This window comes from Telopea speciosissima, chromosome 6 (genome assembly GCF_018873765.1).
Source record: "Telopea speciosissima isolate NSW1024214 ecotype Mountain lineage chromosome 6, Tspe_v1, whole genome shotgun sequence".
Classification (NCBI taxonomy): domain Eukaryota; kingdom Viridiplantae; phylum Streptophyta; class Magnoliopsida; order Proteales; family Proteaceae; genus Telopea; species Telopea speciosissima.
Genome location: NC_057921.1, coordinates 42,310,035 through 42,431,482, shown reverse-complemented (window position 1 = coordinate 42,431,482; position 121,448 = coordinate 42,310,035). Strand labels below are relative to the sequence as shown.

Here is a 121,448-nt window from a genome sequence, read left to right as displayed (position 1 = left end):
CCTTTCACCCTTCTAATCCTCTAACCACACACTTCTCAAAAATTTGTCCGTCTGATTGTCACTGAGTAGGTGACAATCTGTTGTAACTTAAATTATAACACCCATGGTTTTTTTCAATTGCAAGTGATTTTAGTGTGCGTCTTCTCCATAGTCATCGGAGAATTGAATGCATTTCATAGGAGAAGAAACTGCTTCAGGAGGCCATGAGGTAGTCGAGCTGGACCAACACCACAGCTCAAACAAGAAGTTGTTGGATATGTATGTCCATCAACCCAGTTCGTATCGGTTCACCCTGGTTTATTTTGTATTAAACATTTTGTACATTTTGGTTTAATATTATCACATGCAAAATAAATTTTTTCAGTAATGTATGTCTGTAGGTTTATACTTAAAATGGTAGTCACGACTAGAGTTTGGGCTGGACACTGTTATCATATGATCATCGCATTGGGTATGCCTAGACATGGTGATGTCAGGGTACAAATGCAAGTACATGTACTAGTGTGTATTGGCGAAGAATCTACTTGTGTCGAATCCCTCTTGTATCACTGTCAGATGTAGGTATGGGATAGACATGTGTCGTCGAAACCCAGTACCTGAGAGGGTCTTGTCACTGCAAAATGTGAACACATTCTTTGGTTCATCAATGACTAAAGTTCAAGAGAAACCGAAGTCATCGTTCTGGAAATGTGGGAACATTTTTGAGTGAAAAAATTACTCAACATAGTCTCCACTATTCGATTGGGGAACATTAAGGATAGTTTGTCTGTGGATGGTCAGATGAGAATCAGGATCCTGTACTGTTTTAGAAATGGTTTGTAAAATTTATTTTCACATAAAATATTTGATTAAAATTTTTAATCGTGTTTTGCGGATTCTGATCACATACACAGGCATACTAATATGGATATGTACTATGGAATGGGATTTGACAGTTTTGAGATACATACCTTAGATTTCATAATAATGATATTGTTTGGTGGAGGGTTGGAGTGTAATAAGTTGTTATCGTGCGGAGTATTTCTGAGATTTGCTAATTAATAATTGATATATTTAATTTTAAATGGGTCTGATGCAATTAATTAAAAGCCCATTAAAAATTAAATCCATTAATTATTTTATTTTCCATTTAGATTATGTTTTTTTACCAATTAGAAGCTCATCAAGAAAGCCCATTAGTTTCAAGTCAAATTTAGAGGAGAGAGTGCCAAACTCTCATTGGGAATTAGCATGGGGCTCCCCAACTATATAAACACATGGAAGGGGGAATGACTACCATGCTTGGCCGAAATTTCCAGCCTCCCCCCTTCACACGGATTTTCTCTCTCCTCTTCTCTCTTGTGCTCTTGTCCTCTTTGAGTGGAGAGCTAGTTAGGGTTTTGGAAAACCCTAGGTTTTTGCGAAAGATTGGATCTTTTGTTCTTGCATAAGCTAGTTGTTTGACTTGGGAATCATTGGTTGCATTAATTTTTGAAGTTCTTCTTGGAAGAAGAACCATTATCTGGAGGAGGAGCAACACTTGAGGCTCTCCAGGTTAGCGAATCTTGATGTTTTTAATTATGCATCGAGTTTCTTTTATTTGATATACATGGGATGTGAAGGAACACCCGAATCGATCTCTTTCCGTTACGCATTCGGGTATGAGATGGTTCCCTTTTTCCATGGGATAGATAAGGGATGATCTTTTCTTTTAATGTGAAACCAATCTTTTCTTTTCTCTTCTTGTGAAACCCTCTTTTCATGGGTTTGATAAATTTTTTATACCAAACCCTAAATTCCTTTTGATTGGGTTTCCATGGGCAACCATGGAAATGATCCCATTATTACCTAACAGAAGCTTTATCGGTCCATGGCCATCATCTCCACTGCAGTGTACTCCGCCAATGATATGAGGTTTGCCCCCACAATCCCTTCCACTTGCTCCCTTGTTTTCCCCTTCTTTCCGCACCCAGCACCTGAATGGGAAATGAAGGAGGTTTAAATTTTAAATGATTTTAAAATAGATGGTTCAAAATATTGATTTTCTTTTATGAAGGTTTGATACAGGGATATGTCTATTTCATATAGGCACCTAGATGACCATTAGGTTTGACTGTTGGAAGATATGTTTGAATGGTCAATAGACATTTCTTGTGGGAAAGTCATGGTGTTTGGGCATGTCTTTTGGAGACGACCCACGGTGATGTCTCCTCATCTCCTATATATAAAGAAAGGAGCTTAACCCATTTCTCTAACAATTTTGTTTTCTCTTGATTTTGTTTATAAATTATTTTTTTAATGTCCAATTCAACACAACTCTAAAGTATCCCGATGTGGCCTAGTAAGTGAATGCAACAACAGAAAGGGCCTGTGGGACTGTTTTATCTTGGAGTTTGATTTGCAAGAACCCGAGTTGCACCATTAGGTGTGTCTGCATTCTTAATGAAAGTGACCGGAGGCACGACTCAGCCCCACCAATTCCTTAAAATTCTCCATGTATTTACATATTCATGACATTGTATTTCTGTATATAGTGTTTAAGTTTGTTGTCATCAACCTCGATTTGTCTATGGTTCAGATACATATTTTATTCCCCTCGTTACATGTATTAAAATTTATGTTCTAGATAAATAATTATAGCAACTCTTAAAATTGTAGAATTGCATAAATAATTTCTATTATGATTGCCAACTTGACAAACCGTTAAAGGTCAGTCGGCATTGAAAGAGTTCTTTTACTATGGCTCTGTTTGGGTGCAAGGGGAATTAAAGGGAAGGGAAGTGAAATTTTCATACTTAAAAAAGAAATTTTTGTAATCATTACCCAGGCAGGAGTGGCGTCGGAGGGTTGCGCCGGCGACGGAGGTTCAGGTGTAGGGACACAACGAGGGAGGGGATAGAAACGTACCCAGGTCGGATACGTTGCAGCACGTGGAACCTATTTTGGTTCCATCTTTTTCGGCTCACAACCAGGGATCACTTGGCGTTTTGAATCAGGGAGACGAATACTCTTTGCACTCAATCTCTAGAGTAAGTGATTCGTTGGCCCATCGCACTTTGGAACTGCCAAGTGGCAACACCAGTGTGGAACAGGTTGAATTGCATGGGAATGGGGAGGCACCGTTTCCTTCTGCAGGAATGGGAGAGAAAGCACGAGAATCATCCTCGGGCCATGTTTCGATGCAAGGGGAACAAAATCAGCCTATTGATGAAGATGGAGCTTCTTCCCCGGTTTCGGTGACGTGCTATGATAATGGCGGGACGGCTGTGGTGCATCATGAAGGTTCAACACTGGGAAGGGAGAATGAATATTGCAAGGAGACCCCTTTCATCAAGGTAGTAAGGTGGAGGCAAAATTGTGAGAAGCATATTCTGAAGTCTAATATTCTCTCCGCTTCAAGGCGACGATGTCAAGGAGTGATTGAACTAAGCCGGGTGGACCATAATCTGCAAGGTGCACATAGAGGGGACGCAGCAAATGAGCGTCACCACGACTCTCTACCCAGTTTGCAATGAATTCCCTCTTCTGGAATGTCAGGGGGTGGGGAATTAGCGTTCGTGGGCACACCTGCGCTGTATAGTGAAGGAGAATTCGCTTGATTTGCTATGTTTAGTTGAGCCAAAAGTGGGAGTAGTGAAGTGCCCATTAAGCTATGTTACAGCCATTGGCATGACTACAGATATTATTGCCAATAACCGTATAGATGATACGCCAAACATTTGGTTTCTCTGGAGGCTAGGGCTACCGCGCCCCCAAGTAATCATGGATTCTGATCAACACCTCACTCTTCAGGTAGAGGTACAAGGAATTAGAAGCTTTATCATGGTGGTCCATGCAAGTTGCTTCAGAGCAATTAGACAAAATCTGTGGTGTGATTTGGTTTCTCTGGCCGGTACAGCGTGCCCATGGTTAGTGATAGGAGATTTCAACTCCTATCTGTTTGCATCAGACAAGAGAGGTCTAGGGAGGTTCAACATGGGCTCCGCAGAAGAGTTCGCAACAATGATTGACTCAGCATCCCTATCTCTGATCCCTTCTACAGGTAGCAGGTTTACTTGGTCCAACAATCGTCGTGTGGGGAATGTGCGGGCAGTATTGGATCGTAGTATGTGCAATGATGCTTGGTGGCAATGCTATCCTAACAGTGCCCAGAGAGTTCTGGTTAGGGGGACTTCTGATCACTCCCCAATTCTGGTTACCTGTGATATGGTGTAACATCTTCTAATATTCTGTTCCGGCTCCAACGCTTCTGGACTGAGCATGAGGAGTTTAAAATTTTTGTTAAAGCATCATGGGCTGAACCGGTGCGGGGTACACCTCTATTTGTGGTGGCGCATAAGCTGAAACGGCTAAAGGGCCCTTTAAAGGAGTAGGCTAGAGGGGTTTTTCCCCATATGGATCAGGAAATCACTCGTACTAAAACGGACCTAGAATCTGTGTTGGCTGCAATAGAGGAGGAAGGATTCACAGAGAATCTTTTTGACAGGGAGTCACAAGCACGTCTGGAATATGATAATGCATGATAATGCAGTGATGCTGCAGGAACAGCTATGGAAGGAAAAATCAAGAGATAAATAGATAAAATTTGGCGACAGATGCACCAAGTTTTTCCATCTTTCTACCAAGATCAGACGTGTGCGGAACACCATTCGCGAACTCAAAATGGAAGATGGCACGGTCCTATCAGAAGGAAAGGAGATTGGTGATTGTATGGTTACTCACTTCGAAAAAAATTTCAAGAAGGGGAATTCGACAAAAAAGGCTGGTTTGCTAGATGTCATTCCCTCCTTAGTGTTGGCTGAAGATAATGAAATGCTAGTAAAAATTCCTTCCCATGAGGAGATCAGAGCTGCAGTTTTTGATCTTGATCCCAACAGTGCACCAAGGCCGAACAGGTACCCAGGGGCTTTTTTCAGAGTGTGCTGGCATGAAATTAGCAATGACGTTTATAAGGGGATTCAAAATTTCTTTAGGGAAGGGGTGGTTACGAAAGGACTTAACAGTAATTTCTTATGTCTTGTCCCTAAGGTGGAGAACGCAAATAAGGTAGGCCAATTCGGACCGATCTGTATGGGGAATTTCTTCTTCAAGCTGATTCCAAAGTTATTGGCAACTCGTCTCTCAGCCATACTTCATAAATTTATTTCACAAGAGCAGGGTGCTTTCCAACACGGCAAGGTTATTTTCAAGAATATTGGTGTAGCCTCAGAATTAACAAATTTAATGAATGTTAAATGCAGGGGAGGTGGTTTAGCTATGAAGCTGGACATTCAAAAGGCCTTCGACACCTTAGAATGGGATTTTTTATTTGATGTCCTCCACAAGTTTGGTTTCTCAGCCCTGTGGATCTAATGGATACATCAGATTATGCTCTCGACAAGAATCTCTATATTGATAAATGGGGGTCCAATGGGGTTCTTTGGAATGGAAAGAGGACTAAAGCAAGGAGATCCACTCTCCTCTTTATTATTTATTTTAGCAGAGGAAGTTTTGTGTCATGGCCTCACTGCCCTTCGCAATATGGGAGGGATGAAAGCTCTTCCAGGTCCCCCGACAGGTTACTACACCCACTCACCTTCTTTATGCTGATGATCTCTTCATATTTATGAAAGCAGAAATGCGAGCGGTGAAGAGGGTGATGCATTTCCTAAAGGAGTATGGCGAATATTCAGGGCAAAATCTTAACTTGGCTAAGAGCAAGGCCTTTCTGGGAAGGATCTCTGAGACATGCAAACTGCGCCTGAAATCCGAGTTAGGAATCCCAATCTGTCAATTCCCCGCAAGATACTTGGGAATTGGACTGAGAAGAGGGCGTGTTACAAAAGATTTTTTCCTACCTTTGATCGACCACTTCAAGAAAAGGCTCTCGGCTTGGAAGGGACGACTGCTCTCTATGGTAGGGCGGGTAGAGTTGGTTCGATCTGTCATGTGCAGCATCCCAATTCACAACTTCTCAATCTACCTATGGCCAACTACAACGACTGAGATCTTGGAGAGATGGGTTCGCAATTTCATTTGGTCAGGAGAATCAGAGAAGGCAAAGGCCATCACAGTCCATTGGGATAGCCTATGCAAGCCAAAGCGAGAAGGAGGACTTGGTATTCGGTGTATGCGTGATGTAAATTTGGCCTTGATTGCAAAGCTTGCGTGGAATATCAAGACGGTGAAGTCAGAGCTTGCTGATTTTTTAAGAGGACGGCTGGTGAACATAGATGGTTCTCTTAAAAAGCATGTGGGATCTTCATCGATCATGCCAGGTCTGTGGAAAGTGTGGAGCTTTATTAATAATGCTAAGAGGTGGGTGGTAGGAGATGGCACGAAAATACGGTTCTGGTATGACTGCTGGGCTGGGGACCAAAGCATTGAGACACTCCTGCAACCAGAACAAATTCCAACAAATTTAACAGCTATGGTGTCAGATTTCTTAGAAGGAAACAATTGGACTTTTCCACAAGTGGAGCATCCAACCCTTAAAAGTATATTAGTAGGTATTCAAGACCTGGGAATTACAAGCTCCAACAGTGAGGATGCTAGGTTGTGGATGCACTAAAAAAATGGCATGTTCACGGTGAAGTTAGCCTGGGAAGCATTGAGATTAAAGGCTGCTCCACCACAATGGGTTTGGGCAGTATGGCAGCGACAACTGCACCCTCGCACTTCTCTCTTTGGATGGTGGTTGGTGCATAAGGCGTTACCAATGGATGACAAAGTTTGTCGTCGTGTGGTTGCCTTAACATCCAAGTGCGAGCTAAGTCAATTGGATTTTGAATCAGGTCAGCACATTTTTTTAGAATGTTATTTTACATGTCAAGTGTGGGCAGAGATCCTATCCTTCTTTACGGAAAGTTGGAGTGGTTTCTCAGAGTTGGAACTGTTCTTCTCTTGGTGCCGAAGGAAAGCTAAAGTGGTTTCAATACCTGAAGTTTGGAAGGCCTTAATTATTATAACGTGCCAACAAGTTTGGATGGAGAGATAAGAGAAGGTTTGAGAACACTACCAGCTCACCACGGCAGGTTGTGTTGAGGTGTATAAAGGGGGTTGCGGACTGTACTCGATTCAATGGGGTACAAATCAGATTAGTCCAAGATCTGATTCTGGCAAGGACTTTTCGTGCCACAATTGCAAAGCCTATAACCAAGAGAATCATAGAAGTGAAATGGAGGGCGCCACCACCGGGCTGGTTCAAACTGAATGTCGATGGAGCCTCATTGGGGAACCCAGGGTCCTCTGGGGCAGGTGGAATATTCAGAAATAACCATGGTACAGTGATAAGTTGCTTTGCTACATATCAAGGAGTTGAAACAAACTACAACGCAGAGATGCCAGCTTTCTTTATTGGCATCAAAGAAGCGCAAAGATTAAAAATTGAAAAGCTATGGGTGGAATGTGACTCCGCTTCTGTAGTCACTGCAATTCTCAAGTCTAAGGTTCCATGGATGTTTCTTCAAGCATGGTGGTCTGCAACAAGCTTTATTCAAGCCATCCAATGGCGAATCACTCACTGCTTCAGAGAAGGGAACACGCCAATTGATGCCTTAGCAAAAAGGGTTGTTGTTTCAAAATTATCATGGAATTGGAGCTCTACACCAGGTTTCATTTCGCAATCAGTCACATGGGAAGCAATGGGACGGACTTTTTATAGATTTGAGTGATGCTTTTGAGTGGTAGCCTCTGGCTACCCTTCTATGTAATGCAACTCTCTTTATTAATTTTCATATATCAATACATTGCTGACCTTTAGCAAAAAAAATTGTAATCATTACCCCATGTGACAATATCACCAACTCCAAATTATTCCATATTTAGTTATTAAATTCAACTTTACTTTGCATCCAATTCCCTTTGGTTTAAAATGTAAAATAAATATTACATGTAAAATGTATCACTACTAAATATGGTAAGAAATTTAACTTGTTTACACAATCACATGGGTGAATGATTATAAAAGTTTCTTTTTTAGGTTTGAGAATTTTCCCTTCCCTTCCATTTGATTCCCCTTGCAACCAAACGGAGCCTATGTATCTCTTGAAAGGAAGAGAAAAGGCGTCAATGTTTCAAATCCTACATAATTCAACGGTTTGAGTTGTATATAAAATTAAGAATAAGCTTGGTGATGAACTTTATTTCTGTTTGGGCCTAATGGATGGCATCGGCCTGTCCGTGAGATAAGTGAAATTATCCATTTTTAGATTCCCCCCCCCTAATTTTGGATTATGTTTATGACAACTTTTGAACTAGTTTCTGTTCATGACATATTAGTGATGATTATGTTGAATATTTCATGCTAATCATGATTTTAGTTTTGTCTAAGTTTACATACTTGGGATCGTGCATGTACAAAGAATATATTAATCTCACTTAGGATTACCCTAGTTAGAAGCTCATACATGTACAAATCTCTCCCAATACATCACAAGTAATGACTTAGGAAATTTCCCAAACTCCTAACCTACATTCAAATAGAGTATAATAAGGATTTGTTAAACATGTTACTTATGCCGTTGGGTAAACTTTAGAGATGCTGTAAATTGGATGTTTTCAATCATTGATGCACTCCTCTGTCACCTTCCTCCTCTTTACCCTCTTTCATTTCCTTCTCACAAGCCCTAGTTCATTTTCTTCTCTTCTCAATCTCTTTTCATTCTCTTCAAACCCTTTTGATTTTTTCTTGGATGCTTTCACCAAACATTCGTGAGAAATCTTCAATGCATTAATGGAGCCTTGCAGGTTGGGCTCTATCCTTTTCCTTTCTTAAGAGAGGTATTTTAAACTTAGAAATTTCAATGGCCAAGTGGGGGTATTTATAACCAAAGTAACTTATTCCACTTTAATTAGGTCACGTGTTAGTGTTTTTCACCATTTAATTGACCCGATTCGACATTAAAAGAGTGTTGTTCGGCATTGCCTAAATGTCTAACATATCCTTCTCAATGTCTACACTCTTAGACATTTTCGTCATTTAAATTGGTTTGTTCGACATTGAAATAGTGTCACTTGCTATTGGAACTATTTTTATTTTTTTTTTATAAAAAGAAGAATTAACATTGAAATTAGAACATAACAGGTACATTAGTATCCATACATTTATAATTAATTTTGTTGATTCTAGCGTACTTTGCCAAATTGTCAACCGGTTGGATGTGGTGTTTCGTTTGCTTAATAATACTTATAGATTTAAATAAATTAAAAAAAAGATCTGATGTTAAAAAGAAAGCTAAAAAGTTCCCAAGACCACATAAAGTCTTCCGAAGCTATCAATCGATTCCTGAGTTTCTGTGAGTCTAAACAATCAGGTTCCTACATTCCAATGAAAGTGCCTTTTCGAGTCCTTCTTTGAGTCATTCGAATTATGTTTCTTGTGTTGAATCTACAGATCCACAATTCATAGAAGAAGCATATAAATCATGTTTGTGGATAATCAGGTATCCCCACCCATCTTGATTTGAAGTTGAAGTTTTGTTATAGCTTCCATCAGAGATAATGATGCAGGTCTCCGAGGTGTCTAAGGCAAGGTAAAAATCCAAGGCAGTGAACTGTTGTTGTGCATTGAGGGAGAGAACATCTGTGAGAGTTAAGAATCATTTGCTGTGTTCGATAGCAGATGTGTTTCTCCTAACCATTTATTAATAAAATCCAGAATGATAGAAGGGATCCATAATGTTCGGTAGTATTGGAACTAGTTAGTTATACATCAAAACTGGGTAGATGCACATTTCTACCAAAACGGCCTTAACTCTTGCATTTAAACTTTGATTACCTTGATTCTATAGCCAAATGAAAGCTAACTCAAAGGATAGAACTTTCATGTTTACATCTTGATACGCAGCCTATGCGCGACACTTTGGCCAACAATGTGGCAACAGGTTCCACAAATGCATTCCCAGTGATTATGCCCACGCGTCGTTCTACTAGAAGAACCCAACGACCTGCTGCTCTGCATGACTATGTGTAACAAACAATACTCAGTTGGTTGTGACATGCTCTGGGGATGGGGGCCACATACAGTTAGAGATATTAGTATTACAATACTTTTTCTATGGGGTATATAAGTGTAATGATGACCTATGAATGGATATAGAAGAATTATCTCCAATCTTTCTCTTCTTCGTCACCTTCTCTCTTTCTTCTTCTTCTTCGTCTTCATCTCTTCTTCTCTCTCTCTGCTCAACCTCTTCTCCCAACGAAACCCTATCATTGGTCCGACTTGTTCTTGGATCTTCTAGCATGGCGGAGGGTACTCGTTTGCACCAGCTTGATGAATCTGTCAAGGCCCTTCAGGAGCGCTCCGTCGCTCAGGGTGATGTCCTGCAAGATCTACGGACGACGGTTCTTGGTCAGCAGGCTTCCATCGTCGATATCTCCGTCCAACTCGTCGCTATCATAGGCCAGTTAGATCAGGCTCTCCGTCTTCCCCCATCTTCCCCAGATGTTCGTGCCGGCATCCTTCCCATTCCAAGAACTACTACCCCCCAGATCTTCCACCTGTCCCTCCCATTAAGGCCCACACTGTTCGTCTCGAATTTCCTCGCTTCTCCAGCAAGGATCCAGTTGACTGGATATTCAAGGCTGAACGGTTCTTTGATTACCATCGTACTCCTGATGATCAGCGCTTACTCATCTCTTCCTTCCATATGGACGATGACGCGCTGCAATGGTACTAGTGGATGTATCGATCGGCGCAATTCATACATGGGCGACATTGTCCAGAGCACTTGAAGTTCGTTTCGGTTCGACGGAGTTTGATGATCCTCAGGCCTCCCTGGCGAAGCTTACCCAACTCACCATTGTTGCGGATTACCAATCCCGCTTTGAGGCGCTAGCTAATCGCACGACGGCGATCTCTCCGTCATTTTTGGTAAGCTGTTTCATCTCTGGTTTACGTTCTGACATTCATAATGAAGTTATGGCGTTCCGTCCTACCACCATGTCCCACAAGGTTAGCTTGGCTCGCTTGCAAGAGGCTAAGCTTCTGGATTACCGCCGTTCTTCATTTCATTCACTGGACAGCAAGTTCTAGTCTACACGAGCCGTAGCTACCACCCCTACCATTCCTCTGTCCACGACCTCCCCTACCACCCTGGACCTTCCGGCACCTCCAGTTTGGCTTCCCATTAAGCGTCTCTCTCCGGCTGAGATGCAACAGCGCCGTGAGAAGGAGCTCTGTTACAACTGTGATGAACGTTTTACGGCTAGTCATCGCTACAAACAGCGTATGCTCTACCTTATGGAACCCGACGATGGCCCTTCTTCCACGGACACTCTCGATGACTTCGTGACGACGGAGATCTCTAGTGTAGACAACCTGGACGTGATTCCTCTTCCTGAATTATCCTACAACTCCCTTATTGGTGGATCTGCGCCTTCTACCCTCTGTTTCACGGGCTATATCGGGGGATCTCTAGTTCAAATTCTGGTGGATGGCGGCAACACGCACAATTTTGTGCAAAGCCGCGTGGCCTGTCATCTTGGGTTAGCAATTGAGGCAGCTCCTCGTGTCAACGTCATGGTGGGTAATGGCACACGTCTCCAGTGCGAAGGTATGATCAAACAGCTCCAGGTATCGGTTCCCCCCCACTCTTTTGTTCTTGATGCCTATATCCTTCCCTTGTTTGGCACAGATCTCATACTTGGGGTTCAGTGGTTAGCTACTTTGGGTCCTGTGGTATTTGACTATAGCAAGCCTTTCCTCGAATTTTGCAATAGGTCAGACTGCGTTCGTTTAACTGGCGATTCCACATTAATGCCATCACCTCTGTAGTACAACAATATGCAACGCCTATTGGATACAAATTCCTTAGCAGCCCTATTTTGCTTGGAGGTTCAACCATTATCACTTCCTCCATCTATTTGTGAAAATGCTGACCTCGCTTCTCTGTTACAGCTCCATAACTTTGTGTTCTGCAGTCCCCACTCCCTTCCACCTCCCAGACCGCAAGACCATGCTATTCATCTTCTTCCTGCTGCACAGCTAGTGAACGTTCGCCCCTATAGATATCCTCACTTCCAGAAGACCGAAATTGAAAAATTAGTTGTTGAGATGCTTGATGATGGGCTGATACGACCAAGCACTAGCCCCTTTTCATCCCCGGGGCTTCTGGTCAAGAAAAAAGATGGAACCTGGCGTTTTTATTTAGATTACAGGGCATTGAACGCAGTGACGATACGAGGCAGGTTTCCCATACCCATCGTCGATGCGTTGTTAGACGAACTTCATGGCGCAGAGTATTTTCTCCAAGCTGGATTTGCGCTCCGGCTATCATCAGATTCTTATACGCGCTGGCAACGAACACAAAACCGCATTTTGAACACATGATGGACACTTTGAATTTCTTGTAATGCCATTTGGCCTCCATGTTTCAGGCCACCATGAACAGCATATTCAAACCGTTCCTGCGTCGATTTGTTTTGATCTTCTTCGATGATTTGTTGATTTATAGTCCTTCGTGGGATACCCATTTACAACATCTGCATATGGTTTTGGAGGCACTAACTACCCATCAGCTGTATGCCAAGCACTCTAAGTGCATTTTTGGACAGCGCCAAATCGAGTATCTGGGCCATATAGCTTCTGCCCAAGGGGTGCAAATGGATCCGTCCAAGATTACTGCTGTGTTGGACTGGCCTCAGCCTAGCTCTCTCAAAGGGCTCCGTGGGTTATTTTGATTAACAGGGTACTACCGGTGTTTCGTTCGCAGCTACGCCCAGATTGCTGCTCCGATGACTGATCTGCTAAAGCGTGATGCCTTCGTCTGGAGTGACAAAGCACAGTAAGCCTTCGAGGCATTGCGCCTCCCCATGACCACCACATCGGTATTACGCCTCCCTGATTTCAGCCTTCCTTTCACCGTCGAAACCGATGCCTCCGGTGTTGGTTTTTTGGAGGTTCTCACCCAAAAATCCCATCCGATGGCCTTTTTCAGTAAGAAATTATCCCCTCAAATGCAATCCGCATCAACATATGCCAGGGAGATGTACGCCATCACCCAGGTGGTGATGAAATGGCGTCAATATCTGTTGGGCAGGCGTTTCACCATTCAAACGGATCACAAGAGCCTTAAGGAGCTCTCTAATTAGGTAATCCAAACTCCAGAACAGCAGCATTGGCTCTCAAAGCTTTTGGGTTTTGCATTTGATATTGTGTATCGCTCGGGTAGGGACAACACTATGGCTGATGCCCTCTCTCGAGTTCCAATAGCACCTGAGGCTCTGCTAACTTTTACTACTGCAACTTTAGATTTTGTTGAGCAGCTGAGAGGAGAGGTTACGACACATTCTGAGTTACAGGGAATCATCGAGACTTTGGCCAGTGATCCTACGGCCCACCCCCACTACTCTTACCGCGATGGTTTGTTATACTATAAACATCATCTCGTTATTCCTTCGGATTCAACCCTTTGTGGGATGTTTCTCCGCGAGTTTCACTCGTCACCTATTGGAGGACACGCAGGGTTCCATCGCACTTATAGCAGAATTGCAAGTAGTCTCTACTGGAAAGGGATGCGTGCCCATATCAAGCAGTTTATCGCTTCCTGTGCCGTTTGCCAACACATGAAAGTGCTCACCACATCCCCTGCAGGGCTCCTTCAGCCACTGCCGATGCCGGACCAGATATGGGAGGATTTGTCCATGGATTTTATTACGGTATTACCATCATCAAGTGGCAAAACTGGGATTTTGGTTGTCGTGGATCGCCTCTCCAAATACGCACATTTTTGTGCTCTTTCTCCTAATTTTACCAGTACTAAGGTTGCAGAACTCTTCACCATTCATATTACCAAGCTTCACGGCATTCCTCGATCCATTGTAAGTGATCGTGATCCCCTGTTTCTCAGTAATTTTTGGAAGGAATTATTCCCTCTCCAAGGCACTACTTTGGCCATGAGTACGGCCTATCATCCCCAATCGGATGGTCAGACGGAGGTGGTGAATAGATGCCTGGAACTGTATCTGCGATGCTTTGTTTCAGACGCTCCCAAGCTATGGGTGAAATTTCTCCACAGGGCTGAATTCTGGTATAACACGGCGTTTCATTCGGCAACGGGAATAATGCCTTTTCAGGCCGTTTATGGCCGTGCCCCGCCAACGCTGCTCCGCTATATTTCCGATGGCTCCCCTAACGAGGCTGTCGACCATGAGTTACGCTCTCGGGATGAGATACTTTGCCTCCTCAAGACCAATCTGGGTCGCGCCCAAGCGCGCATGAAGGCACAAGCTGATAAGGGACGCAGGGATAGGTAATTCGCAGTGGATGACTGGGTCCTGGTTAAACTGAAGCCCTATCGACAACAATCATTGGCGCACAGAGCTCATCATAAGTTAGGGTGTCGGTACTTTGGTCCTTTCCAGGTTCTGGCTCGAGTTGGCAAGGTGGCTTATAAGCTTGGTTTACCCCCTATGGCTCACCTTCACCCTGTCTTCCATGTCTCCCTTCTCAAGGAATTCAGAGGTGCCCAACCTTCCCAACTGCTGCCACTCCCAGATGTATTCGTCCAGCCTGATATTAACCCCACTCCTCAGGCCATTATGTGTTTTCGCACCTTGTTGCGTTGCGGACAATCGGTTCCCCAGGTGCTTGTTCAATGGGAAGGGCTACCCCTAGAAGACACGTCATGGGAGGACATCTCCTTGCTTCGCCGTTTGTTTCCCCAACTGAACCTTGAGGACAAGGTTCGTGTTGGAGAGGATAGCAATGATACGCAGCCTATGCGTGACACTTTGGCCAACAACGTGGCAACAGGTTCCACAAATGCACTCCCAATGATTATGCCCACGCATCGTTCTACTAGAAGAACCCAACGACCTGCTGCTCTACGTGACTATGTGTAACAAACACAACTCAGTTGGTTGTGACATGCTCTGGGGATGGGGGCCACATATAGTTAGAGATATTAGTATTACAATACTTTTTCTATGGGGTATATAAGTGTAATGATGACCTATGAATGGATATAGAAGAATTATCTCCAATCTTTCTCTTCTTCGTCACCTTCTCTCTTTCTTCTTCTTCTTTGTCTTCTTCTCTCTCTCTGCTCAACCTCTTCTCCCAACGAAACCCTATCACATCTTCAATTCAAAATTCAATGCACGAGTTCCAAAACTGAGCTTCAATCCAGTTGATGTGTAGGCATAGTTTTTATTTTCAATCTCAATCACATAGAAGATCAGAGAAAGGAAGAAGATAAGAGAAGAAAAGGAGATAGAGAACACAAGGAAATAACGTGGTTCACTCGTAGACTACATCTAGGATGCTAATCTCCATTCAACTTATTTTTAGGGGAAGGATTTATTCTCCTAACATAGGGTAAATATAGATTGATTACAACTCTTTATTTGGTAATCACTATCACAATATAATTCTCCACGATCTCCTACTAACTTGGGATTAGAGTGATTTGGCGTCCTTCTCTTGCTAACACTCCCGCTCACCTTTGTCTCGCCAACAGTTTTCTTAAAACACACAAACCATGTCGGGTGTGAGCAAGAGATAAATGGGTAGAGAGGAGTTTAGAATGTAGAATAAATAGACATGGAGAGATGAGATTTTCTTGAATTTACTATAAAAAAAAAAGGGAAAAAGTTCTCTGTCCGGGAGTGTGGCCTATGCCAGCACTTCCATGAGTCTATCTCTCTCCTCCCCATGTGAAAAGACACCTCTGCCCACTTGTTTTAATGAGGAGAGAGATAGACACATGGGAGTGTTGGCGTAGGCCACACTCCCGTACAGAAAACTGCTTCCCAAAAAAAAATATATGCAAGGGGGGACTATTAAGGAAAACAACAGTGTGGATTCTTAATACAAAGCATGATTAAATTAGGAAGAAAGGGATTTTACAAAAAAGACCATAGTGCTGACATGGGAGCAACACTGCCATAATTTTGTAAAGTATAGGACTGACACATTTGATTCAAGTTAGAAAAAAAGGGACAGAGAAGGCCACCTAGTCATGCTAGACACACCGCCATTGTGCCCTGACATAGAAGTGCGCAAAACGACCGTCACGCTCCTGATCATTTTCGGGGTTTCAAGGGGTGTGGCAATCATTTTGCATGCTCATGTAAGGCGCAGGGGTGGCGTGCATTGCACGACCAGCTGGCGTTCTCTTTCCCAAAGAATATATAATAATAATAATAAAAAAACCTAGGCAGGTAAGTGGCTAACTGGGTTCGGGTTAAGGTCCCAGAATCCATGTAGTTTTCGCGCTAAAGAAATATCCTTGGACCTTCAATCTGTATATTCTTATCTTCTTCGGTTCTCGAGTTCTTCCTTCTTTACTGTACTCCCCATCACTGCGTGTACGAATTGAGAAACCTTCAGCCATGAGAAGAGGAGGAGGAGGAAGAGGAAGAGGAGGAGGAGATATTAGATAACGAGGGTTCAATTATTCACTTATGTAGGAAACAATTATTATGGCTTTCTCAACGGCTAAATTATCTGAACTTCCACTCTACAGTTCAGTTCAATTACGCTCTCACTCTTCTCTCAAGCTATTGTTTTCTTCTCCAAAGCCCTCATTTTTCGTATTGAGGACCTTTTCCTCCTCTGCTTCTTCTTCTCTGCGTACTGCTGAACGAAGGGGCTACTCAGACGATGGGAGAAACCCTAAGAACAGAAGGTACCCATGGGACGACGAAACCCATCGAAGAAATACGACCATTTCTCGGAAACCTCGGGTTCCTTCCTCTCCTTGGCTCAAAAAATGGCCCCCTGCAACCTCTCCAGCCAAAGCAGATACCAAAACAGACGGGGAAAGGAGAATTGCCAATTCTGAGAGGCGGCCTCAAGAGGGTGGAGATGGGGCGGAGAGTCAGTATTTTGATGGAGACCGTGGGAGAAATGCAATTGCAAGGATCGTTCATCGGTTGCGGAATTTAGGATTGGGGTCTGATGATGATTACGAGGAGGATTTTGTCGAGGGAGATGATGCGGTGCCGCTTACTGGGGAAGAGAAATTGGGTGACTTGTTGAAGCGGACTTGGAGTCGGCCCGATTCAGTGGTTTCTGATGATATGAAGAATGGAGGAATGGTTTTACCATGGGAGAGGGATGATGAAGAGAGTGGGGATGAAGAGGGGATGGAATTGAAAAAAAAAAGGAAAGTGAAGGCTCCGACGTTGGCAGAGTTGACCATTGAGGACGCAGAGCTGAGGAGATTGAGAACGATTGGAATGACGCTTAGGGACAGGATTAATATACCCAAAGCAGGTGTTACTCAGGTCATTCTTGAAAAGATTCATGAGCAATGGAGGAAGTCCGAGCTGGTGAGGCTCAAGTTCCATGAGACGCTTGCTCATGATATGAAGACTGCTCATGAAATTGTCGAGGTTTGTGGACTCTCTGACTACCCACATGAGCATCAAATGATATGAATATGCAGTTAATGTAGAATTTGCTCTTTTGTACTAGTAGTATTAGCATTGTCATTTTAGCTTTGGGGGAGGACTATTCATTATTTCTGGGTACAGGCCAAGTTTGGCAGCATATCCGTGCTGCTACCACCTACCCTTAATTTACAATGGGAAATATGAGTAGAAATAATGTGGACTTTGACAATATAGTGGACCGGGTTCTGTTTGTACTATGTTTTATATTTCATTGTTAATTGATATCTTATGATAAACTGCATTTGTTTGGATAAAAATAATGGATTGGGATTAAAGTATTGTTAACACATGTAACAATCTTAAAAAATGGAGTATTGGCTGTCAGTACGCTGCTTGTGGTTCTCCTGGTATTTTATGGCATTATGCATTAACATCATGCCATATTACCATGGGTTATAAGACATAATTTTACAGAGTCTGTTGCTACAACTACAGTTGGACTCCTGCCCTGGGAGATTTAGGGAGAAAAGAAAGAAAAAGGAGGGGGGAGGGATTAACCCTACTTAGCTTTATCCAAATAAAAGGAAATGAAGGGAACAGAACAAAAAAAGAGAGGAATCCTTATGGAAGAGTTTATTTCATCTTATGGTGTCCTTTGAACACATCAAACAATGATCTTTACCTTCTTGTGAGAGTTGAAAATGTGACGGGAATCCAAAAGGAGTGAACCCTTGCTGATTTTCAGCTATTTTAAGGAGTTTCTTTTTTTGTAGGGGTCCATAAGATTAGGTTAGGTTGTTGGTTAGGATCAAAGTGCTTGATAAGTAGTGGCTGGCAATTTGAGTAGACTGGTCGTTAGTTTTTTTTTTAATGAATTCTATATTTTATTTCTCTTGGCTCCTGTGCTTCTAGGGACATATTTGCAATTAAATAGGAAGGGGTTACCTTGGGAATTATTTTCAGCTTTGGGGCGTTGATTAGGATTTTTAACGAGCCTTGTAGTTTGATGAGAAGAATGGTTTACTTTGGTAATTTGATTTATTAGTTTGTCATATAATGAGTTATTGAGTCTAGGTCTACTCACGAGGCTAGAGAATTTGGTTATGGTTGCAACCTGCCTCATGCCAAACAGGGTAGTGCCATGTGATGGAGATCTGCACCCATCTAAGTGGTCAATTTGAGCCCCATCTGTATCTACCAAGTGGTAGGTCATGAACATTACAAAATCACTAGCTTTATGAACTTCAAGCTGACAAGGAATATTGATTTCATCTAAATTTCTCTTTGCAGCATGGATTCATAACGCTTAAGGTGGATTCCTAGTTTCTTCTTCTGTTTTCTGTTTATTTGTATTTCAATGGTATACCAATGGCATCCTTATAACTAGCCATTACCATTCTTTTCCGGCTTCCTAATTACAATCTGTTGCTTCATAACCTTGAATCATGTCAAGCATCACTAAATCCATTTGCAGTTTGCTCGTCATCCTGACAAGTGATGCAGATAATCACATAACTGATCTTATTTTTTTAGAAATAAGCTTTGGGTTGGGTTATATATGTGTTGGGTCTTTGGTCCAATGGGTTTTCATCATATTAGGCCACTTTAATGGGCCTAATTATGGGTAGGGGAGGTAGGAATACTGGATTTAGTTTATTAGTCTAGTTTGAGTATTTATATCATTAAGTAATTGTTATTTGCTTGTTTTTTAAGGATAGGATAGAGTATTGTATGAATAATATCTCTATACCTACATTGGATAGAGTTTTAATCATATGGGACCAAGGTTCTAAAACTTGGGTTTCGATCAGGTTTCGACTGGCCAGAAACCGAGATATGGTTGAAACTGGTTAAAACCTGTGATTTTTTCCCAGCCAACTCGAGTTGGTGGTTTCGAGGCCCGGAAATGCTTTTTTTGATCTGATTTTTTGTATACAGCCTATGTTTGACATTCTAAACACAATACATGAACTATTTTCACACAAAAAACATTCAAAATGGTGCTTGTGGTTTTTGACTCAAGTTTGATAGTGTATATTGTTGTTGGACATTGGCTGGAAACTAGGACAGACACTTATTTACGCCAAATATCATTTAAGTAAATGGTTTTATATTTGGTATTTCATTTACTTAAGATATTTTTATCCATAAATAACCAAATACCCCCTATTTGAAATCCAATAAAAATAGTTAATAAATCAAAGTCCAAAAGAATAAAAAGTCAACCAAGAAAGCTATCTTGGATTTGTTGGAAAGTTGGTATATGAGTTATATGAAAAGTTCTTCTCATTTAAGCAAAATGCCAAATCTGTTGGTAACTACTATTGCTCCTTAAATCTGATTTATATTAAAGGAGTTATGTTCCAGTCAAACTTAATTTGGTGTGCATGGATGCTGTTTAAAATCACTCTAAATGGAAATATTTTTTTAGACATCAAAATAAATGAATATTTTACTGCTCTTTTGGTTTTTAGCAATGTTTTATCATATTAAGATTTATGAAAATTTTTAGATTTGAGAAAACCCCCGGCATTTAAAAGTTGAAAATTGCATCTACCATCGAAAATCCAGTTTTTGTTCCTGAACTGGGGGGGGGGGGGTTGACTTTTTATCTTTTTAGAATTTGATTTTTTAAACTATTTTTATTGGATTCAAATCATAGTTCGAAACTCGTCTCGACCAGGTCGAAACGACCGAGATCCGCTGAGATCCTGACGAGTTTCTGTATTTTTGTGTGTGTTTCGATATGATGTTTCGGTGGGCAAATGGCCACTGTTGGTTCCGAAACTTTAAGGGAAGCTTGTTTTAGACTTATTAAACATATTTAAATCTTCAAATTGTAAAGAAAAGCACCCAATGTAGTGTTTTGGATTTGCATCCTTGGTTGGCAGTAAACGTCAAACCTTAATGTAAAGTTGCCTATTCTACACAATACACATTGTTTGAGTTCTAAGAAACATAATTGGTAGGTAAAACTTGAAATTATGTAATAATGGATGAAGACACATAATATTGAATAATTATTTAAGAAATAGTTAAAGACTTAAAGTTTTTACTACAAACTACAAAGTACAGTGAAGTGTAAATAATGCATATTATATAGACACCCAATGATGCAGAATTATCACCAAACTGGGCTTCTTTTATTAGGAATAAGTCTAGGGTTGGGATATATATATGTTGGGCCTTTGATCCCAAGGGTTTTCTATATAATTGGCCATTTTAATGAGCCTAAACTAGGGGTATATAGGTTGCATACGAGATTAGCCCAATACTTAGTTTATTTTTATGTTTTTTAATTGAACCGGTTCAAATTGGTTGCAACCAATTGGTTCAATTTAAGTGATCATGTGACTTGGTTAAGTGGCCATGTGATGTAAGTTGGGCTGGATTAGGACTCTATAAGTCCAGCCTTGTTTTGAGTCTATTTCCTTTAGTATTATAGTTTCCTAGTTAGTTTAAGTTACTTAATAGGTTAGGGATAGGGTTAGGCCTTTCTTTTTTAGTGTCTAAGTCTATTTTTGAGTCTTCTATATAAGTTTGTAAAGGAGGCCATCATTGGATACGAATTTTGATTAATAAAAACTCAGCTTTATGCTTGCTGCCTTTGTTGCTGCTGTTGCTCCTTGTGAATGTGCATCCTTGTGGATTTCAAGGTGGAACGGGATCGGTGGACTCCAATTGACTCCTTACGCCGTGACGGCTGGGAGGATCTATCACTGAAGGTGGTTCCATCCTTCTTTGTTCAAGTTGCTGCCGGTGGATTCCTGCTGTAAGTTTGAATTTTTAAATTCTGTTTTCATTCCTTTTCCTTCCCCCTAATTGATCCCACTTTATTTTTATTTGATTTTCCCCATAAACCCTAATCTGACATTGTCTTTGTGAAACCCTAAAACCTGTCCAACCTTCATCCTACATCTGTTTTTCACCAAAATCAGATCACAGCCTCCCCATACCAGTCCCTCCACTCGACCAGACCTGCAGCCCATTCTGATCAGTCCAAACCCTAGTTTTCAGCCTAGATTCTAAACCCAAACCCTAACCCTAAAAATTCTGGAAATTGAATTTTGTTTCAAAACTTGTTAAAATCTGTTTTAATAGCTTCCCCTAAGCCTGCCTATTAAAATCAGATATACATTACCCCATTCCCGCATACCTAACCCTAGAATTTAACCTAAAAACCCTAATTCTGCCCAATCAAACCAGCAGCCTTTTTTTAGATCCTATTGCTTGGCTCCTAGTAGGTCTCCTACCTATCTAGGACTACATTACCCAACCCAAGTACGTGAACAATACATAAGTCCTAGACACCCTACAACCCTAGTCTTTCACGTCCCAACTACCATGTCCCAACAATACAATACTATGAGTATGTGACTGCTTACTGTTATGAACTATGATGTGCCTTCCATAGTAAGCAGCAATCGATCTCTTTGTAGTGATGTGTCAATCCCCAGTAGTGTATCTCAGTAGTATTCAATGATGATGTGGCAAAAAATCAAGAACCAAGGTTTTCTCCCTTATCTAGCCAAAAACCCCTTCTTTGTTGAGTTTACTTCGAAATTTTGAAGTCTGGTCGAGTTTGTGTCTTTTTATAAGGCACTTTGTACCATTTCGGCAAGACAGTACAAAAGTACCAAAATCTCACCGAAATTTCAGTTGAGATTTTCGAGTTGATGCATGTAATGTAGTTCTAGATTGATAGGAGACCAACTAGAAGACATGCTTGATATTTCGGACTATATTTCGTCTCGACAAGCTCGAGTTTCTCGAGTTTTTCGAGATCTAGAACTATGATTCAAATAAGGGGTATTTGCTTATTTATGAATAATATCTTCAGTAAAACATTACTTTGATGATATAGGATAGACACTTATTTATGCCAAATATCTTCAGTAAGACATTACTTTGATGATATTTAGCATAAATAAGTGTCTATCCTGGTTTGGAGGTAGTTTTCCTCCAGTTTCGATGGGGATAAGTGAATTTATATAGTTGTTATGGGAAACTCGAAACTTGCGAAATAACCAAAATATGGCCGAAAAAGGGTCAGAACCCAGTGAAACCGATCGAAACCTGGTCGAATATAAACGAATATAAATTCGACCTTTATCTTGTCTTGGTAGGCTGCGAAACCGAGACAACTCGGTCGAAACCTGCAGTTCCGACCGAGTTCTTCTTCCATGCATATGATGCATCATCCTCTAGGGCGATCTTTATATTTCAATCTCCATTGGGACATCAATTCTGTTGAATATTGCATTGATACCTAATATGCCATCATGATTAATGTCCTGGACCATCTGTGTTCTTGGGTTCCTTTCAACTAGTAGAATATTCTATGTTCAAGGGAATAATCTCCATTGGGATCTATATTCTCTTCTATTTACTCTATTGTGGTTGTGATACTACCCTAGCAGTTCCACTTACTGGTTTAATCATCTGATGCTCCAAAATCTAGCATCTTTGCTTGCTTTCTGTTGTCTTTATTGCCTGGTTTTAATGGTTATCATTGTCCTCTATGTTAGTTTGAAGTAGTTCTTGTGGGAATGATTCAAATCCTTTTTCTAACTGCTGCTTGTTCTGGTCAGCATCGAACTGGAGGATTAGTTATATGGAGATCAGGAAGTGTTATGGTCGTGCATCGGGGAAGTAACTACGAAGGGCCGGCTTCAAGACTTAAATCTACTGACAAAGAAGGCGATGCTCTTTTTGTCCCAGATGTTTTACCTAATAACAATTCAATTTTGAAAAATGAGGACAATGCTGCTTCAACTGCAGAAGTTAGCAGTCTGGCAGTGATGAGTCCTGGCCATAATGAGAGCATGACTGAAGAGGAGACAGAATACAACAGGCTCCTAGATGGTTTAGGTCCTCGCTTTGTTGATTGGTGGAGTACTGGTGTGTTACCTGTAGATGCTGACTTGCTTCCTCAAAGTATTCCGGGCTATAGAACACCTTTCAGACTTCTTCCAACGGGAATGCGGTCACGACTGACAAATGCAGAGATGACCAATTTGCGGAAACTTGCCAAGTCACTTCCTTGTCATTTTGCAATGGGTATTTTTAGTTTTTTATATGGTTGAAAATTTAGTGCCCTTTTTTTTTGGTTACTTATCTATTCTGAAATAATACTGAAACTATCTTCCTGAACTTTCTCTTGATAAAGGGAGAAATAGAAATCACCAGGGGTTGGCTGCTGCCATTGTGAAGCTTTGGGAGAAAAGCCTTATTGTTAAAATTGCTGTCAAGCGGGGAATTCAAAATACAAACAACAAACTAATGGCTGAGGAGTTGAAGGTGTGTCAATTTTCCTATTAAAGGGTCTTTCAGATGATGTTTAACTTGATTACATGATTTACGAAGTTATATTCTTGTTTATTTATATTTCTTTATCAAATTTATTTATTGAAATGAAAATTTCCCTTTTTTCTGTCTTACATAGTTATATTTTATCTTCATTATTGGCAATACTCATTGTTCTTTTCTAGAAGGAAATTCTGAATGTTGCTGTAGAGTGGAGCTTTTACTTGAGGCAAAGTTCTGTCTTTTCTGCTGCAGTGAGATACTGAGAATGCTTGAACAAAGCAGTTGGAAGATAAAAAAGCATTGACCGCCATAATTACTCATAATATACTTTAATAATAAACACTTTTTTGTGTGTCGGTTTGATAATTTTCTGATGGACTACCTACTTAAATATTTTTGAAAGGGCCCAACTGTCAGATCAGGGGAAATAAAAGAGATACAAACACTTAAGAAGATCTTTCAACTGTAAAAAAGATACTGAATGAGCTTGTGATGCAACCTTCCAACCCAATCAACAAACTGATTGGTTGCAATACAGTCCCAGGTCTAGGCTATTTTCTTGACAAACGAGGGGTTGAGAAACTTGCTGGTTTGTATGTTCTAACAGCCTGTGATGGAGAAAAGAAGGGGCTGCTGCCTAGGGAAGAAAGCAGATTGCTAGCAGAGAGAACTGAGGGTGCAATCTGTAGTGAAGAGGGAGAGTGAACAGTAAATAAGAAATAGAAAGAGAGAAAAGAGGAAATCTTCTCAGCTACACAGTTCAAATCTAATTCTATATTCCATTCATACATAAGGGAGGGGTGATTACATCATTACATGTATTTAAAGATTCAAAAATAATAAAAAATAGCATCCTTCTATTATCTAGTTTTCTGAAATAAGTAAACTAACTTAGAAAATACTAGGACTTTTAACTTGCTAAACTATTAAACCCCCCAAAACATAAACTAAATTTAATAGGACTCTTCTAGACTTATGTATGACAGCTATGGAATGACCCAGCAAAGATCCCTATTTGCTGATTTGAAGTTATTCTAGTTTCTCTTACTTACTAATTTTAGGCCTGATTTGGTATGATTTCTATTTCAATTTCAGGGGGTGATTTCTATTTCTGAAATTGTTTGGTTTGATTTTTGCACCTTATTTCAGTGAAATAGAAATCAAGTGGAATAGAAATTCTGAAATAGCTGAGGAGCTGTTTCAGAATTTCTATTTCATTTGATTTAGCACTCTTGCTCTTGAATGAGCACATGGTTAATTTCATGGGCAAAGTAGTAATTTCATGTTAAAAATAAAACACCACCCTTCATTACTCACATCTAATCGTTGGTCATTGACATAGTTGTCACGGCGTCTAGGCAACCCAAGGTGTTGGAGATGGTTCAAAATCAAGGCAACGCCAGCTAGACGACCATGGCGTCTCCTAGGCGACGCCTTGACAATTATGGTCGTTGATGATATTTTTTAGCCCTAAGTTCAGCAGATTTAGGCCAGCCTTCAACCTGATTTTTAGCCTCATCGGTTGGCTGGTTTGTAAAGTATTACATCTTCTATTTTCTGCCCTATTGTTACCTAAGGTAGGTAACACTGCGGTTCTGTCCTGTGGTGTTTTCAGTTCATTAAATCTTACTTTGATTTATTAGAACTCATCAGGAAGGTAACCGAACAGTAGAATTCTAGAATCAGGGAATTGGAAAAAAAAAAAAAAAAAAAAAAAAACCTAATTATAAACTCAGTTTATTTTCAAATCTGGAACTTACTGTTGTAGCAGAGATTACCAATCAGTGGAGTTTGACTTCTTGGTTCTACAGGTCGGCACATGAGTAGTCAACTAGTCACAAGGTTCGAAATTCACTGAAATATTTTGGTTTTGACAGAACCTGAAGGGAAATGCAGGTCAAATTGAAGGGAATATGTTGATGCATACATTTACGCTACCCTTCCCTAACTGTTTGAGCTTTTAGGCGAACAGAATACAATATTTCGTTGAAAGGTTTCACCAAAAACTTTCTACCGTTTAGGCCAATTTGGTGGAATGGTACATTGCCTTTATATAAAAAGTATCATTTCGATTGAATTTGACAAATTTCGTCGAAGTTTCTCCCCTTTCGCCTTGTTTCAACTGGAAGCACCAGAATCACTTGGAAATTCGGTTTTTTGGCCAAAATCCTTCGATTTGCTGCTGAATCAATGTACGCTGCCCTTCCCTAACAATTCGAGCTTTTAGGTGAAACGGTAGCGAACAGAATACAATATTTCGTTGAAAGGTTTCGCCAAAAACTTCCTACCGTTTAGGCCATTTTGGTGGAATGGTACATTGCCTTTATATAAAAAGTATCATTTCGATTGATTTTGACAAATTTCGTAGAAATTTCTCCTCTTTCGCCTTGTTTCGACTGGCATGGTATAAAATCTCGCGAATTATCGGCGATATATCGCCATATTTCGTGAATCTCGACATGTCCGAGATACGAAACACTTCCGAAACATAAAAATACAATATCTCGTCGATATATCGTGGAGCTCACGATATATCGCGAGATATTGTAAAAGTGACAAATAGTGTCACACTAAGGGCCTTATAATTCCATATTTCGCAGCTCTTGGTCGATATTTCGACCGAGAGTTGCTGAAAATCAAATTTTCTCTCTTCTTCCTCATTTTTTGCTTTTCTTCCTCCCTTCCAAGCCTCATCCAAGCATTGTTGAAGCTCCTTGTCGCCGGGAAGACGTCGGAGGGTCATCTAAGCTCATCATCCAAGCCTATTTTCATTATTTAAGGTAAATTATATTTCTCTAAAACTATTTAAAAAAAAAAAAACTTTGTACAAATGTTGTTGGATGTTGATGATATTAATATATGTTAGACACCGGAGGCCGATCTATAGCCTCACGGTGTCGAAATTTTTTTCCCATATGTATTTTTTTTATTTTTTTTCTGGTTTTAAAAATTCATTTTCCTACAACTAAAATAGGAAATAATTAGGGGTAATATGACTTAGATGGTAATGAATTAAATATATGTTAGACACCAATGGCCGATCTACGGCTTCACAGTGTCGAATTTATTTTTCTGCTCTTAAATAATTCTTTTAATTTTTGAAAATTAAGAAAAATATATAAAAAATTAAAAAAACAGAAATAAATAAGGAAAAATATGAGTTTTAAGTTTAAAAAATAATGAAAAAATATGAAAGTTATTTCTATATGTTTTGAGATGCATTACATGTATATTATGTTTACTAATTTTTGGTTTTGTTGTGTTAGGTCAATACTTATATTAACATTATATATAAAAAATTGGTTTTAATTATGTGAAAAATATAAGGGTTAGGGAAAAAATATTAAATAACTATACAAGTGTATTAGTAATCTAAAAGTGTCAATTGAAGTGCATCTATATTAAGTTTTTTAATTATTTGTGTTACTTACATTGCAGTAAACAAGTATCATTATGGCGGATCGTGATAGACAACGTGCGAAGGGCAAGCAAAAGGTGGGGGAAAGTAGTCAACAAAGGGGGCGGAGGGAACAAAGAGAACAGAGGGAACAAGAGAGACCGACCAGCCAGCCAGCATAGGGGTGACATTGCATGGTTACATGGTACTCCCATTGATGGGGATAAGAGAAAATCTATATGTAACTATTGTCACATGCAATTTATGGGAGGTGGGTCCAGAGACTTAAACAACATCCGATTGGAGGATCTAAAGATGTTGTAGGTTGTCATATGGTCCCTATTGAAGTAGCCAGGAGATTGGTGATAGTTTGAGGGGAAGAAAGAAGAGGAAGGCTGACAAGCAAAGGATAAGAGAACAACTTGAGGATACAGTGAGGAGTTCGATGGGAGGAGGAAGACGATACAATGATGATGATGATGACTCCTCCTCCTCCTCCTCTGATGATGACATTGCAGTACCTGATGACATACAAACAGCAGAGGAGGCTAGGGATTTTAGGCGGACTGTTTCAAGGAGTAGAGGAAGTTTTCAAGATGATCAGCAGAGACAAAGAGTAGGGGGTAGTGGAGGAGCTGGCAGTTCTGGAGGTCCTAGAACTTTGAATCATTTTAAAAGATCACAAAGTGTGAGGGCAACCCCAACACCTCTACCAGTACCAGTACCACCATCAACATTTGATCCTAAATTGCATAAGAAGAAAGGAAGCAGTCAACCCAGAATCAAAGGAGCATGGAAGGGGATGAAGGGATTGGTTAAAGAATCAATAGCTAAGTGGATGCTGTACCATACCATCCCAAGAACACCGCACAAGGCCCCCATTATGATACCATGATAGATACCATTGCAGAGGCTGGCCCAGGATTTAAGGGCCCCACCCCATATGAGGTAATGAATGTTTATCTACCTCAACAAAAGAGTGAGATTGATGAGTACATTAGTGAGATGAGGAATATGTGGGAGACATATGGGGTGACTATAATGGCAGATGGATGGACTGGGCCTCCAAGAAAGTCCATCATCAATTTCATGGTTTAATGTGATGGAAGGACAGTGTTCCTCAAATCTGTGGATGCATCCAAAGAGATAAAGGATGCAAAATAGTGGAAAAAGATGTGGGTATTGAGAATGTTGTCCAGATTGTAATGGACAATGGAAGTAACTTCAAGCTGGCCGGTGAGAAGATGATGAACAATAGTAAGTACCGGCTCTTCTGGACTCCTTGTGCAGCCCATTGCATTGACTTAATGCTAAAAGATATGGGAAAGTTAAAGTTGGTGAAGACTGTGGTTGAAAGTGCAAGACAAGTTACCAACTTTGTATACAACCACTCCTATGCACTCAATCTATTGAGGGAAAAATGTGGGGGTGACTTGGTTAGGCCTGGCATCACAAGATTTGCCACCAACTACATTGCTCTCAAAAGCATTGAGACAAAGAAGGCCGGGCTGAGAAGCATGTTTGCTTCTGAGGAGTGGTTTGAATGGAAGGGTTCCAAGACTGCAAATGGGAGGGAAGCACAAACAACGATGTCATCTGAGGACTTCTGGACCAAACTAAGCAAAGTGGTGAAAGTTTTAGAACCAGTAGTTAAAGTTCTACATGTTGCTGACTCCGCTCTGAAGGGCCCAATCATGCCAGTCCTATATGCTGCAATAGACTTGATGAAAGATAGTGTCTATAGTGTGGCTCCTCGCAGTAGCAAACACTTCTTAGATATCATAAATGCTCGCTGGGAGAATCAACTTATGCATCCACTGCGTAAGGCTGGTGAGTAAATTTGTTTTATGTTTACTAATTCATAGTATTATTATTTACTAATTACCTATGCATTTGACAATACCTCTATTTTATATGTCATATTTCAGCATACTACTGGAACCCTAAGTATCAATATAACAATAGGCTTGGGTTGGAAACTCAACTTATTGATGTTGTGAAACAAGTAGTGAAGAAGTTGGAGCCGGATGGTGCGCTCTAAAGCAATTTGCAACAATGAAGTGAGTTCATTTGGAAACTCAACTTATTGATGCTTTCAAATAAGTAGTGAAGAAGTACTTACTAATTTTCCACAGGGTGTAGATCAAGGTATTTAGGGATGCATTGGGAAGTTTTGGAACCGAGGTCGCGATACAAGGAGCACGTGGTGATGTTGGTAATTCTTTTAAGTTTTAAATTACATATGTATTGAAATTTGAAAGTTGAAAGTTGAAACAACATTTGACACGTCTTTTTTGTTGTAAACTTGTAATGCAGCTGAATGGTGGGTGTTGTATGGGGAATCGGCTGAAAACTTAAGAAGAATAGCAATTAAAGTCCTTGCCCAAACATGTTCTGCATCTGGTTGTGAGAGGAACTGGAGTACCTTTGCACTCATCCACTCCAAGAGGCGCAACAGATTGGGGTCTCAACGTTTATCTGACATGGTGTATGTGCACTACAACTTGAGGCTGAAACTGCAACACATACGCATGGGACATGAGGGACAGAGGGGCACCATTGATCTAGTTGACATCTTTCAAGTTGACTCAGACGATGAGGACCCTATTGTGGATTGGGTGAGGGATAGAGGTGAGCCAGTGTTGGATGAGGAGGGAGGTAGGCCCGACCCCATGATAGCTTCCGAGATTGGTGCTGATGTGGGCGAGTATATGGTGACGAGGGTCGGATACATGCAAGGGAAGCCTCACCCATACCATTCCAGCCCACTGGTGGCAATGTTGCTGATGATGAAGACTGGTCTAAGTCCTCAAAGGATGATGATGGTGATGATGGTGATGCTGGTGGTGGTGATGGTGATGCTGGTGGTGATGTTGGTGGTGGTGATGCTGGTGAAGAATATGACGGCATGCGAGAGTGTTATGTGGTAGGCCAGGAGGCCCAGGATACGGCACCTGTAGAGCCACTCCGATTCACTGGAGAGACAGTTTGATCATGCCACACAAGATATGGACCACGGAGCACGTGCCCCCGTACCCCCACCCTCGAGAGGCCCCCTACATACATACAACAGGAAGCGTAGGGGTCAACAAACACAGTTGCAACCTGATCACATGGACATTGATAACCTATCTAGCTCTGTTGGTGGTTTGAGTATGGGTGATAGGGAGGGAGGACCGACTGGACATTGGCGTGCCCCATCTTTTGACGCACATGCCACTCCATTGGCATCGGATTATGGTGCATCACAACCTTACGGTGTATATGGATATGGATCATCATCATATGGGCAGCTTAGTGGGGTAGGGGACTATGACTACCAGTCCCAGTCCCAGTCCCAGGGACATACTGGATCATCTTTTGTAGATAACTTCTTTGCATACCCTAGCGGACCTAGCTACCAACCTCACCAGCCATACATGCAGCCAATGCCATCGCCTCTTGCGCCGGCGCCAACATCATATCACAGTGGATCATCTTCTTCACGGACTGGATCGATTGGTAACCCTAGTTTATATCCTAGGATAGGTTACCTACAGTATGTTGATGATTCCGTTTACGTGACACTTGTGGATGACTACACTCGTTTCTTCTTCGATTCTATACCGTGGTCCACATATGTCCTTCAAACAGAGAGCAATGGACGTCGACTCCAGCGAGGCACAACAACTACTATTAGCAGTTTAGCACTTGTAATTTGTAACTTAAGTTGTGATTTCATTAATCTATGTGTATTTAACTATTTATACATTAGGGTCGGCGACCGTATGTCAATCAAGGGTGCAAGCCCAAAACACAAATTTGAATTCACATTTTTACAATTTTATGGTTTAAATGTGTTTATTAAGCTTAAATAAGGCTGTCCATGAAGTTTCAGGCCTAGATATGGCCAAATACCCCCCCGAGGTGGACCCCCGAAATATTTCAGAAAAAATGCAATATTTCGGGCATATTTCGCGATATCTCGGATATTTCGGATATCTCGGTAGGCCCGAGATACCGATATATCGCGAGATATAGTACTATGTTGACTGGAAGCACCAGAATCACTTGGAAATCCGGATTGTTGGCCAAAATCCTTCGATTTGCTGCTGAACCAAGGTTTGGTGATCGTTTGTGGAGCATTTACTTCAACCTTCTGGTGAAAATTTTGAAATTATTTATTTTATGTTTTCAACTGAATATGATTATTAATGTGTTGTTTTATATTTAACTTTTGTTCATTAGGTAATTATTATTTAATATATATAAAAAATGCCATGACTTAGGGGAAAATTAAGAAATGAATATCTTGTTGTTTTTAGAATTGATGCATGATTGCAAGTTTGTCTAAGAAGCTTGTGTTTACACCCTAAAATTACCAATTAATCAGTAATGGTAGACCGATGTAACTGGAGCAACAAACAAGATCGGTCAGGAGGCTGGATCCTCTATGAAAGGGAAAGGTTAGTGGGGTTAGGACAGTTACAACCGCAAGGTGCCCAATAACTAACACCACTATGGGTAGTGATTATCAAAAGACACGTGGAGCTAAGAAGTTCCTGTAACTCCCAAAGAAGGGCGGTTGAATAAGTTCCACAGAGACATTCACCTTTGCAAGTATAAATATCAGAATTCAAGGAGCGAAGGGGATCTCTTGATCAGTCAAACAACCAGTTATTTATTTATCTTTATTTCTCTTAGTGTAATCTTTTATTTTCCCCTAGTGTAACTCTTTCTTTGACCACTTCGGTCATCCTATCTATCAAGTTTTTTTGATTTCCCCTTAATGGTATGTTCTTTGGATGTACTAGTATAGAAATCAATAGAATTCTTGATTTCTCTTTCAATCCATTACTTGATTTTGTGATTATTCTTTTCTTCAAGCATTGCAATTTGGTCTTTATCTTTTAAAGTCCTTGGAGCAATCGAGGCAAGAGGAGGATCCACATTTCCTGGTTAGAAGTCAGTGATACAATTTCTCTTAATTTTGAGTCTTGGAGACTTTGGCATGCCTGTGTTCTTCATCACACATCACCCATTACAGTTGGCCGATCAGACGGTAGATCGATTGGTTGAGCGACCGGAAAAGGAGCCAAATATTTTTTGGCACGCCCGGTGGGACTCCAAAAAGCAAAATCGTGATGGTTCGAGGAAGAAGAAATGCCGATGAGGGGAATCCAATCCCGAATCAGGCACTGAAAGGTGCTCAACCAGGGGCAAATCCCATTGTAAATGAGCACCGAGAAGTCGTAACCCATCGGCATGGGGCACGATTTACTTACCAGCCTTGTTGCTGGTATTTTGGAGGGCCGGTAGTCTATGTTCCAGCCAGTAATCAGGCCTCTGTTGGTCGCCATCAAGCAAGGGGCAAGCTTTGTTCCATGAACAGAGAAGCCAAATGCCGCAGACAGCAGTTCCATGAAAAACTGCTTTAGTAACTGTTTCTTTTAACGCATTCGCGGTTCGTCCACATATGGATTTTGATGTTTTCTGTTTGTGTTTTTTGCTTGTGATCCTAGTTTCGTTCAGTTAAGAGCAAAGGTAAATGGAGGGATTTAAGGAGATAGTGCGTGACAAGTGCCGTACGATTGGATTTGTTTTCGACGACGAAACATGGATCCATTGTGTCTGCGGCTATAGTGGCAGTAGCCTCGGAGCTGTGCAAGGTCCCTTATCTCCATTTTTAGTGCCGTAATGGCTCAATATTCAGTTTTCCATTGGCTGGGCAATTTAAGTGGGAAAGTGGTTATTTCGACATCCAATACATGAAATGTGTGCTTGCACGTCTCAAATGTATGATATAAACCACCATAACTTACTACTGTACCACTTTCCTATCCATTTACTCGCTTTTTTTTTTCTTTTCCCCCCCTCTTCATATCAGTCATACCAGAAAAGACGGAAATTAGCGTTGGAAGAAAGAAAAGCAGAAAAAATCCAAGTAGCTAATTGGATAAAACCAATGATGAGAAAACTTGGCAAGGAAAGTGAAGCAAGCAGAGGAAACAATAGAAGCAACGGCCAGGCAACTTCAACAGGGGCAACCGCTCTCAGACTCTTTCTCTTCTAAAGTCTATAGTTTCTGTGATTTTTCTTGTCTTCGCAGCTTCTTCTTTTTGATCTCCATGACTAGTCATTGTGATGGTCGGCGATCGGAGTGCCCGTGGTGATGGCAGAAGGTCCTCAACTAATCCACTTTCTTTGTTGTTATGGTCCTTCGCATATGGTTTATGAAGTTGGTTCGACATCATCTTGGGCTACCGCTCTTAGCTGGAAAAATGCCAAGAAAACTTAGAAAAAAAAGACCCAGAGTAGAGAAAAGAGATCCAGAGATCGCCACAGCGAAGAGAACTGGCACGTGGATCTGCTCAAGGTCGAAACCACCATCCAGTACCTTATCAACGGTAGCATGGACATAGGAACAGAGAAAAACCCATACGTCAGTCCAAGAGAAGTCTACATCAACATCCCCACGGCCATGTTCTCTCGGGTGTTACAGTTGGAACCTATCATGGCTTTTGTACTCTTGAGAGTGGCTATGCCTCACAAGCCATACCTACCCATGTAATCGAAGGAGGAGAACCTTCAGGGGGATGCTGACGTGGCAGATGTCTGGTTGGCCGTGAAGTGTAAGCAGGAAGCCATGCAGCTAAGAAGAGCCGTGGAGGAGTTTTCGGTTGGATGTTCATGAAGGAAAATCAGTCGTGATCATTGTTATCAAGGCGGGAAGGCGATCATGGCGTTTTAGAGGGTCAAGAATCAAGCCGACACCACCATGGTGGTAACGCGACCAAGGCGACCAAGGAGCCTGGACACCATGGCGTCGCCTTGATAACTATGGTCTTGATCCATGCCAAGTTAACGTGTTCTGCGAGAAGAATTCATGGTTCCATCAGAATTCTAGCATCTTCCACAAAGCAATTTATGATGGATCAAATCATGAGTTCGATGATAATAAGAACTCGTCGTCCATGAGAAAGAAAAGTTTGAAATGTTAATCACCATTCTGGACGTTCTCAAGATTCAAGTGGAACTTCAAGGGAGAAATAGCTCAGATGATCCAACGACTAAAAAGTCCGGCACATAATGCACTGTTATGTGTGTCTATCTTATAAAATTGCAAGAATGTGTTGCAATGTCACGGTTACATGGTGCCAGAATCTCATCAACCTTTCTCTAAACATCTCAGTAGATATTCCTGGAGATAAAGAAGACTGTTATACTTGCAAGGTTGACCTCAAGCCATGGGGCAAGTGCGATAATACGTATCATCTCCTAATAAAACGTCATTGGATTTGTTTCGCATGGCAACAGTGTAAATGCCAAGAAGATGTGGCTACCTAGTGGGGCTTTATATCCTAAGCCACCAGATCCCAATGAGTTGTATACCCAAAAAATCTAGTCGGGCTTTATGTCTTGGGTCAGTAGATGTACTACTTTTTACTCCATCTTGTATGGTTTGACTTGGTTGGGGGCGATTACATCAGCTGCTGTAGTTGTTCTTGACCGGAACATACAAAATGCCCAAGGAAGCACTAATAGATATGTTATGATTCAGCTTGGAGAAGCGTTATAAGACCAATGAATTGGTCAAAAGCGTGTCTTATGATTTGGTTGGGAGAAGCGTTATAAGACCAATGAGTTGGTCAATAGCATGTCTTATGATTTGGCTTGGAGAAGCATTATAAGATCAATGAATCGGTCAAAAGCGTGTCTACAATCCCATTGAACTCATGTGATCCCGTTCAAAGGGATTGTGAGAAGCGTTATAAGACCAATGAGTCGGTCAATAGCGTGTCTTATGATTCAGCTTGGAGAAGCATTATAAGATCAATGAATCGGTCAAAAGCATGTCCACAATCCCATTGAACTCATGTGATCCCGTTCAAAGGGATTGTGAGGGGCAATGTTTACACCCAATTTTGGTAATTTGACCAAAATATTATTCATGCCCAATTTCGGTCTGCACCCAAAGTGGTTACAACCGATGAAGAGTATGGAAGATCATGGTGTTTACACCCTAATTTACAAATTTTACACCCTACTTTCAGTCATTGATCGAAACACCATGCATGCTTTATGGCCGTGCATTGTATGTGCCATGAAAAGGGTTCTTTTTGAATTTAGACAACAAAGTGGGAAGGTGGTGTAGAAGGTTGTGGACAGTTACTTAACCACTTAGAGATATTCAAATTTAAAATTCAAAAAGGAGTGGAAGATGTTGAAACTATCCACAACTACCAAGGGAGCAACAATAAAAGAAGAGAATGCTAAGAAGAACAGGCCCCGACCAACACAAGCATGTCTTTACATTACAATTTATATTTTACTTTTCTTTTCTTAGTGTAACCTTTACCTTGACCATTTGGTCTTCCTATCGATCAAGCCTTTCTTTTGATTTCTCTCAATGGTATGTTCTTTGAATGTACTAGTATTGAATTCAATAGAATACTTGTTCCTTCCCAATTCAGAGTTGACATCATCAATGGTTGCAATCTACAAATAGCCATGTTGTCAACATCAACAGTAAAGTTCTACATCAAGTTGGGAGACTTCAAACAGTTCATCGCTAGGTAAGATGCGAGTACTTCAACAGATGCGCTACAAGCAACAAAAGATTTGGTGTGGTTAGTGTAGTTTAGTGTAGTTCAACACCAAGTTGTATGTGTTCACTAGTCCATAGACGGCCAGGTGTAAGCGTTTTCAACGGCTATGTTACTGGCAAGTTATCAATTTGATTTTTAATATTCTTCCTCTTCTTTCTTCCATTGCGATTTTCTTTTCCTTAGAGTCCTTGGAGCAATTGAGGCATTGGAAAGATCTCATTTTTGTCCTGGTTAGAGGTTGGATTTTATTCCATCAAATTTCATTGAGTTGTATGACTCTGGCACACATGCACTCTCCATCACACATCACCCATTATGGTAGACCGATCGAACGGTAAACTGATTTGCTTGAGCGGCCGGAAAAAGAGCCAAACAGCTTGCATAATGGCTGGAAGAAACACAGAAATATTGCATGGAAGCATGGCATACCCATTAGTAATGACAAGCATAAGATTCAGTGCAATTGTGCTTTCACAGACATGTTCCATACCCTAAGGTTTAGAATTTTGGATTTCGCCCCACTTTGACTTTTGCCAACACTGAAATAATTCTGTGAAATTTACCGATAGTCATTTCATTTCAGTTTCTTAAAATTGAAATATTTCAGTAACTTTGGGCCTTTTGGCAAAGTCTAGGCCATGCGACAATCTGATGTGTGCATAATTAGAGTACATTTTTCCTTATCCATTTCAAAATGCAAAACCGATTGCATCACGAATGGCTTCAAAAGTTGGTATATGTGCATTACAACATGAGATTGAAGATGCAACACATACGTATGGCATGGACGATAACAACGTCTCAATTGAGCTCACCAACATCTTCTAGGAGGATTCAGAAGAGGAAGGTCCCCTAGACGAGTGGGTGGAGCTAGGTACCCCTGTATTGGATGAGGCTAGGGGTAACTCCAACACTGAGATTACATAGTAGATGGATGCGGATGTTGACGCGTTCATTCCACGTGACGGTCAGATTCACTATGGCCTTTTCAATCTCAATCTGGCTTGGGAGATGATGAGGAAGACATTGATTGGTTTGCTTTCACCGCCGGCACACTCGCACACTGTCTACAACAGATGATGATGATGGTGTTGGTCGTGGTAGTGATGATGATGGGTCATGGGGGTGATTCACCTATAGCTGGGGTGATATCTAGGAGGGAGGGGGGAGAGGAAGAGAAACATCATGAGCAGATTGGTGAGCCCATTCGATTCACAAGGAAGACTTAGTTTGATCATGCCACACAAGGTGCCAATCAAGGGGCACGTGCCCCTTGTAGAGGCTACTTAAGAGGTCCACACCATCAGTTCATACCAGATGGGGAAGATAACAATTATATACACATTATGAGCTTGTTTAGCCCTCGTAGAGGCATGAGTATTGAGAAGAGTTCAAGAGTAGTGGATATGGCAGGTATAGGCAATGGCGTGCAGCACCGTCCTTTACCTAAGATAACTCCAATTCCAATTATTGTGGGTATGATGGATACGATGGATATGGCCAATATAGTGGTGTCTCTTTATTACCTAGTGAATTTGAGGGTCAGTCACAAAGTCGATCATATTTAGTGGAGAGCATCTTCTCATACCCCCCCCCCCCCCAATCATATATGCCCGCTTCACCTAGCAGTTATGGATCACATTGAGTTCTAGGATTTACAACATGTAATGTATTGTAATTATTGTCTATGATGACACTTTTTGACAATGTATTGTGGATTTGTGCTAAATAGTTCCACACTTTGATAGCTATGGACCGTTTCAAATTTTAGGGTTCTTCATTCTTAATGCTTATTTCAATTGTTTTGATTCAATGTTGTGTGTTTAATGCCTAGATTGTGTGTAAAGTATGTTATAAAAGGGAAATGATACAACATGCTACACTAGAAACATAGGGTCTGAAGCCAAACTACCACTTTGGGTGTTTATTTTTCATATCTACTGATTCAAACATCCGTAATCATGCTTAAATAGCCACTCTTTGAAGTTATAGGGCAAATTTCATTGTTTGGGCACAAAAGTAGTCATTTATCTCTTTTTCAGCCGAAATGGACCAAATTTCAGTGCCATTTCGCCTATTTTGCCGAATCATAAAAGAAAGATTAAAAAGAAGAGAGAGAAGAGATACTGGCTGTTCTAGGATTGTGAGCAGTTCCTGTGAATAGTGAAGAAGAAAGAGAGAAAAGAGGAAGCCTCTCTACTACATAATTTAAATCCAATTCTATATTCCATTCATTAGCCAACCCATTAAGTTGGGATAAGGCTGAGCTTCTTCTTGTTGTTGTCTATATTCCATTCATAAGGGAGGGTGACTACATGTCTTCAAAGATAAAAAAAAATAGAGTAAATTTCTCTGACCTCCCCTGACCTTTCTGACAATTCAGCAAATCTCCCCTGCGTTTCTGACAATTACTCAAACCTCCCCTACTTTTCAAACTTGGTTTCGCTTAGCCCCAGTCCGTTAGTATTTTAAAATTAGTTAACGGCTAAATTTGAAAAACGAAGGAAACACCTATTTTTTCCCTTAGGAAGTTACCCTATTGCCCTTACACCCTTTCCCTTTCTTCTTCTTCTTGCTGCAAACCCACCTGCTCCCACCCCTCTGCAACCCCATCCACGCAGGCCACAACCCCCACTCTCCTATTTTTCTTCTTTCTTTTTCCTGCAACCTCACTTGCCCTCACCCTTCTACAACCCTGCTTCTCCGGCAAGACACCAGTGCTATTCCTTCTCTTCAATGGAGCCGAAACAGCTGCATTTGAAGTAAGAGAAGACCTAGCTACAGTAGATTTAATCCCATTCGCACTCGAATCAGAAACCCTGACTCCTTCCACTCTATTCCTGCTCAATGTCGCCAGTCCTGAAGCCCTGGTCGCCGGCGTAACACCAGGCTTTGCAATTTTTGAAGATCTCTTAGCACTTTCAGCTGAACTAACTGGAGACTGTTTTGGCAACTGTGAAGGTTGAGCCTTTTTCACTTGATCTTCACCTTTGATGAATCACTGTCCCTCCATCTCGGCCAAAACCATTAGTTCTGCTCTCCACTACACCAAAGAACTGCAAAAACCAAACATATTTTAACCAATTCTTCCTTCAGCAAAACCATTTCTACCAAAACGGCTCTACAAAGTCTTCCTTCACCATTTTTTTTCTGAAACCCTAGTTGATAATATAATGAAGAACTAGGGTTTCCTGCTGCTGTGAAGTGTTCCCTAGGTCAACAACTGAAGTCTGCGATGCTCTGTTTTCTGAAATTTTTTGGCAATATTTTATAGTGAAATTAATTCAAATGTGTCCAACAGATCAGTCCCATATTCTAGGGATTTGAAGATCAATCTGCAAGGGTTCTTCAACATCAATATGGCCCTGATCCAAGCATCTGTTGCATAGTAATTTATATACTCTCTTAACTGGCTGGAGGTACTCTGTCTTTGGCACTTTTCTGGCAGAATCGATTCTGCCCTATTCTGGAGATAGCCATCAGATATTCCTGCTCGTTTAGGGTTTACCCTCATTAGTAAGGTCCTTCTGACCCTTGGTTCTCCCTGTTAGTAGAAATCACCCAAATCTGGGTTTTCAGGACAGGTTGCTCTCACCGCAGGTTGTTTCTGCCTGGTTTATTGCTGCTGACTTGCACCAAAGGTTACAGATTATTTACTTGTTTATTTTAACCCAGTCTTCCTTCAACAAAACCATCTCTACCAAAACGGCTCTACAAAATCAAACACATTTTATATTAGAGAGGCAGGCTGGAATTCCAAAACTAATGAAAACCACTTGTACTCATCAAAAACAACTGATTCTGTGCCAATTTCACGGATCAGGAAAAAGAAAGAAAAATAAGAGGAGAGTGGGGGTTGCGGCCTGCGTGAATGGGGTTGCAAAGGGGTGGGAGCAGGTGGGTTTGCAGGAGGAAGAAGAAGAAGGTGCGTTGATGTTGGTCCTTTATAAGTAAGGGCATTTTGGTCACAGCAGTTTTTTAACTCTGACCTCCCCTGACCTTTCTGACAATTCAGTGGACCTCCTCTGGGTTTCTGACAGTTACTCAAACCTCCCCTACTTTTCAAACTTGGTTTCACAATTATTACATAGTTGTCATAGATAAGTCTGGAAGAGTCTTATTCGATTTAGTTTTTGTTTTGAGAGTTATGGTAGTTTAGCAAGTTAAGAGTTCTAATAACATTTTATAAGTTAGTTTACTTATTTTAAACTAGCTAGTAGAAGGATTCAATTTTGTGGGTATTATAATTCAACCCATTACAAAGATATACCGTACTGATCTGGCTTTTCAATTGTAAAAACCAAAGAATTAAGAACATCCCACAAAGATATTAAAATAGGACCAATTTTTGGACCGAGACTGCATTAGCTGGACTATGTTGAGAAGTGGTACTTTCCAAGATGTATAGCCTTTTATGCCCCCTTTTTGTTCCTTCAGTTCTTTTCTAGAAGGAATTCTGAATGTTACTGTAGAGTGGAACTTTTGACTTGAGGCGAAGTTGTCTTTTCTGCTGTAGTGAGATACAGAATGTTCGAACAAACCAGTTGGAATATAAAAAGAGTGTGAACCACATAATAATTACCCAAAATGTACTTTGTTAATAAACTTTTTCTTAGTGCATCTGATTGATACCTTTCTGCCGGACTACTAAGTAGAAATATTTCTGAATTGGCCCAACTGTCGGACAAGAGGAAATGAGAGAAAAAGACACCTAAGAAGATCTTTCATCTGTAACAATGATACTTAATGAGCTGGACTGTTGAGAAGTAGTATTTTCCAAGATGCATAGCCTTGTATTCTTTTCATCTGTAACAATGATACTTAATAGCCTTGTATTCTTTTCAGTTTGAAGCATTCATTACAAAATCTTTTTGGAATCTTTGATGTCTATTTTTAAGTTTCATGGATTTTATTGGGTCACGAAAAAGTAGTGTAAGGATTTTTGAAAATTCATAGCACTGAGCATTTTATCTTCCAATCTATTGGTTTATTTGGAATTTATTTCAGTTTTCTTTGCATTATCATTCAAACCTCAGTTTTTTAGGTCCCAAGAATCCAAGCAGCTGATAATTTCTGTAAATCACGTTAGATATTGGCATATTATGGTGATACCTCGGGATCATGGGAATTGTAACCTCTATTTTTGAGCCTCAATTGCGAAAATCAGTAAATTTTGAGGTGGGCACCAGAAGTTGTGGAGTTCGATTTCTATTGAGATGAGGGATTTAGTAGCTTTGTTGGGAATCTGATATTCCCAGTCTGACACAGAGGGGGGGGGGTGTGAATCAGTGTTCTAATTCCTGACAACTGTCCACACCACACTGTCACTGTACTGTCTCTGATATCACTGTAATGCAGACACTTGTTAACACCACCGGCTGGAGCTGTCCAATTTTACCGACTACAGTTCGCATGCACCCTCACCTTCAACCAAAAGAGGTCAGGCCTACCAAGGGTTGCATACCCATCCTGCAAAATAGAGATCACTTCTATGCACAATTTCACAGTACAAGACACAATTTACGTGGTTCGGCAGTGTGCCTACATCCACGAGTTAATGCCCAACCTTGGGCTTCCTATTTTACCCAATACACTCCACAAGATACAATTCGACTGCTCCAACGGTCTAGGAGCTCCTACTCCTGCTTTGATAATGCCACAACACTGGAGGGCAACACCCCCCCCCCCCCCCCGGCCCCTTTACAATAGCACCCACTGTGTAACAGGCAATTTCACAAACACCTGTTGAGCACCCACTCAACAGTCGGTACAATTGATGAAAATCAGTTCAAAAATGCCAATCCTAGCCCAAACTACATGTAACTAATACACATCATCACAATCAACTCATACTAGATACAAAAACACAAAGGGATTGGGTTTAGAGATCACCAAAGTGGTCTGGCCACTTGTAGCATTCCACCAGGCACCAAGCTCTTGGAAGTCCGAAAAAGGCACCCAATGCAATATGCCGTAGTCTGGAGTCCCAAAATATATAGAGTTTCAAAAAACCACAAAAAATCGCACTTTCAAGAACCATTAAGCTCCCACACTCAATCCCAATGAATTCCTCTCATTTTTGTGAAAATTCTGCAACTTGAATCACCAAAAATGGAGTTATGTAGCCCAAGATATGCCTATTTAAAGTTCAGGGGAATTTGGGCACTTTAATTAATTTTCCATGACATCGGGGGATAGCACGAGGGGCGGTGTGAAGTAGCATCGCGTCACTATGCTTGTCGGCTGACGTAATGATTGTCAGATCGTCATTAAATTTGCGCATCTCACGTGGGTTGTTGGATCTCACAGATCCGTCATATCAACAACCGACTTGACATATTAAATGGAATCAAATTTGTGGCATACGGTGTATCGTCACACACCCAAGTTCCGTTCTTCACAGCCTAGACGCTCGATGCAACACTGTGCATAGAGGAATTTCTACTTGACCAACGGTACTGCACGTGATGGAATCTTGTTTGACGCATGTAGTCCATGAAGCGCTGTACCATGTTGTATCTTTGCACTAACCAATCAAACAACTTGCGCTAGAATCTGACAGAACTCTCCATCCATGCATCAATATAAATCACCAATTTTGGATCATATCACTTGGATTCTCATCGTGCGGTTCAGGGTTCTTTGGAACTGATTAACTTAGAATATGTCGTGCCTTAGGAACAGTGTTCCCCTAGAGCTCTGGTCTTGATCTTCAAAATTTCGTCTAAGCATGGATAAATCCATACAATCGTTCAATAAAAATCCACAATGAAGTTTTAATGCCTTCGACCAAGGCTGGCCCAACAGGCACCGTTGCGCGCATGGAACGAGGTCTCGTCGAGATCTCAGCGAGATCTCGGAAATATCTCGGTAGTTTGCAACTCTGAGACGAAACCTGATACGAAATGGGAGAAATATCTTGGCCGAGATCCGGTTCGACCGAAACCAAACCAAACCCAACATATAAAAGTGACTCGACTCGATTCGACTGAGACCAATTGAAATCTTCTCCCTGGTTTCCGCAGAGAGGTTCCAAAAAACTGGTTTCATCCCATTTTTCGATGGAAAAATCGCCGGACCGCTACACTCATTGAACGTGATAGAGGTGAGGTAAGATTGATGTATTACATTCCTAATGCTTATTTAAGTTGTTTTACTTTAATTGTATGCTTTCTACTACTTAATGATGTGTAGAATAGGGCCTATTATTAGTACGCCGTAGCCTACTAACCTAGGGTCCGAAGTCAAACTCCTATTTGGACTTTGACTTTTCAGAATCTGATAGTGCCATTGTGTTTAAATGGTTCAAATTAGGTTGTATACCAAGTTTCATGACCTAACTAGTAAAAAACCCACCGAAACCATGGAACGAGTTCAAAAAAAAATTGCACCAACTCGCCGAGATCTCGGTCCAACTCGGTTTTCTGCTTGGCCGAAACAAAGTCCGAAACCGAGACCTTGAACCATGCTTGCGCACGGGAGTCTCTATGGGCATGCCGCCCAGTGTGCAGGGCCCTGCCCCATGCCAGCCATGGTGCCCCTGTGTAACATGCTGTCTGGACCATTGCTTGGGCAGATAGCCACCTGTGCTATACCCAGACACTTGGCTTCCCTCCAATGAACCTTTGGCCTGTGTGCCAGCCACCTCACCTGCCACCTGGCATCTTGATAGGCCCACATCCACTATATCATTCCATGATATGTTTACCAATATGACTTCATTGCCATTGCCATTGCCATATATGCCATTACATACATGTAAGCCCATGCACCTCATTATGCACACCATCATAACCATGGGCATGCCATCATACATGCCACATGTCACCATCATCAATTCACTTGCATCAATGCACATTCAAGTGCTATGCATATCAACAGTCACTATGCATGCATGTACATCATCTCACATGCATTCTACATGCTCTGCCACACCTGTAATACACTGTACACATCATCTCTTTGCATACACATCCCAGATACATCTAAACACATCAAATACCATGAGTACACATCACTAACTATACTAGAGCCTACCAGAAACATGCTGAGACACCACTGTACATATACACATACTGTACCATGTCAGAACATGACCATAGTAACCAGAATGCCCCTGAGCTTCTAAAACACTGTCAAATGAGCCCAAACACCTGAGATACATACTGAATACCTCAACCACTGCACTGCTGCCAACAATGACAACACACAACTGTCCTAAATGCCCAACAATCTTCCCCTTTTGAATTGTTGGCAACATGTCATCACTCATCACATATCATCTCTTCTCCCCATTTACAACAAATACAAAGGGTAACACCGTTCCCCCAGCATAGACTCACCCATAGGAGTGCCCACCGCATCTTCCTATCCTATAGAGAGTTAGTGCCCTATGCATACACTTACTCTCCCTGCACCAATACCACCTAAGGTGGCTTATAAGTAACCACCCCAAGTTTGTCATGGAGTCTTTCAAAGGTGGCTTGTAAGCAATCACCCCATTTCATCACCATATCATCTCCTCTCCCTTTTCCTTGTCTTTATTTAATCATGTAAGAGGCAAGACCTCACCCACGATTTGGCTTTTGAGTTATAATGAAATTATGGCTTCTGTGCCTGTGATTCTGTGGTGATTCAGTTCCAGTCTCTGCTGTGGTGATTCAGTAGGTTTGATTGGTGGTAATTCCAATCAAGGATTTCAGGTGGTGATTCCTGAAATTCATATAAAATGGGGCGTACCCAGTGCACGAGGCTCCCGCCACTGCGGGGTCTGGGGAGGGTCATAATGTATGCAGCCTTACCCCTGCTTTGTAGAGAAGCTGTTTCCAGAGACTCAATGTTACATGCGAGATAATCTACAAAATAAAATAAAATAAAAGAGAAATAATAAGGATAGAAAGAGAGGAAGAGAGATAAATTTGGGATAGAGTTTTGCTTTACAGACGAAGCAATGGCGTCTGGCTTGTTGGGAGGTAGCCGGCCTCTCTCAAGATAAACTCAAGATTTGTTTCAATTTTCCAAAATCTGATTTCTATTTCACCATTCACAAATAAATACATGTAGAATAATTGGTTATCACAACTACCCATTTCCCACTCCTACAACTACTCCTATATTTTCTCTTCAACTCATCCGGTTTTTAATAACTAATTACACACTTACTACTAATTAACTACTTAATATTAAATAAACTTACTACTACTAATTAACTACTTAATATTAATTAACTATTAAATAAGATACACATGGAGTACGTAACAATCCTTCCCCCTAAATTACAATAAAAATTTAAAATAATTCCACCCAGATCCCGAATCTTGTTGGCGGAATTCCCAAGTTGCTTCCGCCGATCGCCAATGTTACACCCACGAACTCGTCGGTTCAACAATACTTGAAGAACCTGATGAAAATCTCATACAGACCCGAGACGGTCAATCTTTGTTGAACAAATTGCTTCCATCCAACCGTTAAACAGAGGAGAATACACCCGTATAGACCCGGGACGGTCGATTTCCTCTGCCATGCCTGTCTCTGATACCATTTGTTATGTGCGAGATAATCTACAAAATAAAATAAAATAAAAGAGAAATAATAGGGATAGAAAGAGAGGAAGAGAGATAAATTTGGGATAGAATTTTGCTTTACAGACAAAGCAATGGCGTTTGGCTTGTTGGGAGGTAGCCGGCCTCTCTCAAGATAAACTCAAGATTTGTTTCAATTTTCCAAAATCTGATTTCTATTTCACCATTCACAAATAAATACACGTAGAATAATTGGTTGTCACAACTACCCACTTCCTACTCCTACAACTTCTTCTACATTTTCTCTTCAATTCATCCGGTTGCTTATAACTAATTATACACTTACTACTAATTAACTACTCATCCGCCGTCTCCCTCGATCACTGCTACAGTTCCTTTGGATGAAGTTGAGACCACAGTCGATGTCACAGTAGCAGCGCTGCTTACTGTGGAGGAGGTTTAAGCCCTTGGGGAAGACAAAGACGCTGCTACGATCACTACCTTGGTGGAAGACGACGCTGCTAATCAGGCTCAGGCGACAAACACTTCGGCGACAGGCAAAACTCTTGTGTCTGAAGGCCCCTTGAAACCTTCACGTGGCTGGAAAAAAGACAGGAACGCCACAGGAGAAGCTTGCGTGACGCCGGTGAGGTTCCCAGCCATGGCGACTCTCCCGATGCCCACCTACCTCACAGATCCGTTGATGTTGACCACAACAGATTCGTGGTACTTCGGTCTCTCGATCTTGGCGATGATAGTGATGTTGCAGCCTTGATTGCTCCTCTCGAGACCTGCCTGAACTGTGACGACAACCTGCAGGCTTCCCCTGCCGTTACCTCTGCAAAACCCCTTTTGCCTTCGTCCAGCTCCTTTTCCCCTTTTGGAAATCCAAAACTTACCTTAACCCCTGATATCCAAACCTCACCTTTCTTGAAGCCCTCCTCTCCCAATACCAATACTAAACACCTCTCTCCTACACGTGTCCCACCTAACCACCACTCACCCCTTTTGTCCCATCTGTCCCATCTCATGTCAACACTCTTTCTGACCCGATCCACCAACCTGCTACCTTAACCCACCTAAACCACCTTACCCATCAAGCCCACTTAACTTATGATACAACATCTTTTCCCCCCTGGCCGAACCATTTCAAACCTGTTCCTGGTCCTTCAGCCGGTCCCACCTTGGCCCAATACCCTTCATCCCTATGCCCTTTCTCCCCCTCTTCCCCTCTGGTTTGCTTTCCCTCCTTGAGAGAGTACCGCCTGAGGCCCCGAAGTGTCCCCCCGAGGTCTCGGGTTAGCTCCACCGCTGGTTGGTTGCCCCCTCCCCCCCTTTGATCATGATCCCTTGGACCATTTAGAATGTCTGTGGCCTCAATGCCCCGGCCAAACAAGTTGAGATTCGTGACCGTATCAAATCCTCCAAATCCACCTTGAAACAAAAGTTCTCGAACCCAACTCTTCCCGCATTGCTCACTCTCTTGCTCCCTCATGGTCTTTCCTCTCCAACTACATTCACTCTCCAAATGGCCGTATCTGGGTCCTCTGGGATCCATCCAAATTCCATATCTCGGTCTCCTCCGCCTCCCCTCAATATCTCCATCTTAGCATATCTGATTACCTTCACAACCACCTTCTCTTCTTCACCATGGTTTATGCTTTTAATCACCATCTGGATCGGCTCCCTCTTTGGGACGACATCTGCTCCATTGCTTTGTCTGTTGGTTCCGCCCTTTGGGGCATGGGTGGCGACTTCAATGTTGTCCGCTATAGTCACTAAAAATTGGGTGGCTCCCCCATCGACCACCAAGCTGTTGATACCTTCAATTCTTGTCTCGAGGATACGGGGCCAAACGACCTTAGATGGTCGGGTGCTGAGCTTTCTTGGCATAATAAGCGCTCTGGCCAGGACAGAGTAGCTTGCAAGCTTGACCGTGTCCTCGTAAATGACCACTGGCTCTCCTCCCTTCCTTCTTCTTATGCCGTCTTTGACCTCCCCGGCCTCTCTGACCACTCTCCCATCTCTGTCTTTGTCCTCTCGTATTTATCCTTCGGTACCAAGTCCTTTAAGTTTTTTGACATGTGGTCCTCCCATATTGGTTTCCTCCCTATTGTTCAGGCAGCTTGGGACCTCCCTGTCTAGTCCTTCTCTTCTCCCCTCCTTGCCTTCTCTAAGAAGCTCAAAAATGTCAAATCTGCCCTCAAGTCCTGGAATTCTTCCATCTTTGGAAACAGCTCCTCCCGTGTCTCCTCTTGTCGTGACACCCTCTCCTCCATCCAGTCCCGTCTCCAGTCCGACCCCCTCAACTCCTCCCTTGTAGCGGAAGAGATCCATGCTGCCTCTAAGTTGTCCTCCTCTTTCTCTCTTGAGGAAAGTTTCCTCAAACAAAAATCCCGGATTAAATGGCTCGAGCTTGGAGACTCGAACACAGCTTTCTTCCACCATTCTCTCAAAGCCAGATCCAACTCCAACTCCATCCTCTCCCTTACCACCTCTAATGGCTCGATTCTCTCATCTGTTGAAGCTATCAAATCCAAAGCAGTGACCTATTTCACTGGTATTCCCCCCCCACCATCCATTCCTCCATCCCTGAAGACCTAATCAACAAATTCGTTCCTTCCCACCTCTTCCACTCCCTCTGTTCCATCCCTTCTGACTCTGAGATTGTCATTGCTGTTCACTCTCATAAGGCTAGTAAAGCTCCAGGCCCCGATGGTTTCAGTATGGGATTCTTCTCCACTTGTTGGGACATCATCGGTACAAAGCTTATTAGTGCCATCAAGAGCTTTTTCCTCAACCCCCAGAGCAAAAGCATAAACCACACCTTTCTCTGTCTCATCCCAAAATCTTCAGGAGCCTCTTCCATGCTTGACTTCAGACCCATCTCCCTCTACAACCTCCTCTACAAGTTCATTGCCAAAATTTTAGCCAACCGGCTTCAGCTTGTCATTGACTCCTGATGAGCACATTTATGTGTGAAATTTTAGGGCATAAATTATATATTTTACCACATTGGACAGAGTTACTCGGTGCTTTCTTGTGCTTTTCAGGGTTTAGGTGAATTCTTGTGAAAATGAAGGAGATGATGCTAAGGAGATGTTTTTAAGCTTTTTAGAAGTGTAAATGGATGCATAGCCCATCGAGTCGCTTCGCAATGGTTCAAACGGCACTAAATTCCGAGTTGAAACGAAGAAGTTATGGCCGTTTCCTAACGACGAGTGAAAATGGTCTCGTAGGGGTTTATTTATAATTATTGACAATGGATGGGGACAAAGTGAAGTGAAAGTTCGGATTTTAGGGGCCTTAATGAAATTATCAGAAGTTACTTTATCGACCGAAAGATTCCATTTGGAAGGCTCTGGACAGTCCAACTTCAACTTGAGATATCTTGGGCTCCCCAACTCCGAATTGGATGAAATTTTGGTCTATTTTGTGTGATTTTTCGCAAGGAACACAATGGTGAGACCTATATAAGCACCCCATGCTCCACGTTTTTTGAAGGACAGAATGGGTATTTTATTTATTCTTGAAGGAATCCTAGTCATCACCCTTACTCTCTCTCTCCTCCAACTTCTCAAGGGCACTTCTGGAATTCTACTTGGGATAGATTTATTTTGAAAGATATTTTCTCATCTATGGAAGGTTGAAAAATCAAAGATGCTTTGATTTTATTGCTTGGAGAAGATATCTACAAAGAAAAGGAAGCACAAGTTAGAATTAGAAATTTACTTTTCTAAAAATAGAAGGTCTATGTAAATAATCTTTTCTTCTTCTTCTTTCTATTTTTTTCTTTTTTTCTTAGGATTCAAGGCATTGTAAAAGAGGAAGGAGAAGAGAATATTCTCTTTTCTTAGGGAATATTTCTCCTACACTTCCCCCTTCTCTCTTCTCCTCTCTTCCCCTATAAATACCCCTTGCCCTTTGGGTTGTAAGAGGTTAGTAGTTTTAGTTCAGTTTTTAGTTAGTTTCTAGTTCAATTTTAATTCAGTTTTTTAGTGTAATTTTTATTTCATTCACTTAGTGAAATTTTCTCTTATTTTCCTATTTTTGGCTTAAGTTCTTAGTTTTGATTTCAAGTTCTTAGTTTTGATTTCATAAATCTAGTTTAATGGTTGTAATAGTTTTAGTTTAAAGCTTCCTAGTCTAAGTTCCTATGTTGATGACAAGACATGGAGATTTATAAGAGGAAGCCATGGTGAGTTTATTCAAGTATTCAAGCACATCAAGGTATCTCATTCTCTAAACCCTTAATCTCATTCTCCCTTTCCTCTATCTCTCTCAATCTTCTTCTTCTTCTCCCTCTATTTCTTTTATTTTTTTTATATGATTGTGGTTTGTGGATGCACTTTTATTCCCTTATTCCTTTTTATGTGGTTATTATGTGTGGCTGCTTTTTTATTCCTTTCAATTTGCGTTAGTCTGATAGGTTAGATGCTCATGTGTTAGGACGCCAATTTAATCCCTTAATTTTGTTAGATGCTTATGAGTTAGGATGCATTAATTTTTATTAATTTAATTAGTTTAATTTAACACTTTAATTTGGTTCACTTTGCATTACTTTTAAGTTAGTTAAATAAAGTGGCGTATATCTCCTCGTGTTCGACCCGTAGCTACGATTGACCCGTACGCTTGCGGTATTATTTTAACTCAAACAAGTTTTTGGCGCCGTTGCCGGGGAGATTATTGACCACTTTATTTTTCTGATTTTTAAGTAATTCGAAGTGCTTTAGTTTCTTCTCTTTCTCCTCTTCTCTTTAAAAAAACAAAAAAAAAAAAAAAATTTTTAAAAACCTCCTCTTGTTTCTCTTCTGTTTCAAATAGTGTGCGCCCAATCTAAAGTCCTTCATATGCTCAAACCCAGCCAATCTTGGTGCCCCTTGATTCGTTGGGTGGTTTGGATTGGCATGTGACTTATCTTTGGAGGTGACCACTCTTGATAACAGGAAAGCGACATAGTGAGAGCGTTGGAAACATAAACGTATAGTAGTCCTCCACCCTACATCAGAATCCATTTGGAGTCGCCCGTAGGTGGCTCGTGAAGACTATACGGGTTCCTTCTTTGTCAACCTATATGGCAACCTTACGACTTTGGAACCATTGTTTCGATTTCTGAGGGATAGATGCATTATCTACCTTGGGCTCCCTCTTGTTTTTAGTATTTTTTTTTTCTAGTCTTTTATTTTTCTTTAAACTTTTTTTTTATGGGAGACCTCAATTTGGGATAGGTGGTTAATTTAGAATAATGGGAGATACACTTCCATATAAGACTTTGGGGGGAAAGATGGACCTATGCTAAGGCAACCATGATTTTGGAGGAAATGTTTAAACAGGTTAGGGAAGCCAAAAGTAGTGAGATAGAGAACAATTTTGCACCACCCCAATACAATTTTGCTCCCCAACCCAACTATGGGCTTTCGAGAAATTTTGATTGGTTACTTCCCCAGACAATCCATGTTATGAAAGGATGCCCTAATCTTTATGGGGGTAGCTATGGTGATGAGAATGTGAGTCCTCAATTTCAATACAATTCTTTTGGCACTTACAATCAGGGGTGGAGTGATCATCCCAATTTTTTGTGGGATCAATGGAATAACCAAGTGACCACCCAATTTCCAATATCATGGTCGAGATGGTCCTCCAATGCCCAACCCTCCATTGAATCTCAATGGGCCACCTCTCCTCAACCATACCACCAACCCCAATTTCGAACATGGGTGAGGAGGCCGATCAATGAACTTGAGAAATACATAGATCTTCTCACAACAAGCCAAAATACTATGGAGAAGCAACTCTCTCAACTGATCACCATGGTGCAAGAGGAGGAAACGGGTACATTACCTAGTCAACCTGAACCGCCCCATCAACAGTTTAATGATATTGAAAGTCCACCACCCCAATTTGAGGTTAATGAGAGTCACTCCCAACAAGATGTTTTTCATGACAATTTATTTGTTGAGATTGAGTCTCCTAAAGATATTAGTGAAGCGAGGTTTGATGAGCTACCTGGGGAAGTCCACCTTTTGCCTGAAATTTCTGATTTTAGTGAGTCTAGTGAATTTATTGATTTAGAATCAGATTTTCATGATAACATAGAAAGCCAGGAAATTCGATCTCCCCCTCTCTCTTTGGAAAACTTAGATAATTGTCATTTTGAGGATTTCATTGTCTCACATGTTGATTTGTCCAAACCTCCTAGGTTTGACGATTTTATTGAGGAGGATAATGTTAGTCATAATGCCTTTCAAGCATATTTCCATGATCCTTATTTGGCAAACCAAGTTATGCAAAGAGCGGATAGTTGTATTGCCAGGATTGATTTGAGTAAACCTCCAATTTTTGATGATTATTTAGATGAGGTTATTCATAATCCTTTTTATGCTTATTGTGATCCGTTTTTGATTGATTTTTCAAAGAATGATAGGTGTTCTACATTGCAAACGGGAGAGGAGGGACGGATTTATGGCCTGAGTTTTAGTGCCTTCATTTTCCACTGTCCCATGAGGACAGTTTTTTCTATTGGATATTTCTCAGTTGTGCTTAACTTTCATATTATTTCTCACTTTACTAAAATTCATGGTCGAGTGTTTTCTGGGTCTGAAGCTATTTCTCCATTTATTGGCCATGGAATGAGATTTCTGTTGCTACTCTTAGCATTTTTTGTAGAGCTCATGACTCTTCATGATCCTCTTTATTGATTATATCCGGTAAGCCCCTTCATCTCCTCCCTTGTCCTTATTCTTTCTTTTATGCATGCATTGAGGACACTGCATGAATTAAGTGTGGGGGGGATGTTGGGCTTAATTGGTGAATTTTGATTGTGACAATAGTTTGATTTTGTGCATATGTCTCTTTGATTGCAAAACGAGAGAAAGAGGGAATTAGGTGTCCTAGCATGCGAAATAATAAAAAATCCCTTTTCAAGGACGGTAATTGGTTTGTATCCGGTGAGAGGGATTGAATTGGAAAATATGAGTACTATTTCATTTGATGGCTAGATTACTCTATGTGTTTTATGGACCTTTTGATCTTTTGGCTAGTAGTTGAGACCAATTTGTTTGTGGAAAAGCAAGGCATGAAAGTGGAAGTGAATGAAAAAAAAAAAAAAAAAAAAAAAAAAAAAGAAAAGAAAAAAAAAAAAAAAAAGGAACAGAAAAGAAAGTGGAATTCCTTGGGACTAGACAGGGCACTGTGCCTCATGAAGCAGGGTGACTTGATCGAAATTCCTTGAAAGGAAACTCAAAAAAAAAACTCTTGCATCAATGTCTCAATGTTTTATGGATATATGCAAAAAGCGAAGCTACCAAGTATTTGGGTGTCTGGTGTATGCTCCACCATGTCATTCAGGGAACAGTAGTGGAGTAGAAAAAGAGTATGTTGTTGAGAAAGAAAAAAAAGCTTTTGCCTTAATGCCTGAAAAAGAAAGTATGGTCAAAAATACTCAAAGCCTAAGTCTTTGGTTCCATTGATATTATGAGTGGTTTACTTGAAGGTGAGTAGTGTGCAGAAAATATAAGGAAATCCCTTAATCTTGATGCATGCTTATTACTTGAATTGATGTGGGGTGATAAAATTCAAGTGTGGGGGAACCTTTGGCTCCTTGATCTTTAGTTGAACACTTTTTGGGATTATGTGCACTGTCCTACTTATGCCATGATTAAAATTTGCAGCATTCATTTACAATTGAATTTTGGGTGTATATTCACTGCAAACACCCACGAGACACAACTCGTCCACTAGGGGTAACCTAGGGGTTCAAAGGCTTGTTGTACATGCTAAGTGCAACCGTGATTCCTACGAAAGTGAGTTAGGATTTTCTGCATTCTAGGTTAGTTTTTCTTTTGCTTTACTTGAGGACAAGTAACGTTCAAGTGTGGGGGAATCTGATGAGCACATTTATGTGTGAAATTTTAGGGCATAAATTATATATTTTACCACATTGGACAGAGTTACTCGGTGCTTTCTTGTGCTTTTCAGGGTTTAGGTGAATTCTTGTGAAAATGAAGGAGATGATGCTAAGGAGATGTTTTTAAGCTTTTTAGAAGTGTAAATGGATGCATAGCCCATCGAGTCGCCTTCAGAATGGTTCAAACGGCACTAAATTCGAGTTGAAACGAAGAAGTTATGGCCGTTTCCGTAACGACGAGTGAAAATGGTCTGTAGGGGTTTATTTATAATTATTGACAGTGGATGGGGACAAAGTGAAGTGAAAGTTCGGATTTTAGGGGCCTTAATGAAATTATCAGAAGTTACTTTCTCGTACCGAAAGATTCCATTTGGAAGGCTCTGGACAGTCCAACTTCAACTTGAGATATCTTGGGCTCCCCAACTCCGAATTGGATGAAATTTTGGTCTATTTTGTGTGATTTTTCGCAAGGAACACAATGGTGAGACCTATATAAGCACCCCATGCTCCACGTTTTTTGAAGGACAGAATGGGTATTTTATTTATTCTTGAAGGAATCCTAGTCATCACCCTTACTCTCTCTCTCCTCCAACTTCTCAAGGGCACTTCTGGAATTCTACTTGGGATAGATTTATTTTGAAAGATATTTTCTCATCTATGGAAGGTTGAAAAATCAAAGATGCTTTGATTTTATTGCTTGGAGAAGATATCTACAAAGAAAAGGAAGCACAAGTTAGAATTAGAAATTTACTTTTCTAAAAATAGAAGGTCTATGTAAATAATCTTTTCTTCTTCTTCTTTCTATTTTTTCTTTTTTTCTTAGGATTCAAGGCATTGTAAAAGAGGAAGGAGAAGAGAATATTCTCTTTTCTTAGGGAATATTTCTCCTACACTTCCCCCCTTCTCTCTTCTCCTCTCTTCCCCTATAAATACCCCTTGCCCTTTGGGTTGTAAGAGGTTAGTAGTTTTAGTTCAGTTTTTAGTTAGTTTCTAGTTCAATTTTAATTCAGTTTTTTAGTGTAATTTTTATTTCATTCACTTAGTGAAATTTTCTCTTATTTTCCTATTTTTGGCTTAAGTTCTTAGTTTTGATTTCAAGTTCTTAGTTTTGATTTCATAAATCTAGTTTAATGGTTGTAATAGTTTTAGTTTAAAGCTTCCTAGTCTAAGTTCCTATGTTGATGACAAGACATGGAGATTTATAAGAGGAAGCCATGGTGAGTTTATTCAAGTATTCAAGCACATCAAGGTATCTCATTCTCTAAACCCTTAATCTCATTCTCCCTTTCCTCTATCTCTCTCAATCTTCTTCTTCTTCTCCCTCTATTTCTTTTATTTTTTTTATATGATTGTGGTTTGTGGATGCACTTTTATTCCCTTATTCCTTTTTATGTGGTTATTATGTGTGGCTGCTTTTTTATTCCTTTCAATTTGTGTTAGTCTGATAGGTTAGATGCTCATGTGTTAGGACGCCAATTTAATCCCTTAATTTTGTTAGATGCTTATGAGTTAGGATGCATTAATTTTTATTAATTTAATTAGTTTAATTTAACACTTTAATTTGGTTCACTTTGCATTACTTTTAAGTTAGTTAAATAAAGTGGCGTATATCTCCTCGTGTTCGACCCGTAGCTACGATTGACCCGTACGCTTGCGGTATTATTTTAACTCAAACAACTCCCTAGTCAACTCCAACCAATCTGCCTTTATCTTCGGGAGAAGCATCACGGACAACATTATCCTTTGCCAGGAAATTGTTCGAGGCTTTCATTGTAAATCCATCTCTCCCTCAGCCCTTTTGAAGATAGACATCCACAAAGCCTTTGACTCCATCCGCTGGGACTTCATCTCCCAAGTCCTTCTTAAGATGTCCTTCCCCCCCACCTTTGTCAACTGGATCCACTTCTGCATCTCCACCCCTCGCTTCTCCGTCCTCCTCAATGGCAGCCCTGCGGGCTACTTTAACTCCTCTGTTGGTATTCGCCAGGGCTGCCCCCTCTCCCCCTTCCTTTTCTGCCTTTCCCTTGAGGTCCTCACTCGTAGCATTCAATCCAAAACTGACATCCGCCTCATCTCCCCCATTCCCAAATGTAAGCCTACCAACCTGACCCACCTTGCTTTCGCCGATGACCTCATGATATTCTCCAAAGCTGATCCCCTCTCCCTTGAGTCCATCATATCCTCCCTTCACCTCTTCCAGGGGCTTTCTGGTCTTCGCATTAACCTCCTTAAATCCCAAATCTTCCTTGCTGGGATTCCCGATACCACCAAAGCCACCCTCACTGCCATCACAGGCTTCTCCCTTGGCACCTTACCCGTCCGCTACCTTAGCCTCCCCCTCATCCCTGCCAGACTTTCAGCCCACCATTGCAACCCCATCCTTGACCTTCTTCGCAAGAGGCTTCAGCTTTGGAAGGCCAAACTTTTATCCTATGCAGGTCGGTTCTCCAGTCTTGTTATATCTATTAGAGCGGTGTCTTCGGCCTTCCCAAGGCTACCATCAAGGCTGCCGAATCTATTATGTGTGTTTTCCTATGGAAAGGTGTGGATTCAGCTAGGTTCCTCCACCCCAAAAGCTGGTCCTCCATTTGCTGCCCCAAATCTGAAGGAGGTCTTGGTCTCAGAAGGATTAAAGATGTTAACTTTGCTGGTTCTCTCAAGCTGCTATGGAAACTTCTCACCAACAAATCCAGCATTTGGACCTCCTGGGTGTATGTTGGGCTTCTCCGTAGAGACTCCATCTGGACTGTCAGCTCTACTCTAGACTCCTGGATTTGGCATAGAATTCTCCAAGTGAGGCACAAAGCCATGGACGCTATATCTTGCAGGATTGATGATTGGTTACAGACCTTCCTTTGGCTTGACAAATGGCATCCCTCAGGTGTCCTTGCTTCCATTGTCAGCTCCCGTGCCATTTATGCTTCTGGTCTGGACAGATCTACCCTTGTGGCTTCCATCATCACCAAAGGCTCTTGGTCCCCCCCTCCACTCCCCCCCCCCCCCCGGTTGCAGATCTTTGGAGCTCCCTCCCCCCTATCCCCCCTGGTCATTGAGGCAGAGGTGACACCATCTTGTGGCTTCCCTCCCCCTCTGGCAGTTTCAGTTCCCACTCCGCTTGGGACATGGTTAGACATAGAGGGACCCTCTGTCCTTGGCATAAAGTTGTTTGGTTTAAAGGGCACATCCCTCGACAGAGCTTTACCACTTGGCACGCTAATGTAGTCCTAGATAGGTAGGAGACCTACTAGGAGCCAAACAATAGGATCAAATAACAAAAGGGGCTGCTGGTTCGAATGGACAGCACTAGGATTTAGGTCAATTCCTAGGGTTTGGGTTGGATATTGGGAAAGGGGTTTATAGGGTATTAATGGGCAGGTCTAGGGGGTCAATATGGTATAAAAAGGTTAGGATTTGGATGAGTTTTGAAATTCTTTAATTTTGGGCAGAATTGAATTTTAGGGTTTTGGGTTTGGGTTTTAATGGAGCAAGGAGATGAAGGGGTTAGAGTGGGAGTTTGGGGTTGAAACTTGGATCGAGTGTCAACAATGATGTAAGGGATGTATGCTGAAAGTTTGGTTTGAAACTGATGGACAGATTCAAAGTTATGTAGGTTTCCTAGTAGAAGTAGGAGAGAGGGGTAAAACTGTAATTTCAGACAATCGGCTGGATGGATGCGGCTGAAATTTGAATCGAGTCTCTCTTAGGGTTTGAGGAAGACTTGATCAAATTTTTAGCAGGTTCTAATGGTTAGATTTGGCTGGGCAGAATTCTCACGAAAATCACTTTGTATGTGACCCTCTAGAAGGAAGAAGAATAGTTGCAGAATTTCTTACTTGTTGCAGGTCTTCAATGGCAGCAGCTTTGAAGATGAACAATGGGGTCTCCCGATCTTCACGATGCAAGGAGATAAGTAGCAGCCCTCACGATCTTCACGATGCAAGGAGTCGATTGGAGATCCACAAGGATATACACTCACAAAGAGCAGCAGCAATGGTAGCAAGCATAAAGCTAATTTTTATTAATCAAATTCGTATGTAATGTTGGCCTCTCTTACAAACTTATATAGAAGACTCAAAAATAGACTTAGACACTAAAAATGAATGGCCTGACCCTATCCCTAACCTATTAGGTAACTGAAACTGACTAGGAAACTAGAATACTAAAGGAAATAGACTCAAAACATGGCTGGACTTATAGAGTCCTAATCCAGCCCAACTTACATCACATGACCACTTAAGTTGTCACATGACCACTTAACCAAGTCACATGATCACTTAAATTGAACCAATTGGACGCAACCAATTTGAACCGGTTCAATTAAAAAAACATAAAAATAACAAGTATTTGGCTAATCCCGTATGCAATCTATATACCCTTAGTTTAGGCTCATTAAAGTGGCCTATTACATAGAAAACCCTTGGGATCAAAGGCCCAACATATATATATATCCCAACCCTAGACTTATTCCTAATAAAATAAGCCCATTTGGGTGATGAATCTGCATCACACGCCCTATCAAACTGCCTCCCAACCCAAGCTTTCCTTTTGCATCGTCATATGCAAGTATCCTCCAGCTGCTGCCTTTGTTGGAATGGGCACGAAGATGCAGAGCACCTGTTCTTCTCTTGCCCCTTTGCTGCCTCCATTTGGAACCATGTCCTTCGCCATTGTTGGCCCACCCGGAGATCGCTGCTGCCCCTATCCTAAGAATGGGTTTGGATCGATATGACTTTCGGTGGCAACTCGATATGCAATTCGATTGGGAAGCTTGTCTTTGTGCCACTATCTCCCACATTTGGATGGAAAGAAACCTTAGAAGATGGACGTCCAACTCCCGCTCTTTCGACAAGATTTGGAAGGCCATCTTTTTTGATGTTTCATCCAAAGCTGCCTCCATCCCCCTCTGGTGTAAAGGATACCCCAAGGAACAGGCTTATTGTTGTCTCCTGGGGTCTTCCTACCTCCATTTTGCGCACTAGCTAGTCTCTAGCTTCTTTGTTGTTGGCCCTAGGGCTTGTATATTCCTCTTCTTTCTCGTAATTAAATTTTTATTCATCCGAAAAAAACTACTTAATATTAAATAAACTTACTACTACTAATTAACTACTTAATATTAATTAACTATTAAATAAGATACACATGGAGTACGTAACACTCAAACACGTGACCACTTGGTCACAATGGAGCAACCTAACTGTTGCACCAAGGTCCACACTCGATTCCTAAAATTCATATACTCCTTCCTTATTCTTTTTTTTATTATTATTTATTATTTTATGATTCTTCATATCACAGGCCCATTCTTCTTGCGCATACTAGTTCTGATTTTATTATTTAGAATTTCAGTTTCTGATCTCTATTCAGTTGTTTCTGTTGGCTGCTTGCTGATCAATACTGCTGTTAATTCATATTCTGATTTCTATCTTTTGATCAGTGCAGTACTGCTATTGAAATCTGTTCTATTTCAACTTCCCTTGTTCAAGTAGGATTCTTAAATATTTAACATAAAAAAGAGTGTCCCAGTGCATGAGGCTCCGCTACTTCAGGGTCTGGGTGGGGCAAATGTACGCAGCCTTACCCCCTGGTTCACATTGCTTTGCAGGAGATGCTGTGTTATGTGCCTAATGGGGCCCACTCTAGTGTATGGGCGCTAGATTGGGCCAACCTAGTATGAGATAGGTTAAGGGGCTTGATTTAACAAGTTCCATCAGCTTCGGAACTTTTGGCGTATCGGTCAAGTACCTAACATTTGGTCTCAAAGCTGGGCACCACATCACAGGTTCGAGTCACGGAAAGGGCTACCTAGGAGAAGGCTACCTGGAGTAGAGTGAAAGCCGTCAAGAAAGGGCTAACTGCCGCTAGGCAAAAACCCTGGAGCAGAGTGGAGCCGCTTGGAAAGGGCCACCTACCGGCTACCACTAGAGTGAAAGTTGCCTAGAGTGAGAGCCGCCGAGGATGATGGCTGCGGAAGCATGGTGGTCTGTTATGTGCCTAATGGTGCCCACTCTAGTGTATGGGCGCTAGATTGGGCCAGCCGAGTATGGGATAGGTTAAAGGGCTTGATTTAACGCGTTCCATCAGCTTCGGAGCTTTTGGCGTATCGGTCAAGTACCTAACAGGTTGTTTCCAAGTTTTGATTTTTGAACCCGCAACCAACAGGTTGCAATGGCGCAACTTAACCGTTGCGCCAAGGCTCACCCACTTCTTAAATATCTAACATTCTAACCATCTAAATCTGCAGAAAACTTACTGAGATATTCTCCTAGTCTGGAAGACCCTTCGACCAGCTTTTGGTCACCTTCTGATCTGTAACTGCTGAGTTATAAAATTTCTCCTTTCTACAATTCTGTTTTGAGTTTCCTTAACCAAGTAGGACTCAACCAGATCTCAGAATCTGACCATCATATTGATCTGAGATTTTTGATATCTTGTTCCCTTTATTTAAATTTAGTCTTTGACCTGAATATTATCTGCATCTGCTTTGTTGGCTGATATCAGTATTCTCCTGAATTCTGGAATTTTCTTCACTGCGATTCTGGTTTTTCGAAAGGTTTCAGAATTCCTAAGCCCTAGGTTATTTATAACCCCTTCATAATATTAAGCATTCCACTCTGTTAATTGTATATAAATTACGACTGATTTACCATTGTGTAATACTACAGCACCTATTCATGTTTGATTTGGGACGAAAACTTCTGATCAATATTAAATTGCTGAAAATGGCATGGTTTCTCTCTCTCTCTCTCCCCACACACACAATAAAAACTTTTGAGTTGCATTCAAAGTGCCAATTTTGATGTATAATCTGTCTTGCAGATACTAACAGGTGGTATATTACTTCTTAGAAACAAATATTACATTGTCATATACCGTGGGAAAGATTTTCTACCCACAAGTGTGGCTGCTGCTTTAGCAGAAAGACAAGAATTGGCAAAAGAGGTCCAGGATGTTGAAGAAAAATCACGTAGTGGATCAGTTGGTGAAGTTCCCATGGGAGAAATTGAAGGACCACCACTTGCAGGAACGTTGGCTGAATATCATGAGGCTCAAGCCCGATGGGGCAGAGAAATTTCTGCAGAAGAACGTGCAAGGATGAGAGAAGAAGCTTCCAAAGTAAAGACTGTCAGGATAGTCAAGAAAATTGAGCATAAACATGCAGTTGTAAGTATCTTGCTTGTGAATACTGGCTGCTAATAAGTAATAAGAACAATGACATGCTATTATTGTGTATAACATCATCATTTAGATCATTTGAGGAATGAAAGTCGACTAGCTGGCTCTTAGCTTTTTTTCTGTAGATTTGCATTGTTAGATCTTGGTGTGAAATGAGTCCCACTTATTTAACTTTATTAGTGTTCCATCATTAAAAATCCTGACACTTCCTGTGGCAAAAAGTGAGGTTAAAAAAAAAAAGGGCGTACCTAGTGCACAAGGCTCCCGCCACTGTGGGGTCTGGGGAGGGTCATAATGTATGCAGCCTTACCCCTGCTTTCGCAGAGAGGCTGTTTCCAGACTCGAAAGCATGAGCATTTGGTCACAATGGAGCAACCTTTACCGTTGCACCAAAGCCCGCCCTCATGTTTATGTTTCCAATAAACAGAAAACGACTTCCGGTTGATCACTGATTCAATATTTTCAGAGGTTAAATTTTGGTTCAAGCAGATTGGAAAAGGTTGTAGTTTGTTTAATTTCCTATTCCAGTATGGCTATTATGTTTTATTAATGCACTTTCGTTTTTTTTTTGGGGGGTGTGGATTGTGTGGGGGAGGTAATGGAGAGCAGTGATTCGTAAGTCACACTTTTGATTATCATTAACTCTTTGATATAAATTTGTTAATATTTGGTATCAGTTTATTTCAGGTTACCTTTTCTTGTTTTGAGTATATTTGTCAGTATTTAAGTTACATCTTGAACTTCAGTTCAAGAATATTGTAGCATCTTTCTGGACTGGATTATTTCAGGGGCTTCTATTTTTATTTAGCAGTTTGAGCAGGATGTTGGTAGTTTAGTATCTGATTTTTAGCTTAATGCTTGGAGAATGCTGTTGTATGGACTTGACTGTTTTAGTCTAAAGGAAAGTTTTCATGGTACCTCATGGTTTGAGGAATTGGTATCAGATCAGCCGATTCGTATCGGTATCGGTGGAGACTGATACCGATTCCTGGCTGATCCCGTATCGGTGGATCGATACGGACAAGGGTAAAAACATAGGTAAACCTGACCGATCCGAATCGATACCGATACTGATTACTAAAACCCTGCTGTACCTACTGCAAATATTGGAAACAAGTTTAGCTTTTTCTAATGTACAGTTTTTCTATACCAGATTAGTTGAATGTTCAATTCGTGTGCAGGCTCAAGCCAAAATACTAAGAGCAGAAAGACTTTTAGCCAAGATAGAAGCATCCATGGTTCCAGTTGGTCCTGACGATGACAAGGAAACAATAACTGATGAGGAGCGATTTATGTTTCGTAGAGTTGGACTGAGAATGAAGTCGTACTTACCTCTTGGTTAGTTTCTACTCATATATTAATGAGTTCTGTCTTGACATACAACTGATGTTCTGTACATCAATATGCCAGGTATTCGTGGTGTTTTTGATGGTGTTATTGAGAATATGCACTTGCATTGGAAGCACAGAGAGCTTGTGAAGCTAATCTCCAAACAGAAAAACCTATCATTTGTTGAAGACACAGCGAAGTTGTTGGAATATGAGAGTGGTGGAATATTGGTCGCTATCGAAAGAGTCCCGAAAGGCCATGCTCTTATTTATTATCGTGGAAAGAATTATAAAAGGCCTATCAGTCTGAGGCCAAGAAACCTTCTAACAAAAGCAAAAGCATTGAAGCGCTCAGTTGCCATGCAGCGTCATGAGGTGCTATCATTTTCACATGCCAACTTTATTATTTTGAAAAGTGAAACGTAATGAAGAGTGTAAAGCTAATGAATTCGAGTTATTAGTTTTACTTATATTTTTCTGTTTAAACATGTAAAATGCTTGCATTTTGAATGTCTTTATGCAGGCACTCAGTCAACACATATCTGAACTGGAAAGAACCATAGAACAGATGAAGTCCGAAATTGTAAGCGGCAATTCTGATTTTTTCTGCAGTATATTTACAATAATTGACAAAATCTGTTTCTATTTTTAAACCACCAGTTCCTTGCTTCCTTGTTTTACATTTATTTGCTTGACAAGCCTCTTCAATACTTGTTCTTGGGAGGTTATCTTTTTCCTCCTGTTTGTCCAATAAGTAATGGGAGATTGTCTTGGGAGAATCTTAAAAGGTTCTTTACATTGAAACATGTCTTAGAGAAATTCCTATCTGTTGCATGAACTTAAAATGCCAAGGTACTACCTATTACTGCTTTTTCTTCCTTTTTGGCCTTGACTGGTGCATTCTAGTAAAGCATTTCTCATGTTATTCAGAACCTTTTGCTGAGTCCTTTTAAACATTAGGGATGGAGTGTTTTCTTAAGTTCATTCCTTTGCCATCTCTGAAACTATCTCCTTGCCAGCAGGGGCCCAAATTTTGAGAGCTTTAACTTCAAAACTCTTTCTCTGGCCTCTTCCATTGCGGCAATAGAATCTGTTTTGGTTGAATTTCACTCATTGAAATCCCGTCATTAACTTTGTGATCCTGGAATTGCCATCAGAAGAGTGTGCAATTTCTATAACAAAGCTGACCTTGCTTTCAGTTTGAAATCTAATTTCCTTCCATTTCTCTTTTCTCAAAATAGATAAGACGGAAAGGGCCATTAAAGAAATTCCCATTTATTTACACCTCAGTAGTTGTAATCATTGTCTGTACAAGATCTTAGTCTTTTGTACATATCATTTGGATGCATGTCAAAATACAGCTCGCATGGCTCTAATTTTTTTATACAGTTTTTTTTTTTTTTTTTTCGTTTGTGTTGGGGGGGGGGGGGCGGGGAGCGGTGGTGGTGGAGCATATATCTTAACTGTTCTTTTTTTTTTTCTTGATTGAAAATTTCATTCATGACATTTGCAAATTATATACTGCCCATATGCAAAATATATGTAAGTAGACATTTCTAAATACATTAATCGCAGCCTTTCCAATAATATTCATTCTACCAATCCTCTAATTATGTCCAGTCTGCTCCTTGGAATTCCTTTGAGGTACTTGACACATAAGAGTTAGCTTAGACCTATACTTATGCCATAAATATTTCCTTCTATATGAAAGTCCTCTAGTAGAGCCTCTAAACTAATGGATGTTTCATCGATTTTTTATGCGATCCCAGGATTCGAAAACCCTGTTTGGATTCTCTGTGGGCCCAATAGAATAATAGGAAACTCAATTTAAGAGTAAAGTGGTGTTACTTGGTAGATAAGGATATAAAGGGGATTAGTATTTATTGAGTGAGGGTAAACTTGGTAGCCAAACAAAAATAAGGATTAAAAAGAATAAGAAGAAAGGGGAGGGGCGATAAGGAAAATAAGGGGATAAAATCTAATATATCGTTTTGTGGGTGGGGGTGGGGGGCACAACCTCCCTATATCAGAACCAGGCGGTAAACTAGAGCTGAGCTCGATGCAGAGAACTTGCTCATAAAACATCGATTTGGCTTGAGATTTCAGGCTAAGAATCCTCACTACTAGCCCCTTTGAATGCTAGTGATAACCAGCCCAATCGGTACCTGAAGGAAGAGATTGGAGGTCTGAAACTAGAACTTGGCGGTAAGGAGGGAAGTCACGTCTGGGTTCTGGTTGTATCTCATGACAGGGTACTGTTTTGGAGGTTGGGATCTAGGGCTTGAGTTGCCCTAGGAGGGAGATCTATTCCCTTGAATTTGGGGTCGATCTGAGTTATGAAGGAAGAGTTCCAGTGAACTCTTCTCAGACTGGTAGTTTCGTTACCAAGAAGAGAAACATCAACTGGGGTGTAGAAGGTACAGGGAGCAGAGAAAAGGGACAGTAAGGAAGAAAAGAAAAGAAGAATAGCAGTGGAGGAAACTAAGGGAGACATACCTGATTTGGAAGGAGAAAGAGAAAATAGAGAGAGGGAGCACAATCACACCACACAGGTAAGCAAACCCAACTATTCTTCATTCAATTCTATTCACCCTCTTCCATCGATGGGATTACATGGCATAAATTAAAAGAAATCTACTCAACTAGAAGTTGAAACAAAATAGGAAACTAAACTTAAAACCACTCCTATGTATGGCTAAGTCATACCAAAAAAAATGCAATTACAAAGATATCCCCAAGTAGCTAATAAAACCCTACCTACCCTTGTTGTTCTGAAAACTCGGGTTGGGCTGGTTCCATTTGGGCTTGGGTTTCCAAACTCAGCCGTATCCATCCAACCATTGCATCAATTTTCCATTGTGGCAAATGTACCCAATCGTCACATGTCACCAGTACTTCAACTGCACGTAATAATCAAGCATTTTCCGGGGTCCCAAATTGCTCTATACTTGTAGTATATTGATTTCTCTATAGTTATTGCTCCTTTTTCAAGTATTCTCTATTTATCTTTTGGTGTTTTACCATTCATTATTTATTTATTTGTAGTTGAATGGTCTTCAGGAAGATTTGACTCATTGGTCAATATTCTTTTGTAATATATTATCCACAGGGTGACTCTACAAATGCAGAGGATGGTAATAGTTGGAGCTTAGAGGATCAGAATCGGTTTGATGATGTCTCAGAGTTCGCTAATGTGGGATACTCTTATAGGACTATGTGATAAATTTTCCTAGCTTTTGAGAAGTATAAATCAACTCACTTCCTTACTATTTGCCAGAGCGAAGAGGAAGGTTCCTATGAGGACTCTGGTGGTGATGAGGACGAGGAGAACCTTGAAGAGGATACTGGTGCAGAATCAGACTTTCTTGTGAACCATGATATGGCAAGCAAGAACAGTTGAAACAACTAGTTTTGCTCTTCATTTCACAAGTGGCAATATCATTTCCATTAGAGCCTCAATGTACAACCACGGTAACCCTTCAGTCTTCTCTCCATATATATATTATTTTTTCTTTTAATTATCCCATTCCATTGTACTTTTAGTGGAGAGATTGTCTTAGCAAAGTAGAATCAATCCAATGCTTGTTTTGGTTGCTTTGTCAAATGATGTGTGGAAGGGAAAAGTGGAGGGGGTTTTACTTTTTCATTTCAAGCTGTCCCACATTTATGGTGCTGCATGTTCTGTGGGAAACATGCTCACAAAATCATCCCTAGGATGGTTTTTTTCCCTCAAACAAACCCATGGTCAAAAATATTTTTGAACACTTTTTTCCTTCCTACTGTTTCGGAGAAAGAAACCTGTCTCTCTCTCTTTCTCTCTCTCGCTCATAGGTGTGATAGGTTCACAGGGAAACATCAACCTTCCCCCTGCCCACACTTGGAAACTAACAGATAAAAAGTATTTTTAACATATTTTCTCTTTTTTGCAGAGTATGTGATTGAAACTAGTACTGTACTATCGTGGCTCAGGGTTCCCTTCCTCGATGGTGAATGTGATTGGATTTTATTACATAATGGATGTGTCTTACAGTCGTCAGTGTTGGACCCATTCCCTCTTCAGAATATCAAGATAATTTGGTGCACTGACAAGCAGGTACATTGTCTTCGCATTATGTATGAGTTCTAGTTTTCAATTGTCTATTCATCTTAGAGATTTTCTAAAGGGATTTTCTTAATAACACCCCTCAAGTGTTAAATAATTCGTTAACTTACCTTTTTGCTCGTTTAGTATTTACATTTAATTTTTTCCAATGAGGGTAAATATTATCATTTCACTTCTGTACTCGAAATATGTGCATTATAATTTACAAAATAATTTGTTACCTTACCTTTTTTCTCTTTTCTTATTTACATTTAACTTTTTCCAATGAGGGTAAATATTGTCATTTCACATCTATACTCAAAATATGTGCATTCTAATTTACAATACCTTTTGATAATGACATAATAATATATCACTTTCAAGTTGTTTTTTTTTTTTGATAGAAAAGAAAATCATATAAATTAGAAAAGAGGTAATATGTCCTCTACAGTTCCCGAAATAGATCTCCCCTGCTAATGAGTACTTGCTTTAACAGCAAGCATGTTAAAGAGAGTAATTCGCCCATTATCCCCAATATTACAAAAAGAGAGATTGAGTGAAAGAGTGCAATTGGTAAAAAATAGAAAGAGTGTTCCATTAATCCTTGGTAGTGCAAGGGTCTTTGATGATCTGATGTAGTTCTTGTGATACGTTCCATATCTGTACATCGTGTCGTCCCTGAGAAAACACAGAAGTAAGGCCTTTCAGTAGTCCTTTGGCTTCTGCTTCTATACAAAATGCTGAATTAAAACTAACAAGTTCAATTTGCACAAAACAACTGCCCTTCATAACTCTAAAAGTCCAGCCCAATTTGTTCAGAATTCTGTTAGAATGCCCTGAATAGACGAGAATAGGGCATATTAGAGAAGGTATCATAATACTCAGTTGAGGAGAGGATGTATTACCATCGTCTGTAATAGGTTGTTCCTTTAGATCTGTGATGAAAGGGTTAAAATCCATATCAGCAAATCCATTTGTTCATATTATCCATGATATTGTGTGGGTTGGGAGGAGTTCCCAACATTGCCACTTGATTTCTGTGTCCAGATGAAGTATGCAGATATTGCAAGTATATTAAAAACCCACATGCAAGTGGTTTTATTGGAAGCCAGTGCACCATAAAGATTAAGCAGAAAATGTCGAATGGAAATTGGTATATTAAAAGACCTAGAGGTCCAGAGGCCCAGGTTCTCTGATGTGTTTACTTTTAAACTATTTTTGAAAACAGTTTTACTCTAAACTTAAAGAACTTCTGAGAATAATAGAAAAGGCGATTAAAAGAAAGTGACAAGTTTTAAATACATTTATAGAGGTGTCATTTAGAGATTTTCTTTTCTAAATTTGATTTTTGGCCCTTTTGGATTACATAATATTGTAACAAGTTACTTATTACAAGTCTGACTTCCCCCTCCTCCCCTACTCCTCTCTTCTTACCTTTTCCATGATGCATGTGTTTATTTTTGAGAAATGTGGAAGTAATGGATATAGCAATCCAACCCTTTCAATGAACTTGTAGCTACGGTGTTGTGAGATTTTCATCCTCTCAAGTGTCCACACTTAAAAATTCAATCATAAAACCATGACCAATGGCATCTTTTTATCCTTTCAATTGTTGGATGGACAGTTTGATTCTTAAGTGCAGTGCATTGAAAGGATAAAAAGATGCCACTTGAGAGGATAAATTTCCCGTATTGTGGGTTCTTTTTTCGGTTCTTCCCGGGGTAATTAGGTGTTTTGTATTAAATATATGTTTATCATAATCAGACTTTAAAGAGCTGCCGAACAGTTTATTCAAATTATACCAAGCAGTCGTGGGAAATTGAATTACTTGCCTCTGATCAACTAATTTATGCTACAGGTGAATAGATAATTGGATGAGATAAATAAAGCAAAGTTTTTTTTTTTTTTTTTTTCCCTGATGGAATAAACTAAAATTAAATTAAAAAGAAAAAGAAGTCAAGAATACCCATTAATCCTAGCGTAGCCTTTTGTAACCTAGCTTTCTTAGGTAGAACATGAGCAATACTTAGATTATTTGCAAAAGGGACTCTATAATTGTTGTTGCCACATAACACACATGTATCATCAACCTTTACCATCTAGCCAATTTAGATTTGCATGGCAGTGGTCCATCATGTAAAACTCTTCAATTAAATATTTTAAATTTAGGATGGATTTTTAGCTTCCACATGAATTTCCATCATGTGACCCTTTAATTCTCCTTGCAACCAAACGGAGCCTTAGGAGTGCAAACCTTTTCCTGGCACATTTTTTTTTTATCACCATTACCACCACACTAAAACATGGAATTGATTGAATCCAACTTACTATAGACTTTCTTAGAAAATAAGAAAAAAAATTCATCCAATAGGTTGGGATAGTGGACAAAACAAATTGTATAAGCACAATACACCTAACGTGTGTGAGCCTTCGTTGTTCTACACGATTAATAACCTGTTGTAACCCAATGGATTTAGACCTAGGATGAAAAAGATTAGTTCTGAGATATTTGTCCATTGTCCTCACTGGTCATCTGTTTAATACCCAACAAACTACATTAATATCCCTTAGTATCACTAGACATATTTTTGGCTAAAAGCATCACTCTAATGGAACTTGAAATTGAAATTGAATGTTTAGTTGCATCACTTGAAATAATTTCAAGAAATAAAAATATGTTTGGTAGTCCACATTTGAGAATAGATTCTCTCACTTAATTGAATATATTTCTTTGGGAAAGGGTTCCCCAAGCCTCCAGTGTGGGGGAATCTCCAATGCCACACAAATGACAACACAAGGAGTGGTATCATCCGCATGGACAGGGAAGTAGAGAAAAAAAATCATATGATAGGTGTTAAGAAAACAACGCCCAGAATGATGATTTGCAGAAGAAAACGAAAAACAAAAAAGACACAACATACAACACCAAAGATTTATGTGGTTCATCCCCAAGATGGGAAGCTACGTCCACGATCGGGCAATAAAACAAATTTCACTATCTTTTGGAAATGTTACAAAACCTCTCTTAAAGCCCGCCCAGAGATAAGAACATTATATAGAGAAGCCCTAATTTGAGAAAGTACAAAAATGCCCCTAGACCCAAAAATGCCAAATCGGACAGGGTCGGACCAAAACATAACATGTGTCTCAAAACATATCGGTTCGAAGGTCTCGACGAGCCCAACACAACACAGCCTATGGCGGTGACTTACGCCCTTTTTAGGCCATCCAAGCTCGTTTTGAGGCCGAAACGGCCCTCCAAAGATCCCAACTGCACTTTCTGGACCAAAATCAGACTTCATCAATAACAATAGGGTGTATATTACATTAGCCATGTGAAAAAATTTTCCTTATATTTGAACAAATTGGCCTACAGTATATGGAAGTTTGAACATTCTCCATAATACACTAAGCAAGCCCATCAATTTGTCAAAGTGACCACAATTATATGAAATGGGAAAAAAAATTCTGTTTAAATACTAGTATAAAACCCACACAACTATCCATCTAAAACAAACAATCCTCCATTCATCTTAGACACTCAGTAGACATAAAGGGATCTAATGAGTTAAAAATCTTAATTGCCTCATCAAGTGTTAGAGCCTGTATGTCCTATAAACCCATCTTCCTTGCTCTTCTCAGCTCCTCCTTGCTAAAACCTTTCAAAGGAAAGCACAAAAGTGGAAAATATAAAAGTTAGAAACTCTTGAAGAAACTACAAAAGAAATAATTGAATAAACCAAGTACTTGATAAGCACTTCAGCAATCGGTCCTCATTAGGATGCAAAGTCAAGCATCTAAGTAAAAAGCAAATGAACTTTAGCAGATGATCCACTGAAAAATTGTAATGGACTAACTATGCAATGTTTCAGTAAACCTATAGTTAATTTTTCAACCTATGAATTGTTTTAAATAAATGTGTGAAACAGAGGATTGTGACAGATGACATATCCCAATTCAGAGTAAATTGTTTTGCAATTTTTCTGAAATACATTTATCTGAGGAAACACTGAAAAAGAACAATTATCTTCCTTTGAAGGGTTATCTTCTTCAATTATAGTAAAGACATCATTTGAGGTTGTAACCCTACAAAATTAAAGGATAGAAAACCAAGGTTAAAATAAACTGAGGTTGAGTGATTAATGAAGCATTAGACTTCAGGAAGAAGAAGAAAAAACCTAATCGTAATGGGCTAGATGGGTTAGGCTACAAGCCTATAAGTTGGATGATCAAGCCCTATTAACTTAGCAAACAACCAGATAACCAAGCGTAAGGAACAAAAACTAAGAGATAGCAGAAAGAGAAACAAAAGATATTGAACTTTAGCTCCTGGATTTGTTACAAGACTACAAAGATGAGCAAAATGACAAAGGGGGACCTCACAACCAATGGGAAAGTTAAGAGGAAAAAGGGAGTGAAAACCTAAGTGAAGGGACATAAAATGGTTGATTTTTATTTTTTTTTTAATCGTTCACACAATTGATTTTCTGCTTCCAACTTGTGTCTTCAACAATGAACCCTTTGTCACTGATTTTCCTCCATCGAATTATGGTTTGCTAGTTTACTTCATTGGGTCGAGGAGGATAGGTTGTTAATCATGTGTTGAAGATTCTCGTCTATTTCAAAATTTAGGGCAAGTTTTTTTAAAACAAGAGGGAAAGATGTGAGAACGTGGTCACCACCATTGGATGTGAGTCATGTGACTTGGATCTTTATCTTACACCTTTGACTTATACTTTGTATCTTAGTTTTATTGTAATAATATAGGTTAGATATATAGATAGTTTTTAAATATGTTTTAAGTCTTCAGTTTTGTTTATGTGTTGTTAGTATTATAGTATTTTATTTGTTTTTAGGGAGAATGTTTTCTATGCCGCAGCGCAAGCTGCGCCCAGGCACATGGGCAGTCTATGCAGGGGGCAGGTGATCATTGCGCCCACCCCCATGTGCCTGGGCGCAGCCTGCGCTGCGGCATAGAGAACAGTACCCCTTTTTTTTATTATTAATGGGGCCCATTGGTATACCGTGTAAAGGTGGTTTATTTAAATATTAGATTTTAGTTAGTGTGAGATGGTATGAAGACCATTCCTTAGCTATTAGTTTGGACTTGACTAGCATGAAAGACTTCTATTTAGTTATAGAAAGTTAAAGAGTCATACTAGTATTTTCTAAGTCAGTTTAATTATTGTGCGAGGGATGTCTGCCTAACAGCGTAGCCCTTGCGCCAGCACGAGAACCAATCACAATGCACAATAGCGTCAATAGGAGAGATTTTTCGCATTCATGTGGGCAAGACTTACATTTTGCCTTCCTTTGACCTTTGTGTCTCGGGGTAGGCGCCACGCTACCTGGTAGGGTTCTTTTTCCCTTAATTATTTTAGGTAGTTAGATAGTAGAATGATTCTATTTCTTATTATGCTAGATATACAAATGCATGTTACATCCCCCAATAGATAGTTAATGAAGAAGATTTTTTTTTGTCAGAAAATTGAGAGTTGTGACAATTCTTCGCCTCCATCCTTGGGTCTTTGTCTCCTATGGTTCCCTACCCGGTACGGTTCCTACAATTCCTCTCATAAGGGGATAGAAATGACCACCTTACCCCCTACGGAATCCACCCCCCTCTTATTAGAGGGACTAGGGAAGCGTACCGGACAGAGAAGGAGATAATTTTCCCCTATCCTCCCTTCTCTTTCTTCACGTTATTGTTCACGGTACTGTTCACTCTCCCTTTAATTTTCTCTTTAATCGATCAACCTTTTTGCTTATCTTTTCTCTCCCTTATTTCTTTCCATACTCCTCTTCTTTAAAGGATAGAAAGTTTAGCTAAGAAGGCCAATTTGGAGTGCTAGTCAGACACAAATGCAAGGGATGTCCAGTCTCACCAGTCACTTTTATAGACTTTTAAGTTATTAATGTAATGCTTTTCCATTAAATAAAAACCTGTGCTGGGATTTCAACTTCAATTTTAGTTTCCCTTATGTTGTAGAGATAGAGGTTTCCAACAAATCAATTTCCTCCATTTATTTATCATCTCACTTTTCTGGCAAAAATTACAGCAGAGAACTTAATTGAAATAGAAACCCAACACATAAGCTTAATAATTTGACACAATCCAGATTATGATGTTTGCCTTTGATTGATCAATAATAGTTTATAATCACAATTACATAACATCTCAAATCACTGTACAAGAATAAGAAAAACAATAATACCAGCTTCTTTTGACAAACAAGAAATCAATGTGATTCAAGAAGAGGTATTTCTTATGCTGTGCTCATCGAGCCAGGAAATGATGTCATTAAAAATTTGAAACATCATTTCGTCTGGTTCACCTTCAAGGAGAGCATGATAACCACCCTCGTATAGGCAGAGTTTCTTGTCCTGAGTCCTTGCCTTTTCATACAAAGCCTTACTTACTGATGGATCTGTTACAATATCAGCCTCTCCATGCAATATGAGTAATGGTAAAGAAACCTGCAAATTATTTTACCTGTATTATAACACCTCATGCGCAACGCCCATTCAAGATTTACATTCAATTACTTAAGAAAAATGTATCTTTATGAGTTTCTGTACATCAACAAGCATCACACAATTCAAATGCTGCTTGAGCTAAATAGAATCTGGTACAGGGGCAACTCATCAGAACATGAGGATTTCACTATTCGTGCATGCATGACTGAGTACATATTGTAAAGAAAATAGGCTCCCACATAATGTAGTGACAACAGAGCAGCTTGAAGCAATTTGAGTAATTACCTACCCAACTGTCCAATTGGGCATTCCAAGTATAAAATGGAAATCCAGAGTTGAGAAGCACATAAACAAGATTGATTCTTCAGCGGCAAGAAATTGAATAAAAATGGAGCAAACAGTGAATAATCTCGAGTAAGATGTCCAGAAAATGAGTAATGAGTTCAGTTTTAAGGAAGGATAGAACACCGACTCCTAAACCCAAGGGAATTCAATTACAAATAAACCACACCTACCTCAATTACAACTAGCCATATCTAAGCTAATTCAACCCTATGCTGGAAATACAAAACAAACTTTTACAGGAAAGGGGGGGGAGGACCTTACCTAAAACAAAAGAGAATAAATCAAAAAAACAGTAAAGTGAATAATGACACTAATATCATCACATAACTGAACCCACTTGAGTATGATGATCTCATGATATGCCAGAAGTTAAATTAAGACAAATAATCAATGGAATATGCATTTTGAACATTTTTTTTTCATGAATATCCCCATAGGGAGGGAGACAAGAAACAACTACTTTTCATGAATCAAAAGCATTTATGAAGATAATCAAACATATTTGAAAAGAACAGGGCTCGTCATACTTCCTCCAGTCGCTTCTCTATCTCTTGAGCAGTTTTAAGTAACTCTAAAGCCGTTCCTAACCGTGGTCTATCCTTGTATGCAATAACATTATAGGGTGTCTGCATTAAGCAAAGAACACAAACATGTTAGTTATATTACATGATCACAAGAAGAATCACAAACTCAAAAATTTTTATTTTCTTTGGGGGAGGGGTTAGGGGGTTAACAGCCAACATGTATATACATAGCACGGAATCAAGTTCTCTTTTTATTATATTATGACAACCTACATCCTCAGTTCAGTGCTACAATCTGACGTCTTATGAGACAAAAATATTGTATGAATGTTTCAAATATGGAAGTTAAAAGTATAAGACAAACCAAAGCCCTCTTTTTCATGTCTCTGAATGCCATCTCTGCAATATCCTTCTGTGGAACTAGCTTATGTTTGGGAAGAAACTTAGCTACACCAATTAGAATATTCTTCCAAAACTCAGGTGGAACCATGTCATCTGCAATCTGTTCATGAAGTTTCAGTTAACTAATTGTAACAATCACAGACAGTAAATGTTCAATCTGTTCATGAAGTCTCAGTTAACTAATTGTAACAATCACAGACAGTAAATTTTATCCAAATAAACTCTGGATCAAGAGAATACCTTGCACATTGGTGCAACAAGAACAGCACCATCCCATGCATTAGGTTGTTTTAGGTGAACCTTCAGAGCAACTGCTCCACCCATAGACTGTCCAAACAGGAAGCTTGGAAGATTTCGGTACTCTGGGTTCTCTGTCATCCAAATCCTAAAAAAATTAGAAAGAGATACTTCATCTTAAAAGAAACTATTAAGCCAAAATTTGGAAATTCTTTTCCCGCTAATTGAAAGAAAACATATGTCTCATGTACACAGCAAAACACATAGCCCCCAAACCGATCATTTGATCATAGTATAAAAACAGATACTGCCATATATGGGATTTCCCTAAAACATGGCAATGGGAAGGACACACTCAGCAGTGCATACTTCCTGAGACCTGAAGGAACTAATTTTGGTAATTATGGATTTGACTTCATTTTGGGAGACAATTGACCAATTTCTTTGAAATTATGGTTAGCATTATGCTTTTGGCCTTCAGGTCATCCATATGATTGGATCATAAAGTAACAAATTTTCCAAACAAAATGTAATTACTGTTTTCTATTCAATATCCATGACTCCTCTTGATTTGTAATTCAATACACAAATCAATTGGGTCTGTCCTAGCATGGAGAACAAGTTCATCTTCGAAGCATTTCTCCCTTCCAAACCTGGCAGTATCATCAAGGGAATGGCTCGGAACCAGACATGATAATTTTTCTTCATCTGGCTCGAGCAAGTATCAAAAGAAGACAATAGATAAGCTTATATTGGGTTAACCAAACTCCTTGGACAAGCCTTGGCCAAGGAGTTCAATCAATAAAGTCCAGGACTAAAATAAAATTCAACTTCTATTCATCAATCAAAAGATAAAACGGAATCATATACTTTTGTGCGCATTTACTAAAGGTTCTTGGTTCAAAAGGTAAACCACTTGTGTCCATTTAAAAGAGGTGATATCAAACCTTTGACTTTGGAGTAATGCTCAATGACATCATCAACAATTGCATCAAAGCTAGAAATATATCCATGAAGACCTTCTGAAAGACCAAAGCCAGGGTAATCCATTGCAAAAACTCCAAATCCAGATGATGCCAACTTCCTAGCGATTCCTGGAAATTGTTCATGTATATCCATTAGTTACTTCTAAATCTGGGACAACTAGGCCCACTCAGTTTATCTAATAAAAGCACTTAAATTCACTTCTGGTAAGATGCTTTAACTACACATCCAGGGATCCGTCGGATGCCTCACTGGGCACTCCCTGGGCGCTGGGCTCCCTGGAGAGGAGCCCAACGCCTATAATCATTGCACCAAGTGCCTCTTCGCCAGAAATAGAAATTTCCATTTTCCACTCAAAAGAGAAAAGGTGGACTTGTCTCTTTTCTGGATTTTTCATTTGGGAATTTAAGAGAGCACTTAAGCTATGCTGACTAAACAGAGTAGAGATAAAACTTTTCTTGCTCTTTTGTCATAATTAAGTACTTACAGAAATTATCCCAAAAAGTCCTAGTGAAAAATAAAAACAATTATTAACATTTATGGAAAGCTACATGCCTTCGAAGAAAAATGTGCAAGTGTCTCCATAACCATGACAATAACAAACCAATGCTTTTAGTGGCGAGGTCTTTGGAAGCCAACTTTTACAGAAAATTTCCAACCCTCGAGCGTTCACTTCATACAACTGTATAACCAGAAATGAAAAAGATTATTTATATAATAAAAATGCAGTAACATCACAAAGCTTATGCAAGGAAGCAATGGAGTTTGAAGCCTCACTAAGAATCCTTCATTATGTTGTCTTAATAGAATTTAACTGCCAATTTAAAAAAACATGAACTGAAAGCAAAAAAGCAGTGGCAGTAACCAGTCCACGAATGAACAGGGGTTCTGCTATCAGGAAATCCAGCAAAAAAATTTGAGGATAAAGAAACAACAAAAATCTGGTTCTTTTATTTTAGAAAAAATAATTTAATTATTACCATTAAAGTTGGTCATGCATGCTATTTACAGGAAACAAAATCCCATACTGATAAACAAGTCAAATTTAACAGATTGTGCTTATGAACTTCAGTGGAAAATGATATTTTACCATGTTAATTAGTTTCAGAAAGGAGAAATTGCAGAGATATAATGAATCAGAAAGATGTTTACCTCATTTGTTTCCAATACATCAGATGGCAACTGCAGCACAAGGAAAAATAGATATTATCATCACCAAACAAACTCAAAGAGAAAAAGAATACATTTTCCTCAAGTAGCTGGGGGGGGGTTAAAAAGAGAGAGAGAGAGAGAGAGAGAGAGAGAATTTTGTATTAGGTATTGAATCCAACAAGTAAAACAGAAACATAGAAAGGCAAGCGATACTGAGTTTCTCTAGTTAATTTTTACAACACCTAAGGATTACCTGATAAAATTTATCTTCTGGAACGTCACTTTAAAACATATATTTACTTGAAAACTGAAAACACATTCTTTCTGGTTAACATTCTCATAAAACGTGCTGCTGTGTGCAGTTTATAGCGATTGGGGAAAGAATAGGTTTCAGTATGAACTAAAATCTGAGACCATAATATCCTCCTTCATGTAATATTATCGAAATTATTTGAAGTAATAGTTCTACCGGGGGAACAGAGTTATCAATCTTACCCAGAAAAATTAAAGCGAGAAACATAACCCATCCAGCTTTGGATTCAGATTGAAATAAAGTTTCATAAAAAAAAAACCAAAAGGGTCATTCAAAATCAAAGAAAAAAAATCAAATTCAGAATATAAATTTTTCTACAAAAAAGGAAAGAGCATCTTAAATTAATTAATCATCAAGTTAGAAGAATTAATAGAAAAACAAAACTTAAAGATTGGGTAGTGATAAGAACACCTTAAACAAGCAGTGATCGATTCCAAGCTGAATCTCCTTAAAAGCCCCACGAGCATAACGTCTAGCGGCCACTTTATCCATATTTGCGTGAAGAATCTTCTGTAAATCATCATCGATTCCAAGAAGCTTAATGGGTGGCGCCATTGCTCCACCTTCTATGTATTTCTTCCCTTTATTGTTCTTCTTCTTCTTCTTATGAAAGCGAACCGAAGCAGCGCTGAAAACTAAAAGGCAAATTCAAAGCTTTTTTCCTTTTACACAGAAACTAAAGAGAGTTAAGAACAGAGAGAGAGATAGACCAAAAATGGAAACGACGATTACGAAAATTATGATGTAATTTTGGAAATAATATTCTATAATAATGATGAGGATGACTAAGATGATGATGTTATAAACTGACCGTTAAATGGGCATCGACTGCAAATCTTCACAATGCTTGAAGGTTTCAACGCCATCTCAAGTCTTCAGAAGAGGGGGAAAAGTATGGATTGGGAATTGTACACACTTGCACGGAGAAGGAACCAGATGGATCCGGAATTTTAGCTTTATTCCCTGATTCCCTCTACTCGCAGGTCATCTCTGACTTGGCTAACATCATTATTTTATTGAAAATAAATAATACAGAGAGAGAGAGAGAGAGAATTTTTTTCTCCACGCTGCCATCACACCTGGCGGTGTGGCACGGTTTCAGCTTTTAGGTATCGGAGGTCGGTGTACCTGTCAATCTTACACCTGGTCAATTCTCGATAGCTGAGTGGTACAGATGGAAGAGATATAATAATTGTCAAAAGGCCAAGTTTGTCTGGTTGTGTATGTTTCTACAGTGTGCGGCAGCCATTTCGTTCAACTCAGAAATAATTTGCTGCTATAGGAATGTCACTACTATAAGGCTAGCAATCAAGGAAATGGAATAATTCACTTCTTTTTTGGATTCATAAATACCCTTTTAGATTTTAATATTTTCTAAAATATCTTTCAAAATCTCATTTTCTTGGTTGCCAGCTTTGAAGTAGGAACATTCTTGCAATTTGTGTATCAGCAAAATTTCGTGTGTTCATCCCATGTGTCTAGTTGCAACTTACGCCCCGGTATAGAGAACATTTTCTCAAATAAATAATATGACTTGTTTTGTTCTTGTATTGAACAAATTTTTTTTTTAATATTAAAATATCTCTAATAGTTCCTATACTTATTTTTTATGTTTGATTTCTTTTATGCATTTTGATTAAAGTATAAAAACCCTAAATTAGGCACAAGATTGACCTACATCGATTCCGGTTCAAATCATAGAATCATTGCGGAATGGGTTGGAATCGCTGTAACACTAAAATTTGGACTATAGACATTGAAGCAAAAGAGTTTTCACAAATCTTATTTTTTGGATTTTTTTTTTTATAATTCTCGGGACTTGTAAATCTTACTAGAAGATAAGTTTCATTGATTTTCTATTATTTTACTGACTTAAATAAAGAAAAATTGACGAAAAAAATCAAATGACATGCATGGCCGATTTTAAAATAATTTGCACAAATCAGCATTAATTGGACTAGGACTGATTCCAAATCCCATTTTGATGCTTTACCTTTGGCAAATAGAAGGTTCTATTGAGGTTGAAAATTTACAAGTGAATCTCTTATCTATGTCCCAAATAGAAGCACAATTTTGCGTGTAGGGCTCCTCTCCAATGAGGCATTGACCCCCAACGCCTAGGGAGTGCCTAGTGAGCATCCAACGACTGGGCTGACTAGTCCTTCACTGGGATGCATGCCTACGCAAGGTCACAAGACATCTATTCAGTCACAAAAGTTTGTTATTTTATCAATGTCACAAGACATCTATTCAGTTACGTGGATAGATGATATACCAATTCCAATGTTGGATAGAGAAGACACAGATAGACATCTATGCACTCAAATATCCCTTTTGTATTGGTACACATCCCATGTATATTTATGCATGTGTATCAATATTCTAGACATTACTGTGTACTCTCCCAACTATGAGTTATAACAATTGGCATACATTAAAAAAAAAAAGCTATTTGGCTTTGATTTATCTTGAGATTTTTAGAAATATTATATTTCATTATTCCTAGATAACAATGCTAATGGTAAATAAATAAAAACATCATTATTGGAGAAACAAGATATAAAACTAAGGAGAAAAGTTCTTTATGGGGGAGTGTACTGCCCACGCCCAGACATAGAGGGAGACGAAATGACTGTCCTGCACCCCATGATGTCAATGCGTGTGTTCACATTCACCCCCACGCGTAAAGGGGACATGCTCCCCCACAGAAAACATCAACCCTAAAACTAATTAGGGAAAGGGAAGCAGTTGTCTGTACAGGAGTGTAGCCTATGCCAGCACTCCTATGTGTCTATCTCTCTCCTCCTTAAAACAAGGGGGCAGAAATATCTTTTCACATGGGGAGGAGAGAGATAGACTCATGGGAGTGCTAGTGTAGGCCACACTCCAGGACAGAGATCTTTTCCCTTGGCTCCATTTGTTTTGATGTAAAATTTTACATGTTGAAATGTTTTAAAAATATTAGAACACTTTTCAACATTTAAAATTTTACATCTAAAATTTTCTAGATAAAATTTAAAATACATCAAAACAAACGGAACCTTAGGAAAAAGATTCTTTGAATTATTGGAGTCGGATACACTATCACTTTTGTTTCATAGAACCGTGACTCGTGAGAGAGACATATGAGTGGACCATGGATGCCATTGCATTTTCGATTTCAATCTCAAACAATTATTATTATAATAAAAGAGAAAGGAAAATCGACTTGAAGTTTGATGAAAAGATCAATCGGAAGGCACGCGGAAAGCGCCATGCCAATGGTCAGAGTCCACTTAGACAGGAGACTAGGAGAGGAATTTTTATCTGCTGCAGTGCACTGCAGTGCTGCTGTGCCATCGTGCAACACATCAGCGGATAAAGGTCCCTTACAGCTGGTTGGTAGCTCCATTCCCACTTAACTCTTTCCTTTGACTGTAGACAAAAAATAAAACACCTCACACGAGCGGTTACAAATGGGCAACTGACGGCGGCTATGTGTCAACGGTCATAGTCTTTGCTTTTCTAGTCAAACATGGCTAGCAAGGATTTATAATATCGAATATTTCATGATCGATCACAGATCTCTCTAAACGGATATGGATGTGAATCAAATTCGAATTTATTTATACACATAATCCATGCTTTGTGCACAACACACACGCATGCTAGACGCTCCATAAGCTCAAAACATGAAAAGTGGGACCCCCATTACCAAAATTTCTAACATTATCAAAAGACCTCAGAATGTGTGATGTATGTGTCGTATCACCTCCAAACTCGCAACCTTTTTAGATTTGCTTTTAAATTGTGCAACCGTATATAAATTAATATAGCTTCTTCGTACAAACTCGAATTCGGTGATTTCAGTTGCGTTGCAAAGACGACTCATCGCACTACTACTCTCCAGTTCATCCCTTATTCAGATTCTGCCAATTGAATGTTCTAAATTGGCTCCAAATTTACCCCTTCAGTGTGCTCTTATGATGTACTTTCGGAAACTAATATGAACTAAAACCTTGTTGCTTCTAGCCTCTGTCAAACATTGCCAAAAGCCATAAAACACTACCAAACAGTTCTGAATACTTCTACATTTGCTCAGAAGCCTCAGTAAACTATCCAACCTGTGTCTGACCTGTCTAACGAATCCAACCATGCCAACTCAACCAGTACACTACCACAACCTCCAGAAGCACTGTCATAACATTGTACATGTCTATATGGCCATCGGTACCCACTATCAACGGATACAATATACATCTAATTTTGGGTTTAAATACACAATTCAGAATGTAATAAAGAACTTTCAAACTATATACCCAATGAAAATAATTAAACCTTTATAAATCAAATATCTAAAGATGGCAACTAAACCACCTTAATCACACAGATTTACAACAGGTGATCCTACCATCGTTCAACAGATTTACGGTTCATCTGCAAAAACAAAAACCATATCCATGAGCGAAAAAGGCCAAAGAACAAAAAGAAAATCAAAAACTGAAAAACACATAAAATTATTAGAAAATTTACCTCTCTACAAAGCCCACGTTTCTCAACCATTCTTCCCTTTCTGAACATCCCTTTTGAGGGGTGGTTTATGGAAAGTTTCCCTGAAAATTATTCAAAAAAAAAATTTAGTGTTCAACTCGTCCTGGGCCGGTTAACATTTAATAAATTTAGAATGGGCTGGATCCCATGACCCAGCCCAATGTGGCTCAAAGTTGAGCTTGAATTAGGCCCAAGTTGCAGTCAAACCTCTGATATCTTACTCTTAATAAGATTTTGGTTGTTGTCAAGACTTTCCTTATTAGCAAACATGAGTGGGTTCATGTAATAGAGGACCATACATTCATCTTTTTGAAAAAATCTAACCCAAAAAAAATGTAGAGGAGAGTTGTTAAAAAGCGAGTTCAAATTGACCAAATTACAAAAATGCATGTAGATTTCAATACGGCATTTTTGTGATTATGGAAAACTTTAATGTTTAAACTCACTTTTAACAACTTACCACACTTTTTCCTGGTTGAAAATTACCCAAGTTAGGTTTGGATTCCAACAACATTTTGCCCGTAATCCTAGGTGCCGAAATGGAATCCTACTCCGATTAAAAGGAGTATTTTAAAAAATACTAAAACCTAATGGGATATTTGTGAACCCATACAGAAAGGGGATTATTCCATTTTGGTGCATGCCATTACTGACATTTGTCAGAAATTTTTTTTTCTCTAGATTCGAACCTACCTCTCCTCCGGCCGTGGCGAGAGCTGGAGGATCCAACCCAAAGAAAAACGGGGGGAGGGGATTTGGTCATTTCATAGGGGGGCCTGCTTGTGAAATGAACCAAACCTCCCTGTTTTTGCTAGGCTGGATCCTCCAGCTCCCGCCACAGATGTAGGAGAGCCGAACACTCTGGATTCCTCTATCACATGAATCCACTCATGCTCAGGAAAAGACTTCTCCTGACCATCAGAAGAGGAATCAATGAGTAGATTTTGAATTTTATAATTTGCCAAGATGGGGAAGTTTCAATCATACAGGCAAACTTGTGGCACCCTCCAAGATGATGGCTTAGATCTCTTCACATCCACTGGCAGCGCCATATATCCTCTCCAATCTTCTAGCATAAGCTTGAGATCATGAATTTTTCTGTCCAAACCAGCACAGCAATTTGCATGCATGGTGCAGACTTGGTTTAAATCCTTGCTAGTCTCACAAAATCCACCAAAGTAAGTAGTGCTCAAGAACCTCATCATCAACCCAATTATAGTGATGAAAGCATGATGCTTGATCTTGTTGAATACATCTTGATCATGAAGACCCGGATTTGTCTTTCTCGAGAGGTACCAGAACTTGTAGAACTTCATGGTCTTTATATTCGATTTCACATAAGTAAATCCTGCATTAGGGTAGTTTTCTGAATCCGAGGAGTTGCCATTGAATCGATCACATGAAATCTGGAAATCTGCATCTTTATAAAGTTTGGGTCTGAACCACATTATATCAGCATCCTATAATAAGAGAAGGAAAAATAATGAAACACAATCTTGTTAGATTTCTTGTGGGTTTAATTAATTATATCCTAGTTATTGGTGTGGGTCTATGGACATAAATCCGGTTTGAGATTATTTTAAGGCTAAAGGGGGTATTCTAGTCCTTTTCATTGTGGGTTGGGCAAGGATTAGGATTTTGTATTATATATACACGGTTAGTATCCCTGCAGTCTTTTGGTCTCATTCTTTGTTCTTCCCATCAAGAAAGAGAGGTGTTAGTGAGGAAAGAAGACTGTGGAAGATCTAAATCAAGGGTTTGATCGTTGAGTATTCAAAAAGGGTTTTCTTGATTATTCATCACCAACATATGAACGGTATAAGGTGCGCCCAATCTCTTCTCTTTGTGTCATTGCATCATGTTCTAGATTCACTGTATGGTTTACGATCTAGGTTTTGCCGAGAGAGAGAGAGAGAGAGAGAGAGAGAGAGAGAGAATGTACCGTAAAAACGAAGTTGTAACCAAGCTGAAGAACAGAGTGTAGGAAAAGAATCCTTCTCCACATCATCTTCAAGTAATCGGGAGACATGAAATACTTTTCTCCGCCGGAGAAATCTAAACCTTTTGTGGTGAGAGCAAAGCAATGAGGGTGTACAGCCAAGCAGCGATTGTAAGCCTTCTGGTCCAGAGCAACCACAAGCAAATGGTCTAAAAGGTGGCGAGTTTGGTTCCCAATCTGGAAGCTTTCAAGAAAGAGATCAAATATTGAACCTGGATGTGCCCATGCTTCATTTAACGTCGTTATGATCACAGTATTGTCTTCCATGGCAGTTTCCTTCAGAACTTTTTCCAATTTCCCATCTTTATTTTCCTACAAAGATAGCCACCACAAGTGTCATTACACTCGCAAGAAGGAAGTTTTGCTTTTAATTTGGATAGTAAGGCTAATTTAGTAATAAACATACTGGTCTGATCTCCAAATGGTTTCAGTTTTTGGAGTACTTCATGTTGCATAAATATTATATTAGGAGTATCTTTACATATATTTTATACATTGGGAGTGCTTTTAGAACTTGACATCTTCTTTTAATTGTTTGTATCTTATTCTCAATCGATTTTTAAGATAGGCATATAAAAGGGTTTTCAAAAATAAGTTATATTTGACATATCATTATGTCATTATAGAAAGATGTCATTGTCATACACATTTTTTCAATATGCATATGAAATGACACTATTATACCAAAAGGGCAAAAAAATAAGATTACTAATTATTTAGCGGGTGACAATAAAAAAATTCCTTCTATATTTTCAAGTTAATGATACCTTCTCTTTTTGTATTTTCAATTTTACCCAGGTGTCATGTTTGACCTCTTCTCTGACTAATCTTTTGTAGCCCTCATTGCGGTAGTCAACCGGTTGACCTACCAAAATCCAACACCAAAGCAATTTTATGGATCGAGATCCTCTCCAACGCACTAATCTACCAGTACTGAGGTGTAATGTGGCCCTTATTGGTAGACACATGGCTAATTTGAAATCGATGATTAAGATTCATTTAGCCCACTAAAACCCCTTTAAAGACCCACCCGCAGTGATCCAAATTAAAAAACACACCCATTTTGGTACACCAATGGTTATTGTCTTACGGACTACATATTAGTGTGTTGGGTTTGTGTTTGTGTATTGTGATCGAAAGAAATGCTCAATAAGGAATCTACTACCCTTGATTGAGGAATATCAAGAAAAGAGAAAGTTTGTGATCAATCGGATTGAAATATGGATCCGATGGCATTTTTATAAATTATTTACAAAATTTATTTTCTTATTATTGAATATATTATTATATTACTTTAGCGATGTTTGATCGCGTTTTGACGTCCATTTGTGATCATAGAATCTATGATAGCGACATGAACAATGAACTGAGGTTTGACAATATTTAATTACATGTCCTATAGTTCATCATGAAATATTGTTTAATGGAAGGTCTTATGTGTAAAGTAAAGAGTTTAATAAATAAAATAGGTCAATACTATCTCTTTAATTATGATAGTTTTTAATTGAGGAAATTATCAACCATAATTAAGAAAGATATCAAATCTCTTTTAAATTCTACCTCTTCCCTCTTTAGAAGCAAGATAGATTGTGCAAATTTTAAAACATTCCCAAAAGGTATCCCATTCAGTTTAGAAAAATGGGAGTTGAGATTCTCTTCAGTTGTAATGGTCAGGCTGAACTATTTAAACACATGATGGGAGAGAGGAGAGACCGGATTTTTCAGTCTTCCTCCCCCTAGCCGAGTTCTCTCTCTAATCTTGAGTGTGAGTGGTGGTGCTAGTTTTTTGGGATTTTGAATCTCAAAGTTTTCGTGATAGTTGTTCTTCAACCATCATTGAAATAAGGACTCAAGAGTTAATTGTTTTAAGGGAAATTTACACATACCACCCCTGAGGTTTGACGAAAGGATATTTTCACCCCCCAGTTTTGAAAAATTCTGCGTACCCGCTTGAGGTTTGCAAATGGTAACAAATAAGCCCATTCCGTCAGTTCATGACTAACACTGTTAAAAATTAGACTTGAACTGACAGAATTACCCTTACAAGAAAAAAAAAAAAAAAAAAAAAAACACCTGCAACTCATCTTCCCAAATCGATTTGGAGAAGATAAGTTGCAGGTATCCTTGTAGGGAACACCATAGAACCGATCCTGATTCACTCTCTTTCCTTTCCCTCTTCCATTTGCTTTAGGTTTTAACCCATTTGTATCTGTGTTTCTAGCTTTTGCTTTTAACTCTACGATCGCCTTTATTTCTTCGAATCTAGGGTTTGTTAATTGTTACCGTCTTCAAAACTGCAGTTTAAGTTCAAAGAGTAATAACTAATGGGATTTTATGCTGCTTTGATTAGGTTAAAAAATTCCGGATTCGTGAGCTGGAGTTGTCATTCACGCAAGGTCGTTGGAACTACGAACGATGGGGTGGATTTGATCCTGTATCGAGCGCAAATGCGAAACCTCCCGGAGTTGAGTTGTGGGTTGTCTTCGATGTCCCCAAGATCAGGTCGATTCAACTTGGAAACATCTGACCCACACCTTCTCAGGTCTCTTCTGTGCTTCGATTAACTTCTATGTTCGCACAATTTCCTCCCCATCTCCTTCTTCTCCGCCCGGGTTTCCTCTTCTTCTTCCTAATCTTCTTCTATTTTTTCTACTCCACATTTCTTTGCACCACTGCAGACAATGGATTCCAGAGAGCTTGAAAAAAAATGATGGCAGCCAATGGATTATGATTCTGTGTTGGGTTTGGAAAAATGGGAATAAAAGAAAAGAAATAGGGATCCGATGCTTATTGGGAGGGAAAATGGAAAAGGAAATCAAAGACATGATGGGATCAGAAATGATAAATTAGTTGAGGATGGGTGTGGTCATGGCTGGAATTCAGATTGGGGTTTTGTTTAGACAAGGATGTGGGTTAGATTAGAAATGAAAAGAAATGGAGAGGAGAATCGGTGATGGTGGGATGAGGGTGTTTTAAAATGAAAATGATTAAAAAAAATAAAGAGAAAAGAATAGGGATGAAAGGAGAAATAGGGGTTAGTGGAGATGATGGTGGTTTTAGCAGAGATGGGTTTTGAGAGAGGGTCAGTGATGGGGTTTCGGAAATGGAAGATGTATTTGCTTTTGGGCTTGGAATCATCTACTGCTTATGCTTCTCCACATTGGAGCTTTCGACCATTCTCGAATACCCTTAGATATGGTGCTCTGCCACGGGAGGTTGTTTTTACTGAGAACCTAACTCCCTGGTTGAAGTTGCTTCCTTGTCGAGATAAAGCTGGGCTTGTTGTTCTAATGGACAGACCTTCTATCTATAGCATGCAACTCATCTTCCCCAAAATCGATTGGGGAAGATGAGTCGTAGGTGTTTTTTTTTTTTTTTTTTTTTTTTTTTTTTTTTTTTTTCTTGTAAGGGCAATTCCGTCAGTTCAAGTCTAATTTTTAACAGTGTTAGTCATGAACTGGCGGAATAGGCTTATTTGTTACCGTTTGCAAACCTCAGGGAGGTACGCAGAATTTTTCAAAACTGGGGGGGTGAAAATATCCTTTCGTCAAACCTCAGGGGTGGTATGTGTAAATTTCCCTTATTTTAATTCCTATCGTTGCTCAAGTATAAAAAAACTATTCTCTAAAGGAGAAACTTCGTTTGTGATTATAAAGTAACCTATTTTTTCTCGTTTCGATTTGTTATGGGTTGATCCAAAACCTAATTTGGAGAATGAAGAAAGTCTCACCCTTTCCATTAAACACAAGATTTAGCCCATATGACTGCACCTAATCAGAAAACTTATACTCTATTCAAAATCCAAAACCTAATTTTCCTTTCCATAGGATAACAATACTCCTCCAGACCTAAAAGTATTCCTCTAAGTCACTAAATAGATCCTTTCAAAAACACACTCCATGGTTGTCCTTGTCCACGAGAGAGGATAAAGCATCTAAGTGGAATTTTACACAATTAAACAAAAGAAAAATCCAATTAATGCTTTCCCTTTGGGGGCTATCATGAATGTGACATCTATGGCTATCCTTGCATTGCCTATCTTAGTGAATTTCAACTTGGATAAGTCCATTAACTGACAATATCATCGCATTACCACCAGTAAGTCATGTGGGTGTCGTATGCATGTGTCATGTTTTTGGATGGTCAAGCTCAGCCAAGCTCTAGGGAGTTCGGATCAAGATATAAGAGTCATGCTTCCCGGCACTTTACTCCTCATAATTGAATTTTTTGTTTTTTGTTTTTCTGATAAGCTCATAATTAAAAGTTAAATAAAACAATATGGAATCTTTTCTATTTCCAAATAAGCCAAAGGTTATGTGCACGGCATGATTCCCTTCCCTTGTGAATATTCGAACTATTCTTAAACTCGCATAATTGGATCTAAAAAAAAAAAACAAAGAAGCTGACTAAAAACTATTTTATACATCACTTCACACCTAAAATGATAAGTTGAGTCATATTCGAGTCCAATCCATCGAGTCTTGATCAGCCACCCACATGGTGAGAACCACTTACCACCCACATGGTGAGAACCACTTAAACAGAATCTCCATACAGCTGACATTATCTGGTCCTCTTTCCTCAATGGTTAAACCTCTAAAAAATGAGTGAACATGACTCTTAATTCGATTTTGCTATTCTTTTATCAGGACGACTTGTTCAAGTCAAAATCTGATATTTCAATTATGTTTTTTATATGAAAATACGGAGACCAGAGTACCAGACCAATAAAAGGGTTGTTAAAAGATTTTGTGCATGATCACGCACAAAACGTGAGATTGGGACAATATGGGGTTAAAATGACCAACAACCCCTCTTATTCGATGAATGGTTCATTTTCAATTTCAACTGTACATGAACACCCAGAAAATTAATGATAGAGTGAAACATTACGGACTAATAGCATCATTTTTTAGAAAGGGGAGAAGACAAAGTTCAAGAAAAATAAAAATAAAGAAAAAACGAGAGCTACATTTCCAAATTACCAACATATCCTCAGTATGGAAATGGTCCAATTTCTCTTCTTCACCCATGTCTATTGGATCTCACCCTCTGCTTGGAATGAGAAAATGTATTTTGATCTCATACAATCGGGTGTGGGAATTAACAATGACATTCATTCCGAGTCCAATGATAGGGTCAAATCATCAATAGTGAATAAATTAATGCTGCATGTGGATATTTCCAAATTAGTCATAGAATTTTTGCTTGAGAAGAAATTATTTATTTTTTTCTTTTTCAATTCTCATCATCAATGTGATTTGATTTTATGATAGGACTTTGAGAAGAGTGAATATCATCATTAATTCACCTCCACCAGTTGAATGTTTAAAATATCCTTCACCTTAGGTGAAAGGAAAGTTGGGTAATCAATCTTGGTATCGGTATTAGTCTCTCTCCATACCGATCTGGATCGATCAGGCTTACTCATGTCACCAAAAATTGATATCGGTTTTCACCGATACCAATACGAATTGACCAACCCGGTGAATCCGATACTGATTCCTCAAACCATGAATGGCAGACATACATACCGTCATCTGGATATCTCTCATCTCCCTTCTCCCTTCTGTCAAGGGAGACACAACTTCGCTTACCACAGTAGACAACAGGAGATAGTTTTGCTAACATAAGCCTATGGAACGAGGGGAAGAAAGGATGGTAGATAATATGCGCCGGTGTTCCTATTTCGCACTCAATCCTTTGTACACCCAACAGGATAAGATTCAAGACATAAAAATCGAAAATTTTAAGAATCCTCGCAGCTCGCTTGGATGTTTGAAGAATAGAAGAGCGGTTTATTCACGTTCTTTTATTGTAGTTTTGATCTATAAGCGAAATTGATTAAAAATATATAAAGAAGAAGAAAGAGAGGAATTAAGGAACTCACCATCGAGGAGGAGGAGGAGGAAGAGGAGGAGTCACGGAGAAGAAGGAAAGGATCGGCACTGTAGTTGAGGACGAGGCAAGGGACTGCTATAGCGACGAACGCTAGTGTTACCGTCAGAATCCACCGGCGGAGATCACCGGATCTGCCTCCACCTATTTCTCCTCTGCCGGATTCCAGTTCCATTTCGGCGGTGTTTTTCCTGCCGGAACTGATGATTTTTGTCAGCTTCACTCTCTTCTACTTCTTCTTCTTCTTCTTGTTGGTATTGTTGTTGTTGTTGTTGCTGCTGCTGCTGCTGCAGTTGTCATCGTCGTCGTCGACGGCGTAGAATTGCGAGTAAGAAGAGGAACGGCATTAAACTGAAGCCGCCACCATTAAAATCGTATCTTTCTAATCATTTACCCTCTCAGCTTTCAACTATAAAAGCTTTTATAGATTTAATTTCTATGGCGTAGTTCTATTTTAATACGATAAAGATAGAAACATTTCCAAATTCTAACGAACACGGTAGACTTGAACATCTCCTTCAACGGAGAATGGTTCTTGTCTTCATGATGTGGCTAATTCAAATGCTGATTAAATACAGATTTTAAATTATACAAGTGTTAAATTTGGATTTCTCTCCTTGTCTTTGCTACTTATAAAATCAATAGTGGAGGATTGTTGTGGCAAATCTCCTTATTGGTTGGTGGACTATAGGATTTTTATCCTCTCAAGCAGTGTGCATCACACTTGAGAATCCAACCGTAAAAATATGGGTAGTGGCGTATTTTCATCTTCTCGAGTGTTGGGTGTACGGTTGGATTCTCAAGTGTGATGCACTGGGATGAGAGAATAAAAATCTATAGACCATAAGGGTCGGTCATTGTCAAATTACATCATCAAGCTTAGGGATGTCAAAACCTAGCCCAAACCAATAACATGATTGAAACCGATCGAAAAAATTTGGATCGAACTGAACTATTGGACTGGTGTTGGACTGTGTTGGATAAAAATTATATTCAATTTCATTATATCTCATTATACTAAAGATTCAAAAGGTCTTTGTCACATGTGGTCTTTGTCTTTTGTCTAAAAGGTCTTTTCATCAATCTTATTCAAATTTGAGTTTTCATTTTCCTCCATATTTTGAGTTGCATTTGTAAAAGAAGCAATGCTGTTTAGTCCCACATTGGTTAGCTTCAAGGATGTGAGCTTGCTTATAAGTATTCATGGGTCCTTAAGGGACATGGGTTCCTTAGAGAGAAATGTGTCCTCTCAGTTGTGTGGGGGGTTGGTCCGGGGTGCTTTTAAATCACGTGCGTCGAACCGAACCGAACCGAACCGGGTCGGGCCGGGCCGAGCCGAGCCCGGGTGTGGGTTTGTATAAATAAATATCTTATTTTTGTTTTTATACATGCACCCACAGTACCTATACGAGTGTGTATTGGTACCTGTACACACATAAGGAGACACTTAAAGTACCTGTACATATACAGGGACGCCTGTATAGGTACAGTACCTTTACAACCTGCCTCTACGTATTCTATATATACAAGGGTATTGGCAGGGGTAACTTCACTTCGCCTCTTCCTATTTTGTTGCTTCTCAAGGAGTGGTTCTTCTCTGTTTTCATCAGAGAGTGTTTCTGTCCGTCCTTACTGTCTCTGTGTGTTGAGTATAACTTTCGGACCTCTTCTGTAATCACTTTGGGAGTGCCGTCTTTAGTAATTAGTGCATCGTTTCATCTTGGAGGTATAATCGCACTGTTCCCTGTCTGCATTAATAAGGGGCGATTAAAGACCTTAAGGAGAGTGTCATCTAGATACGACTCGATCCAACCTACTGTCTCCTTTGGCGATATCCTGCAATTAACAAGTACGTATATTTATTTGATTATTTATACTCTTGTTTCGTACTGCTGTTTATGCTTTTATTACTGTTTGAATTCTTATATTGTTTTGCCCATAGTCTGGTGTTAACAATCTTAAGGTCTTTAATCTGTCGTGACTATTTCTAACAGTGGATCTTAATACTGTTATAAATAGATTTAAGACTATGGCTAGACAAGATACACTTGGTCAAAAGGACACATCCAATGTTGATCCTATTCCAACTAATGTGGTCCCTGCTGTTACCATTCTTCAACCCGCATTGGAGAAGATGAGTATTGTTGGAGAGTTCGATAAGGTAGAACAATTTGATGGGTAGAATTTTAAGAGATGGAGGCAAATGCTTCTTTTTGCTTTAACCCAAATAGGGGTTGCTTTTGCATTGACGGATCCCAAACCACCACCAAGTGAGATTCTGGAAGAAGATGTAAAACAGATTGCATGGATTCAAGCCGATTTTCAGTGTAAAAATCGGATATTGAATGCGCTTTCCATTGATCTATACAATATGTATAACTCATATGAGTATGCATATATGATCTGGAACGCTTTATGCAACAAGTATACTCTTGATGATGCAGGCAACAAGAAATATGTGGTAGCAAATTTCTTGAATTTTGAAATGACCGACGACGAAAGCGTCTCTTCCCAAATTGATAAGTTTCAAATCTTGGTGGGAAGGTTATCTAAGGAAAATGTTATTCTTCCTGATGTTTTCGTCACAAGTTCCCTCCTTGAAAAACTCCCTCCCTCTTGGACTGATTTCAAAAATAATATGAAACACAAGAGAAAGGAATGGTCCTTTAAACAGGTTGTGATCCGAATCAAGATCGAGGAGAGGAACAGGAACAAGGACAATGGTGGAAAGCCTCTTGGGTACACAAGACTCAAAGCCAACCTTGTCGAATCAAACAAACAAGGTCATTTCAAAAAAGGTCTTCAAGTTAAGAAAGGCAAGAATTTCAAGAGGTCAAAAGTGAAGTGCTTCACATGTGGTAAGCATGGTTATCTCAAGAGAGACTGTCGGAACAAGAAGTTCATGAAATCTGAGAAAGTGAAGGCTAATTTACTGGAGGGGGACATTTTCACCGCCATGATTACAGAAGTAAGTTTGGTTGAAAAACCAAAAGATTGGATACTTGATACGGGTGCAACTCAACATATTTGTGGAGATCGCAATGCGTTCGATACTTACTCTGTTGTTAATTTGGGTGATCAAGTTTTTATGGGAAATTCCCAATCTTCTAATGTTATCGGTAAAGGAACCGTCACATTGAAGCTCACTTCAGGTAAGACACTTGTCTTAAGGGAAGTGCTTCATGTTCCAGACATCAGGCAAAATTTGATTTCGGGTCCACTTCTCAATAAGGCTGGGTTTAAACTCACATTTGAATCTGACAAACTTGTACTGTTGAAGAATGATGTTTTTGTTGGAAAGGGTTATGTAAGTGATGGTCTTTTTGTAATTAGTGTTCTGAATGTAATAAAAGATAAGCCGAGTGCTTCTTCTGTTTATATTGTTGACTCTTTTAATTTGTGGCATAATAGATTAGGACATATTAGTGCTCCTTATTTATCTAGATTATGCAAGTTAGGTCTTATTGATAGCCTTGGAAAGCCACCGGTGTCTAAATGTACTACTTGTGTAGAGGCCAAACTGACAAAGAGGCCACATAAGTCAGTAACGAGGCAAAGTGGTCGCCTTGACTTGATTCATAGTGATTTGTGCGATTTTAAATCATATGAATCAAGAGGTGGAAAAAATTATGTTGTTACCTTTATTGATGATTACTCAAGATTTACTATGTTGTATTTACTGAAATCAAAAGATGAAGCAAGTGATGCCTTTATATCCTATAAAAGAGAAGTTGAAAATCAACTAGGGAGTAAAGTTAAAAGACTTCGAACCGATAGAGGTTCAGAGTATTTTGATCTTTACAAATTTTGTGAAGAGAATGGTATTATACATGAAACTACAACTCCATACCAACCACAATCCAATGGAATAGCCGAAAGGAAGAATCATACATTGAAAGAAATGATGGATTCATTCCTTATCTGTTATGGGTTAACCCTTGATATGTGAGGGGAAGCTATTCTAACGACTTACTATATTTTAAATAGAATTCCTCACAAGAAAACTGGTTTAGTACCTTTTGAGTTATGGTTTGATAGAAAACCTAACTTAAAGCATTTAAGGGTATGGGGCTGTTTGGCAAAAGTATTAATACCTGAGTCAAAGAAAAGGAAAATTGGTTCTAAAACCTTTGACTGCATTTTAATAGGATATGCTTCGCATAGTAATTGTAAGTACCGTGGTCCTCGGGACGAGGGTTCCTCAGCCTTATGGCGACAAGGATTGGCTTCGATGAATAACGACGTATCATTCCGATATATCATCATGGGGATTGGGATCATACTTTATAAAGAAATGGAGTCGCCACCTAGGATTAAGGCCTAGGACCCAATGGGTGTAGCCCCATCTGGGGTTAGCGGAAAGGGCTACGTGATTCCATATGGTCTGGTCAGGGATTCAAGGTACGTAGTCAGGTTACGAAGGTGGGAAGGTGTTAGGCACCCACCTCGCCTGGATAAACTGGTCTTTCTACTAGATGCTGGTTTTTGAATATTCTCTCTTGATAATATATCTTATACTAACATGAAAGGCTAAGTTATGATACACTAATCTTGACAAAGGAAGAGAAAATCATTTATTATGTATACTAAACAAGTTGCTTTAGTTGTCTACATTACGCCAAAAATAATGAAAGGGAAAGAGACAGATACCTGTCTAGAAATGCAAGAAATAAATGAAAGCACACCGAGGGCGAAATATGTGATGTCCCACGGCTCAGGTGGAGACGGACGATCGGCTTGTCTCTCTCTTGTCGGACAGAATGAGGCTATACGAGATGAGTTTTGTCACTCAGACTTCGGGCAGAGTAACGACTATATAAGAGATTCCCGTTATCTGTATACAGACAGAATAACGGCTGTGAAGGGGGTTTTTCGTTATCCGTACACTAACGGGATAACAATACCCAATAGTAGAATCGCTCTATGCTTGGATGGGTAATCGAAGGATCTACCCAAGTCGAAGAAATCCACTCACTCACATGCTCAAGAGGGAAAGACGAAGGAAAAAAAGGGTGAAAAGGGGGCAAAACGAGCCCTGGGGGGTCTCCTTACCCGAGAAAAGCTTGAGAAATGAGGGGGGGAGACCCTCCAATTTATAGGGAGGGGTCCCCTCTCTCTCCTGGCCAGATAAGTCCTCCACGGCGCCGTGGGGGACTTTTCCACAGTGTCGTGGGTGACGTCAGCAGACTGATGTCACACCCCCTCATGGCACCGTGGAAATTCGGTACACATTGATGAGCACATTTATGTGTGAAATCTTAGGACATAAAACATACATTTTACCACATTGGACAGAGTTACTCGGTGCTTTCTTGTGCTTTTCAGGGTTTAGGTGAATTATTGTGAAAATGAAGAAGATGATGCTAAGGAGATGTTTTTAAGGTTTTTAGAAGTGTAAATGAATGCATAGCTCATCGAGTCTGCTTCGCAATGGTTCGAACGACACTTAATTCCGAGTTGAAACGAAGAAGTTATGGCCGTTTTCGTAACGACGCGTGAAAATGGTCTGTAGGGGTTTATTTATAATTATTGACAGTCGGACGGGGATAAAGTGAAGCGGAAGTTCGGATTTCAAGGCCCTTAACGCAATTATCAGAAGTTACTTTACTGTACCCGAAAGATTCCATTTGGAAGGCTCTGGACAGTCCAACTTCAACTTGAGATATCTTAGGCTCCCCAACTCCGAATTGGATGAAATTTGGGTCTATTTTGGGTGATTTTTCGCAAGGAACACAATGGTGAGACCTATATAAGCACCCAATGCTTCACGTTTTCTGAAGGACAGAATGGGTATTTTATTTATTCTTGAAGGAATCCTAGTCATCACCCTTACTCTCTCTCTCCTCTAACTTCTCAAGGGCACTTCTGGAATTCTACTTGGGATAGATTTATATTTTCTCATCTATGGAAGGTTGAAAAATCAAAGATGCTTTGATTTTATTGCTTGGAGAAGATATCTACAAAGAAAAGAAGACACTTGTTAGAATTGGAAGTTTATTTTTCTGAAATAGAGGTGCTGTAAACAATCTTCTCTCTTCTTCTTTCTAATTTTTCTTTTTCTTAGGATTCAAGTTGTAAAAGAGGAAAGAGAAGAGAATATTCTCTTTTCTTAGGAATATTTCTCCTACACTTCCATCTTCTCTCTTCTCCTCTCTTCCACCTATAAATACCCCCTACCTCTCTTGTAAAATTTTGCTCATTCACTTAGTGAAATTTCTTCTCTTCTTCTCCTTCTAATTTGTGATTTTTGGCTTTTCTAAGTTCTAGTTTGCTTTTATGATTTTTAGTTAATGGTTATAATAGGTTTACTTTATGCTTTAATTTCAATTTAAGTCTTCAATTGGGTTGTAATTTCTTAATTCTAGTTTAGGTTTTAAGCCTTCTAGTCTAAGTTCTTAAGTTGATGACAAGACTTGAAGATTTAGAAGAGGAGGCCATGGAAAGTTTATGCAAGTATTCAAGCTTTTCATTTACATTCATGCAAGCACATCCAGGTTTTACTATCTAAACTCTCAATCTCATTCTCCATCTCCTCTATCTCTCTCTATCTTCTTCTTCTTCCCCCTCTATTTCTTTTATTTTAATTTTATATGGTTGTGGTTTATGGATGCATTTTTATTCTCTTATTTCTTTTTATGTGGTTAGTATGTGTGGCTGCATTTTTATTCCTTTCAATTTGCTTTAGTTTGATAGGTTAGATGCTCATGTGTTAGGACGCCGATTTAATCCCTTAATTTTGTTAGATGCTTATGAGTTAGGATGCATTGATTTTCGTTAGTTTAATTAGTTTAATTTAACACTTTAATTTGGTTCATTTTGCATTACTTTTAAGTTAGTTAAATAGAGTGGCGTATATCTCCTCGTGTTCGACCCGTAGCTACGATTGACCCGTACGCTTGCGGTTTTATTTTAACTCAAACACACATCCCCACGGTGCCGTGGTGGGGGAGGGTGAGTAATACCTCCTTCAGCATTTGATAAAAGGGTCTTATAAGTCATTTTAGGGATGTTAGGGTGATTTGGTTTAGATGTAGGAACAAGAGTCCTTCTTGAGAGAGATACCGATGTCTGTCCGTGTCTTGTTGTCATCATCGCCAGGGGGTGACAAAATTCAGTGTCTACAGTAATGCTTATCGTTTTATGGTTCTCAAAATCATAGATGGTGTTTGTGAAGAAAACAACATAATAGAATCAAGGGATGCAGAATTCTTTGAAGATGTATTTCCTTATAAATCCAATGAAATGGGTGTTACTAATGCTAGTGGTGATTTCAATTTCAAAGATGTTGTATCAAAGAGTACAGAAAATGATTCTGTTTATCAAGATGATCCTATATCTAATGATAATGACGAAAGTCATTTGAGGAAAAGTAAAAGGCAAAGGAAAGCTAAACACTTTGGTAATGATTGGGTTGTTTATTCTATAAATGAGGATCCCAAATCATATAATTGGGTTGTCCATATTGCGGATAAGGATCCTCTTACGTATAATGAGGCAGTTACGTCCCGAGATGCCATCTTCTGGAAAGAGGCAATAAAAAGTGAAATTGATTCATTATTATTCAATCATACTTGGGAATTGGTAAACTTGCCACAAGGTTCCAAAGTGTTAGACACCAAGTGGATATTTCGAAAGAAATTGAAACCAGATGGATCACTTGATAAATTTAAAGCCAGACTAGTCGTCAAAGGCTTTAGGCAAAAGAAGAACTATAATTATTTTGATACTTTTGCTCCAATAGCAAGAATCACAACTATAAGAGTAATGTTGGCTGTTGCATCAATTTACAATTTGGTGATACACCAAATGGATGTAAAAACAGTATTTCTCAATGGAGATTTAGAGGAAGAGATATACATCAGGCAACCGGAAGATTATACTGTGCCTGGACAATTAAATAAGGTATGCAAAATTGTTAAGTCCTTGTATGGACTAAAACAAGCGCCAAAGCAGTGGCATAAAAAACTTGATATGGTACTCATATCAAATGGATTTCTTGTAAATGATGCCGAGAGGTATCTATATAGTAAGTTTCATCACGGAAAAGGTGTGTTCATCTTACTTTATGTAGATGATATGTTGATTATGGGCACTAGCCTAGATATAGTGAGGCATACTAAAAATCTCTTAATGTCCAATTTTGAAACCAAGGACATGGGAGAGGCTGATGTGATTCTAGGAATCAAAATCATCAGGAAGGAGAAAGTGATTATCTTATCACAAGCTCACTATATAGAAAACATGCTTAAAAAGTATGGATATTTTGACTTATCGTCGGTCAAAACACCTTTTGAGATGGGATGTCATTTACAACGACATCAAGGTGACCCTGTGAATCAGAAAAGATATTCATAGATAATTGGTTCTGTTTCTTATCTAATGAATTGCACTAGACCTGATATAGCTTTGGCTATGGGAAAACTGAGTCAATAAACTCATAACCCGAGCAACGAACATTGGGATGCTATTGAAAGACTATTGAGGTATCTAAAAGGTATCGTTAATTATGGTCTTCAGTATAGCGGAAACCCAACTGTATTAGAAGGTTTCTGTGATGCTAACTGGATATCAGATACAAATGAATCGTTAGCAACTAGTGGATATATATTTATACTAGGAGGTGGAGCGATTTCATAAAAATCGGTTAAACAGTCCTGTGGGACAGGATCCACGATGGAAGCAGAATTTATTGCCATGGAAAAGGCAAGAACTGAAGCCGAATGGCTTAGAAATTTAGTGGCAACTATTTCACTATGGCCAAAACCTGTTTCTTCGATATCACTTCATTGTGATAGCATGGCGGCTATAGCTAAAGCTAAAAGTAGAGTCTATAATGGAAAAAGGAGGCATATTCGCCTAAGACATAATCTTGTAAGGCAGTATATAAATGAGGGAACAATAGCTATCGATTTTATAAAATCGGACTGTAATTTAGCAGACATGTTCACAAAACCAATGCCTACAAAATCTATATAGAATCATCTAAGGGAATAGACTTAAAGCCTGTGACATAGGTCATGTGATGGAAACCCAACCTATGAAGATGTTTAACTCCTAAATTAGGTTCAAAGGGTACAAACGAAATCACCGGATGATCTGATGAGTACTACCAATAGTTGCTCATTCTGTTAGATGAAAAGGTAGTACCACCACAATGAAAGAGGTTGAGTTACTAACTCTTAATCAAACCAAATCTCACGAAATGTGGGGGTGTGTTATTTGTGGTGCACACTGTGGGTTGACCTAAATGGATGTAGGAGGTGAGGCCACCTACCGATGAGAGTTTTAAAGGCGAACTCTCTAAACGTCCATAATACCAAGATATGGGACAAGGTCGGATTCTGTTTCAAAAACAGAGTAAAATGTCCGTTTAATTTATAAGGGTACGTCACGTAAAGTCGACTGATAGGATATGGGTGGTGAGCTTGCCGGCTACACCAATGAGAAAAGGTTTAAGAAGTCTGAGTTCACCCGTACTCTGTAGCGAAGTTCATCAGACCTAGTGTAGGTTCAAGTCCGAAAGATACCTGCAACGATGTGTCCTATTATGTCTAATATACTCAACACTTTTGTCACTCTATCGACATTTTGAATCTTGTGGGGGATTGTTGGATAAAAATTATATTCAATTTCATTATATCTCATTATACTAAAGATTCAAAAGGTCTTTGTCACATGTGGCCTTTGTCTTTTGTCTAAAAGGTCTTTTCACCAATCTTATTCAAATTTGAGTTTTCATTTCCCTCCATATTTTGAGTTGCATTTGTAAAAAAACCAATGTTGTTTAGTCCCACATTGGTTAGCTTCAAGGATGTGAGCTTGCTTATAAGTATTCATGGGTCCTTAAGGGACATGGGTTCCTTAGAGAGAACTGTGTCCTCTCACTTGTGTGGGGGGTTGGCCCGGGGTGCTTTTAAATCACGTGCGTACATGCGTCGAACTAAACTAAACCGGGTAGGGCCGAGCCGAGTCCGGGTGTGGTTGTGGGTTTGTATAAATAAATATCTTATTTTTGTTTTTATACATGCACCCACAGTACCTATACGAGTGTGTATTGGTACCGTACACACATAAGGAGACACTTAAAGTACCTGTACGTATACAGAGACACCTATATACATACAGTACCTTTACAACCTGCCTCTACGTATTCTATATATACAAGGGTATTGACAGGGGTAACTTCACTTCGTCTCTTCCTGTTTTGTTGCTTCTCAAGGAGTGGTTCTTCTCTGTTTTCATCAGAGAGTGTTTCTATCCGTCCTTACTATCTCTGTGTGTTGAGTACAGCTTTTGGATCGTTTCATCTTGGAGGTATAATCGCACTATTCCCGGTCTGCACTAATAAGGGGCGATTAAAGACCTTAAGGAGAGTGTCATCTAGATACGACTCGATCCAACCTACTGTCTCCTTTGGCGATATCCTGCAACTACCAAGTACGTATATTTATTTGATTATTTATACTCTTGTTTCGTACTGCTATTTATGCTTTTATTACAGTTTGAATTCTTATATTGTTCTGCCCATAGTCTGGTGTTAACAGACTGGGGTATGACGGGATCAGCTAAAAATCGGAACGTATCGAATTGACCGATATTTAAACAAAAAACCAAATCAAATGAAATCGATAAAAAAATCATTAAGTATAGGGTTATGAATAAGTGAATTGATTATCCATTGATTTCAATATTAGTAAGAAAATTTCTGATTGTATGGGGAATTGTGATAGATCAATGAGTATGAGGTTATGAATTGGAAAATTAATTTGTAATAATGCTTTTGTTCACTATAAAAAAAATTAGTTGGATAGTTAAATGAATGCTTTGATAGCATGGTTAATTTTGTGATTTCAATATTAATTATCTTCTTACTGAATAGTTGTCCATTGATTTCAATATTAGTTATCTTCCTGTAGAGAGATTTAAAATTAGGGAAAGGCTTGGATGATTTGAGTCACCCCAAACACTCTTTTATTTATAAGAGTAATAAAAGAATAAACATATGTACATGAGCAATGTGGGACTAAACCACATACAAACAACTAAATAAATAAAGAGGAAAAAAGTCCAGAATACCCCCCACGGTATTCTGGCCCATATCTAACATTCCCCCTCAAGTTGGAGCATATATATCATGCATGCCCAACTTGACTAAGATAGGATGAAACAGCTTGCTGCTCAGTCCTTTAGTAAACACATCAGCAAGTTGATCAGTAGTCTTCACAAAGGGAACACAAATGAGGCGAGCTTCAAGCTTTTCTTTGATGAAATGTCGGTCAACCTCTACATGCTTGGTGCGATCATGCTGGACAGGATTATGAGCAATGCTGATGGCAGCTTTATTATCACAATAAAGCATCATGGGAAGATGGACAGCGACACCAATATCCTGTAATAATCCTTTAAGCCATAGAAGTTCACAAATGCCTTGGGCCATCGCACGAAACTCAACTTCAGTGCTAGACCTTACCACAACATTCTGCTTTTTGCTACGCCATGTGATAAGGTTCCCACCCACAAAGGAACAATAGCCAGAGATAGATTTCCTGTCAGGAGAACCAGCCCAATCAGCATCAGTATAAGCTTTAATCTTGAGGTGACCATCGGGAGATAAGAGGATTCCCTTTCCTAGAGCAGACTTCAAATACCTCAAAATACGACGGACTGCATCCATATGAGAGGAATAGGGATATATCATGCATGAACTAGCTCACCATACTTACAGCAACTGCTATGTCAGGTAGATTAGTTTGCCCACTAACCGCTGATAACCACCCTTGTCAACAGGTTCACCCTCCTTCTCCTTAAGTTTTGTAGTAGCATCCATAGGAGTATCTGAAGGATGACAACCTAGCAGCCCTGTTTCAGTCAATAGATCAAGGACATATTTTCTTTGAGAAAGAAAGATGCACCCTTTGAAGAGCGAGCAACTTCTATCCCTAGAAAATATTTGAGAGGGCCTAGATCTTTGACCTCAAACTCACGGCCAAGAAGAAGCTTCAAATCCCTGATAGCAGCACCATCATTACCAGTCACCATGATATCATCCACATAGACTATGAGAAAAGTAACCTTGTCACCAACTCGTCTGATGAACAAAATGTGATCAGCATTGCTCTGCTTATAACCTGCTGAAATTATAGCCCTATGAAATCTGCCAAACCAAGCTCTAGATGACTGCTTTAGCCCATAGAGAGCACGCTTTAGCTTACAGACCCTACCCTTAGTCCTATCATCAGAGAAGCCTGGTAGAATGTCCATATATACCTCCTCCTCAAGCTCCCCATGGAGGAAGGCATTCTTTACATCTAACTACTGAAGATCCCACCCAAGATTTACAGCACAAGATAATAACACCCTAATAGTGTTGAGTTTTGCCACTGGTGCAAAGGTCTCCTGATAGTCAACTCCATAAGTCTGAGTGAACCCTTTTGCAACCAGACATGCCTTATACCGATCCACTAAACCATCAGCCTTCTGTTTGACCACAAAGACCCATTGACATCCCACTGGTTTTTTCCCTGGAGGAAGAGCCACAAGATCCCACGTATTATTTTTATGTAGTGGTCTCATTTCTTCCAACATGGTAACCTTCCACTTTCCATTTGTATATGCTTCCTGCCAATTTTTAGGAACAGAGACAGAAGAAAGAGATGATACAAAAGCACGAAAAGACAGAGAAAGAGAGCTATAAGAAACAAAGCGAGATATGGGATGTAAAGTGCAAGTCCTAGTATCTTTGCGATGAGCAATAGGTAGGTCGGAAGAAGAGGGGTTACCAAGAGATGAAAGATCCAGGTCTGGAGCCGGCAATTGGATGGGTACTGGTGCTAAAGTGGATTGCAATTGCCCTCTGTTGGATCTGCCCCTTGTATAGGTGATGATGTTGGAGTTGTCAATTCTCTTCTGAAATTCACCAATAGTTCTCTGGACCGGAGTCAGCTCCCCCTGGATAGGAACATTAACAACACTATTTTCTATGGTCTCCCCCTGTAAAGGATTCCCATCAGGTGAGGGAGGAACGGCCAGACCATCCAAAGTAGGCTGGGCAGCAGCCGTGGGTGGTGGTAAAGAAGGTTGGGCAGCCGCCATGGGTGGTAAAGAAGGTTGGACAGCAGCCTGAGGAACCTCTGGTAGAGGAATCTCAAAAGGCACATCTTCACTAGAACTCTCCCCCTGAAGATGTGGCGAAGAATAGTAAGAAAGGGACTCATGAAAAATAACATCTATACTAACCATGGTGCGGCGGGAAGGGGGATGGTAACACTTATAACCTTTCTGGGTCGGAGAATAACCCAAGAAAATACAACGGAGGCCCCGAGGTTCAAGTTTGCCAGGCGATCGAGTATCCCTAGCATAACGGACACAACCAAACACCTTGGGAGGCACAATAAAGGAGGAATTCCCAATTAAAATATCAGAGGGGCTACGAGAGTCAAGAACCCTAGAAGGCAGCCTATTGATGAGATAGGCCGCAGTGAGAACCACATCCCCCCAATATTGAGATGGGACATTTCTTGCAAACATCAAAGCCCTGGCCATCTCTAACAAGTGGCGATTTTTCCTTTCGGCCACGCCATTCTGGGCAGGGGTATCAACACAACTAGTTTGATGAAGGATGCCATGATCAGCTAAATAATTTTGAAATTGGGCTTCTGTATACTCTGTTCCATTATCACTTCTCAATACTTTGAGAGTAGCCTAGAACTGAGTTTGGACCATTTTACGAAAATATTGAAAACATAAAAAAACTTAATTTTTTGTGTGGAGAATATATTCCCAAGTATGCCTAGAATGACAATCAATGAAAGAGACAAACCAATGATGGCCAGAAATAGATGGTTTATGACTGGGGCCCCAAACATCAGAATGCACCAAATTAAAACAAAAGGAACTCCTTTCATTTGAAATGGGATAATTTGAACGTGTCTGTTTGGCCAGAACACAAGCCTCGTAAAAAAAATCATCCCTAGTACGAAGGGTGACCAAACTAGGAAATAAATGAGCTAAAATTCCTAAAGGGGGATAACCTAACCTAGAGTGCCACTGGTAGAGTTTAGAAGAGACCATGGAGTTCTGGTGTGGCGGAGAATGTAATGGTGGTGGAGAGAAGCAACCGTCATCAAGCAGATATAGCCCACCATGCACTTTACCCAATCCAATTGTCTTCCCAGACTCCAGATCCTGAAACACACAATGAGAAGGAAAAAAAATGACTTTGCAGTTAAGATCACGAGTAATACTACTAATGGAAAGAAAGTTAATGGTAAAATTAGGAATGTGCAAAGAAGAAGTCAAAGGAAGAGAGGAAGTGCAGTTGATGATTCCCTTTCCAAATATGGAAGAGAGAGAACCATCAGCCACTTTGACCTTGTCTTTCCCAGAAGTGGGAGAATATCTGTGAAACAAACTAGAGGAACCGGTCATATGATCTGTAGCTCCAGAATCTATGATCCAAGGATGGGAAGCTACAAAAGCACACTGACCTCTAAATAGAATACCTGACCGGGCAAAATGTGAACCTGAAGGAGCAAATGAATTGGCAGTAGCTGATGTAGTAGAGGCAGCAGCAGCGGAAGACCTTAGCATACGTAGGAGTGCTTGTAGATCATCCCGGGATAGACCAGGGTCAATAGCAGGGGTTGCAGTAACAGTCTCAGTCTGATGGGCCTTGGTCTTTGGCTTATTCTTGTTCTTGGCAGCCCTTTTAGCTTCAAAATCAGCTGGTTTCCCATGAAGTTTCCAGCACTTCTCTTTGGTGTGATAGGGTTTGTGACAGTGCTCACAAATAACAGTTGCTGTAGTAGAATCACCAAGAGCAGCAGTACCACTAGGAGCAGAAGTGGTCGGGGCAGCAGCCTTGAGAGCTGATCTGTCTGTAATAGGAGGGTGCAACATAGCAGCCCTCCGGTTCTCCTCAGAAGACACCAATGCATATGATTGTTCAAGTGTGGGAAACGGCTTATGGCCCAACACCTGAACACGGGTCTGATCATACTCCACATTCAAACCAGCCAAAAAATCATATACTCTGATCTTGTCCACGTGCTTCTTATAGGAAGCAATATCAACCACTGAAGTAGGGTGAAAGTCTGAGAAATGGTCCAACTGTTGCCACAGACTACGGAGAGTAGCATAGTATTTGGACACTGAAAGTTCACCCTGAGTGGTGTGAAGGACCTTCTTCCAGAGTTCATATACTTGGGCATCATTACTAAGCTACCCATATGTTTCCTTGTAGGCGGCCCAAATCTAGGAGGCAGTGTCCAAAAGAAGAAAGTTATGTTGTAGATCAGAAGTCATAGAGCCTATCAGATAAGACATCAGAACACCATTATTGGCAAGCCGCTTTTCCTGAGCAGGCCCTTGTTCAGTAGGCATAACACAAGTGCCATTAATATGACTGGTGAGACCACGGCCTGCAATAGCAGACGAGGCAGATCTGGATCAGAGAAGATAATTTGAGCCATCAAGTTTAATAGGATTTGGTGGGAAGTTGTGGTACTCTGTCTTGTGACCATCATTGAGTGATTGATCTCAAGTAGCTGAAGAATTGATCAAATCACCCATACTTGGCAGCAAATAAGTCCAATATTAATTTCAAAATAAAGGTTGAATCACCTCTCCAAAAAATAGAACCAGCAGCACAAGGAGACCTCTATATCGATAGTGTCTGGGTTTTGAAGAAAACCCTGAATTATGGAAAACGATAAAGGGACAAGTGAGGCACAGAACTATAGATAAAAGGCTGCAACTAAAGTCGATTAGTGCTTTATAATGAATAAAACAACCTATAGAAACTCAGGTCCAATGGGCAGTAGCAGCCCCAAGATCGATAGATGTCAGGGTTCTAAAAAAACCCTGTAAGTGTGTATCGATCTCAGAGAGGTCTTCAAAACTGGATTGTAGAAGCCCAAAAATTGTAGCCAAGTGTCTCCTGGTAATTATAGAATCGATCGCGAAAGAAGAACCAAAGTGCAAGCGAACAAGCAGCCCCACACCCAAAGTCGACAATTATCGGGGTTTTGGAAAAAACCCAAGATGGAGATCGATTGGGAGTGGAGGTCTTCAATGAAGGAGAAGAGATGCTGAATAGGTGCTGGAAAAGGTGCTGAAGAAGCCTCAATAAGTGAAGAACAGCCTTTAATAATGGTAGGGGCTGATCTCCAGAAAAAACCTTGAAGACTTCAATGCGGCAGGGAGGGTTCAGCAGCTATCGAGCAGTAATTAAGTCATAAAAAAACTGAAAAGAGGTTGGGAGGGGCAGCAACTAGGTCATACGACCACCTCTTGTAGTACTGCCCTTGGGAAAAAGGGAGAACCAAGGAGAAACAAGGAGGGGAAGAAGGGAAAAACGATGGAGGAGAGAAGAAGGAGAAAAAAAAATCGATGGGGTTGGTCCCTAATTCGAAATCAGCTCTGATACCATGTAGAGAGATTTAAAATTAGGGAAAGGCTTGGATGATTTGAGTCACCCCAAGCACTCTTTTATTTATAAGAGTAATAAAAGAATAAACATATGTACATGAGCAACGTGGGACTAAACCACATACAAACAACTAAATAAATAAAGAGGAAAAAAATCCAGAATACCCCCCACGGTATTCTGGCCCATATCTAACACTTCCCCACAATGATAAACAATTATTTGATTTATAGCAATGGTTTTGCTACAAACTCTATTTATCAATTGATTTCAACATTAGTTATCTTCCCTTACCATTTATTCCTCTTTGTTCCGATTATAACATGAACACATCAAATCAATTTCTTTTTTCTTGGTTGTTTACTTGTTTGACTTGGGGAAGATGATTTAAAGTGTTTGAGCAAATTACATGTATCACCCCTGTGGTTTGGTCCAATTATAAGTAACCTCCATTGTTTGAACAATTATATGTACCTCTCCTAGACTATGGTGGGGCTTACAAATAAACCCAGTCTATTAAGTTGAAACCGTTACTTAAAGCAAAAGATTCATAAATGGTCATATTACCCTTCATTAGTGTCGTAGTTTTACCCTTTTACATTTACTTTACAAAACACCTTCATTAATTTAGTTTTACCCTTTTTCCTACTTTACAAAACCCAAACACATCTCTTCAACCGTCCATCATTCGAACGTTATCTTCCATTTTACCTCTTTCGTATCTGCAATCTGGTGATCTGTTGAGCGAAGAAAGGGAAAGAGTGCATTGATGCCCCCAAAAACACGGTCGTATTATATGCGCTTTAAATGCAAATTAACTAACTAGGTTGTGGCCTACAGGTATAGGGTTACAGAGGGGAGGGGGCAGGTGCGGTTGCAGGAAAAAAAGAAAGAAGAAAAATAAGAGGAGCGAGGGGGTTGCGGTATGCGGGGATGGGCTTGCAGAGGGGTGGGGGCATGTGGAGTTGCAGGAGGAAGAAGAAGAAGAAACGATTTGGAGATTTTAGGTTTGAAGAAGTAATAAGGGTAACAATGGTATTTAGAAAATTATCATTTTAGTTGAAGATATAATAAGAGTAAAACTGTCTTTTACATCTCAAAACTAGCACATCCCTAACACTGTCAACCTTCATGGGTACGGATGTAATTGTTCAAACAATGGGGGTACTTGTAATTGGACCACACCACAGAGGTGGTACATGTAATTTGCTCAGTGTTTTTATCGAATCTCTTTCCACACTATAGGTTTTGAATATAAGATTTTATTGTGGTTCAAGTCCAAAAACAAATCAATCTAAATAAATATTAATCTGATATTGAAAAATAGAAATAAAATGAAATTGTACCAAATCGAAACTAAAAATAACCAAAAAGCAAAGTTCTTTTAAGGGTTTGATTTTGATCTCACTCATCCTCAGACTGAAACCGATTCCGTCCAATCGAAATCGAGCCAAACCAACCGTTTGATACCCCTAGTCAAGCAGATCATTTAATACAACATGTGGAGCTTTTGATTGAAACTTACCATATGTAATGTTTGTTGATTTTACACCACACCTGATGTAGAAGTTTGGCTGAAACTTGCCATACCTAAGGTTGGCTTGGACTTCGTCTGCAAAATTTGAGCACCAATTAAATTAAATCAATTTCTTACATGCTATGAAAGGGGAATTTTTATCTGCTTTGTTGTGCCTTCGCTGCTTCTTTGTGTGCCATCGTGCGGCGCGGCGGCCATGTGTGTATAGTGGGGCCCATTTGTGCACACACGGCCTTTGCTGCGCCGCACTGCTGCGACTAGAAGCTACCGATGGCACAACAAATGATAAAGGTCCAGAAAGGGTACACAAGGTTGCTTTCGTCTACTATGTAATACGCCGCATGTCATAATTTTGAAGGACCGAACCTACACTTGAACAAGTTCCACCTCAATTGTTACGTCACTGAGAAAATCAATATTATAAAATGAATTGTAACCATTTAATCTAAATGGTAACATGGTAAGCTGAATTTTATCCATTTGGTCTACTTGCTATTGTTTGGAACATTTTTAATAGGGAGAAAGAACGTTAACCGGTGCTGTGCCTTGGCGTGTACTTGTGACACAAACAGTCCATTGCAAAAAGATTGGCGTACCCCCTGGAAAGGCAGAAATGACCAGGGGTGCACCGATCTTTTTGCATTGGGCTGTGTTAGAGCACAAGTGTACGCCAAGGCACAACACCGATTAGCATTCCTTTTCCTTTTTAAATAATACTTAAAATGTTTCTTTATCATCCACGTAGAAGAGCTAAAATCACACGTTACTATCATCATGTTCAAACTTCAAAATGAATTTTGTTTTGATTGGTTCTAGTTGGGAACCACTTAATAATAAGTTCCAAATCTTTTGATCATCGATCACATGGCAACTTATAAAGGATCAAACCTGTTGGGACGAATACACAAAACACAAGGAATAAACCTAAAAGCAATCACACAAACATGATGGATTTAATGTGGCATGACATAAATGCCTGCATCTATCTAAGAGTTTCACTAACCAAAAAACACTCTAAACCGCTCTCCATGTTACTATGTGATCTTCTTTGCTTATATCTAGAGTTTTTCCCCATAGAGACAATTTATAGGTATCCTAGAAACCTTAATCCCCATACAATTAGCAATTGGCGTTACTGTGACATGAGATGAGTAATAAGGGCAACATTTTTCTTTCTTTCTGATTTATAACTAACTGGGGGAGCGATTTACACGATGTCGGCTTATATTAACATCTCATAAGTCAAACCAATAATGGATAACAAAACGGTATATTTGATGAGGAGAGAAGGGGCCACATATTTAACGAGGAGAGAGAGACTGTGAGAGAGATGCATACACTGACAACGTGTACTTCCTTTTCTCACCTGAATATGCAATAAGGGAGAGGGTTCCTGAGCAAATGATATAAGGGAGCGTATCAATGAGATGCTAAGGAATGGTTTCATACATAGGAGGGTAGTGAGGTATTTCTTGTGACAAGTAGAGAGATAGATAGAGGGTGTTATTGTACCTTCCCCTCCCCTGCGGCTCCAAGGACCTTTTTCCTATATAATAATAGGGAAAGAGAAGGCTACCTGGTCGCGTGCCATGTGCGCCCACATAGGGCCGCGTAAAATGACCGCCACGCCTCTAAGGATATCCGCCTTTCCATGGGGGCACGGCAATCATTTCACGCGGCCCTGTGTCTTGACATAGGGGCTGCATGCCGCACACAACCAAGTAGCGTTCTTTCTCCCATAATAATAAGTAAAGTTGGTAATATGAAAAAAGAACACACTTCAAACATAATATTTATGAGATGTGAGGTATTCCAATCATAATATTTATGAAATATCATAAACAAAACATTTATAAAACTTGAGATACTCAATTATATCATATATCAAAAGGATTTGCCACTTTGGTGACTTTTGTCTGTGAAGGTTCGAGTAAAATCGTAAGCCAACAACTCATCCAAAAAAAAAGAAGGAAATTTATACGTACCTTCCTTGAGTTATTGGGTATCTACAAAAACACCCGTGAGGTTTGGATATTTACGCATGCACCCCTACTTTTCAAAATAATTGATAAGTAAACCTACTCTGTTAGTTACAAATAGTAAGAGGTTTGTAGTCATTTTATGACCAATGTACCCTTGATGATAGGATAAAATGACATTATCTATGCGCAAGAACACAATCCACCATTTAGGGTTTGACAGCGCATCTCCTATGCGAAAGAATATTTTCAGATGAGATAACTGCAACTCATCTTCCTAATCATGACCTAGCAATAAGCTTGTCTAGAGAGGCTAATCATCCTCGATTTTTTCTTCGGCCATTGCCCTCACCCCACCCTGCCTGCCTTGCGAGCCCATCCAAGCAAGAGGTCGAGCTTGGATCCTTCCCACATAGTCTTGGTCCTACGTCGACATAGGCATTTTGTTACACCCGCACCCGAAATATACCCAAATACCCCGGGGCAAATTAGACTTTACAAAAGAGTAGTGCCTTGGTGGCAATGGTCAACATTTATGGCCTTGAACATAAATTTCCATTATGAGTGTCCCCTCAAAGTCCTGGAAGTACGGGTCAAAGCCCCATAATTTTTCTCAAAGTTTGGGTCCTGACAACAGCAACGGAGTCACGAACGGACTCACTCGACTGGTTCCGCTAGTGGATCCACCCGTGTTGTTACTTGCCCTTTTGATTTATTTTTCTATGGGACCCACATCCCCGTGTCCCAGACACCATAACTAGAACTCCGGACCAGATGAACCCCCACCCTTACCATTAATTGGTTAGTTGGGCCATGAAAGTGGGCCCACAAGACTTAACTTAAACCAATAATGAATTTTACTATTCTAACTTAAACCAAACAAAGCCTAAGAACTAATGTACTTTATAGGACTTAGGACGGACCCAAACATGTCCTAACTAGATGGACCTAATGGGTTATGTCTTAGGCCAAACAAGCCCTAAGGCCTAATTAAACCCAAAAGATTGTTGTGTGTTTTAGGGACACTTAAACAAACAAAACCTAAGTTCCCTTTTCTATCCTTAAAAGATAAAACAAGCCTCATATTCCCTTATCTCTCCCCCTCCCAAGCAAACCGTGGAGGAGAAGAGACAAGGAAGAAGAAGAAGTGGAAGTAGGAGAGGAATGAGAGGGGAAGGGAAGAAGATGGAGGCCATGCCAAGATAGTTGGCTGCCCCACATCTCCTCCTCTTACTGTCCAGACAAGGCTTGAAGAAAAGAAGAAAAAGGAGAGATGGAAAGGAAGGGAGGAAGGAAAAGGAGGTGGATCTTCAAGGCTGGCTAGGGCTGGAATTGAAGCTCCTCTCACCAAGGTATGACCTAAACCCTTGGTACATCTCTCTTTCCATTTCCATTTTATAGAACCGTGACTTGTGAGAGAGACATATGAGTGGACCATGGATGAAAATGAAATGTTGACATTTCATTTTGGATTTCAATCTCAAACAGTTATTATTATAATAAAAGAGAAAGGAAAATCGACTTGAAGTTTGATGAAAAGATCAATTGGAAAGCACACGGTAAGCGCCATGCCAATGGTCAGAGTCCACTTAGACAGGAGACTAGGAGAGGAAGTTTTATCTGCTGTTGTGCCATCATGCGGTGCAGCAGCGGATAAAGGTCCCTTACAATTGGTTGGTAGCTCCATTCCCACTTAACTCTTTCCTTTGACTGTAGACAAATAAAACACCTCACACGAGCGGTTAGAGATGGGCAACTGACGGCGGCTATGTGTCAACGGTCATAGTCTTTGCTTTTCTAGTCATACATGGCCAGCAAGGATTTATAATATCGGATTCGGTCTATTTCATTTCAAGTAGAGAGATGTAAACGGATCGGATACGTATTACATGTGATCAGATTCGAATATTTCATGATCGATTACAGATCTCTAAACAAATATGGATGTGAATCAAATTCGAATTTGCTTATACACATAATCCATGCTTTGTGCACAACACACACGCATGCTAGACGCTCCATAAGCTCAAAACATGAAAAGTGGGACCCCCATTACCAAAATTCCTAACATTATCAAAAGACCTCGGAATGTGTGATGTATGTGTCGTATCACCTCCAAACTCGCAACCTTTTTAGATTTGCTTTTGAATTGTGCAACCGTATATAAATTAATATAACTTCTTCGTACAAACTTAAATTCGGTGATTTCAATTGCGTTGCAAAGACAACTCATTGCACCACTACTCTCCAGTTCATGCCTTCTTCAGATTCTACCAATTGAATGTTCCAAATTGGCTCCAAATTTACCCCTTCAGTATGCTCCTATGATGCGCTTTCGGATATTGACATGAACTAAAACCTTGTTGCTTTTAGCCTCTGTCAAATATTGCCAAAAGCCATAAAACACTACCAAACAGCTCTGAATACTTCCACACTTGTTCAGAAGCCTCAGTAAACTATTCAACCTATGTCTGACCTGTCTAACGAATCCAACCATGCCAACTCAACCAGTACACTGCCACAACCTCCAGAAGTACTGCCATAACATTGAACATGTCTATATGGCCATCGGTACCCCACACTGTACCAACAAACTATATCACTACAATTCCTTGCTCACTATGCCATCTGTGTGAGTGTTGCTCAACTGACTGTGCAACTCAACTACAACCTGCATCAAAAAAATAAAATAAAATAACTCAACTGCAACTGACTGTGTTGACAACAATGACAACTACATCAGCTACAGTCCAATAGGGGTTGTGATGGAGTTTGAGGGTGGGGTGGGGCGGTGGCAAGGGAGGCTCCAATAGTGCTTTGTCATAACAGTGGCTAGTTGCGGGGTGGACATTGTGATTAAATGAGGGGAGGTGGGGTAAAATGGTCAAGAAACATACATGGTTGAGGGAGGAACACTCTATTGGGTAGTTTTGTAAAACTGAAACCCAATATTATATAATTTTGTTAAACGAAACAGTAAGTTTGGTAAAGGAAAACTCAACTTTGTGTAATCTTGTAGTTTTTTAAAATGATTTTCTATTCAAATTCGAAGGAAAATATTCGAATCTATAGTGATAGAAAATGCTCCTACTGGCTACGTAACCAAAACCAAACAAGAAAACCCAGTGTTGGAATATTCTCACAGATTGGATTCCATCTGAACGGCTATGAATCATTCACGTACGCTCACGTACCTGAAGATTCCCCGCTCACGTGATGGAAGTCCTTTTTTACTTTCACCTCTCATTTATGGCAACCAAAAAGAGTTTAATACCCGAAAAAAAAAGAAAAGAAGAAGAAGTCTTCCAGAACATGTATAAAAAGGAGAGTAAAGGAAAATATAATGAATACTATAGAACAAATTGCAGAGATTTATGTACTTAGATTTCAATTCAACTTCATTGTAAACAAGAAGGAACAAAAGGAACTTTTATTGGGATACAATATACATCTAATTTTGGGTTTAAATACACAATTCAGAATGTAACAAAGAACTTTCAAACTATATACCCAATGAAAATAATTAAACCTTTATAAATCAAATATCTAAAGATGGCAACTAAACCACCTTAATCACACAGATTTACAACAGGTGATCCTACCATCGTTCAACAGATTTACGGTTCATCTGCAAAAACAAAAACCATATCCATGAGGGAAAAAGGCCAAAGAACTAAAAGAAAATCAAAAACTGAAAAACACATAAAATTATTAGAAAATTTACCTCTCTACAAAGCCCACGTTTCTCAACCATTCTTCCCTTTCTGAACATCCCTTTTGAGGGGTGGTTTATGGAAAGTTTCCCTGAAAATTATTCAAAAAAAATATTTAGTGTTCCACTCGTCCTGGGCCGATTAACATTTAATAAATTTAGAATGGGCTGGATCCCATGACCCAGCCCAATGTGGCTCAAAGTTGAGCTTGAATTAGGCCCAAGTTGCAGTCAAACCTCTGATATCTTACTCTTAATAAGATTTTGGTTGTTGTCGAGACTTTCTTTATTAGCAAACATGAGTGGGTTCATGTAATAGAGGACCATACATTCATCTTTTTGAAAAAATCTAACCCAAAAAAAATGTACAGGAGAGTTGTTAAAAAGCGAGTTCAAATTGACCAAATTACAAAAATGCATGTAGATTTCAATACGGCATTTTTGTGATTATGGAAAACTTTAATGTTTAAACTCACTTTTAACAACTTACCACACTTTTTCCTGGTTGAAAATTACCCAAGTTAGGTTTGGATTCCAACAACATTTTGCCCGTAATCCTAGGTGCCGAAATGGAATCCTACTCTGATTAAAAGGAGTATTTTAAAAAATACTAAAACCTAATGGGGTATTTGTAAACCCATTCAGAAAGGGGATTATTCCATTTTGGTGCATGCCATTACTGACATGTTAGAAAAAAAATTTTCACTAGATTCGAACCTACCTCTCCTCCGGTCGTGATGAGAGCTGGAGGATCCAACCCAGCAAAACGGGGGAGGAGGAGGATTTGGCCTTATATAGGGGGCTTGCTTGTGAAATGAACCAAACCCCCTGTTTTTGCTAGGCTGGATCCTCCAGCTCCTGCCACAGGTGTAGGAGAATCGAATACTCTGGATTCCTTTATCACATGAACCCACTCATGCTCAGGAAAAGACTTCTCCTGACCATCAGAAGAGGAATCAGTGAGTAGATTTTGAATTTTATAATTTGCCAAGATGGAGAAGTTTCAATCATACAGGCAAACTTGTGGCACCCTCCAAGATGATGGCTTAGATCTCTTCACATCCACTGGCAGCGCCATATATCCTCTCCAATCTTCTAGCATAAGCTTGAGATCATGAATTTTTCTGTCCAAACCAGCACAGCAATTTGCATGCATGGTGCAGACTTGGTTTAAATCCTTGCTAGTCTCACAAAATCCACCAAAGTAAGTAGTGCTCAAGAACCTCATCTTCAACCCAATTATAGTGATGAAAGCATGATGCTTGATCTTGTTGAATACATCTTGATCATGAAGACCCGGATTTGTCTTTCTCGAGAGGTACCAGAACTTGTAGAACTTCATGGTCTTTATATTCGATTTCACATAAGTAAATCCTCCATTGGGGTAGTTTTCTGAATCCGAGGAGTTGCCATTGAATCGATCACATGAAATCTGGAAATCTGCATCTTTATAAAGTCTTGGGAAAGGGTCTCTGAACCACATTATATCAGCATCCTATAATAAGAGAAGGAAAAATAATGAAACACAATCTTGTTAGATTTCTTGTGGGTTTAATTAATTATATCCTAGTTATTGGTGTGGGTCTATGGACATAAATCCGGTTTGAGATTATTTTAAGGCTAAAGGGGGTATTCTAGCCCTTTCCATCGTAGAATGGGCAATGATTAGGATTTTGCATTATATATACACTGTTAGGATCCCTGTAGTCTTTTGGTCTCATTCTTTGTTCTTCCCATCAAGAAAGGGAGGTGTTAGTGAGGGAAGAAGCAGACTGTGGAAGATCCACATCAAGGGTTTGATCGTTGAGTATTCGAAAAGGGTTTTCTTGATTATTCATCACCAACATATGAACGGTATAAGGTGCGCCCAATCTCTTCTCTTTGTTTCATTGCATCATGTTTTAGATTCACTGTATTGCTTATGATCTGGGTTTCGCCGAGAGAGAGAGAGAGAGAGAGAGAGAGAGAGTACCGTAAAAACAAAGTTGTAACCAAGCTGAAGAACAGAGCGTAGGAAAAGAATCCTTCTCCACATCATCTTCAAGTAATCGGGAGACATGAAATACTTTTCTCCGCCGGAGAAATCTAAACCTTTCGTGGTAAGAGCAAAGCAATGAGGGTGTACAGCCAAGCAACGATTGTAAGCCTTCTGGTCCAGAGCAACCACAAGCAAATGGTCTAAAAGGTGGCGAGTTTGGTTCCCAATCTGAAAGCTTTCAAGAAAGAGATCAAATATTGAACCTGGACTTGCCCATGCTTCATTTATCGTCGTTATGATCACAGTATTGTCTTCCATGGCAGTTTCCTTCAGAACTTTTTCCAATTTCCCTTCTTTATTTTCCTACAAAGATAGCCACCACAAGTGTATCACTACACTCGCACGAAGGAAGTTTTGCTTATAATTTGGATAGTAAGGCTAATTTAGTAATAAACATACCGGTCTGATCTCCAAATGGTTTCAGTTTTTGGACTACTTTATGTTGCATAACTATAATACTAGGACTACCTTTACATATATTTGCTATATTGGGAGTGCATTTAGAACTTGATACCTTCTTTTAATTGTTCTTATCTTATTCTCAATTGGTTTTTAAGATAGGTATATAAAAGGGTTTTCAAAAATAAGTTATATTTGACATATCATTATGTCATTATAAAAAGATGTCATTATCATGCACATTTTTCAGCATGCATATGAAATGACACTATTATACCAAAAACGCAAAAAATTAAGATTACTAATTATTTAGCGGATGACAATAAAAAAATTCCTTCTATATTTTCAAGTTAATGATACCTTCTCTTTATGTATTTTCAATTTTACCCAGGTGTCATGTTTGACCTCTTCTCTGACTGATCTTTTGCAGCACACATTGCGACAATCAACCGGTCGACCTACCAGAATTCAACACCAAAGCAACTTTATGGATCGAGATCCTCTCCAACACACTAATCTACCAGTGAGGTGTAATGTGGCCCTCACTGGTAGACACGTAGCGAATTTGAACGATGATTAAGATTCATTTAGCCCATTAAAACCCCTTTAAAGATCCACCAGGAGTGATCCAACTTAAAAAATCCACACATTTTGGTACACCAATGGTTGATGTCTTACGAACTACATATTAATGTGTTGGGTTTGTGATTGTGTATTGCGAGCGAAAGAGATGCTCAATAAGGAATCTACTACCCTTGATTGAGGAATATCAAGAAAAGAGAAAGTTTGTGATCAATCGGATTGAAATATGGATCCGATGACATTTTTATAAATTATTTATAAAATTTATTTTCTTATTATTGAATATATTAGTATATTACTTTAGTGATGTTTGGTTGCATTTTTGGCATCCATTTGTGAACACAGAATCTATGATAAGGACATGTATATGTTGGGGTATTCTAACCCCACCTCCATAAATGTTTTGATGATAACAAACATGCAGACATGGTCTTGTATATGTCTATATGTCAACAGGGCTAATAAAGTCAAAAGAATAGAAGACATATAGAAGTCGAGATGTTCAGGACAAAGCCATGAAGATCAAAATATCAAAGGCATGCTAAGCTTGTTAAGAAAAGAAGATCTTGGAAGATCTTTTGAGGATTGAAGAACGTCAACGTGAAGCAAGAAAGATAGATGCTCGTGTGCACATACTTAGAACACTCACACTGCATGCTTGTATTGCATTTGCATAAATGAAATGAAAAATCACTTGCATCATTTAGAGACCTTAGGAAGTTAAACTTGAACCCTCCTTGACCCTTAAACATGTTGAAGTCAGTTGGAAAGAAGCCCAAAGTTGACTATTTTCAAATTTTTGGATGTAAATGTTTTATTTTGAATACTAAAGACTCCAAAGGTAAATTTGATGAAAAATCAGATGAAGGCATTTTTCTTGAGTACTCTAGCAATAGCCGTGCTTACAAAGTATTCAACAAAAGTACCTTAGTTGTAGAGGAATCTATGAACATTAGATTTGATATTTCTCCTCCAAAAGAAAAATACAAACCTCTAGTTGATGAGGATGAGGATATCATTTTTGAAATTTCTAAAAAGGTTGAGACCACTTCTTTGAAAGAAGATGAAGATTCCCATGTAGATACTTCCAAAGAAAACCCTTTGGAACTCCCTAAAGAAGTTAAACCATTAAAGAATCATCCATTAGATCAAGTCATTGGTGACTTGGACTTAGGTGTTCAAACAAAGTCCAAACTTCAAAACACTTGCAATTTTGCTGCATTTCTGTCCATGATAGAACTTAAGAACGTAAAAGAAGCTCTTTTGGACAATGATTGGATTGTGGCCATGCAAGAAAAACTACATCAATTCGAAAGAAATGATGTTTGGGAGCTTGTGCCAAGACCCAAGAATAAATCCATCATTGGAACAAAATGGATGTTCAGAAATAAATTAGATGAAAATGGTATTGTGGTAAGAAATAAAGCTAGACTAGTGGCTCAAGGATATAATCAGCAAGAGGAAATTGATTTTGATGAAACATATGCTCCTGTTGCTAGATTAGAAGCCATTAGAATGCTCTTAGCATTTGCTTGTCATAAAAATTTCAAACTTTATCAAATGGATGTGAAAAGTACTTTCTTAAATGGTTTCATTGAAGAAGAAGTGTATGTATCTCAACCTTTAGGTTTTGAAAACTCTTCTCATCATGATCATATCTTTAGATTAAAGAAAGCATTGTATGGACTCAAACAAGCACCAAGAGCTTGGTATGATAGATTAAAGACATTTCTAATTGAAAATGCTTATACCATTGGTAAGATAGACACTACATTATTTGTTAAACGTAAGGGCTCTAATTTAATTATAGTGCAAATATATGTAGCTATTATATTTGGTGCTACTGATGACTCTTTATGTATTGAATTTAGTAATTGCATAAAGAGTGAGTTTGAAATGAGTTTAATGGGTGAACTCAACTTCTTTTTGGGTCTTCAGATCAAACAAACTGAAAATGGGATTTTTATCAATCATTCTAAATATATCAAAGAGTTGCTAAAGAAATTTGATATTAACTCCCAAAAGGCCTCTAATACCCCTATGAGTATCTCAATAACTCTCTCAAAAGATGAGAGTGGAACTCCTGATGATCCTACTCGTTATCGAGGTATGATTGGAAGCTTGTTATATTTAACTGCAAGTAGGCCAGATATTATGTTCAGCGTTTGTGCATGTGCTAGATTTCAAGCTAATCCTATGCAATCACACTTGAGTGCAGTTAAGAGAATTTTCAAGTATTTAAAAGGAACTATCAATATAGGATTATGGTATCCAATACTCAATGATTTTGAATTACTTAGCTTTTCTAACGCTGATTTTAATGGTTGTCATATTGATCGCAAGAGCACAAGTGGTATTTGTCACTTTCTTGGATCTTGCCTTGTCTCTTGGTTTAGCAAGAAGCAAAACTGTGTTGCACTTTCAACTACTGAAGCTGAATACATTGTAGCCGGAAGGTGTTGTGTCCAAATCCTTTGGATGCGTCAGATTCTTCAAGACTATGGACTCCAATTCAATCCTTCCAAAATATTCTGCGATAGCACTAGCGCCATAACTCTGAGTAAAAACCCCATTCTTCACTCAAGAGCAAAGCATATAGATGTTCGCCATCACTTTCTTCGAGACACTGTCCAAAAGGGAGAAGTGGTACTCAAACACATTGAGACTGAAAAATAAGTTGCGGATATCTTCGTTAAACCTCTGTCCGAAGACCCATTTTACAATCTTCAACGAGAATTAGGTATGTGTAACCCTTTTGAATGAGAAAATTCCCCTGAGCCTGCCCTAATCGATTTTACGATCAAAATCTATGGCTGACTGACTTAAAAAGCACACTTTAAGTCATCCGGTCGACCGGATGGTTGAAACCGATCGATCGGATCACGAAAAATCTATTTTAAAACCCAATCCGTGGGTCATTTGGATCATTTCTTTTTGTCCAAAAACCTTCTTCTTCCTCTCCAAAATTTCTCTCTTGAGTTTTTGAGGCAAAATCTAGCAAAACCCTTGCAGATTCTTGAACTTTTGGTGATCCAAACTTATTTTCCTCATCAAATCTCCTAGTTTTCCTTCTTCTTTTCTCCAAAACCTTTCAAATCCCTCTTTCTCCAAATCCCTTGTTCTTAATGGCTTCCAAAGGAGAATCCTCAAAGAACAAGAAGACCGTTGCTTCAAAGAAAGATGCATATGATGGGACTTTATTCATCTCGAGAGAGACTTCGATTTGATGGAGACAATTCCAACTCAAGAAACTCATTAGAGAAGGCTAGTAAGTGACACTGAACTCAACAACATTCTCCCTTGTGAAATCAATACTTTCTTTGAGCTGTTGGGTTGGGATTCCATACTTTATCCCCAAGAGAAAGCCTATCCTAGGCTAGTTCAACTATTCTATTGCAATGTCCAAGTGGTTGGAGTTGAAGGAGACTATACCATTACTTCTCTTGTTAAGGGAAAACACATCTCTTTTGACTCTGTGGAACTTGCCCAAATTATTAGAGTTGATGACTCTGGAGACCGCAAGTTCTCAGAACCAAGACCTCTCCAGAAGGTTTTATGAATGTGGATGAAGTGTATGGTGCAATTTTCAAGGACTATATGGGGGAAACCAAGCATTTTATAGCTATAAACCTTGGAGATATTCCTAGAGTAGTCAATCTGATGTTAACTTACAATATCCTCCCTCTTAGCGGGCATAGAGATGCTGTTATCCGCTTTCAAGCCTATCTAATTTGGTGCATTGCCAATACCCATCAAATCTGTCTTCCATTTGTGATAATGAAGACCATGGAGTTGGCGTCTGAGAGAGACTCCAAGGCTAGCCTCCCCTATAGTCGTCTCTTGACTATTATCTTCAAGCATTTTGAAGTAGATTTCACTGATGAGATTCCCACAATAAATCCCTCCGCCATTGACACTTCTACTTAGAAGAAGATGGCCATTCCTACTAGTGGATCTGATGCTCCTCCTCCTCCTCCTCCTGACCGTCAAGCTAGGCGCAAGCAAGCTTCTTCATCCATTATGGATAATGATGCTTCTGATGATGATGATAGTGAGGATGAAGAATATGTGAGCAGGGCTGAATTTGTTATGTACCAGGAGAAGCTTGACTCCCGTCTACAGGGATTTGATGATCAGTTTACTGTACTTTGTGGAGACAACAAGGAGATCATGGCTCAGCTTAGGACGATCAGTCAACACTTTCACATCTCTCCTCCTCCTCCAGATGCTTAGTTTGCTTTATTTATGCTCCTTTAAAGACAATTTGGGTTGTAATTTCTTAAAAATATTGCTTTACTTTTGGTATGACTTTTAGGTACTGCACATCTTTAGGGGGAGAGTGCTTTTGAGTATGTGCTTTTAAACTTTTATAACTCTGTGGTTGACTTTTTATGTGATGCATTATCAACTATTTACTACATATGGTTCTATATTGCAGGGGGAGCCTTCTCTACACCTTTTTGTTGTTGACAAAGGGGCAGAAGATATAATGATTTATATAATGATTTGGATATAACTTTGATGCATTTGACCATTTGATTATATGATGCATGATTATGATACATGACTTGACTACTGCTTTAAAGTTATGATTGCTATGCTATGAATGCTATGCTATATGGTACTACCAAATTATATGTTTGTCATCATCAAAAAGGGGGAGATTGTTGGGGTATCCTAACCCCACCTCCATAAATGTTTTAATGATAACAAACATGTAGACATGGTCTTGTATATGTCTATATGTCAACAGGGCTAATAAAGTCAAAAGAATAGAAAACATATAGAAGTTGAGATGTTCAGGACAAAGCCATGAAGATCAAGATATTAAAGGAATGTTAAGCTTGTTAAGAAAAAAAGATCTTGGAAGATCTTTTGAAGATTAAAGAACGTCAACGTGAAGCAAGAAAGACAGATGCTCGTGTGCACATACTTAGAACACTCACACTGCATGCTTGTATTGCATTTGCATAAATTAAATGAAAAATCACTTACATCATTTAGAGACCTTAGGAGATAAGGGTGTCAATTTGGAACCGAAACCGTATACCGATACCAAAACCGATCGTATAAAACTGTACCAAACCGCACCATTGCAAAAATGGTACGGTACGGTATTACTCACGATACAGTACGGTATGGTATCGGTATTGGGTACAATACCAACAGTATATACCAAAACCGTACTGTTATACCGTTTCTGTACCAAAACCATACCGTGTGTTGTGGGGTATATTTGTAAATTTAAACTCCTAACAATCCTAACTCCTAAGACCCTAAATGCTAAATCCCTAGTTCCTTTCACGCTTTCACTCATTTCAGTTCAATCGGCAATGGCTAATCCTTAGGTCTTCTTCCCTCCTACTGGTAGAATCGTCAAGGAGCTCTATGCCGATGTCACCCCTCACACTGCAGAGAACTTTCGTGCTCTTTGCACCGGAGAGAAAGGATCTAGCCAGAGCGGCAAGGCCCTGCACTTCAAGGGATCGTCCTTCCACCGTCGAAAATGGTACCGGTGGCGATTCGATCTACGGATCCAAGTTTGTCGACGAGAACTTCGTCAAGAAACACACTGGAGCTGGCATTCTGTCCATGGCTAACACTGGACCTAACACTAAAGGGTCTCAGTTCTTTATTTGTACTACGAAGACCAAGTTGCTCGATGGAAAGCATGTGGTTTTCGGACAGGTGGTTGAAGGGATGGACGTGGTAAAGGCAATCGAGAAGGTCGGTTCTTCTAGTGGAAGGACATCCAAGCCAGTTATGATCGCTAATTGCGGAGAGTACAGAGCATCCCTCTTCAATTGCAGTACTACAGAGTACCAAGAACACAGGCATTCGGGAACACGGTCATCAGAAATGCTTCTTCCAAATACGATTTTCTCAAGGATTTTAATCTCTCTCCCCTCATCTTTTTCTACTTTTCTTCCCTTGAGATTTTTATGCAAATTCAGTTTACTGAGTGCAGTATTATGGATTAATGAATGGAGATGTGGGTTTTGTTGGTGATCAGGTGAAGCCGTGAAGGTTTGGTTGGGTGATAATGCGAAACACCATTTTTGAATACCGTTTTTTTAAAATCGATTTCTATACCATTTTCGTACCGTATTCATACTATTTTTAATACTGTTTTTATATCTTACCGAAATCGTATCGTAGCGGTACGGTAATGGTATTGAAAATAGGACTTTTAAATGATACGATATGATATCGGTATTGGGTACCTATTTTTGGTACCGTACCAAAACCGTACCATATTACCGAAATCGTACCAGTTGACACCCTTATTAGGAGGTTATAAATGAATCCT

At 39.6% G+C, this 121,448-nt stretch overlaps 4 protein-coding genes across 6 annotated transcripts in view; 1 reads left to right on the top strand and 3 right to left on the bottom strand.

Annotated features, from left to right (window-relative positions):
• The first annotated feature begins 16,294 nt into the window (after positions 1-16,294).
• On the top strand, positions 16,295-65,655 carry LOC122664164 (CRM-domain containing factor CFM3, chloroplastic/mitochondrial). 3 transcript variants are annotated; one of them, XR_006333300.1, is made up of 10 exons: positions 16,295-17,301; positions 22,893-23,361; positions 23,471-23,601; positions 59,839-60,183; positions 61,377-61,533; positions 61,606-61,898; positions 62,047-62,106; positions 64,633-64,716; positions 64,801-64,994; positions 65,453-65,655. XR_006333300.1 is itself a non-coding variant. In XM_043859867.1 (10 exons), exons 1-9 carry the CDS (start codon positions 16,387-16,389, stop codon positions 64,921-64,923), a joined length of 2,577 nt encoding a protein of 858 aa, XP_043715802.1. In that variant the 5' UTR covers positions 16,295-16,386; the 3' UTR covers positions 64,924-64,931; positions 65,453-65,655. The 3 variants fall into 3 exon arrangements, 1 of the variants encoding a protein (XP_043715802.1); XM_043859867.1 differs by having other exon boundaries at positions 64,801-64,931; XR_006333301.1 differs by lacking the exon at positions 64,633-64,716.
• A 6,063-nt stretch (positions 65,656-71,718) lies between these two features.
• On the bottom strand, positions 71,719-76,959 carry LOC122664217 (caffeoylshikimate esterase). The gene is made up of 9 exons (XM_043859946.1): positions 76,850-76,959; positions 76,450-76,673; positions 75,726-75,755; positions 75,129-75,255; positions 74,537-74,683; positions 73,593-73,723; positions 73,315-73,452; positions 72,954-73,052; positions 71,719-72,081 (listed from the first exon to the last, which is right to left on the bottom strand). The coding sequence occupies exons 1-9, from the start codon at positions 76,902-76,904 to the stop codon at positions 71,854-71,856; spliced, it is 1,179 nt and encodes a 392-aa protein (XP_043715881.1). The 5' UTR covers positions 76,905-76,959; the 3' UTR covers positions 71,719-71,853.
• Positions 76,960-80,572: 3,613 nt separating this feature from the next.
• Positions 80,573-88,640, bottom strand: LOC122665763 (uncharacterized protein At4g15970-like). Its single transcript, XM_043861901.1, has 4 exons — positions 88,569-88,640; positions 82,511-82,879; positions 81,556-82,028; positions 80,573-80,630 (listed from the first exon to the last, which is right to left on the bottom strand). Exons 1-4 carry the CDS (start codon positions 88,638-88,640, stop codon positions 80,573-80,575), a joined length of 972 nt encoding a protein of 323 aa, XP_043717836.1.
• A 23,513-nt stretch (positions 88,641-112,153) lies between these two features.
• Positions 112,154-121,448, bottom strand: part of LOC122665762 (uncharacterized protein At4g15970-like) — a 13,373-nt gene continuing 4,078 nt past the window's right edge. Inside the window, exons 2-4 of the mRNA XM_043861900.1 lie at positions 114,092-114,460; positions 113,133-113,614; positions 112,154-112,211 (exon numbers count right to left, since the gene is read on the bottom strand). Of these exons, the coding sequence (XP_043717835.1) occupies positions 112,154-112,211; positions 113,133-113,614; positions 114,092-114,460 (909 nt within the window). The remainder of the gene's footprint in view (positions 112,212-113,132; positions 113,615-114,091; positions 114,461-121,448) is intronic.

Bases quoted from the DNA above. Each gene is read 5' to 3' on its own strand.
- LOC122664164 (XM_043859867.1), top strand. From the start codon at position 16,387: ATGGCTTTCTCAACGGCTAAATTATCTGAACTTCCACTCTACAGTTCA. The intron at 17,302-22,892 runs GTTTGTGGACTC...TGTTCTGGTCAG, and splicing joins CTGCTCATGAAATTGTCGAG to CATCGAACTGGAGGATTAGT. The intron at 62,107-64,632 runs GTAAGCGGCAAT...TATTATCCACAG, and splicing joins AACAGATGAAGTCCGAAATT to GGTGACTCTACAAATGCAGA.
- LOC122664217 (XM_043859946.1), bottom strand. From the start codon at position 76,904: ATGGCGTTGAAACCTTCAAGCATTGTGAAGATTTGCAGTCGATGCCCA. The intron at 75,756-76,449 runs GTGTTCTTATCA...CTTGTGCTGCAG, and splicing joins TCGATCACTGCTTGTTTAAG to TTGCCATCTGATGTATTGGA. The intron at 73,724-74,536 runs GTTTGATATCAC...TTTGGATGACAG, and splicing joins GCATTACTCCAAAGTCAAAG to AGAACCCAGAGTACCGAAAT.
- LOC122665763 (XM_043861901.1), bottom strand. From the start codon at position 88,640: ATGGAACTGGAATCCGGCAGAGGAGAAATAGGTGGAGGCAGATCCGGT. The intron at 82,880-88,568 runs GTAACACTAGCG...CTATCTTTGTAG, and splicing joins TCCGCCGGTGGATTCTGACG to GAAAATAAAGATGGGAAATT. The intron at 82,029-82,510 runs GTACATTCTCTC...CTCTTATTATAG, and splicing joins GTTACAACTTCGTTTTTACG to GATGCTGATATAATGTGGTT.